Genomic DNA, 144,179 nt, shown 5'->3' with positions numbered 1-144,179 from the left:
ACCTTCAGACAAAGGTCTAATCTGAGGCAGCACCAAAAAGTTCACAAACCAGATAGGCCATATAAGTGTAGTGAATGTGAAAAGGCCTTCAGCCAAAGGCCTACCCTCTTTCAGCATCAGAAAATTCACACTAGAGAAAGGAGTGCAGAGAATGTGCTCCCTCCTTCAGCACAACACACACTAGAGATAATCTCTGAGAGTAGTCTTTATGAGGGAGCCACCAGAAGTTGAACCTTGATCATCAAAATATTCACACTGGGGAGATTCCCTACAAATGCTAGATATGTTGGAAGCTTTCTAGAGTTAAGTTGTATGTTCTGACCATGGGCTTTACCAGTGTTTGTGGCAGACATCTCAGCTCTACCCACTGGCAGGTTTCCAGAGTGTGTGTCAATCACTCCCTGTGCTCAGGGAAGGCAAACCCCTGTTCTCTCTTTCTAAGAGGGAATCGTGAGTAGCCTATGGCTAATAAGGATACCTCATTCCCTTCTGTTTTAACTGGTGTAGCTGTGAATATGACCCATCTTTGCCCATGAAGACCAGAGCTGGGTTTTGCGGGCAGCTTGCTAAGAATGTTTCCCTCTTTCAACGCCATTGTTGATCTCATGATGCTCATGATGAATTTATCCAGCTTCCACCTCACCCTTCCCAACAACTACCTACTTTACATTGGTTTGGGTGATAATAATGGTCTTATTAATAAAGCCACCTTTAATCTTATGTATTCTGATCACTGTGTGGAATGGGTTGAGAACATAATTAAGGTCTACCAAATTAAAGGGGTCTCCAAATTTATGTCTCAGAGGGAACAGCAGATGGCAGGGGACAGTTCTCAGTCCAGATTTGGCTTCATTTGTATTCAAGGCCTCCTAGGGAAAATTGTAGGGCTTTGGGGTCTAATGTCATGGAATGAAAGGCATGAATTTTTGTGGACCAGAGATTACCTTGGGGAAGAGGCAATTGCGACAAACTTGTAAATGCATCTGAGAACATGAATTAGGCCCCTTGTTTCCAGGTGATGCCTCATATTCCCTAGCACAGTGGTCGGCAAACCGCGACTCGTGAGCCATATGCAACCGACACCCCCACTTCTTCTAACGCCACTTCTTCAAAATAGACTCATCCAGGCCGAAAACCAACTTCTGCGCATGGGCCACGAAGTTTCAATCGCACTGTACGTGTGCGCCTGCACGTGGTATTTTGTGGAAGAGCCACACTCAAGGGGCCAAAGATCCGCATGTGGTTCGCGAGCCGCGGTTTGCCGACCACTGCCCTAGCACTTTTGAACAGACGCTATTTACCTGCCAAGGATCCATATATATACCTTTTAAGTCTAACATCTGGTATACAAGAGTCTCTGTAAGACAGTGGGCCCAGCGAGACCATAATTTGTACAGAAACACTGGAGGTTATAATGGAGTAGGTGAGACTACAGCAAACTAGAGGAAATGTACCTGTTTTAAAAGTGCATCCACAAATGTTCCCTTGAATCTGACTGTGCAGGGTGAAGGCTTTGCAGAAATTCTCAAGACTTCCAGATCTCTGTCTTATGACTAAGTTCACTGCAGAGCAAATAATGTAAAAAGTTTTGTGGATTACTGCATGCTCACTGCTATTTATTTTAAGTTCATTGCTGCATTGGCAGAAAAATGGGGACTGGGAGGAGGTAGATCCTGTACTCCAGGGATATAGCATTTGTGACATAGTCAGCCACTTTTGCTGCCAAGGTAAGGAGTAAGATAGTAGAGTCAATATAGGGTTCCCAAATCTTCCAGTTTTCTAAAATGAATAGAGATCAGATTTTTATGTGCAACAATTTCTTTTAATGCTTTATTGAGATAAAATTGTCAGGCAATAATGGACTGTACATATCTTATGTGTACAATTTCATAAATATTAAAGTGTGTATATACTCAGGGAACCAACACTATAATCATAATAATAAACCTACCCATCACCCACAAAGCTACCTTGTGCCCCTTTATTATTCCTCTTTGCCTTCCTCAGGAAACCATCAGCCACATCTCAAAGAATCTATTGATTTACCTTTTTTTTTATATAGATTTGTCTTTCATAGAATTTTATGCAATTGGAATCATAAAGTATAACATATTATTCATATTATTTGTCTATTTTCTTTCATACAGGATAACTATTTTGACAACATGCATGCTCTGTATATGGATAGATCATTCCTTTCACTGCTGAGTAGTGCTCTGTTTCATGAATTCACCACAATTTGCTTTATCTTGTAAATTAAAATTCTGTTAAAAATACATATAACATAAAATGTACTATTTTAACCATCTAAGTGCTCAATTCAGTGGTGTTAAGTATATATTGTTCAATCATCCCCATCATTCATCTCCAGAACACTTAATCTTGTAAAACTGAAACTGCGCCCATAAAATAACTCCTAACTCCCCCTCCCAAGCCGCTGGTAACCACCATCCTACTTTCTGTCTCTTAATTTGACTGCCCTGGGTACCTTATATATGAAATCATAGTGTTCGTCTTTTTGTGGCTGGTTTATTTCACTCAGCATAATATCCTTCATGTAGTGTGTGCTAGAATTTCCTTTTCAAAGCTGAAAAACATGCCATTGTATGTATATGCCATATTTTGCTTATTCATTCATCTGTCAATGGATGCTGGGTTTACTTCCACCTTTTGGCTATTGTGAATTATGCTGCTATAAACATGGGTGTACAAATATCTCTTTGAGACTCTGCTTTCTATTCTTTGGGGTATATGCCTGAAAGTGGAATTACTAGATCATATGGTAATTATATTTTTAATTTTTGAGGAAACTCCATACTGTTTTCCACTGTAGCTATACCATTTTACATTCCCGCCAACAGTACCCAAGAACTCTAATTTTCACATTTTTACCAACATTTGTTTTTTTCTGTTTTTTTATAGTATCCTAATGAGTGTGAAGTGGTATCCCATTGTTTTGATTTGCATTTAACTAATGACTCATGGTAATGACCATTGTTTCATGTACTTGTTGATCATTTGAATATTTTCTGTAGAGAAATGTCTATTCAAGTCCTTTATCCATTTTTGAATTGAGGTTTGTTGTTGTTGAGTTTCAGGAGTTCTCTACATATTCTGTATACTAATTCCTTATCAGATGTGTGATTTGCTTCTATTTTCTCCCATAATATGGGTTGCCTTTTTACACTATTGATAATAATATCCTTTGATGCACAAAAGTTTTTCATTTCATGAGGTCCAAGTTCAATGTCATGAAGCTTTTGTTCTCTTCTAAGTTTTATAGTTTTAGGCCTTACATTTAGGTCTGTGATCCATTTGGAATTAATTTTTGTATATGGTGTTAGGTAAGTATCCAACTTCATTCTTTTGCATGTGGATATCCAGTTTTCCCATTGATCTTAGCACCCTTGTAAAAAGCCATTTCTCCATATAGTGAGGGTTTATTTCTGGGCTCTCTAGTCTATCCCATTAGTTGAGTTGATGAAGCCCTGCTGGCAAGTTGGGGTTCCTGTTGTGTGATATTCCAAATAGATGGAGCCAAGACCACCAAAGGGAGTCTTACCCTGAATATTCAATTAAGCCTAAGGTGACCTGCTGGGCACCAAACATAAAATAATGGTTTTCTTTTTGTGATTATGTAGAATAATGTCCTTATTTTTAGTACATTCCTAAGTATTTAAAGATGAAGTATTGTAATTTGTGCAACTTACTTAAATGATACAGCAACATTTTTATATAAATACTAGAGGCCCGGTGCACGAAATTCATGCACAGGTAGGGTCCCTAGGCCTAGCTGGCATTCAGGGCTGATCAGGGCCTTCCTTCATTCCGCGCCACCCCCTGGTGGTCAGCGCACGTCATAGCGAGTGATTGAACTCACAAGGGGACACTTTGCATATTAGCTTTTTATATATAGAGATACAGCAAAGTGGTAAAATATTGGTGAATCTAGGTGAAAATTTTAAAGATTGTCATATTACTCTTTAAACTTTTGTGTAGTTTTAAATTCAGTTGGCAAAATGCAAAAACAAAACAAAAGAAACCAGGTTTTTAAAAATGATATTATACTTCCATATATTGATACATTAAAACAATACAATTTATAAAATACAAAACAAAATCCCTCAAAGTAATATAAGTAGACTATTAAGTGTATTGGGTTGAATAGTGTTCTCTTAAAATTCTTGTCCACCCAGAACCTCAGAATATAACCTTATTTGGAAATAGGGTTCTTGTAAATGTAATTAGATAAGATGAGCTCTTACTGGATTAGAGTCTGCCCTACATCTAATATCACTGGAGTCCTTATAAGAAAAAGAGAGGCTCTCTGCCCTAACTGGTTTGGCTCAGTGGATAGAGCGTCGGCCTGCGGACTGAAGGGTCCCGGCTTCGATTCCGGTCAAGGGCATGTACCTGGGTTGCGGGCACATCCCCGGTGGGGGGCGTGCAGGAGGCAGCTGATCGGTGTCTCTCTCTCTCATCGATGTTTCTGACTTTCTATCCCTCTCTTTTCCTCTCTGTAAAAAATCAATAAAATATATTTTAAAGAAAGAAAAAGAAAAAGAGAGGCTCTAGCCAGTTTGGTTTAGTGGCTACTGCATTGGCCTGCAATCTGAAGGGTCCCAGGTTCAATTCCAGTCAAGGGCACATGCCTGGGTTGCGGGGCTCAATCCTCAGTGGGGAGTGTGCAGGAGGCAGCCGATCAATGATTCCCTCTCGTCATTGATGTTTCTCTCTCTCCCTCTCCTTTCCTCTCTGAAATCAATAAAAATATATTTTAAAAAGAAAAAGAGAGGAACTGGCTTCCGGTCAGAATGACAGAATAGGAGAGTGCTGAGCTTGCCTCCTCCCACATCAAAATTACAACTAAATTATTGAACTATCAACCTGGAGAACCACCTGCAGGCTAGTTGAATGGAGCTCCTATAACTAAGGATATATAGAGGGCACATGAGACTGGTGGAAGGTGCAGAGATGTAAAATGGGTAAGTCCAATGCCCAAGTGTGACAGTTGAGAATTAGGAGGAATATCTTAGCTGCAGGGGTCCTCACTGAGGAAGAGATGGGTCCCAACCCCACACCAGGTTCCCCATCCAGGGCTGGGAAGAGTAGTCTTCACAATAGTGAGCTGTGAAGATCAGTGACAATTCTGTCCTACTCTTTTGAGATGGAGGGCTACTGGAAACCCAGATGTCCTCTTAAAGGGCCAATGCACAAACGCACTTGCTCACAGGTACTCACAGCAGATCAAAAGCAACCAGAGACACAGGGAAAAAGTTAACTGTGGATTCAGGGCATGGGCTGCCATTGTCCCTGTGTTGAGCCCTACCCCTTTGTAGCCTGTAGAGCCAAGAAAGTATAAAATCTAAATTTGCATTAAACAGGTAAACAATACTGCCCCACCCTGGTGACTCCTGAAGACCTTGCCCCACACAACTCAAGAAGGATTTCCTCCAGTGAGACAGAGGGCTGCTAGAAACTCAGGTGTTTTCTTTTCTTTTTTATTTTTTTTTTCAAATTGCAGAAAATATTTATTTTTTTTAATAAATCTTTATTCAGATTATTACAATTATTTCTCCTTTTTCCCCCCATAGCTCCCCTCCACACAGTTCCCACCCCACCTTCTGCCCTTACCTCCCCCCCACTGTCCTCATCCATAGGTATATGATTTTTGTCCAGTCACTTCATGAACCCCCCCATACCCCTTTCCCCCTGAGAATTATCAGTCCACTCCCTTTCTATGCCCCTGATTCTATTATATTCACCAGATTATTCTGTTCCTCAGGTTTTTAATTCACTTGATTTTTAGGTTCACTTGTTGATAGACATGTATTTGTTGTTCATAATTTTTCTCTTTACTTTTTTCTTCTTCCTCTTCTTTAAGAATACCTTTCAGCATTTCATATAATACTGGTTTGGTGGTGATGAACTCCTTTAGCTTTTTCTTATTTGTGAAGCTCTTTATCTTCCCTTCAATTCTGAATGATAGCTTTGCTGGGTTGAGTAATCTCGGTTGTAGGTTCTTGCTATTCATCACTTTGAAAATTTCTTGCCACTCCCGTCTGGCCTGCATAGTTACTGTTGAGAAATCAGCTGACAGTCATATGGGTGCTCCCTTGTAGGTAATTAACTGTTTTTCTCTTGCTGCTTTTAATAGTCTCTCTTTGTCTTTTGCTCTTGGCATTTTAATTATGATGTGTCTTGGTGTGGTCCTCTTTGGATTCCTTTTGTTTGGGGTTCTGTGCGCTTCCTGGACTTGTAAGTCTATTTCTTTCACCAGGTGGGGGAAGTTTTCGGTCATTATTTCTTCAAATAGGTTTTCAGTATCTTGCTCTCTCTCTTCTTCTGGCACCCCCATAATTCTGATGTTGGTACGCTTGAAGTTGTCCCAGAGTCTTCTTACACTATCTTCAACTTTTTGGATTTTTTTTTTTTTTGCTTTTTGCTTTTTTGGTTGAGTGTTTTTTGCTTCTTTGTGTTTCAATTCTTTGACTTGATTTTTGTGTTCCTCTTGTCTGTTTTTGGGTCTCTGTATAACATTTTTTATTTCAGTCAGTGTATGTTTAATTTCTAGTTGGTCCTTTTTCATATCTTCGAGGGTCTCGTTATATTTATCGGCCTTTTCTAGGATATTCTTAAAAAGCCTTATAACCATGGTTTTGAATTTTATATCCAGTCGTTTGCTTTCCTCCATTTCTTTCGTTTGTGATCTGATTCTTTGACGCCGCATTTTCACTGCTTCCCTGAGTTGGTAAGGTAGATTTGTGTGCTAGGTTTCCAATATGGCCCAGTGGGTCTGCCTCCCCAGTTAACCTGAGGTGGACACTCTTGGTGCACCCCTTTGTGGACTGTGTGTACAGCCTTGTTGTAATTAAGTCTTGATTGTTGTTGGTATCACTGGGAAGAATTGACCTCCAGGCCAGTTGTCTGTAGGGATCAGCTGTGTCTATGCTGGGAGAAGTTCGGTGCTGGAGACAGCCTTATAGGATTAGACTTGCCAAATTGCAATAGCCTCTGTGCTCAGCTTGGATGGGGTGGAGTCTCAGTCTTGGCTTCCTGTCAGCCTTACTCTTGCGCGCACGTGCGCGCTTTCAGACCTCCACCTTCCCTGGCTCCTGAGTCTCTGCCCGAGAGTCCAGACTCCCCCCACAAGAGCGTGGGTCCCCAGGGGCTCACCTGGAACTGGGGTTCAGTGCAGTCAGGAGCTTCGGACTCCCTTCTGCTAGGGAAAGCCTGCAGTAACCTCCGCAGCCTTTGTGCACACTGGCGCGCGCACCTCCAGAACCCTGCCTGCCGGGGCTCCCCCGGGTCTCCCCCGGGTCTCCGAGTCTCCGGGTGCCTTTCTCTCTACCTGACAGTCCAGAGTCCCCCTGTATGAGCCTGGGTCCACGGGGTTTCGCCCGGGACTGGGGTTCAGTGCAGTCAGAACTGGGGTTCAGTGCAGTCGGGGGCTTCCTTCCTCCTTCCGCCAGAGAAAGTCAGCCAGGCTCTCAGCCACCCTTCCTCTCTGCGCGCACGAAGACCCTTTGCCGTACCTCCAATTCTCTGTGAGCTTTTCTCTTTCCTTCTAGTTGTAGAATTTTCACTCAGCCAGCTTTCCTGTGGTTCTGGATGGTGTCCGTTCTGTCTTTTAGTTGTAGTTTTGAAATTGTTGTGCGAGGCAGCAGTTTAGGTGCTTACCTATGCCGCCATCTTGGTTTCTCCGCCTCAGGTGTTTTCTTAAAGGGCCTAACAACAACTCAATTGCTCACAAGTAGTCACCCTAAGCTCCTGTGAAGAGATGGCAGCTTGGGCACCAGACACATAGGGAGAGAGACTAAGTTGTGTGGTTTCCAGCGAGGGCTGCCACTGTCCCTGTGTTGAGTCATTCCCCTATATAGCATGCAAGAGATGGTGGCACAAAATCTGAATCTGCATTAACTTGGTGAACACCCTCGCCTTGCCCTGGTGACTCTGAGACTCTGAGACCCCTGAGTCTCCCAATTCATACACTACGTTTGACTCAGCCAATGGCTGTGCCTCAGGGCCAGCCTCAGCCCACACTGAGGCTGCTTTCTAAAAAACTCTCCCACGGTTTACAGGCCCTAGGCAGGCAGTAGCTAGTCTCAGTGTGCCCTGTGCCTTTTGCTCAAGGCTCAGCACAGGCAGTTACCAATTATGAGTCACTTTGTAGCTAATAGATCTGAGCCAGGCACAGACAGCAGCTGACCTCAGCCTGTGCTGAAGAACCTCTGAAGAGGCTCCAGAAACAACACCTATAGTATCCAGCCTCAGACCACAAAAGAGCACCACCCAATTAGCATCACAAACAGGACACCCAAAGGGTGGTTTCTTCAAGCACAAGAGTCTCACTGGGGAAAATTCCACTGTGGTCAGAAATAGTCCTCACAGCCAATCAGCCTGGGGGTCAACCTCACCCACTGACCAGGCTCAACTATAACAGGAGAGCATACACAACTCACACAAGAAACACTAGTGGAGCACCTGCCTCAGGTCACCAGAAAGACTGCGCCACTGGGACCCAGAGGGCACATACTACGTAAGGCCACCCTTCCAAGACTGGGAGGTGTAGCACATCTACCAAATACATGAAACACAGAGAGGCAATCAAAATGAGAAAAGAAAGAAACATGTTCCAAACAAAAGAATAGGAGAGGAGAAAAAAACTAAATGAAATGGAGGCAAGAAATTTACAACATGCAGAGATTAAACACTGGTTATAAGAATGCTCAATGAATTTAGGGGAAGAATAAGTCAACTCAATTAAAAATTCAAGAGATATTAAACATTAAAAAAGGACATAAAATATAAAAAAAACACTCAGAAATGAAGAATACAATAACTGAAATGAAGACTATACTAGAAGAAATAGACAGCAGATTAGATAAAGTAGAGGGTCATATCAGCAATTTGGAAGACAAGGTGCAGAAAACACCCAACCAAAAAAAAAAACAGAAAAAAAATTTTTTTTAATATATAATTTTTCAGAAATAAAGATCATTTAAGGGACCACTGGGACAGCAACATTACAACATTTGTATCATAGGGGAACCAGAAGGAGAAGAGAGAGAGCAAGGAATTGAAAAACTATTAGAAAATATAATGACAGAAAAATTCCCTAACCTGGTAAAGGAAATATATATACAGGTCCAGGAAGTACACAGAGTCCCAAACAAGATGAACCCAAAGAGGCCCACACCAAGACACATTACAATTAAAATGCCAAAGATTAAAGACAATCTTGAAAGCAGCAAGAGAAAGGTAATTAATTACCTTCAAGGGAGCTTCCATAAGACTGTCAGCTGCTTTCTTAACAGAAACATGCAGGCCAAAAGGGATTGCCACAAAATATTCAAAGTGATGAAAAGTAGGGACCTACAATAAAGATGACTCTACCCCATAAGGGTATCATTTAAATTTGAAGGAGAGATAAAGAGCTTCCCAGACAAGAAAAAGCTAAAGGACTTCATCACCACAAAACCAATATTAAAATGTTAAAGGGGCTTCTTTAAGGAAAAGAAGAAAAAAAAGAACAAATATGAATAATAAAATGATAATAGCTACCTACTAATAATCACTTGTAATGTAAATGGACTAAATACTCCAATCAAAAGATAGGGTAGCTAAAAGGATAACAAAATGAGACCCAGCCCGGCTGGCATGACTCGGTGGTTAAGTGTTGATCTATGTACTAGGAGGTCATGGTTTGATTCCCAGTCAGGACATATGCCCAGGTTGTGGGCTCATTCATCAGTGGGGTGTGTGCAGGCAGCAGCCAATCAATGATTCCCTCTCATCACTGATGTTTCTATCTCCCTCTCCCTTCCTCTCTGAAATAAATAAAAATATTTTTTAAAAAATAAAACAACACCCATACATATGCTGTCTATTTGAGATCAAAAGACACACTCAGATTGAAAGTAAAGTGATGGAAAATGGTATTTCATGCAAATGGCATTATCAACAAAAAAGTTGGGGTAGCAATACTTATATGAGACAAAATAGACTTTAAACCAAAGTCTAAAATAAGAGACAAAAAAAAGACAATATAGCCCTAACCGGTTTGGCTCAGTGGATAGAGCGTCGGCCTGCGGACTGAAGGGTCCCGGGTTCAATTCCGGTCAAGGGCATGTACCTGGGTTGCGGGCACATCCCCAGTAGGGGGCGTGCAGGAGGCAGCTGATCGATGTCTCTCTCTCATCGATGTTTCTAACTCTCTATCCCTCTCTCTTCCTCTCTGTAAAAAATCAATAAAATATATTTTAAAAAAAAGACAATATAAATAATAAAGAGATCAATAAAAAAAAGTATAGAACCCGTGTAAACATTTATGCAGCCAATGTAGGAGCACCTAAATTCATACAGTGAATATTGATGGACATTAAAGGGAGATATAGACAATAATACAGTATTTGTAGAAGGCTTTAACACCACATTGACATCAATAGATAGATCATCCAGATGAAAAATCAACAAGGAAGCAGCAGCCTTAAATAACATATTAGAGCATATGGATTTAATTGATATTTAGAGCATTTCACCCCAAAGCAGCAGACTATAAAAACAACTGAAATAATCCCTAGCTGGTGTTGCTCAGTGGTTGGAGTGTTGGCCTGAACACCAAAGAATCGTGGATTTGATTCTCAGTCAAAAGCATGTGCCTGGGTTGCAGGTTTGATCCCCAGCCCCGGTACAGGAGTGTACAAGAGGCAACCAATTGATGTATCTCTCTCACACTGATGTTTCACTCTCTTTCTTTCCCCTCTCCCTCCCTTTCTTCCACTCTCTCTAAAAAAAATCAATTGAAAAAATATCCTTGGGTGAGGATTAACAAAACAACAGCAATAAAAAGAACTGAAATCATATCGGACATCTTCTCTGACCACAATGTTACAAAACTGGAAATCAATAGCAAGTAGAAAACTGAAAAATGCACAAATACATGGACACTAAATAACATTGACTAAACAATGAATATGTTAATAAGATCAAGGAATTAAAAGCTCCCTTGAGAAAAAAACAAAACAAAACACAATGACACGAAATTTTTGGGACACAGTTAAAGAAGTTTTAAGAGGGAAATTCATAACAATGCAGGCCAAACTCAACAAACACCTCAAATCTAATCTTATACCTAAAGAAACTAGAAAAAGAACAACCAACAAAGCCCTAAATGAGTAGAAGGGAGGGAATAATAAAAATCAGCAGGAGAATAAACAAAATAGAGTCTAAGAAAATACAAAAGTTCAATGAATCCAAAAGCTGGTTCATTGGAAGATAACAAGATTGATAAACCTTAACCAGACTCATCAAGAGAATAAGAGAGAATCCAAATAAATAAAATCAGAAATAAAAGAGAAGTGACCACTGATACCACAAAATTGTAAGAAAATACTTGAAACAATTATATGCCAATGAATTAACAATCTGGAAGAAATGAAGAAATTACTACACACTTCCAAGACTGAGTCAAGAAGAAGCAGAAAATCTGAACAGACCAATAACTACTAACAAAACTGAATGAGCAATCAAAAACACCCAACAAACAAAAGTCCTGGACTGGATAGCTTCACAGGTGAATTTTACCAAACATTCAAAGAAGAATTAATACCTATCCTTCTCAAACTATTCCAAAAAACTCAAGAGCGTGGAAGGTTCCTAAGCTCCTTTCACAAGGCCAACATTACCCTGATTCCAAAACCAGACCAAGACACTACAAAAAAAATTATAAGCCACTATCTCTGATGAACATAGATACAACACTCTCAACAAAATATTAGCAAACCGAATTTAGCAATACATTAAAAAGATCATACACCATTATCAAGTGAGATTTATTCCTGGGGTGCAAAACTGATTCAATATCAGCAAATCAATTAACATGATACATATCATAAACAATATGAAGGATAAAAATCATATGGTCATATCAATAGATGCAGAAGAAGCATTTGCAAAATTCAGTAGCCATAGGACAAAAACTCAACAAAGTGGAAATAGAAGGTACATATCTCAACATAACAATGGCCATATATGACAATTTCACAGCTAACATCATACTCAACAAAAAAGCTAAAAGCATTCTCTTTAAGAACGGGAATAGAATGAGTGTCCATTTTCACCACTTTTATTCAACACAGTATTGAAAGTCCTAGCCCTAGCAATCAGATAAACAAAGAAAGAAAGAAAAGGCATCCAAATTAGAAAAGAAGCAAAACCATCATTTGCAGATAACACAATACTATTTATAGAGAACCCTAAATATTACACCAAAAAACTACTAAAATTTATAAATGAATTCAGTAAAGTAGCAGGATACAAAATTAATATTCAAAATCAGTTACATTCGATACACCAATAATGAACCATAAAAAGAAATTATAAAACAATCCCCTTTCCAATTGCATTAAAAAAATCTAAAAGTAAATTTAACTAAGGAGTAAAAGACCTATATTTGGAAAATTATGACACTGAAAAAAGAAACTGAAAAAGATATAAATAAATGGGAAGCATATGCTATGCTCATGCATAGGAAAATAAACATCATTAAAACGTACCCAAAGATCTGAATAAATTCAATGCAGTCCCTATCAAAAGACCAACAGCATTTTTTCACAGAACTAGAACTAAAATAATCCTAAAATTTATGTGGAAAAACAAAAAATCCCGAATAGACAAAGCAATCTTGAGAAAGGAGGACAAAGTTGGAGGTATCATGCTACCTAATATCAAACTGTTATATAAGGCTATAAAAATCAAAATAGCAAAAAAACAGACACATAGATCATTGGAACAGAATAAATAACCCACAAATAAACCTACACCAAATGGTCAATAAATCCATGACAGAAAAACCAAGAATATACAATGGGGTAAAGACAGTGTCTTCAATAAATGGTGTTCGGAAAACGGAATAATACATTAAAACAAATGAAACAGCCTCCCTTTTACACCATATGCAAAATAAAATAAAAATGGATTAAAGACTTACATATAGGACCCAAAACCATAAAACTCCCAGATGAAAACATAGGCAGTAAACCCTTTCCTAATAGTCTTAGTAATATTTTTTCAAATATATCTCCTTGGTCAAAGGAAACAAAAGAAAAAATAAAGAGATGGAACTACGTCAAAGTAAAGAGTATTTCTGCAGTGAAGAAAATCACCAACCAGTCTGGTCAACATGGCTTAGTGGTTAAGTGTCAACCTCTGTACAGGGAGGTCATGGTTTGATTCATGGTCAGGGCACATGCCCAGGTTGTGGGCTCTATCCCCAGTGGGGTGTGCAAGAGGCAGCCTATCAATGATTCTCCCTCATCATTGATGTTCTATCGCTCTCTCCCTCTTCCTTCCTCTCTGAAATCAATAAAATATATATAAGAAAACCATCAACCCAAAGAAAAGACAACCTCCTGAATGAGACAAGAATCTAAAGAACAATCTATATATATAAAAGCCTAAGCGACCGTCACAACCGAAACAATTGAACGGACGACTGAACAGGCTGCGTGGGGCGACCAGGCCAGCAGAGGGGGGCAGTTAGGGGTGACTAGGCCAGAAGGGGGTGGCAATGAAGGGCGACCATGCTGGCAGAGGGGGGCAGTGAGGGGTGACCAAGCTGGTGGGGGGGGCAGTTGGGGGCGACCAGGCCAGCGGGGAAGGGGGGGCAGTAAGGGGTGACCAGGCTGGGAGGGGGGAGTTAGGGGTGACCAGGCTAGAAGGGGGTGGCAATGAGGGGCAACCAGGCTGGCAAGGGGGGCAGTTGGGGGCAACCAGGCCAGCAGAGGGGCAGTTGGGGGTGACAAGGCCATCAGGGGGGAAGTTAGGGGTGATCAGGCAGGCAGGCAGGTGAGCAGTTAGGATCCAGTGGTCCCGGATTGTGAGAGGGATTCTGACTGCTGGTTTGGGATTGGGCCTAAACCGGCAGTTGGGCATCCCCCGAGGGGTCCCAGATTGGAGAGGGTGCAGGCTGGGCTGAGGGGACCCCCCCCCATGCACGAATTTAGTGCACCAGGCCTCTAGTATATATGAATAAACAAAACAGAAACAGACTCATAGAGAGAACAAACTAATAGTTTCCAAATTGGTGGGGAAAGGGAGTTGGGTGAAAAGGGTGAAGGGAGTAAGAAATACAATTGGTAATTACAAAATAGTCACTGGGATGTAAAGTAGTATAGGGAATATAGTCAGTAATATTGTAATAACTATGCATGGTGCCAGAAGGGTATTAGACTTGTCAGGGGGATCACATCTTAAATTAAATAAATGTCCAATCACTATACTACCCGTGTTTCCCTGAAAATAAGACAGTGTCTTATATTAATTTTTGCTCCCAAAGACATGCTAGGTCTTATTTTCTGGGGATGTCTTATTTTTCCATGAAGAAGAATACGGTACACATTTATTGTTAAATGAAAATAAAGGAAATTTATTACCTGTATACGGTACGGTAGTACAGTAGTTGTCAACACAAACCAGACAAACTGAATCCTACAGTATCAAGAATTTACTCATTTATTCAATGACAATCATGTCATCATCTTCTGGAACATCATCATAACAATCCAATTCCTGAATTTCCTGGTGAATTTCTTGTGACTCCATTTCTTTCAGAATCAGTGGACCAAATCTCTCATGTTTAACAATAGCACTGTCTTTAAATGAGTACTTCTTGTCAAGGTAGCCTGCTCACAGTGCATTTGCAATGCAACTGTCAGTGATTTTCTCCCATGAATTCTTCACCCAAGTCACAATTTCTTGCAGTTTAGGTTTCACAAAGTTTCCACGCTGATTTCTCTCCATTCTATTTTCAATGTAGTCATTAATTTCCATGCGCAAATTGTCTTTGAATGGCTTGTTTATTGCAATATCAAGAGTCTGGAGATAGGCCGTCATTCCTGCGGGAATCATTATCTGATCTATTTTTCTTTCGTGAAGAAATGTCTTCATGTCTTTAGCGCGGTGAGTGCTGGCTGCATCCCAGACTAGCAGACCCCTTTGGCTCCCTCGCATAACAAGCGGCAGCATTAAATCGACCCACTTCCTTATAACTGCTTGTGTGGCCCAGGCTTTTTCAATTTCAGGAATAAAAACGCCCAAAACACGTTCAATCTTTTCCTTCTTGCCCTTAGAAATGATTAAAGGTGGGATTTTAGTGCCATCCAGACGAATTGCCAAAATACAGGAAACACGTGCACTTTCGTAAGCAGTGGAGGGAATGTACGCTAAGGAGGCACCCCGCTGTTCAATTGTTGTTTGAGATGATTGGCCCATAAACACTGCAGTTTCATCCATAGCCATCATGTTGGAAAGATTGTATTTAGAGAAGTCAGCATCATCAATAAAGGACTTGAATGCAAGTGCTCGCTTAATAACTTGAGTATCTTCCAACCTAAACAATGTTGTAGATCTTCTTAAAGACAGTTCACTTCGCTGAAGGAAATTATCCAGCCAGTGTTGTGATGCTTTGAAGTCTTTGGGGGCTATGTCAAACTGTGGTGCCATTGCAAGGGCAAATTCTTGAATCTGAGCCCTATTCACAACCAAAGTCTTTGCTCTCCTGTCAACAACCCATTCACAGATCAGGTCTTCCAGCTCAGAAAATAATGGTTGCCGACCTGATCCCTTGCGCTTTTTAGCATTTCCCTTGTCCACTTGTTCAATGAGGTTACCATACTCTGCTCGCCATTTTCAGACCAATCAGATACTCAACATCTTCTCTTTGCAGAAAGCAGTAAGATTTTGGCCCCAAGAGTCTTCCACGATTCCTTTCTTGTACTCCATGGAGTAGCTTTTTCTTTTTGTGCTCATTTCTACCATAGGGGTTAAAAAAAAGGAATTGGGGTATCAAGGTGGGGGGAGGGGGATCACTCAAAATGACACAGGGGGGATCAGAGGGGGGAATCAAAATGGCACAGGAGAATCAGAGGGGGGATTACCATTTTAGTAACCCCTTTTGATCCTCCTGTGCCATTTTGATTGCCCTCTCTGATCCTCCTGTGTCATTTTAAGTTATCCCCCTCCCCCCACCCCTGTGCCACTGAACACCTTCACCAGACATCCCCCCTACCCCTTTATCAGACATTTACCCCCTGGGGCCTGCCTGGGGACTGTCACTGGGCTTGCTGGGGCCTGGATCTGGGCTGGAGCAGGGTCTGCCACTGACTGAGAACCTTCAGTCATCATGAAGGCGGCCGCGAGCATCAGGTAGTGTCACCAGAGACAGACCAGCACTCACCACCTTCGCCACGTCCCGTCCGCTCTAATCCTCCTGTTCTTCTACACGCATCTGCGAAAGTCTCCTCCTCTCTCCTGCCCCACGCTCACCGCTCACTCCGACTTCCGCTCCACCTCCACACAGCAGTGACGTCAGGACTCCGCGTAACATCACTGGTTGCTAGACGCCAGTCAGGGCGGTCCTAGCGACCAGTTTATGGTAAATTAATTTTCATTCTGAGACAGAGCCTGGGGGCCTTATTTTCGGGGGATGCCTTATATTTCACTCAGAAGGAAACCTGTAAGTAGGTCTTATTTTCGGAGGATGTTTTATTTTCAGGGAAACACGGTATATACCTGAAATTGACATAAAGTAATATTCAGTGTCAACTGTGATTGAAACCAATCAATCAATCAAAAAAGAAATACATAGGTTCATATAGGTGGTTACAATAAATGAACATCCTATATAAAAAAGCCTAATATGCTAAGTGTCCGGGCATCCGGGTGGCCATTCAACCAATCAAAATGTAATATGCTAATGATATGCTAAGGCCACTCAACCGCTCACTATAACATGCACTGACCACCAGGGGGCAGACAGTCGACTGGTCGAACACTCGCTATGATGAGCACTGACCACCAGGGGGCAGATGCTCCAACCAATAGGTTAGCTTGCTGCTGGGGTCCAGCCAATTGGGACTGAGTGTGATGGGCTGGACATGCCCTGGAGCCCTCCTGCAGTCCCTCCCCAGCTGGCCAACCTCCCACATTCCTCCCTGGCACCAATCATGCACCAGTGGGGTCCCTCAGCCTGGCCTCACCCTCTCACAATCTGGAACCCCTCAGGGGATGTCAGAGAGCCAGTTTCAGCCAGACAGGGGAATGACCGGGCGCTATGACGCACTGACCACCAGGGGGCAGACACTCAACACAGGAGCTGCTCCCTGGTGATCAGTGCACTCCCACAGGGGGAGCACTGCTCAGCCAGAAGCCTTTCCCACCTCCACAGCAGCACTAAAGATATCCAACTGATGGTTTACAGGCCTAAGCCATCAGTCGGACATCCCCCGAGGTTCCAGATGCTGAAGGAGAAAGGGCAAATAGCAATATTAAAATATTTCTTCTAATTATTTTTCTTTCAATGTGCAAGAATCTGTACACTGGGCCACTAGTATATAATATAAACAAGAGCTATGAAATATGTGGCAAAAGATTTTTCTTCAGGCAATTGCCATTAAAAAAAACAATTCTATTCAAATTCTGAATAAGTGGTGTATTAGTGTCAATTTGAATAAAAAATATGGAAGTCCACCAAAATGTGTAATGATACATTTGCAACTAAATAAAAATTTAAATACAAACTTCAAATAAGCACATTTTCTATTACAACTTACATCAATTAAACAATTTTTTATTAAATTTATTGGAATGACATTAGTCAATAAAATTATATAGGTTTCAATTGAACAATTCTATAATACATCATCTCTATATTGCATTATTTACCACCCAAAGTCAAGTCTCCTTCTGTCACCATATATTTGACCCACTTTATTCTTTTCCACCTCACCTCAAGCCTCTTCCCTTTGCTAACCACCATACTGTTTTCTGTCTACAAGTTTCTATTTGTCTTGTTTTCTGTTTTATATACCACTAGAGGCCCAGTGCACGAAATTCGTGCATGGGGTGTGTGTCCCTCAGCCCAGCCTGCACCCTCTCCAATCTGGGACATCCCTCTCACAATCCAGGACTGCTGGCTCCCAACTGCTCACCTGCCTGCCTTCCTGATTGCCCCTAATCGCTTCTGCCTGCCAGCCTGATCACCCCCTAAACACTCCCCTGCAGCCTGACTGATGCCTAACTGCTCCCCTGCCAGCCTGATTGCCCCTAACTGCCTTCCCCTGCAGGCCTGGTCACCCCTAACTGCCCGCCCCTGCAGGCCTGGTCCCCTCCAACTGCCCTCCCCTGCAGGCCTGCTCCCCCCCAATTGCTCTCCCCTGCAGGCCTGGGTCCCCCCCAACTGCCCTTCCCTGCAGGCCCAGTTGCCCCCAACTTCCCTCCTCTGCCAGCCTGATCACCCCTGACTGCCCTCCCCTGCAGGCTTGATCACCCCCAACTGCCCTCCCTTGCAGGCCTGGTCCCCCGCAACTGCTCTCCTCTTTTGGCCTGATCGCCCACCACTGCCCTCCCTTGCAGGCCTAGTCCCTCCCAACTGCCCTCCCCTGCTGGCCATCTTGTGGTGGCCATCTTGTGTCTACATGGGGGCAGCCATCTTTTACCACATTGGGGCAGCCATCTTGTGTGTTGGAGTGATGGTCAATTTGCATATTACTCTTTTATTAGATAGGATATGTAAGTGAAATCATACGGTTGCTTAATTTTTCTGATTATCTTATTTTGCTTAACAGCCATGGGCAAACTACGGCCCGCAGGCTGGATCCAGCCCGTTCGGCTGTTCTATCCAGCCCGTAGAGCCAAAAGAGTGGAGGGTTCTCTTGCTCTCCCCTCCGCTCCTTTACTTTGAATTTATATTAGTTCACACAAACACTCCATCCATGCCTTTGTTCCGGCCCTCCAGTCCAGTTTAAGAACCCATTGTGGCCCTCGAGTCAAAAAGTTTGCCCTCCCCTGGCTTAGCATGATATTATCAAGATCCACCCATGTTGTCAAAATGGCAGTATTTCATCTTTTCTTAGGACCAAGTAGTATTCTATTGTATATATGCACCACATCTTCTTTATCCAATCATCTATCAAAGAATACTTTGGTTGGTTCCATGTCTTGGTCACTGTGAATAATGCTGCAATGAAATAGGGGAACATATACATGTACAAATAAATGTTTTCAAAATTTTGGGGTACATGCCCAGAAGAGGAGTTTCTAGGTCACACAATAATTCTGTTCTTAATTTTAAACTCCATACTGTTTTCTGTAACTAGAGGCCCAGTGCACAAAATTCTTGTGTGGGTATGGTCCCTAGACCTGGCCTGAGATCAGGGCCATCTTCCCCAGCTTCCCGCAGCTGGCCCCACCCACCACCACCACCCACCCCCCAGTTCCCCATTCACCATCGAGTGATCGGTGCCTGATGGCCGGGGAAAGGGACCGAGAGGTTGGCTGTTCCTGCCTGCTTACTGGCCCCACCCCCACCGAGGGTGGCCATCAGGCAATGGGAGCCTGCCGGCCGGGGAAAGAAACCAAGAGGTGGTCAGTGCACCTCATAGTGACTGGTCCAGCAGTTGTTCTGGTCGTTCTGCCTTTAGGGTCAATTTATATTACCCTTTTATTATATAGGCCTGGTGCACAGGTGGAGGCTGGCTGGCCAGCCATGAAGGGGGCCCTGGATCAGGGTCAAGAGGTCCCCACTGGGGAGCAGGGCCGGCCTGGGCAAGGGGCCGAGGGTGGTGTGCAGGCCAGCCACACCCCCGATCGGGGTGGGGGTCCCCGCTGGGGGTGGGGCTGGCCTGGGCAAGGGGCCACAGGCGGTTTGCAGGCTGGCCACACCCCTGGTTTTGTCAGGAAGAATGTCCAGAATGACTTCCAGAAGATGTCCAGTCTATCGGTCTAATTAGCATATTACCCTTTTATTAGTATAGACTAGAGGCCTGGTGTATGAAATTCATGCACGGGGGAGGGTGTCCCTCAGCCCAGCCTGCACCCTCTCCAATCTGGGACCCCTTGAGGGATGTCTGACTGCCCGTTTAGGCCCGATCCCGGTAGGACTGCTGGCTCCCAACTGCTCGCCTGCCTGCCTTCCTGATTGCCCCTAACCACTTCCACTTGCCAGCATAATCACCCCCTAACCACTCCCCTGCCAGACTGATTGATGCCTAACTGCTCCCCTTCCAGCCCGATTGCCCCTAACTGCCCTCCCCTGCCAGCCTGGTCACCCCTAACTGCCCTCCCCTACAGGCCTGGTCCCCCCCAACTGCCCTCCCCTGCTGACCCAGTCACCCCAAACTGCCCTCCTCTGCAGGCCTGGTCATCCCTAACTACCCTCCCCTGCAGGCTTGATTGCCCCCAACTGCCCTCCCTTGCAGGCCTGGTCCCCGCCAATTGCTCTCCCCTGCAGGCCTGGGTCCCCCCCAACTTCCCTCCTCTGCCAGCCTGGTCACCCCTAACTGCCCTCCCCTGCAGGCTTGATTGCCCCAACTGCCCTCCCTTGCAGGCCTGGTCCCTCCCAACTGCTGTCCCCTCCTGGCCATCTTGTGGTGGCCATCTTGTGTCCACATGAGGGCAGCCATCTTTGACCACATGGGGGCAGCCATCTTGTGTGTCAGAGTGATGGTCAATTTTGCATATTACTCTTTTATTAGGATAGAGGCCTGGTGCATGGGTGGGGGCTGGCTGGTTTGCCCTGATGGGTGTCCCAGATCAGGGTGGGGGTTCCCTTGGAGCATGGGGGGCAGCCTGGGTGAGGGGCCTGTGGTGGTTTGCAGGCCCGCCACACCCCCCCGGCGACCCAAGCAGAGGCCAGGGCCAGCTGGATGCAGGTATCTGGGATTTATTTATCTTCTATAATTGAAACTTTGTAGCCTTGACAGAGGCCAGGGCAGGCCAGGGTGGGCGTAAGGTTGGCTTCCTCCATCACCAGGGGCACCCCAAGCCTCCTGCTTGCTCCAGCTTCATGGCCGCCACCATCTTAGTTGGGTTAATTTGCATACTTGCTCTGATTGGCTGGTGGGCGTAGCAGAGGTACGGTCAATTTGCATGTTTCTCTTTTATTAGATAGGATGGCTGTACCAATTTATTTTCCCTCCAGTAATGTTAAGGTTTTCTTTTTCTCCACAACCTCTTTAATGCTTGTTAATACATGTCTTGTTGATAATAGCCATTTCAACAGGTGTGAGTTGGTATTTCATTGTGGTTTTGATTTGCATTTGTTGGCCATTTGTTTATCTTCTTGGGAGAAGTGCCTGTTCAGGTCCTCTGCCCATATTTTAATTAAATTGTTTGTTGTTGAACTGCATGAGTTCTTTACCTATTTTAAATGTTAATCCTTTGTCAGAAGTGTTGTTTGCAAATATCTTCTTTCATTCAGTTGGTTCCCCGCCCCCCCTTTTTTTTTTTTTTTTTGGTTTCTTTTGCTTTGAAGAAGCTTTTTAGTATCATATAGTCCCATTCATGTATTTTTGCTTTTACTTCCCTTGCCTTTGAGGTCAAATACATAAATTCCTCTCTAAGACCAAGGTCCATAAGTTTGGTACTTGTTTTCTTTTATGTACTTTATTTTTGAGGTCTTATATTTACATCTTTGATCCATTTTGAGTTAATTTTTGACAAATAGCAATCTAGTTTCATTCTTTTGCCTGTGGCTTTCCAATTTTCCCAGCACCATTTATTGAATAGACTTTCTTTTCTCCATTATATGTTTTTGACTCCTTTATAAAAAATTATTTGCCCATATACATGTGAGTTTAATCCTGGGCTCTTAATTCTGTGTCTCTGTTTTTCTGCCAGAACCATGTGGTGTGTCTGCTTTTGCCATTACCATGCTGGTTTGATTATTGTCACTTTGTAGTATAATTTGAATACCTCTAGCTTTGTTCTTCTCCCCCGCCCTGCCCCCCAGGATTGCTTTGTCTATTTGGAGTCTTTTGTGTTTCCATTAAATCTGATATTTTTGTTTTATTTCTGTAAAAAATGCTGTTGGGATTTGGATAGGATTGCATTAAACCTGTATATTGCTTGGGTGATTTGGCCATTTTCAACTATGTTGGCTCTTCCAATCCATGAACATGGAATATCTTTCCATTTCTTTGTGTCTTCTTCCATTTCTTTTAATGTCTTGTAGAGGTCCTTCACACCCTTTATTCCTAGGTATGTTATTCTTTTAATTGCAATATTAATTTTTTTCATTTCTTTTGGTGACTTTATTTAGTATACAGGAATGCAAAGGAGTTGTGTACATTGATTTTGTACCCTGCAACTTTACTGTATTTGTTTACTGTTTCTAATAGCTTTTTTTTTCAATTAAAGCTTTTTTTAAATATTTTTATTGAGTTTATTTATTTCAGACAGGAAGGGAGAGAAAGAGAGAGATAGAAACATCAATGATGAGAGAAAACCACTGATCGGCTGCCTCCTGCACACCCCACACTGGGGATCGAGCCCACAACCCGGGCATATGCCCCGACCAGGAATCAAACCCGTGACCTCCAGGTTCATAGGTCAATGCTCAACCACTGAGCCACGCTGGTCAGGCTAGCTTTTTTTTTTTTTTTTTAATGTGTGTGTGTGTGTGTGTGTGTAACCTTTAGGCTCTTCTATATAAAATAATCAGTCATCTGCAAAAAGTGACTATTTTACTTACTCATTTCCAAGTTGGATGCCTTTTTTTTTTCTCTTGCCTAACTGCTCTGGCTGAGACTTCCAGTACTATGTTGACTAAGTGGTGAAAGTGGGTCTTGTTCCTAACCTTAGAGGAAAAGCATTCAGTTTTTTCACAATTGAGTATATTAGCTGAGGGTTTGTCATATGTATATGGCCTTTATTGTGTTGAGATATTTTCCTTCTATAACCATTTTACTTGGTGTACACAAATGGATGTTGTATGATGTGAAAGGATTTGTTCTGCATCTATTGATATTATCACATTTTTATCCTTTATTTTGTTAATGTGATGTATCACATTGATTTGCATTTGTTGCACCATCCTTATGCCCCTGGAATGAACCCCATTTGGTCATGATGTATTATCTCTTTAACATGTTGTTGTATTTGATTTGCTAGTATTTTGTTTAGGATTTTTGCATCTGTATTCATCAGAGATATTGATCTGTAGTTTTCTGTGTGTTATACTTGCCAAGTTTTGGTATTAGGGTAATGTTGGCCTTATAAAATGTGTTAGGAATTATTGTCTTCAAAGTTTTGGAAGAGCTTAAGAATAAATATTAAATATACTTTGAATGATTGATAGAATTTATTAGTCCATCTGGTCCTGGACTTTTACTTTTGAGGACGTTTTTTATAATTGTTTCAATTTCCTTACTGTTGATCAGTCTGTTTAGATTTTCCAGTTCTTCAGGATTCAGTCTAGCAAGGTCATATATTTCTAAGAACTTGTCCATTTTTTTCTACATTATTGAATTTGGTGGCATATAGTCTTTTATAGTACTTTTTGTATGGTCCTTTGTATTTCTGTGTTGTCTGTCATAACTTCTCTTTCATTTCTGATTTTGTTTGAGTCTTTTTTCTATTCCTAGTAAGTCTAGCCAGAGGTTTGTCAATTTTATTGATCTTTTCAAAGAACCAGCTTTTTCTTGCATTAATTTTTTTCTATTGTTTTTTCCTGTATTTCATTTAATTTTGCTCTAATTTTTATTATTTTCTTTATTCTGCTGAATTTGAGCTTCAATTATCTTTCTTTTTCTAGTTCTTTAGGTTGTTTATTTGGGAGTTTTCCTTGTTTCTTGAGATAGGCCTGTAACAATATAAACTTCTCTCTTATTACATAATCACTTTTGCTATATCTAAAAGTTTTTGTTGTTAAATCTCACTTGAGGATATTTTTCCCATTGATTTTTAGGGAAAATGGGAGGGAGAGAGCGGAAGTGGGAGAGAGAGAGGAGAGTGAAACATAGATGTAAGGGGGACATCAATTGGTTGCCGCCCACACAAGCCCAAACTGGCATCAGGGATCAATCCTGCAACCCAGATACATGGCCTTGACCAGGAATCAAACCAATGGCCCTATGGTGCATGGGCCAGTGCTCTAACCACTGAGAAACATTGTCCAGGGCTCCCAAAAGTTTTGATATGTTGTATGGTCATTCTCATTTGTCTCTATGCATCTTTTGATTTCTCCTTTTATTCTTCTTTGACCTAGTCACTCTTCAGTAGCATGTTTTTTAAATATCTACATATTTGTGGGTTTTCTCTCTTTTTGCAGTTGATTTCCAATTTCAAAGTACTTTGGTCAGAGAATATGCTTGGTATGATTTCAATCTTTTTAAATTTGTTGAGTCTAGTTTTCTGTCGTAACTTATGGTCTATCCTTGAGAATATTACAGGTGCACTAGAGAAGAATGTATAAACTGATGTCCTGGGATGAAAGCCTCTGTAAATGTTGATTATGTCCATTTGGTCTGTATTATTTAAAGCCTGTATTTCCTTGTTGATTTTCTGTTTGAATAATTCATCCATATGTCAATGGGGTATTTCGGTCCCCTACTATAACTATAATTTTGTCAGTTTTTCCCTTTAGTTCTGTTAGTAGTTGCTTTATATATTTTGGTGCTCCCTGATTAGGTGCATATATACTTACTAGAGGCCCGGTCCATGAAATTTGTGCACAGGCAGGGGGTGTCCCTCAACCCAGCCTGCACCCTCTCCAATCTGGGACCCCTTGGGGGATGTCCAACTGCCAGTATTCCGACGCCTAACTGCTCCCCTGCTGGCCTGATTGCCCACAACTTCCCTCCCCTGCCGCGACCCGCCTCCTCCGCCAGGACCCGCCTCCTCTGCACTGCAGAGCCATGGGACACCCAGGCCTCATCACTTGGAGCAGCTACTGGGCCCCACCTCCGCTGTGAGCACAGCCATCTTGTGGTGGCCATCTTGTGATGACATTGCATGAGGGCCTCATGCAAGGGTATGATGCCACCTAGGCTTTTATTATATAGGATAAGTGTTATATCTTCTTGATGTGTTATTGTCCCTTTATCACGATAAACTGTCTATCCTTGTCCCTTGTTATATTTTTTAACAAGAAAAAAACATAAGTTTATTAACAAGTATATCTCATGTATATGTGGGAGCCGATCCAGGGAAAATGAGTAAGTATCAGGGGTGGCTTAGATTTCAGACTAAATACCATCTTCAGTTTGTTGACATAAGAACATCTGAACCTGCAGAGAATTTTTATGAGTTTATTTGAGCCAAAACTGAGGGCAATTGGTGGGCAGCAAGATCTCAAATGCTCTCCACTTGTTACCTTCTTTATCTTGAAGTCTATTTTGTCAGATGTCAGTATGGCTACTGCTCTTCTCTGGATGCCATTTCCTTGGAGTGCCATTTTCCACCCTTTCACTTTGAGTCTAAATTGTCCCTGCAGCTGAGCTATATCTCCTGAGACATGGTTAAGTTTTGCTTTTTGATCCAATCTGTTAACCTGAGCCTTTTTAAAATTTCATCTTTATTGTTGAAAGTATTACAGATGTGCCCTGTTTTTCCCCATTGACCCCATCCACCCCATGCCTGCCTCTCCCAGGCCTTCACCACACTATTGTTTGTGTCCATGGGTTATGAAAAGGGAGCCCACCATATGGGAGAACATATTTGCCAATGATACATCTGATAAGGGGTTAATATTCAAAACACATAAGGAACTCACACAACTTAACAAAAGGAAGACAATCCAATTTTTAAAAATGGGCAAAGGACTTAAACAGACACATCTCCAAAGCAGACATACGGATGGCCAAGAGACATATGAAAAAAAATGCTCATTGTCACTAATCATCAGAAAGATACAAATTAAAACAATAATGAGGTATCACCTCACACATGTCAGAATAGCTACCACCAACAAATCAACAAATGACAAGTGCTGGATGTGGGGAAAAGGGAACCCTAGTACACTGCTGGTGGGAATGCAGACTGGTGCAGCCATTTTGGAAAACAGTATGGAGTTTCTTCAGAAAATTAAATATGGAGCTGCCATTTGATCCAGTGATCCCAATTCTAGGAATATATCCTAAGAAACCTGGAACACCAATCAGAAAGAATACATGCACCACTCTGTTTATAGCAGCACAATTTACAATAGCTAAGATCTAGAAATAGTCCAAGTGCCCATCTGTAGATGAGTGGATAAAAAAGCTGTGGTACATGTATACCGTGGAATACCATGCAACAGTATAAAAGAAGGATCTCTTATCCTTTGAGGCAGCATGGAAGGATCTGGGGAGTATTTTGCTAAGTGAAATAAGCTAGTCAGAGAAAGACAAGTATCATATGATCTCAATCATATGTGGAATCTAATTAACAAAATAAACTTATGAACAAAATAGATCCAGAGATATAGAAGCATAGAACAGACTGATGAATCTCAGAGAGAAGGTGGAGGTGGGTGGGTGAATGGGGAGAGATTAACCAGGAAACTTATATGCATTTATACATTACCCTGTGCCTTTTTATTGGTAAGTTCAGTCCATTTACATTTAGGGTAATTATCAATGTATGAGGATATAACCCTTTTATTATTTTGTTGTCTGCTCTGTCTGCATTGTTTCTTTTCCTTTGTGTTTCTGTTAGTTTACTTTGGTGGTATTCTATTATTTTTTCCCCTCTATTTCCTTGTTTTTTGTCATGTGTCTGAATTCTAGATTTTTTTTTTTTGGTGTGGTTACCATTAGCTTTTGAAAAGAAGTTTCATATATACAGTAGTCCTTTTTCTTCTGAAGGTATCTTATCTCCATTCCATTGTGCAAATTCAGACATTTCCCCCACCCCTTTTATATTTTTGTTATCACAATTATCCTTTTTTATGCTGAGTTCATTTCCAAATTACAGTAGTATTATCTTCTGAATAATGGTTGCAATTTCTTGGTCCTGTCTGCCTATTAGTCACCTTACTCATAGTTCTGTATCCTTTATTCTTTTTGTTTCAGATAAAATAACTCTTTCAATTTTTCCAATAACACAGGTCTCCAGCTTCTGTATGTCTGCAAAAGAATTTATTTCTCTTTCATATCAAAAGGATAACTTGGCTGGATATATTATTCTTTAGTAATCTCACTCTCTCAATAGTTTGAATATTGGATTCCACTCTCTCCTAGCTTATAGGGTTTCTGCTGAAAAATCCAGTGATAATCTAATGGGGTTTTCTTTATAGTTACTGTCTTATTTTCCTAGGCTGCCTTGAAAATTCCTTCTTTGTAATTAATTTTTGACAGTTTTAATATAATGTGCCTTTTTTTTTTTAGATAATTCAGTATTCGGTTTGCTTCTGGATTTGAGAATCCAGCTCTTTCCATAGTTTGGAGTTCTCATCAATTATATTTTTGAAAAGGCTATATGTTCCCTTCTCCCTCTCTTCTTCTTCTGGTATACCCATTAGTCTTATATTGCTCTTACTGATGGAGTTCTCATAGTGGTCTTTTTTTTTTTTTTACACTTTCAAATCCCTCTTTCCATGTCATTTCTAGATTTCTATCTTCAATATCACAAATTCTTTTCTCCATCTAGTCAGCTCTATTTCCTAAGCTAGTTAGTTCATTCTTCGTCTCTTTTATTGAGTTCTTCAGGTCCAGCACTTTTATTTGGTTCTTTTCAAAATTTCAGTATCTTTAGTAAAGTATTCATTTTGTTTATTGATTTTATTTCTGAGTTCATTAAACTGCCTGAGTTTTCTTGTATCTCATTGAGTTTTTTTCAGAACTGCAGTCTTGCATTCTCTGTCATTTAAGTCACATATTTCCATGCCTTTAAGTTTATCTTCTGGAAATTTTTTATTTTCATTCTGAGCTGTCTTGTTTCCCTGACGGCACATGGTGTTTGATAAATTATTTCTCTTCCTAGGCACTTATGGGATTGAAATCTGCTTTTTAAAAGAGTGTTTAGCACTTCTCTATTTAGCAAGTTGATAAGAGGTTTTGCAGTAGGTGGTGCTGAAGCACAGTTTTTATTTTCTCTTGCATTGCTCTGGCTTCTTGGATCTCTGCAGGGTGATGGAAAATGCCCTGTATTCCCTGGGGCGGTGGGCACCTCCTCTGTCTTGAGGTCATCTAGGTCTTATGGCACCACCCCTGTGGGGGAAGTGATATGTGTTTGAGTTCCAAGCCCATGAAATCCCAGTGCTGCTCCCTGCAACTAGACACTTGCTGAAGTGCTGTACTGCCTGTGGTGTTCCAGGTACCACCTGGATGAGGGTAGAGTAGGCTAGGAGAGGCTGGCTCGTGCATTTGTGGCTTTGTTCTCCCAGTAATTCGGCTGCTAGGCCTCATCTGCCACACCTCTTTATATCCATCTGTCACTGGGATTAGGCACAGCATGCACCTGTTGCTTAGAGAGGGCGGCTTCTTCCTCTCCAGTTCTCAGGGCTGCAGATAATGTGCTGTGTAACCCAATACTCATGACTACAGCTTCTTCTGGGCCTGCTGCTAGCTCTGAGAAGGTGCAGGGAGGCAACCAGGCTGTGGCTTTGTTTTCTGCCTGGTGATGATGGCTGCCAGACCACAGTTGCCACCTCAGTGTACCGTCTCTGCCCTGGTCACTGGTTTCAGCTGCATTGACCATTCAAGAATGATTATTCTACCTCTCTGCTCCTCAGGGCTGCAGAGTATGCAGGATGCAACATGATTCTTCCCCTGCTCCTGTGACCTGCAGTGAGCTCCAGGCTGCATCCATGGCACCTCTCTCTGCTCTTTCCCCTTCCCTCCTCCCTTGTTCACTTCAGTTTGGCCCACCTTTAGCTGTTTCAATGCACAGATCTCTCAAGCATGTTTGTGTGTTGGGTAGGGAATTCTTTGTTGAATTATAACTGTTCTACCTGCTGTAACTTCAAGGGGAAAGACTAGGACCTATCATGCTGCCATGCTTCTGATGTCACTCACATAAACATTTTTTTAAAAGCTCATTTTCTTGAATTTATTTTCTAAATGAAAAATAATTAGTGGATGTCACTAACAATATGACTTCCAACCATAAAATTATTTTGAAATGTGTTGCAAAAGACCTTAAATTTATCAGAAAGAACACTCTTATCTCTTTCTTACTCTCTTATCTTCACTGTTATGACCCTGCACTTTCTTCCAAGATATTCTTTCTTCCCAATTACTCCTCAGCTGTGTCTCCTCTCAATAGAGTCCACTGTCAACATCTTGTTCTCCATTTCCTCTCAACATCCTATTAAAGCTGCTCTTTACTAATTTGCAAATGCCATTTAATTACATATTTTAGCTTGCATATTAATACTGCAAATTTCACTACAAGGTGTTCTTTTTTAATATAAACTCATACAAAAGAACACATAGGCTACCATAAAGGGGCTCCCATTTGCCACATGTGGGACAATTTACTACCAGAATGATAGTAAAAGATTATAACTTACTGAATACAATAAGAATGCATAAATAAAATAAATAAAAAATAAATAAATGGGGATAAGGGAATGCTCTTCTTATATTAAAATGCTAAATGCCGAAACCGGTTTGGCTCGGTGGATAAGAGCGTCGGCCTGTGGACTGAAGGGTCCCGGGTTCAATTCCGGTCAGGGGCATGTACCTTGGTTGCAGGCACATCCCCAGTGGGGGGTGTGCAGGAGGCAGCTGATCGATGTTTCTCTCTCATCGATGTTTCTAACTCTATCCATCTCCTTTCCTCTCTGTAAAAAATCAATAAAAATATATTTTAAAAAATAAAATAAAATGCTAACTAATAAATGTTGAAGAAATGACAGAGTTACAAAATTACTACTTAGTGACCATCTAGTTCAGGTACCAGCAAACTTGGTCCATGGGCCAAAAGTGGCCTGCCATGTATTTTTGAAATAAAGTGTTTTATTTGTTTTGTTTTTTATCTGTTTTTATTGATTTTAGAGAAAGAGGAAGGGGAGGGGAGAGAGAGAGAGAGAGAGAGAGAGAGAGAGAGAGAGAGAGAGAGAGAGAGAGAGAGAGAGAGACATTGATGTAAAAGAGAGCCATTGATTGGCTGCCTTCCCTACACCCGCACTGGGAATTAAGCCAGCAACCCAGGCATGTGATCTGATCAGGAATCAAACTGGTAACCTTGTGGTTCATGAGACAATGCTCAACCAACTGAACCATTCTGGCCAGGCTGAAATAAAGTTTTAATGAGACACAGCCATACCAAGCCTATCAATGGCTGCTTTCACACAACAGTAGAACTGAGTAGCTGCAACAAAAAACGATAGGGCCTATCGAGCCTAAAATATTTAGGATTTGGCTCTTTATATAAAAAGTTTGCTGATCCTATATCTAGTTGTTTTACTTAAGAATCAGCAATGGGGGGGGGGGGAGGTTTGGCCAGCGCAGGCACAGAGACCACGCCATCTTAAAAAACAGAACTGCTTGAGACTAGGATCCTAGCCTCAGCACCAGCCAATCGGGTCTCAGACACAAACCAGGACTCTACAGCAACTAGGGACAAAGACCTGCGACCAGAGCTGCAGACCCACAGACACCAAGAATCCAGATATCCTGGCTGCAGATTTCTGTGAGTAACAGAGCCCATCCTCCTCCCCGCAGGCTCACTGTAGTGCCATAGGAACTGCTAGTCCTGCCGCTCACACAGGGCTGAAGCTCCACTATGGGAATTTGAGCCTGGGTGCACACTCAGACACTGGGATTTTGTTCCCCACAACGCAATCGGGCAACCAAACCCCACGCCCACACAGGGTGGCAGTGCCACCTGACTTCGATTCTGGACACATGCACACGTAAGTCTGTTTTACGCAGCACAGGAGTGGACCTCCTGCCGACACAGTGCAACTGTGCAACCCAGTCCCCCAAGCAGACTGGGGACCCTGATTCTCTGTGCAAGAGGCAACACTGAGCACCAGTGACTTGACTCTGTTTCTCATCACACACACCTGGGATCCCTGATTCCCAGTGCATTCACACTAAGAGCCAGTGACTCCAATTCTTGGCACATGCACACACAGGGACCCTGATTCTCGGCGTGAGGCTGCACCAAGCAACAAAGACTCTGATACTCAATTCTTGGTGCGGGCACAGGGGGACTCTGACTCTGGCACACGCAGGGGACTCTGATTTTCGACATACGCCAGCAGGGTCTCTTTTTCAGCATGGTGCAGGTGGGGTCCCTGATTCTAGGTGCGCACACGAGGCCACACTGAGCACTGGTGCGAGCGTGGCTCCCACCAATGCATGGCAGCCACACGTCTTGTTTTCGGAGCTCTTCAGTGACACAGGTGGCATGAAGCTCCCACTGCACATGGCCCAGGCCCCTTCAACTTGGCATTTGAAACTTCTGGTGATAGTTAGAATGGGGAGAAAACAAAACAATGCCCAGAGGAAAGAAAATGAGGAATCACCAAGAAAGGAAATAAGTGAAACAGAAGCCTGCAACATGACAGAAAAAGAATTCAGAGTAATGGTCATTCAGTTCATACACCAGATGGATGAGAAAATCAACAACCTATGCAAAAATCAGGAAGAAATCAAAAGTGATATAGCTACAATAAAAAACACCATGGAAGGTTTAAACAATAGACTAGAAGAAGCAGAGGACCGAATTAGTGAGTTAGAAGGTAAGATAGAGAAAAAAGACTAATCTGAACAGCAACTGGAAAAAAAATTAAAAAGCAGAAGGAGAGCCTAAGGGAGCTTTGGGACAACACAAAATGAAGTAACATAGGTATAATAGGGCTGCCAGAAGGACAAGAAGAGTAGCAAGGATTAGAAAATCTATTTGAAGAAATAATGACAGAAAACGTCCCTGATATCGGGAAGAAGAAAGTTACACAAATACAGACAGTCCCAAGAAAGATGAATCCCAAAAGACCCACAACACGCAGAGAAACCAAGATGGCAGCATAGGTAAACACCTGAACTTGCGGCCTCGCACAACAACTTCAAAACTACAACTAAAAGACAAAACGGACATCATCTAGAACCACAGGAAGGCTGGCTAAGTGGAAATTCTACAACTAGAAGGGAAGAGAAAAGCACACTGAGACTCATAGGAGCTGCGGAAGTAAAATGCAGAGGTACGGAGGAGTGTGCGTGGAGAGGGCTGGCAACTGAGTACGCGGCTGGCTTTTTCAATCCGCAGGGAGACACAAGCTCCTGACTGCTCTGAACTCCAGTTCCGAGCGAGACTCTGGGGACCCAGGCTCACACGGGGAGAAACGGGACTGTCTGGCATCGGGCGGAACTTGAGGGCGGCTTTCTCTCAGAGGTGCTGTAGCGATTATCGTGGGACACTGAGACCCAAGGGCCTCTTAGGGCAGGGATGATAGGAAGCCATTGCTGTTTGCTCTGCCCTGAGACCGCCACATCCAAGCTGTGCGCAGAGGTTTTTGCATATGAATGGCCTGGTACTTTGAAATCTAAACTTACCTAAAAAACTGCAGCTGAGTCAGAAAGACCCAGAACATCCAAAAGAAGGCACAAACCCCATAGCAGCTTGCATTGCTTCATAGCTGGGACTCATCTGGGCACCTCCAAAACCCAAACAAAGAAGAGGAATCTCCAGATCTCTCTGGGTGGCCTCAGGCAGAGGCTAAATTAGCACCTCCTGGGAGATACAAGAGCCAGTGTACCCAGGGGTAGAGTAGGACCATCCAGATTACAACTCCTCATATCCATAGAGACACACTCAGGAGGCAGACTCAGTGAGCATCAAGGCCCCACTGAAGCAAGTCTTGTCTCATAAGGGTGTCTCCAGCACAGAAGTTCTCCCATCGTAGACACAGCTGATCCTCACAGCCAATTGGCCTGTAGGTCAATTTCTCCCAGTGATACCAACAACAATCAAGGCTTAATTACAAGACTGTGCACACAGACCACAAAGGGGTGCACCAAGAGTGTCCACCTCAGATAACTGGGGAAGCTGAGCCACTGGGTCCTATAGGACACCTAGCAAACAAAGCCACTCTATCAACTCAGGGAAGCAGCCAAAATGCGGAGACAAAGAAACACGTCACAAATGAAAGAAATGGAGGAAAGCAAAGGACCGGATATAGAGTTCAAAACCACGGTTATAAGGTTTTTCAAGAATTTTCTAGAAACCGCCAATAAATTTAGTGAGACCCTCAAGGATATGAAAAAGGACCAACTAGAAAGTAAGCATACACTGACTGAAATAAAGAATAATATACAGAGATCCAACAGCAGACTAGAGGATTGCAAGAATCAAGTCAAAGATTTGAAATACAAAGAAACAAAAAACACCCAACCAGAAAAGCAAAAAGAAAAAATAATCCAAAAATATGAAGATAGTGTAAGGAGCCTCTGGGACAACTTCAAGCATACCAACATCCAAATTATGGGGGTGCCAGAAGAAGAGAGAGAGCAAGATACTGAAAACCTATTGGAAGAAATAATGACAGAAAACTTCTCCCACCTGGTGAAAGAAATAGACTTACAAGTCCAGGAACTGCACAGAACCCCAAACAAAAGGAATCCAAAGAGGACCACACCAAGACACATCATAATTAAAATGCCAAGAGTAAAAGACAAAGAGAGAATATTAACAGCAGGAAGAGAAAAACAGTTACCTACAAGGGAGCACCCATACGACTGTCAGCTGATTTCTCAACAGAAACTATGCAGGCCAGAAGGGAGTGGCAAGAAATATTCAAAGTGATGAACAGCAAGAACCTACAACCAAGATTACTCTACCCAGCAAAGCTATCATTCAGAATTGAAATGCAGATAAAGAGCTTCACAGATAAGAAAAAGCTAAAGGAGTTCATCACCACCAAACCAGTATTATATGAAATGCTGAAAGGTATTCTTTAAGAAGAGGAAGAAGAAAAAGGTAAAGATAAAAATTAAGAACAACAGCCAAAACCAGTTTGGTTCAGTGGACAGAGCATCGGTCTGCAGACTGAAAGGTCCCAGGTTCGATTCCCGTCAAAGGGCGTGTACCTTGGTTGCAGGCACATCCCCAGTAGGGGGTGTGCAGGAGGTAGCTGATCGATGTTTCTCTCTCATCTATGTTTCTAGCTCTCTATCCCTCTCTCTTCCTCTCTGTAAAAAATCAATAAAAAATATATTTTAAAAAATTATGAACAACAAATATCTATCTATCTACAAGTGAATCTAAAAATCAAGTGAATAAAAAATCTGATGAACAGAATAAACTGGTGAATATAATAGAATCAGGGACATAGAAAGGGAGTGGACTGACAATTCTCGGGGGGAAAGGGGTGTGGGGGGTGCAGGAAGAGACTGGACAAAAATCGTACACTTATGGATGAGGATAGTGGCGGGGGGGTAAGGGCAGACGGTGGGGTGGGAACCTGGTGGAGGAGAGCTATGGGGGTTGGGGGGAAGGAACAAGTGGAATAATCTGAACAATATTTATTTAAAAAAATAAAAATAAATAAAGACCCACAACAAGACATGTCATAATTGCAATGGCAAATGTTAATGACAGAGAATCTTAAAGGCTGCAAGAGAGAGACAGAGAGTTACCTACAAAAGATCCTCCATCAGATTATCAAGTAATTTCTCAATAGAAACACATCAAGCTAGAAGGGAATGGAAGGAAGTATACAAAGTGATGCAAAGCAAAGGACTGAGTCCAAGAATACTCTATCCAGCAAGACTATCAATCAAAATTGAAGGAGAAATCAGGAGCTTCGCAGACAAAAAAGGCTAAGGGAGTTTATCCCTACCAAGCCAGCAATGCAAGAAATGCTAAAGGGAATGCTGTAAAAAGAAGAAATAGAAAGGGAGGAAGGAACACAGGCATAAAGTACAGAAATGGCTACAAACAAGTACCTATCAATAATAACATTAAATGTAAATGGATTAAATACTCCAATCAAAAGACATCAAGTGAATGGATAAGAAAACATGACCCATATATCTGCTGTCTACAGGAGACCCACCTCAGAATAAGGGACTCACACAGACTGAAAGTGAAGGGATGGAAAAATATCATTCAGGCAAACAGAAATGAAAAAAAGCTGGCGTAGCAATACTTACATCTGACAAAATAGACCTCAAAGTGAAGACCATAACAAGAGACAAGAAAAGCCACTTCATAATTCTAAAGGGATCAATACAACAAGAGGATATAACTCTAGTAAACATTTATGCACCCAATGCAGGAGCACCCAAATACATAAAGAAACTTCTGGAAGATATCAGGAGAGAGATTGACGGCAACACAATCATAGCAGGAGACTTTAATACCCCATTAACATCACTGGATAAATCCTCTAGACAAAAAATTAGCAAAGAAACATCAATCCTAAACAACTCACTAGATCAGATGGACTTAATCGACATCTTTAGAACACTCCACCCCAAAACTACAGAATATACATTCTTCTCAAGTGCACATGGAACATTTTCAAAGATAGACCACATATTGGGACACAGGCAAAGTCTCTCCAAATTCAAGAGGATTGAAATCATATCAAGGATCATCTCAGATCACAATGGCATAAAATTAGAAATCAACTACAGTAAAAACAATCACAAAAATTCAAACACTAGGAGGCTGAATAGCACTCTATTAAACAATGAGTGGGTCACCAAAGAGATCAAAGAAGAAATAAAACACATCCTGGAAACAAACGACAATGAAAACACAACAATCCAAAATCTTTGGGACACAGTGAAAGCAGTCCTGAAAAGGCAGTTCATAGCATTACAGGCCTACCTCAAAAAACAAGAAAAACTGGTAATAAACTCTGCAACTTGAAGAATTAGAAAGAGAGCAACAAGAAAAGCCCAGTGTGAGCAGAAGGAAGAAAATAATAAAGATCAGAGCAGAAATGAATGACATAGAGACCAAAAAAAAAAAAAGATCAATGAAACCAAGAGCTGGTTAGCTGGTTCTTTGAAAGGATAAACAAGATTGATGAACCTCTAGCCAGGCTCACCAAGAAGGAAAGAGAGAGGACCCAAATAAACAAAATCAGAATTGAAAGAGGTGAAATAACAACAAACCCCACCAAATACAAAGAATCGTAAAAAAATACTATGAGCAACTCTACTCCAACAAACTGGTCAACCTAGAAGAAATGGACATATTCCTAAAAATATACGACCTTCCAAAACTCAACTGGGAGGAATCAAAAAATCTGAATAGGCCGATAACTATAGAGATAATTGAAGCAGTAATAAAAAAACTTCCAACAAACAGATGGCTTCACAGGGGAGTTTTATCAAACATTTAAAGAAGAAATAAAACCTATCTTCCTCAGACTATTCAAAAAAATTCAAGAGGAAGGAGCATTCCGAAGCACTTTCTATGAAGCCAGCATTACCCTAATCCCAAAACCAGATAAAGACAATACAAAGAAAGAGAATTACAGGCCAATATCTCTCATGAACATAGACGCCAAAATCCTCAACAAAATTCTAGCAAATCAAATCCAGCATTACATTAGACTAAGATCATACACCATGACCAAGTAGGATTTATTCTGGGGATGCAAGGATGGTACAACATCCACAAATCAATAAACGTGATACACCACACAAATAAACTGAGAGATAAAAACCATATAATCATATCCATTGATGCAAAAAAAGCATTTGACAAAATCCAACACCCTTTCTTGATAAAAACTCTCAGCAAGGTGGGAATAGAAGGATCATACCTGAACATAATAAAAGCCATATATGACAAACCCACAGCCAACATCATACTCAATGGCAAAAACTAAAACCATTTCCCCTAAGAACAGGAACAAGACAGGGATGCCCACTCTCACCACTCCTGTTCAACATAGTACTGGAAGTACTAGCCATTGCAATCAGACAAGAAGAAGAAATAAAAGGCGCTAAGTTGGAAAAGAAGAAGTAAAACTGTCCTTATTCACAGATGACATGATATTGTACATAGAAAACCCCAAAGACTCCATCTGCTAGACTTAATAAATGAATTCGGCAATGTAGCAGGATACAAAATTAACACCCAGAAGTCTATGGCTTTTCTATACACTAATAATGAACTCACAAAAAGAGAAATTTAAAAAGCAATCACACTTACCATTGCAACAAAAAAAAATTAAGATTCCTAGGAATAAACTTAACCAAGGAGACAAAGGACCTGAACTCAGAAAATTTCAGGATGCTAAAAAAAGAGATAGAGGAAGACATGAACAAATGGAAGAATATACCATGTTCATGGATTGGTAAAATCAACATCATTAAAATGTCCATACTACCCAAAGCAATCTATAAATTCAATGCAATCGCCATTAAAATACCAATGGCATACTTCAAAGAACTGGAACAAATTCTCCAAAAATTCATCTGGAATAAAAAAAAGACCCCGAATAGCTGCAGCAATCTTAAGAAAGAAGAACAATGTTGGAGGAATCACAATATCAGATATCAAGCTATACTACAAAGCCACTGTTCTCAAAACTGCTTGGTACTGGCACAAGAACAGACATATAGACCAATGGAACAGAACAGAGAACCCAGAAATCAACACAAGCCATTATGCTCAATTAATATTTGACAAAGGAGGCAAGAGCATACAATGGAGACAAGACAGTCTCTTCAATAATTGGTGTTGGGAAAACTGGAGAGATATTTGCAAAAAAATGAAACTAGACCACCAACTTACACCATACACAAAAATAAACTCAAAATGGATAAAGGACTTAAACATAAGATGGGAAACCATAAAAATGTTAGAAGAAGCTATAGGCAACAAAATAGCAGACATTTGTCATAGCAATATCTTTACCAATACAGCTCCTAGGGCAATGGAAAATAAACAAATGGGACTACATCAAAATAAAAAGCTTCTGCACAGCAAAAGAAACCATCAACAAAACAACAAGAAAGCCCACTGCATGGGAGAACATATTTGCCAGTGTTATCTCCGGAAAGGGTTTAATCTCCAACATTTACAGGGAACTCATACAACGTAACAAAAGGAAGATAAACAATCCAATCAAAAAATGGGCAAAGGACCAAAATAGACACTTTTTGAAAGCGGTCATTCAGAAAGCCAAAAGACATATGAAAACATGCTCAAAGTCACTAATCGTCTGAGAGATGCAAATCAAAACAACAATGAGGTACCACCTCACACCTGTCAGAATGGCTATCAACAAATCAACAAATGACAAGTGCTGGCGAGGATGTGGAGAAAAAGGAACCCTCCTTCACTGTGGGTGGGAATGCAGACTGACGCAACCACTGTGGAAAACAGTATGGCATTTCCTCAAAAAATTAAAAATGGAACTTCCATTTGGCCCAGTAATACCACTTCTAGGAATATATCCCAAGAAAACAGAAACACCAATCAGAAAGGATATATGCACCCCTATGTTCATAGCAGCACAATTTACAATAGCTAAGATTTGGAAACAGCCTAAATGCCCATCAGCAGATGAGTGGATTAGAAAACTATGATACATCTACACAATGGAATACTACGCTGCTATAAACAAGAAGAAATTCTTACCCTTTGCAGCAACATGGATGGAACTGGAGAGCATTATGCTAAGTGAAATAAGCCAGTCAGTGAAAGAAAAATACCACATGATCTCACTCATTTATGAAAAATGAAGAACATTATAACCTGATGAACAAAAAGATAGATACAGAGGCAGAGAAGCATCGAACAGACTGTCAAATTACAGCGGGAAGGCTGGGGAGAATGGGGGGGGGGGGAAGGTAAGAGATCAACTGAAGGACTTGTATGCATGCATATAAGCATAACCAATGGACGTAAGACACTGGGGGGCGGGGGCGGGGGCGGGGGCGGGGTGAGGGCATGTGCCAGGGGGTAGGGGAGGCCAGGGGAAGGTCAATGGGGAAAAAAGGAGACATATGTACTACTATGTGTAATACTTTAAACAATAAAGAAAAGAAAAGAAAAGAAAACTGTGGTACATCTACACAATGGAATACTATGCTGCTGTAAAAAAGAAGGAATTCTTACCATTTGCAACAGCATGGATGGATCTGGAAAGCATTATGCTAAGTGAAATAAGACAGTCAGTGAAAGATAAATACCACATGATCTCACTCATTTATGGATAATAAAGAACATTACAAACTGTTGAACAAAAATAGAGGCAAAGAAGCATCGAACAGACTGTCAAACTACAGTAGGACAGCAGGGGAGGGTTGGGGGGTAAGAGATCAACCGAAGGACTTGTATGTATGCATATAAGCACAACCAATAGACACAAGACACTGAGGGCAGGGGGTGAAGGCAAGTGCAGGGGGGTAGGGGTGGCCGGGAGGAGGTCAATGGGGAAAAAAAAGAGATATATGTACTACTATTTGTAATACCTTAAATAATAAAATAAAAATTTTAAAAAACAAAGTAATAAATTAAAAAAATAAAAAGAATCAGCAATGGATGCTAAAATTAGTAGTAAAAGTTTGATGAGGAACATATTTACAGTTTCAAAATATCTACCAACAAGATGCTTTTTAATTACACAGCAGGGGAAATTACAGTGGAGAAACCTGGCAGACTCCCCCATAATCATATGGTCAAAGGTAACATCATCAGTAATGAGATAAACTGATGTAATGAGCCTCTTGACATGCACAAAGAACAACAATCACTTCAATAATATTTCTGCCAAAAATACATAATTGAGTCTAATTATGAGGAAACATCAGGTAAATCCAAATTGAGGGACAATCTACAAAAGAGATGTGCTCAGCAAAAATGCCAAGGTCTTAAAAGGCCAAGGAAGGCCAAGGACTTGTTTCAAGTTAAAGGAGACTAAAGTAAGATGACAACCAAATGAAATCCATGATTTTTGTCTTAGATTTTGTTTGGAATTTTTTTTTCTATAAAGAATACCATTGAGACAATTGTTGAAATTTGATTAAGGCTTATAAATTAGATAAAAATATAATGCCAAAAAGTTTGATTTTGATAATTATGCTACGATTATATAGTGAATGAACTTGCCCTTAAGAAAAACACACTGAACCATTTAGGGTCAAGAGCATCTCATGGCGGGTAGTGGTGGCAGGATGAGAATGATAAAAAACTAATATATAAAATAGTAACAACCTCTGGGTAAAGGTTATATGTATATATATTCTGTACTATTCTTATAAATTTTCTGGTTAGAATTTTTTCAAAATAAAGAATTATATAAAATCCATCAATTAAGTAAAGAACTTGTATTTACAGGGTGTCCCAAAAAAATGTATACACACTGTAACAGCTGATAGCTCAATTTTGAAAATGAAATGTATTTCAATAAACACTGCCTTTATAATTATCCAAAGTGTGTGTATATATTTTTGGGACACCCTGTATTGGGTAAACCAACAAATTTCAACTAAAAAAGAATAAATATGTAACTGCAAATCAGCACAGTGATTACTAAAAATCATAAGCCAGGATGTGTCTAAATTTAGCTCCAACAACTAGCTCTGTAATTAGGAAATTTCTTAATCATCCCAAGCCTTAATTTCCTCAGGTATAAAATACTGATAGCAATTTCACACATGTCATAATGTTGCTGTGAGAATCAATAAGGAAATGCATATAAAATGCTTAGAACAGTGCCAGGTACACAACATAGAATCAATAAAGTAACTGTTATTACTGCTGCTGCTATCACCATCACTAACTTTTACTATTACTATCACCACTATCTACTACTCTTAATATCACTACCACCACCACCACCACTGCCACAACCACTGGCTAAATAAGAAACATTGGTTCAAAAGGGAATATACCACCACCACCACCACCACCATTATTACCACCAATACTGTTTAAATAAGAGATAATGGTCAAAAAGGGAATAAGTCAGTATAGTGTAAGTAACCTGAAAAACATTAAGATTTCATACCTCCCCTTACTAATTTTCAGTTGATTTTTTTCTTATAGCTCTGAGAAAACAGATTAAGATCAAAGATATTATTTCCTCCAAATTCAAATCCACTGTCACAGTTTTCTCTCATGTATAATATTCTAGCACCTTGCCCCTCAAACTCAAGGCTACTGCTTCCATAATAATGACCTCTTTCTAATTCATTCAATTTCACCACTCTATGCAACCATCCCCACTGCATTTAGGTGTAACCCCATGTCCCAAACACCCACCTCCTCCTAAGCAAATGCCTCCCAGAACTGTTGTACTCACTCTCACACTGCCTCACCTCACATTCTGTTAAACCAGACCAGTCAGGCTTTTTCTTCTTCTTCTTCTCTTCTTCTTCTTCTTCTTCTTCCTCTTCCTCTTCTTCTTCTTCTTCTTCTTCTTCTTCTTCTTCTTCTTCTTCTTCTTCTTCTTCTTCTTCCTCCTCCTCTTCCTCTTCCTCTTCCTCTTCCTCTTCCTCTTCCTCTTCCTCTTCCTCTTCCTCTTCCTCTTCTTCTTCTTCTTCTTCTTCTTCTTCTTCTTCTTCTTCTTCTTCTTCTTCTTCTTTAATCTTCACCCAAGTATATGTTAGAGAGAGAGGAAGGGAGGAAGAGAAAGAGCGAGAAACATCAACCGGTTGCCTCCCATGTGTGCCCTGATCAGATATCGAACCTGCAACCTAGATATGTGTCCTGACCAATATTCGAACTCACAACCATTTGGTGTACAGGATGACGCTCCAGCCAACTGAGCCACCATACAGGGCCAGACTTTTACTTCTTGACACGACTGAGAATTTCCCTTCCTGGGAAAGCCAAGTATTGTGGTCAATTCTCATTTCTTATTTCAATTCACTTTTCAGTGAAATATTTTCTTCTTTTGTGTTTGGTGGTACTACTTCAGATTTTAATTCTACCTTAAAATGTGCTCCTTCTCAGCAGTCTTCTGGCAGCCTCCTCTAACAGACCTCTAAACATTGAAGAATGTACTATCTGCATCGGCCCTCTCAATAACCTTACCCAGTTCCATGGCTTTGAATACCATCCATATACCAATAAAACCCAAATTTTTATATGTGAGCCTAAACTCTCCCTGACTCCAGACTTGCCTACTTGGCATCTTTAACTGGATGATTAATAGTCATCTCAAACTCAATATATTCAAAGTAGACATCTTTAGATTTATTCTCCAACTTGCCTTTTCCCTCTTGTTCCCATCTCAGGCCATTGTATCACCATTCATCTGTTCAAGTCAAAACCTGGTGATCCCTTCCCTCTTTGTCTCCACACTTGTATACAATAATTCACTAGTATGTTGTTAGTTCTATATTCCAAGTATATTATGAGTACTGTACCTTCTCACTACTTCCCACCACTAACATTCTAATCAACACCACTATCACCTCCTGTTTGCACTACACAATTAGCCTCCCAACAGGTTTTCCTATTATTATTCTTGTTCCTATTCAGTCTATGCATCTGTGCAGGAAAAAGCAGAGACCTGAGAACCCCAAATTAACTCATGGATATTCACTGGAAAGGTTAGCAGGCTGGTTTGAGAAGAGCTGGTGACACTGGTAGTGAGTATATGGGGTGCTTGCTAAGGGATGAAGTGGCGGTAATTATTCAGGGAGGCAGAAAAACGGCTGAGATCAGTAGAGGCATGTGAAGGGCTTACACAGTAGCTGGAAGAGTTTCATCTCCTCAGTTGGAGAATCTAGGTAAAGAGTATATGAAAATTCCTTGTATAATTCTGTAACTTTTCTGAAAGCCTGAAATTATTTCTTAAAATATTTTTATCTTCTGCTCAGGGTGATGGTTAGAAGGATATCTGCCTTATTATAACTTATTAAGCTGTACTATATTTTAATGTGTTTTTTTCTATCACATATTTAATGTAATTTCTTAAAAATTAAAAATCTGAAAAACATAAAATTAGATAACAGCTTTTAGTCACTTTCAGGAAATAATCCACATTTTTTATTTTTTATTTATTTATTTATTTATTTTTTAATTGTTTGAAGCATTACAAATAGTAGTACATATGTCTCCTTTTTTTTCCCATTGACCTCCCCCCGGCCTCCCCTTCCCCCCAGTACATGCCTTTACCTGCCACGCCCCAGTGTCTTTTATCCATTGGTTATGCTTATATGCATGTGTACAAGTCCTTCGGTTGATCTCTTACAGCCCCCCCCCCCCACCTCCTTTGCCTTCCCGCTGTAGTTTGACAGTCTGTTCAATGCTTCTTTGCCTCTGTATCTATTTTTTCCCCCATTTCTTTCCTTTAAAAAATCTTGCCTCTGCAGACTGGAAATAAACGTATAATAACAAAAGTTTGAGTCCCAATTTCAATGTCCAACAGTTCTGAGTCCCCGTTTCAATGTCAAACAGTTCCTTATGTGTACATGTCAGCAATGATATCTGGATGGTGGGCACATGGTGGCAATGCCGGTCCGACCCTCTCTGGTTTGGTCCTAGGCAACCTGCTGCGTCGCACAGCTGCTGACTGCTAGCGTGGCAAGGCGTCGTCAGCATCTTCCATCTCTGGACTGTTTCTCCTCTTGTCTTTGTGGTTGGAGCAGACCTGTCAATTCCTCTCTGTTGCAGGAATCCACATGGTCTTGGAGTTGTTTTCTGAAAATATACAAACATATTCTCGACCAAAAGTTAATAAAGGAATCTTTTCTATATAATTGATTTGGGATCCTTTTTATTTTTGCCCAAACGATTTTCCTTTGTCTTATTTAGACACCATGTGTGTTTTTCATGGGTGTCTTGCTGTAAGCATTACAAATGAAAATTAATTTTGTAAAGTAAAAATTTTCTAGATGTAATTTACTTATAGGATATTTTTCCTTACATGATATTACCCTACTATCCCCCCTTTTTTGATTAATGGAGGCTTTTGTAAATTTTATAATGCAGTCTTGATAACTTTAAATTTTAATTTTTTGCACAAAAAATATGACTGCTTTAGTTTCATTGCATGTTCAGGAATTTTACCATGAGATGAACTACCAATAGAAATTTTAGTTACCGACAGAGGGAAAAATGGCGGCGGAATAGACAGACGTGTTCCGAGCCTTGTCCCAGAGCAGAAAGAAAGAACAGCTGAGGGTTGCACGAGGAGTGTTTGTTGGCAAGTTGGGGGACAGCTGAACTCCAGAAGAAGGTGGGGGACTGCTAGACGGGGTTCCCCTGACCTGGCAGCCCCCACTGCGGCTGGGTCTCCTCCCGGAGCTGCGGGCTTGGACGCGGAGTCTGCGCCATCTTGAACAGGAAAGTGGAGCTTATTGGAAGCCTGAGAATCCACAACTGCGGCACCCACGGAACAGCTGCGAGCCCCAGAACAACGCTCCCCAATTGGCGCAAACACACGGGTTCAGAGGAGCTCTACACTCCACCACGGAAAGGTCAGATTTCGCCTGGGATAAAGTGAGGTCTCTGGTCCCGGTGGGAGAGAGGAACGTGCGTTTTGCGGGAGCTGGAGGACCAGGGAAGTCTGTGCCTAGAAAAATCCGTGGCTGTTGGGGCTGGCGTGATCCGTGAATGTGGAAGGGGGTCCTCAGAGCTGCTAACAGAAGGGCTCTCTAAAAAGCAACCCATTTTGATCTGACGTGCAGGGACACCCTAAGAATTTCAGGGGTGTGCCGGCTGCCTAGACTTACGCACAGCCCCGGAGTTCACACACTTGGGCTTTTTCCTCTTCAAATCCTTGCTTCTGATTTCTAAGCCCAATACATAGGATCACCCAGTTGGGGACACCCTGGGAGACTGTAGGGGAAAGTTGTTTTTCTGGAACCTGGGGATCGGAGCGGGGAGTGACCATCGGAGAGCCAGCTCTGAGGCAGCCCACTCCCACAAACCGGTAGTGAGTGCCACAGGGAAAGAAGGCTCTAACACTGCCTAGAGAGGCCATAGATAGACCCGGGAGTCAATCCAGAAACACTGCCACCCAGGGGCTGAATCACAAATTGACTCTTGTGTAATCAAAAATAAAGGAATACGAGAAATTAAGACACACCGCCTGCTTAAAATCAGGACTGGCTTACAACACTGAAGAGCAGTGGAACGCAGGGAACTGCAATACTGTCCAGACTGAGAAACAGGCGTGCCAAACAGAACAACAGAGGAAGTGAATGACCTTCACTACTCCACATTTTATTTTTATTTTTTATTTTTTTATTTTCATTTTTTACATCTTTTACTCAAGAAACTAATTTTTTTCTTTTTTCCTCACTTGATTTTACCTTTTTAATTAGTACATTTTTATTTTCAATCCATATTATTACTACTGCTATTTTATCTTTTTTTTTTTAAGTGTCATTTTATTTTCTCTTCATTTTATTTTGGGATTAGTGTTCTACATTCTATTTTTATCTTTCCTTTAGCATCGTTTTACTCTATCTCAACTCTACCTTTATGCCATCACTCTCTTCCTAACCTTCCCCTTTTCGGTGTCCTGTTTATCTTACCCCTTTCCTGCTTTAGATTTTCCCTATTCTTTCTGTTTACCCCTTGTTAAAATTTCACCCTACTTACATATCTAATCTCCAATCCCCTGCTCCAAGTCCTTACACACCTCTCTCTTCGCTGTCTTAACTATCCAAAAAATTGTTTTTCTCTCTGTCCTTTTGTTGTTGTTCGCTTGAATGTAGATTATATCGAATTTTTATGCTTTTTTGTGAGATTGTTTTGCTTATTTTTTTTTGTTTACTTTTTTGTTTGTTTTGTGCTTCTGTTTTCCCTTGCCTCACTCAATATTAGTTGGTGTTGTAGTTTGTATTAATCCCCAGGTACTTGTTGCTGGCATTTGCTGGGATTAGTGATTGTTCTATTGGAGTTTTATCCCCAATATATATAGTCTGTTCCCCTTTTCCTCTTAGTCTCTTTCTTGTCTCTCTTACTTTTTTTTTCCCTTTTCCCAATTTCATTTTTTTTCTTTCTTTCTTTTTTTCTTCTTTCTTTCTTTTTCCTCTTCTTCTTTCTCTCCTATCCCCTAATTTGCCTTTCTCTGGTGGTCACCTTTATTTTGGGTTATTAATATCGTGAATACATTTCTGTTCAGTGCCTTGTGTGTTGTACCTGGTAGTGCTGTATTTTGTGCCTTTAAATCAACGCAGGAGAGAGAGAACTACATAACCAGACACCCAGAGAAGAGAGAACATGGGGAGACAAAGAAACAGCCCGCATATGAAAGAAAAGCAGGCATCACCAGAAAAGGAAGTAAGCAAAATGGAGGCAAGCAACCTTCCAGAAAAAGAATTCAGAGAAATGGTCATAAGGTGGCTGAAAAGAATGGAAGACAAATTCGACAATATGAGCAAGAACCAAGAGGAAATGAAGAAGAACCAAGAAGAAATGAAAAATGACATCGCTGATGTAAAGAACTCAATAGAAAGCATCAAGAGTAGACTAGAAGAAGCAGAGGACCGCATCAGTGAGCTAGAAGACAAGATGGGAAAAAATACCCAAGTAGAGCAACTTCTAGAAAAAAAAATTAAAAGGCAGGAGGAGAGCCTAAGGGAACTTTGGGACAACACGAAACAAAACAACATCCACATAATAGGGGTTCCAGAAGGAAAGGAAGCTGAGCAAGGAATAGAAAACCTGTTTGAAGAAATAATGACAGAAAATTTCCCTGATATAGGGAAGAAAAAACCCACACAAATCCAAGAAGCTCACAGAGTCCCAAGCAAAATGAACGCCAAAAGACTGACGCCAAGGCACATTATAATTAAATTGGCAAACACCAACGACAAAGTAAGAATCTTAAAAGCAGCAAGAGAGAGACAGAAAGTTACATACAAAGGAACCCCCATCAGACTAGCAACTGATTTCTCAACAGAAACTCATCAGGCCAGAAGGGAATGGAATGAAATATACAAAGTCATGCAAAGGAAGGGTCTGAATCCAAGAATACTGTACCCAGCAAGGCTATCAATCAAAATTGAAGGTGAAATCTGGAGCTTCACAGACAAAAAAGGACTAAGGGAATTTATTACCACCAAACCAGCAATGCAAGAAATGCTAAAGGGTCTGCTGTAAAAAAAAAAAAAAGAAATAGGAAGCGAAGAAGGAACACAGGGGTAAAGAATAGGAATGGCGACAAATAAGTACCTATCAATAATAACTTTAAATGTAAATGGATTAAATGCCCCAATCAAAAGACATAGGGTAACGGATTGGATAAGAAAACAAGACCCATATATCTGCTGTCTACAAGAAACCCACCTCAGAAAAAAAGACGCACACAGACTGAGGGTGAAGGGATGGAAAAGGTTTTCCAGGCAAATGGAACTGAAAAAAAAAGCTGGGGTAGCAATACTTATATCTGACAAATTAGATCTCAAAGTGAAGGACATAACAAGAGATAAGGAAGGCCACTTCATAATACTAAAGGGAACAATCCAACAAGAAGAAATAACTCTGGTAAACATATATGCACCCAATACAGGAGCACCCAAATACATAAAAAAACTCCTGGAGGATATCAAGGGAGAGATTGACAGCAATACAATCATAGTAGGAGACTTTAATACCCCACTATCACCATTGGACAAATCCTCTAAACAAAAAATCAGCAAAGAAACATCAATCCTAAATGACTCACTAGACCAGATGGAATTAATTGACATCTTCAGAACATTTCACCCCAAAGCCACAGAATATACATTCTTCTCAAGTGCACATGGGTCATCTTCAAAGATAGACCATATGTTGGGACATAGGCAAAGTCTCTTAAAATTCAAGAAGATAGAAATCATATCAAGCATCTTCTCAGACCAGAGTGGCATAAAACTGGAAATCAACTACAATAAAAACAACCCAAAGAAATCAAACACATGGAGACTGAAGAGCATGCTATTAAACCATGACTGGGTTACCAGAGAGATAAAAGAAGAAACAAAAAACATCATGGCAACAAATGACAATGAAAACACTACAATCCAAAATCTATGGGACACAGCGAAAGCAGTCTTGAGAGGGAAGTTCATAGCTCTACAAGCCTACTGCAAAAAACAAGAAACAATGGTAATAAATTACCGAACCCAACAACTCAAAGAGTTAGAAAAAGAGCAACAAGAAAAGCCCAGTGTAAGCAGAAGGAAGAAAATAATAAAGATCAGAGCAGAAATGAATGACATAGAGACCAAAGAAACAATACAAAAGATCAACAAAACCAAGAGCTGGTTCTTTAAAAGAATAAACAAGATTGATGAACCTCTAGCCAGGCTCACTAAGAAGCAAAGAGAGAGGACCCAAATAAACAAAATCAGAAATGAAAGAGGTGAAATAACAACAGATCCCGCCGAAATACAAAGGATTGTTAAAAAAAATACTACGAACAACTCTATTCCAACAAACTGGACAACCTGGAGGAAATGGACATATTCCTAGAAAAATACAACCTTCCAAAACTCAATCAGGAAGAATCTAAACAGCTCAATATGCCAGTAACTATGGAAGAAATTGAAGCAGTCATCAAAGAGCTTCCGGCAAACAAAGCCCGGGGCCAGACAGCTTCACAGGAGAGTTTTACCAAACATTCAAGGAAGAACTAAAACCTATCCTCCTCAGACTATTCCAGAAAATTCAAGAGGAAGGAACACTTCCAAGCTCCTTCTATGAAGCCAGCAACACCCTAATACCAAAACCAGATAAAGACAACACAATGAAGGAGAATTACAGGCCAATATCCCTCATGAGTATAGATGCCAAAATCCTCAACAAAATTCTAGCAAATTGAATCCAGCAGTACATCAGAAAGATCATACACCATGACCAAGTAGGGTTTATCCCAGGAATGCAAGGATGGTACAATATCCACAAATCAGTAAATGTGATACATCACATAAACAAATTGAGAGATAAAAATCACATAGTCATATCAATTGATGCAGAAAAAGCATTTGACAAAATCCAACACCCTTTCTTGATAAAAACTTTCAACAAGGTGGGAATAGAAGGATCATATCTCAACATAATAAAAGCTATATATGATAAACCCACAGTTAACATCATACTCAATGGGCAAAAACTAAAACCATTTCCCCTAAGAACAGGAACAAGACAAGGATGCCCACTCTCACCACTCCTGTTTGACATAGTACTGGAAGTATTAGCCATTGCAATTAGACAAGAAGAAATAAAAGGCATCCAAATTGGAAAAGAAGAAGTAAAGCTGTCCTTATTTGCAGATGACATGATATTGTACATAAAAAACCCGAAAGACTCCATCAAAAAACTAACAGACTTAATAAATGAATTCGGCAATGTAGCAGGATACAAAATTAACGCCAAGAAATCTATGGCATTTCTATACACCAACAGTGAACTTACAGAAAGAGAGACTAAAAAAGCAATCCCATTTACCATGGCACCAAAAAAATTAAGATACTTAGGAATAAACCTAACCAAGGAGGTAAAAGACCTATACGTGGAAAACTACAGGACACTGGAAAAAGAGATAGAGGAAGACATAAACAGATGGAAGAACATACCATGTTCATGGATTGGTAGAATCAACATCATTAAAATGTCCATACTACCCAAAGCAATCTATAGATTCAATGCACTCCCCATTAAAATACCAACGGCATATTTCACAGACCTAGAAAGAACTCTCCAAAAATTCATCTGGAATAAAAAAAGACCCCGAATAGCCACAGCAATCCTGAGAAAGAAGAATAAAGTAGGAGGGATCTCAATACCAGATTTCAAGCTGTATTACAAAGCCACTGTCCTCAAAACAGCCTGGTACTGGCACAAGAACAGACATATAGATCAATGGAATAGAATAGAGAATCCAGATATCGACCCAAACCAATATGCGCAATTAATATTTGACAAAGGAGGCACGAACATACAATGGAGTCAAGACAGTCTCTTCAATAAATGGGGTTGGGAAAATTGGACAGATACATGCAAAAAAATGAAGCTAGATCACCAACTTACACCATACACAAAAATAAACTCAAAATGGATACAGGACTTAAATATAAGAGGGGAAACCATAAAAATACTAGAGGAATCCACAGGCAGCAAAATCTCAGACATATGCCAGAAGAACTTTTTCACTGATACTGCCCCTAGGGCAATGGAAGCCAAAGAGAAAATAAACAAATGGGACTACATCAAAATAAAAAGCTTTTGCACAGCAAAAGAAACCATCAGCAAAACAACAAGAAACCCCACTGTATGGGAGAACATATTTGCAAATCTTATCACTGATAAAGGTTTAATCTCCAACATCTACAGGCAGCTTATACAACTTATTAAAAGGAAGATAAATGATCCAATAAAAAAATGGGCAATGGGGGAGGGAATAATGGCGGCGGAATAGACAGACGTGTTCCAAGCCTTGTCCCGGAGCAGAAAGAAAGAACAGCTGAGGGTCGCACAAGGAGTGTTTGTTGGCCGGTTGGGAGACAGCTGAATTCCAGAAGGATGTGGGGGACTGCTGAACGGGGTTCCCCTGACCTGGCAGCACCAACTGCGGCTGGGTCCCCTCCCGGAGCTGCGGGCTTGGACGCGGAGTCTGCGCCATCTTGATCCGGAAAGTGGAGCTTATCTGAAGCCTGAGAATCCACAACTGCGGCACCCCAGGAACAGCTGCGAGCCCCAGAACAACGCTCCCCAACTGGCGCAAGCACACGGGTTCAGAGGAGCTCTACACTCCACCACGGAAAGGTCAGATTTCGCCTGGGATAAGGTGAGGTCTCTGGTCCCGGCGGGAGAGAGGAACGCGCGTTTTGCGGGAGCTGGAGGACCAGGGAAGTCTGTGCCTAGAAAAATCCGTGGCTGTAGGGGCTGGCGTGATCTGTGATTGTGGAAGGGGGTCCTCAGAGCTGCTAAGAGAAGGGCACTCTAAAAAGCAACCCATTTTGATCTGAAGAGCAGGGACACCCTAAGAATTTCAGGCAGTCCAGACTTACGCGCAGCCCGTGCGCTCCCTGGGTGCCTGGGCTTACACGGAGTCCCGGAGTTCGCACAACTGAGCTTTTTCCTCTTGAAATTCTTGCCTCTGATTACTAAGCCCAATACATAGGATCACCCAGTTGGGGACACCCTGGGAGACTGCAGGGGAAGGTTGTTTTTCTGGAACCTGGGGATCGGAGCTGGGCGTGACCATCAGAGAGTCAGCTCTGAGGCAGACCACTCCCACAGGCCAGTGGCGAGTGCGGGAAAGAAGGCTCTAACACTGCCTAGAGAGGCCATAGATAGACCCGGAAGTTAATCCAGAAACACTGCCACCCAGGGGCTGAATCACAAATTGACTCTTGTGTAATCAAAAATAAAGGAATACGAGAAATTAAGACACACCGCCTGCTTAAAATCAGGACTGGCTTACAACACCGAAGAGCAGTGGATCGCAGGGAACTGCAATACTGTCTGGACTGAGAAACAGGCGTGCCAAACAGAAAAACAGAGGAAGTGAATGACCTTCACTACTTCACATTTTATTTTTACCTTTTATTTTTTTATTTTTTTTATTTTCATTTTTTGCATCTTTTAATCAAGAAACTTTTTTTTCTCTTTTTTCATCACTTGATTTTACCTTTTTAATTATTACATTTTTATTTTCAATCCGTATTATTACTACTGCTATTTTATCTTTTTTTTTTTTTTTTTAAGTATCATTTTATTTTCTCTTCATTTTATTTTGGGATTAGGGTTCTACATTCTATTTCTATCTTTCCTTTAGCATCGTTTTACTCTATCTCACCTCTACCTTTAGGCCATCACTCTCCTCCTAACCTCCCCCTTTTCAGTGTCCTGTTTATCTTACCCTTTTACTGCTTTAGATTCTCCCTATTCTTTCTGTTTACCCCTTGTTAAAATTTCACCCTACTTACATATCTAATCTCCAATCCCCTGCTCCAAGTCCACATACACCTCTCCCTTCGCTGTCTGAGCTATCCATAAACTTGTCCTCCTCTCTGTCCTTTTGTTGTTGTTTGCTTGAATGTAGATTATATCGAATTTTTATGCTTTTTTGTGAGATTGTTTTGCTTATTCTTCTTTTGTTTATTTTTTTGTTTGTTTTGTGCTTCAGCTTTCCCTTGCCTCACTCCATATTAGTTGGTGTTGTAGTTTGTACTAATCCCCAGGCACTTGTTGCTGGCATTTGCTGGGATTAGTGATTGTTCTATTGGAGTTTTATCCCCAATATATATAGTCTGTTCCCCTATCTCTCTTAGTCACTTTCTTGTCTCTCTTACTTTTTTTTTTCTTTTTTTTCTTCTCTTTACTTTCCCTTTTCCCAATTTCATTTTCACACTCCTTTTTTCTTTCTTTCTTTCTTTTTTCCTCTTCTTCTTTCTCTCCTATCACCTAATTTGCCTTTTTCTGGTGGTCACCTTTATTGGAGGTTATTAATATCGTGAATACATTCCTGTTCAGTGCCTTGTGAGTTGTACCTGGTAGTGCTGTATTTTGTGCCTTTAAATCAACCCAGGAGAGAGAGAACTACATAACCAGACACCCAGAGAAGAGAGACCATGGGGAGACAAAGAGGCAGCCCGCATATGAAAGAAAAGCAGGCATCACCAGAAAAGGAAGTAAACGAAATGGAGGCAAGCAACCTTCCAGAAAAAGAATTCAGAGAAATGGTCATAAGGTGGCTGAAAAGAATGGAAGACAAATTCGACAATATGAGCAAGAACCAAGAGGAAATGAAGAAGAACCAAGAAGAAATGAAAAATGACATCGCTGCTGTAAAGAACTCAATAGAAAGCATCAAGAGTAGACTAGAAGAAGCAGAGGACCGCATCAGTGAGCTAGAAGACAAGATGGAAAAAAATACCCAAGAAAAGCAACTTCTAGAAAAAAAAATTAAAAGGCAAGAGGAGAGTCTAAGGGAACTTTGGGACAACACGAAACAAAACAACATCCGCATAATAGGGGTTCCAGAAGGAAAGGAAGCTGAGCAAGGAATAGAAAACCTCTTTGAAGAAATAATGACAGAAAATTTCCCAGATATAGGGAAGAAAAAACCCACACAAATCCAAGAAGCTCACAGAGTCCCAAGCAAAACGAATCCCAAAAGACCGACGCCAAGGCACATTATAATTAAATTAGCAAACAACAACGACAAAGTAAGAATCTTAAAAGCAGCAAGAGAGAGACAGAAAGTTACATACAAAGGAACCCCCATCAGACTAGCAACTGATTTCTCAACAGAAACTCATCAGGCCAGAAGGGAATGGAATGAAATATACAAAGTCATGCAAAGGAAGGGGCTGAATCCAAGAATACTGTACCCAGCAAGGCTGTCAATCAAAATTGAAGGTGAAATCAGGAGCTTCACAGACAAAAAAGGACTAAGGGAATTTATTACCACCAAACCAGCAATGCAAGAAATGCTAAAGGGTCTGCTGTAAAAAAAAAGAAATAGGAAGTGAAGAAGTAACACAGGGGTAAAGAATAGGAATGGCGACAAATAAGTACCTATCAAAAATAACTTTAAATGTAAATGGATTAAATGCCCCAATCAAAAGACATAGGGTAACGGATTGGATAAGAAAACACGACCCATATATCTGCTGTCTACAAGAAACCCACCTCAGAAAAAAAGACGCACACAGACTGAGGGTGAAGGGATGGAAAAAGGTTTTCCAGGCAAATGGAACTGAAAAAAAAGCTGGGGTAGCAATACTTATTTCTGACAAATTAGATCTCAAACTGAAGGACATAACAAGAGATAAGGAAGGCCATTTCATAATACTAAAGGGAGCAATCCAACAAGAAGAAATAACTCTGGTAAACATATATGCACCCAATACAGGAGCACCCAAATACATAAAAAAACTCCTGGAGGATATCAAGGGAGAGATTGACAGCAATACAATCATAGTAGGAGACTTTAATACCCCACTATCACCATTGGACAAATCCTCTAAACAAAACATCAGCAAAGAAACATCAATCCTAAATGACTCACTAGACCAGATGGAATTAATTGACATCTTCAGAACATTTCACCCCAAAGCCACAGAATATACATTCTTCTCAAGTGCACATGGGTCATCTTCAAAGATAGACCATATGTTGGGACACAGGCAAAGTCTCTTCAAATTCAAGAAGATAGAAATCATATCAAGCATCTTCTCAGACCACAGTGGCATAAAACTGGAAATCAACTACAATAAAAACAACCCAAAGAAATCAAACACATGGAGACTAAACAGCATGCTATTAAACCATGACTGGGTTACCAGAGAGATCAAAGAAGAAATAAAAAACATCATGACAACAAATGACAATGAAAACACTACAATCCAAAATCTATGGGACACAGCGAAAGCAGTCTTGAGAGGGAAGTTCATAGCTCTACAAGCCTACTGCAAAAAACAAGAAACAGGGGTAATAAATTACCTAACCCAACAACTCAAAGAGTTAGAAAAAGAGCAACAAGAAAAGCCCAGTGTAAGCAGAAGGAAGGAAATAATAAAGATCAGAGCACAGATAAACGACATAGAGACCAAAGAAACAATTCAAAAGATCAACAAGACCAAGAGCTGGTTCTTTGAAAGGATAAACAAGATTGATGAACCTCTAGCCAGGGTCACCAAGAAGCAAAGAGAGAGGACCCAAATAAACAAGATCAGAAATGAAAGAGGTGAAATAACAACAGATCCCGCTGAAATACAAAGGATTGTTAAAAAATACTACGAACAACTCTATTCCAACAAACTGGACAACCTGGAGGAAATGGACATATTCCTAGAAAAATATAACCTTCCAAAACTCAATCAGGAAGAATCTAAACAGCTCAACATGCCAGTAACTATGGAAGAAATTGAAGCAGTCATCAAAGAGCTTCCGGCAAACAAAAGCCCGGGGCCAGACGGCTTCACAGGAGAGTTCTACCAAACATTCAAGGAAGAACTAAAACCTATCCTCCTCAGACTATTCCAAAAAATTCAAGAGGAAGGAACACTTCCAAGCTCCTTCTATGAAGCCAGCATCACCCTAATACCAAAACCAGATAAAGACAACACAATGAAGGAGAATTACAGGCCAATATCCCTCATGAATGTAGATGCCAAAATCCTCAATAAAATTCTAGCAAATAGGATCCAGCAGTACATCAGAAAGATCATACACCATGACCAAGTAGGATTTATCCCAGGAATGCAAGGATGGTTCAATATCCGCAAATCAATAAATGTGATACATCACATAAACAAATTGAGAGATAAAAATCACATAGTCATATCAATTGATGCAGAAAAAGCATTTGACAAAATCCAACACCCTTTCTTGATAAAAACTCTCAACAAGGTGGGAATAGAAGGATCATACCTCAACATAATAAAAGCTATATATGATAAACCCACAGCTAACATCATACTCAATGGGCAAAAACTAAAACCATTTCCCCTAAGAACAGGAACAAGACAGGGATGCCCACTCTCACCACTCCTGTTTGACATAGTACTGGAAGTATTAGCCACTGCAATTAGACAAGAAGAAGAAATAAAAGGCATCCAAATTGGAAAAGAAGAAGTAAAGCTGTCCTTATTTGCAGATGACATGATATTGTACATAAAAAACCCGAAAGACTCCATAAAAAAACTAACAGACTTAATAAATGAATTCGGCAATGTAGCAGGATACAAAATTAATGCCAAGAAATCTATGGCATTTCTATACACCAACAATGAACTTACAGAAAGAGAGACTAAAAAAGCAATCCCATTTTCCATTGCACCAAAAAAATTAAGATACTTAGGAATAAACCTAACCAAGGAGGTAAAAGACCTATATGCGGAAAACTACAGGACCCTGAAAAAAGAGATAGAGGAAGATGTAAACAGATGGAAGAACATACCATGTTCATGGATTGGTAGAATCAACATCATTAAAATGTCCATACTACCCAAAGAAATCTATAGATTCAATGCACTCCCCATTAAAATACCAACGGCGTATTTCACAGACCTAGAAAGAACTCTCCAAAAATTCATCTGGAATAAAAAAAGACCCCGAATAGCCACAGCAATCCTGAGAAAGAAGAATAAAGTAGGAGGGATCTCAATACCAGATTTCAAGCTGTATTACAAAGCCACTGTCCTCAAAACAGCCTGGTACTGGCACAAGAACAGACATATAGATCAATGGAACAGAATAGAGAATCCAGATATCGACCCAAACCAATATGCGCATTTAATATTTGACAAAGGAGGCATGAGCATACAATGGAGTCAAGACAGTCTCTTTAATAAATGGTGTTGGGAAAATTGGACAGATACATGCAAAAAAATGAAACTAGATCACCAACTTACACCATACACAAAAATAAACTCAAAATGGGTACAGGACTTAAATATAAGACGGGAAACCATAAAAATACTAGAGGAATCCACAGGCAGCAAAATCTCAGACATATGCCAAAAGAACTTTTTCAGTGATACTGCCCCTAGGGCAATGGAAGCCAAACAGAAAATAAACAAATGGGACTACATCAAAATAAAAAGCTTTTGCACAGCAAAAGAAACCATCAACAAAACAACAAGAAAGACCACTGTATGGGAGAACATATTTGCAAATGGTATCACTGATAAAGGTTTAATTTCCAACATCTACAGGCAGCTTATACAACTTAATAAAAGGAAGATAAAGGATCCAATAAAAAAATGGGCAACGGACCTAAATAGAATCTTTTCGAAAGAAGACAGAAGGAAGGCCAAGAGACACATGAAAACATGCTCAAAGTCACTAATTATCCGAGAGATGCAAATCAAAACAACAATGCGATACCATCTCACACCTGTCAGAATGGCTATCATCAACAAATCAACAAACGACAAGTGTTGGCGAGGATGCGGAGAAAAAGGAACCCTCGTGCACTGCTGGTGGGAATGCAGACTGGTGCAGCCACTGTGGAGAACAGTATGGAGTTTCCTCAAAAAACTGAAAATGGAACTCCCATTTGACCCAGTAATCCCACTCCTAGGAATATATCCTAAGAAACCAGAAACACCAATCAGAAAGGATATATGCACCCCTATGTTCATAGCAGCACAATTTACAATAGCTAAGATTTGGAAACAGCCTAGGTGCCCATCAGCAGATGACTGGATCAGAAAACTATGGTACATCTACACAATGGAATACTATGCTGCCGTAAAAAAGAAGGAATTACTACCATTTGTAGGCACTTGGATGGAATTAGAGAACATTATGCTAAGTGAAATAAGCCAGTCAATGAAAGAAAAATACCACATGATCCCACTCATTTGGGGATAATGAAAAACATTATAAACTGATGAACAAAAAAATAGTTACAGAGGCAGTAAAGCATCAAACAGACTGTCAAATTACAGTGGTAAGGTTAGGGAGAGGTGGGGGAAATAAGAGATCAACTGAAGGACTTATATGCATGTATATAAGAGTAAGCAACGGATACAAAACATTGGGGGGTGAGGGCATGTATGGGAGTGGGGTGGGGGTGGGGGGGCAATGGTAAGATATGTACACATATAATACCTTAATAAAAATTTGAAAAAAAAAAAAATGGGCAATGGACCTAAATAGAATCTTTTCGAAAGAAGACAGAAGGAAGGCCAAGAGACACATGAAAACATGCTCAAAGTCACTAATTATCCGAGAGATGCAAATCAAAACAACAATGCGATACCATCTCACACCTGTCAGAATGGCTATCATCAACAAATCAACAAATGACAAGTGTTGGCGAGGATGAGGAGAAAAAGGAACCCTCGTGCACTGCTGGTGGGAATGCAGACTGGTGCAGCCACTGTGGAGAACAGTATGGAGTTTCCTCAAAAAACTGAAAATGGAACTCCCATTTGACCCAGTAATCCCACTCCTAGGAATATATCCTAAGAAACCAGAAACACCAATCAGAAAGGATATATGCACCCCTATGTTCATAGCAGCACAATTTACAATAGCTAAGATTTGGAAACAGCCTAGGTGCCCGTCAGCAGATGACTGGATCAGAAAACTATGGTACATCTACACAATGGAATACTATGCTGCCATAAAAAAGAAGGAATTACTACCATTTGTAGGCACCTGGATGGAATTAGAGAACAGTATGCTAAGTGAAATAAGCCAGCCAATGAAAGAAAAATACCACATGATCTCACTCATTTGGGGATAATGAAAAACATTATAAACTGATGAACAAAAAGATAGATACAGAGGCAGTAAAGCATCAAACAGACTGTCAAATTACAGCGGTAAGGTTAGGGAGAGGTGGGGGAAATAAGAGATCAACTGAAGGACTTATATGCATGCATATAAGAGTAACCAATGGATGCAAAACATTGGGGGGTGAGGGCATGTATGGGAGTGGGGTGGGGGGGCAATGGTAAGATATGTACACATATAATACCTTAATAAAAAATATTTTTAAAAATGTGACACCTTTTATGATAGTCAAAAAAAAAAGAAATTTTAGTTAACCACTTTAGGAACAGCTTTTTGTCCAGTACAATTAAATTTTCTTGAATATCCACTTATTTCAATTAGCCTATTTAAATTAATCTGAAAACTTGATTATTATTTTACTGTCAAATTTAATACTCTACCAACAATCTTAGTTTACCCTGTAAATATTAGTGGAAAGGATTATTTGCATTCTTGAGTAGGCCCTGAGCATTCCTGGTGCTAGGCTGGATTTAGATATAGGGCAGCTGCTGTCAGCCAAGTCTCTGTCTGTTACCTGGGTCCCAATCTGAGCTAGGCCAAGTCACTGTCTGTCACCTGTGTCCCGATCTGAGCTGGGCGTGGGAAGCAAAGCAGCCATGAGGGCAGGAGAACTCCCTCAGACGGGGTGAGGGTTCAGGCCCCTGCAAGGTTGGGGGGTGAGGGTCTGTGCCCCACCTCTGTTGATCCCCAAGTTCTCTCCTGATGGCCCCTCTGCGACTGTGCCTGTCTTAGGTTGTTCCTTCCCTGAGGAATCTTACCTGTCTCTGGCTAACCAGCCATCCTCCGGGCCAAGCAGGGTAATGTGAGGTTCAGTTCTGTCTCCTTGGTAGCCTACGCCCCCATGGCCTCCACGCCCAGCACCTGCCTTGGGATCCCCTGGCCTGCTGGCGGGGCCCCAGCACTGATCACATATCTCGGGGAACTCAGGTTTCTTCTCCAGGGAGGGCCCAGCTCACATCCTTTTATTGTCCACATCCTCGCCAGCACTTGTCACACAATTGGGCGAGAGACAGATCCATGTACCAGCCACCACAAGGCTTCAAGCTCAGCATGAACAGAAAGCTCAGGCAACAGCTGAGGGCAATTGGATTGTGAGAAGAGGGTCCCTCTTGGCACAAAAGGCAAGAGGGGCCAATATAGAATGCTCAAGTGCCTTCCCAGCGCCCTAATTCCTTCTGAAAGGGATTATATCCTTTCATGTCCTTTTTTTTTTTTTTTAAATTGCTGCCAAACATTCCAAGAATTAGTTTGCAAGTTTGTTTGGGATAATTGTACAATATGCTGTTGTAAAATATCTAAAATTATAATGACATTGTAGAATAATATCATGTAAGGATATTCTTTGCTCTAGGCCATGGCAATTCAATTTCAAACTGGCTGTCAATTTCTTTTTGTAACTTTATATAAACTTTGTCAGGGAGGCAAAAACACAAATTATTCCCCCATAACCCCCCACTTATGCCCCACCCCCTTGTTGTCTGTGTCCATTGATTAGGCTCATATGTATGCACACAAGTCCCTTGGTTGATGTCTCCCCCTTACCCCCACCCTCCCCTACCTTCCCCGAGGTATGACGTGCTGTTCGACGTTTCTCAGTCTCTGGATCTGTTCTTGTTCATCAGTCTATGCCGTTCATTATATTCCACAAATAAGATCATGTGATATTTATCTTTCTCTGCCTGGCTTACTTCACTTAACATAATACTCTCCATCTCCATCCATGTTGTTGCAAATGGTAGGAACTCCTTCTTTTTTACCGCAGCATAGTATTCCATTGTGTAGATGTACCACAGCTTTTTAATCCACTCATCTGCTGATGGGCATTTAGGCTGTTTCCAAATCTTAGCTATGGTGAATTGTGCTGCTATGAACATAGGGGTGCATATATCCTTTCTGATTTGTGTTTTCTAGTTTCTTGGGATATATTCCTAGAAGTGGGATCACTGAGTCAAATGGGAGTTCCATTTTTAGTTTTTTGAGGAAACTCCATACTGTTCTCCACAGTGGCTGCACCAGTCTGCATTCCCACCAGCAGTGCACGAGGGTTCCATTTTCTCCACATCCTCGCCAGCACTTGTCATTTGTTGATTTGTTGATAATAGCCATTCTGACAGGTGTGAGATGGTACCGCATTGTTGTTTTGATTTGCATCTCTCTGATGATTAGTGACTTTGAGCAGGTTTTCATATGACTCTTGGCCTTCCTTCTGTCTTCTTTAGAAAAGTGTCTATTTAGATCAGTTGCCCATTTTTTGATTGGGTTGTTTATCTTCTTTTTGTTAAGCTGCATGAGTTCCCTGTAAATGCTGGAGATTAAACACTTATCGTTGATATCATTGGCAAATATGTTCTCCCATGCAGTGGGCTTTCTTGTTGTTTTATTGATGGTTTCCTTTGCTGTGCAAAAGCTTTTTATTTTCATGTAGTGCCATTTGTTTATTTTCTCTTTAGTTTCCATTGCCCTAGCAGCAGTATCAGTGAAGAAGTTCCTTCGGCATATGTCTGAGATTTTGCTGCCTGTGGATTCCTCTAGTATTTTTATGGTTTCCCATCTTATGTTTAAGTCCTTTATCCATTTTGAGTTTATTTTTGTGTATGGTGTAAGTTGGTGATCTAGCTTCATTTTTTTGCATGTATCTGTCCAATTTTCCCAACCCCATTTATTGAAGAGACTGTCTTGACTCCATTGTATGTTCATGCCTCCTTTGTCAAATATTAATTGAGCATAGTGATTTGGGTCCATTTCTGGGTTCTCTATTCTATTCCATTGATCTATATGTCTGTTCTTGTGCCAGTACCAGGCTGTTTTGAGGACAGTGGCTTTGTAATACAGCTTGATATCCGGTATTGAGATCCCACCTACTTTGTTCTTCTTTCTCAGGATTGCTGTGGCTATTCGGGGTCTTTTTTTTTATTCCAGATAAGTTTTTGGAAAGTTCGTTCTAGGTCTGTGAAATATGTCATTGGTATTTTAATGGGAAGTGCATTGAATTTATAGATTGCTTTGGGTAGTATGGACATTTTGATGATGTTGATTCTACCAATCCATGAACATGGTATGTTCTTCCATCTGTTTATGTCTTCCTCTATCTCTTTTTTCAGTGTCGTGTAGTTTTCCATGTATAGGTCTTTTACCTCCTTAGTTAAGTTTATTCCTAGGTATCTTAATTTTTTTGGTGCAATGGTAAATGGGATTGCTTTTTTAGTCTCTCTTTCTGTAAGTTCACTGTTGGTGTATAGAAATGCCATAGATTTCTTGGCGTTAATTTTGTATCCTGCTACATTGCCGAATTCATTTATTAAGTCTGTTAGTTTTTTGATGGAGTCTTTAGGGTTTTCTATGTACAATATCATGTCATCTGCGAATAAGGACAGTTTTACTTCTTCTTTTCCAATTTGGATGCCTTTTATTTCTTCTTGTCTAATTGCAATGGCTAATACTTCCAGTACTATGTCAAACAGGAGTGGTGAGAGTGGGCATCCCTGTCTTGTTCCTGTTCTTAGGGGAAATGGTTTTAGTTTTTGCCCATTGAGTATGATGTTGGCTGTGGGTTTGTCATATATGGCTTTTATTATGTTCAGGTATGATCCTTCTATTCCCACCTTGCTGAGAGTTTTTATCAAGAAAGGGTGTTGGATTTTGTCAAATGCTTTTTCTGCATCAATTGATATGACTATGTGGTTTTTATCTCTCAATTTGTTTATGTGATGTATTACGTTTATTGATTTGCAAATATTGTACCATCCTTGCATCCCTGGGATAAATCCTACTTGGTCATGGTGTATGATCTTTCTGATGTACTGCTGGTTTCGATTTGCTAGAATTTTGTTGAGGATTTTGGCATCTATATTCATGAGGGATATTGGCCTGTAATTCTCTTTCATTGTGTTATCTTTATCTGGTTTTGGTATTAGGGTGATGCTGGCTTCATAGAAGGAGCTTGGAAGTGTTCCTTCCTCTTGAATTTTCTGGAATAGTCTGAGGAGGATAGGTTTTAGTTCTTCCTTGAATGTTTGGTAAAACTCCCCTGTGAAGCTGCCTGGCCCTGGGCTTTTGTTTGCTGGAAGCTTTTTGATGACTGCTTCAATTTCTTCCATAGTTATCGGCCTATTGAGATGTTTAGATTCTTCCTGATTGAGTTTTGGAAGGTTGTATTTTTCTAGGAATATGTCCATTTCCTCCAGGTTGTCCAGTTTGTTAGAATAGAGTTGTTGGTAGTATTTTTTAACAATCCTCTGTATTTCGGTGAGGTCTGTTGTTATTTCACCTCTTTCATTTCTGATTTTGTTTATTTGGGTCCTCTCTCTTTGCTTCTTAGTGAGCCTGGCTAGAGGTTCATCAATCTTGTTTATCCTTTCAAAGAACCAGCTCTTGGTTTTGTTGATCTTTTGTATTGTTTTTTTTGGTCTCTATGTCATTCATTTCTGCTCTGATCTTTATTATGTCCTTCCTTCTGCTCACTGTGGGTTTTTCTTGTTGCTCTCTTTCTAATTCTTTGAGTTGTTGAGTTAGATGATTTATTAGCATTTTTTCTTGTTTTTTGAGGTAGGCCTGTAGAGCTATAAACTTCCCTCTCAGGACTGCTTTCATTGTGTCCCATAGCAATTGCATTGTTGTGTTTTTATTGTCATTAGTCTCCACGATGTTTTTAATTTCTTCTTTGATCTCGTTGATCACCCAATCATTGTTTAATAGCATGCTATTCAGCTTCCAAGTGTTTGAATTTTTTGGAAGGTTTTTATTATAGTTTATTTCTAATATGCCATTGTGGTCTGAGAAAATGCTTGATATGATTTCAATCTTTTTGAATTTGGGGAGACTTTGATTGTGACCCAGTATGTGGTCTATTTTTGAAAATGTCCCATGTGCACTTGAGAAGAACATATATCCCGTGGCTTTGGGGTGAAATGCTCTGAAGATGTCAATTAAGTCCATTTTATCTAGTGCGTCATTTAGAATTGCTGTTTCTTTGCTGATTTTTTGTCTAGAGGGTTTATCCAGTGATGTCAGTGGTGTATTAAAGTCTCCTACTATGATTGTATTGTTGTCAATCTCTCCCTTGATATCTTCTAGGAGTTTTTTTATGTATTTGGGTGCTCCTGCATTAGGTGCATATATGTTTACCAGAGTTATATCTTCTTGTTGAATTGCTCCCTTTAGTATTATGTAGTGGCCTTCCTTATCTCTTGTTATGGCCTTTGCTTTGAGGTCTATTTTATCAGAGATAAGTATCGCAACCCCAGCTTTTTTCTCATTTCCATTTGCCTGAAAATGTTTTTCCATCCCTTCACTCTCAGTCTGTGTGAATCCTTTGCTCTGAGGTGGGTCTCTTGTAGACAGCAAATATATGGGTCATGTTTTCTTATCCATTCAGCTACCCTATGTCTTTTGATTGGTGCATTTAATCCATTTACGTTTAATGTTATTATTGACAAGTACATGTTTGTTGTCATATTTTTCCTTAGTGTTTGTGTTTCTTTTTGCCTTTCTCTTTCTTCTTTTTACAGCAGTCCCTTTAGCACCTCTTGCATTGCTGCCTTGGTAGTGATAAACTCTCTTAGCCCTTTGTTGTCTGTGAAGCTCCTGATTCCACCTTCAATTTTAATGACAGCCTTGCTGGGTATAGTATTCTTGGATTAAGTCCCTTGCTTTGCCTCACTTTGTATATTTCATTCCATTCCCTTCTGGCCTGGTGTGTTTCTTTATCAGGGGGATCTCAGCCCTTCCGGGCTGCAAACTGTCTCACCAGCTGCGCCTCCTTCGCCAATTTGGGCTCAATCCACATTTTTTATAATTAACAAAATACATACATATTACCTGACCCCTTCTTTTTTCTTGTTATTCTCACTTTATTAATTCTGTTCTACTCTGTTTATTGCTCCTGAATCACACAAAATTCCCCAAGGAATTTACATTTACTGTTTACTATGCATGGAATGTTCTACAAAGTCATATGGCCTAAGATCTTACTTCTTGTGCTTGTCTCTGTTCAATATCACCGTCTCAAATATATAAATAAACCTAAATGCAAAAAAGGAGCTGAAATTCAAAATATAGCTGACATTCTACATAGGGAAAGAAACTAAGAAGCCTAATGATATGATAGGGAAATGAGAAGATGAGTAAATGTTAAAATTGGTAAAGATAAAGTTCCTTTGGAAAATTTGGTGAGAGGTTCCTCATTTTCTCCAGCCTCAGGTCTTTCTACACAGGCCTTGGGCCTTTGAAAGGAGACTTCCCAACAATATCTCAGCAGTCAGCCTGCCATGGCCTGTTTCTTGCAATGGTGCCTTCTCCACCTGACCTGCCTTACTCACCTGTGAATTGTCTTCCTTGATCTTTCCTCACTATCATCCAGGTCTCTTCCATGGTTCCAATAAGGTAATCACATGTGGTTTAAAAAGGGATCATCCTGCCCTAATGGTTTGGCTCAGTGGATAGAGCTTTGGCCTGCGGACTGAAGGGTCCCAGGTTCAGTTCCTGTGAAGGGCATGTACCTTGGTTGCGGGTACATCCCTAGTGGGAGGTGTGCAGGAGGCAGCTGATTGATGTTTCTAACTCTCTGTCCCTCTCCCTTCCTCTCTGTAAAAGATCAATAAAATACATTTTTTTTAAAAAAAGGGAACATCCTGCTTACAATATAAGAATGCCAGACCTTGTCGAAAAGAAACAAAATGTGTATTCAAAAATACTTTGAGCCTTCGTTAAATTTGCAATAACTACAAGTAAAAATGATATTAATAAGTACTTCAGAGAAAGGTAGGGGGACTCAAGAATCCAGATAGGTGGGGGAAAGTTCTTATTTTAAATAAAATCTATCTATCTATCTATCTTCTGTATCTTGACAGAAAGTATGACATTGTAATTGAGAGTACAGTTTGTGAAACCAGAGTGCCTGAGTTCAAATTCTTGCTTCTGCCACCTACAAAGACAAGCACAATATGAACATAACTATTATTTTTCTAAGAGAAAAACAAAAAGTTTTCTGAGACATCTATATCTATAGGATATTAATTTAATCTAAATGCAAAATTCATATATTACAAATTTTAACTACAAAATCAAGTTAATTATTTTACAAGAAATAACATGAAGTAACTTCACTTTTAAATGATTTCTGTTTATCCAATCTATCACTATATAAATTGCACAGACTCACCAGAAAGAACAAATCAGGACCCTTTGTATAGCTGTTCTGCCTGCCGGTAAGACAGATATCAACAGAGCAATTTTTTTACAGCAATTTAGGGCATAAACACGTTAGGAAATCTGGTCTTTGCCAATGTTTATGCAATAAACACACCAGAATTCTAATCCTGCCATTTTATCATTCCCCACCCAATAATGCTCAAATAATTTCTGTGGTAACAGGAAGAAGATATTACATTCATTTTTTTTTCTTTTTTTTATAATTCTTTATTGTTGAAAGTATTACATATGTCCCCTTTTTTCTCCAACCCACTCCAGCCCCTCCCCCTGCCCCAGCCCCCTCACCCTCACCCCTCCTCTCCAGCCCCAGGCTTTCAGCACCCTGTTGTCTGTGTTTCTGGGTTATGCATATATGCATACAAGATCCTTGGTTGATTACCTCCTACCCACCCACCCACCCACCCACCCTCCCCTGCCTTCCCACCAAGATTCCGCACTTGTTTTAATGCTTCCATGTCTCTGGATCCACTCTGTTCATCAGTTTGTTAATTAGATTCCACATATGAGTGAGATTATGTGATACTTGTCTTTCTCTGACTGACTTATTTCACTTAGCATAATACTCTCCAGGTCCCTCCATGCTGTCTCAAAGGGTAAGAGATTCTTCTTTTTTACTGCTGCATAACATTCATTTCTTAAGATAGCCCTAAAATGCACAATGAAGAAGGTATTTTAGTGAAATCATATGTTACTTGTCTCATATGTGGAATCTAATGAACAAAGTGAATAACAAGAAAATCAGAGACAGACTCATAAAGAGCAGGCTGACAACTGGAGGGGATAGTTGGGGAGAGTAAAGAGTTTGAGGGGAAAAAAACACCTCATGAACACAGACAACAATGTGGTGATTGCTGAGGTTAGGTGGAAGAGGGTATAAATGATGATGGACAGAGAGTTGACTTGGGGTAGTGAATATAAAATACAGTGTACAAATGATGTGTTGTAGAATTATACACCTGAAACCTGTGTAATTTTATTAACTAATGTCATCCCAATAAATTCAATAAAAAGGAAAAAAAGAAAACCCTGGTCAGTGTGGCTCTGTTGGCTGGGTGTTGTCCAGTGCACCAAAAGGTTGCTGGTTCAATTCCCCGTCAGGGCACATGCCAGGGTGGGGGGGCTTTATCCCCAGTAGGGGGTGTGCAAGAGGCAGCTGATATGTTCTGTTCTCACATCGATGTTTCTCCATCTCTCTCCCTCTCCCTTTCTCTCTCTCAAAAAATCAATTTAAAAATCTTAAAAAAAGAAAAAAAGAAGATATTTCATGGAGCAGGTTCCAATTTATTTAAGAGATAAACTTACCAAGTGAGACCAAGTTACTATAGTTCTCCAACATCACATCTCTGAAGTCCCTCTGAGCAGAATCCAGACTCTCCCAGTCCTGCTGAGAGAAGGCTATGGCCACATCCCTGAATGCCACTGATCCCTGAAACTGTAAACCCACATATTTCTGGGGATAATAAAGAAACTGTTTTGACTCCGAAGAGCCATAGCAATCTTGAGAACGAAGAACAAAGTTAGAGGACTCACAATACCAGATATGAAATTTATACTACAAAGCCACCGTAATCAAGACAGCCTGGTACTGGCACAAGAACAGGCATATAGATCAATGGAACAGAACAGAGACCCCAGAAATCGACCCAAGCCATTACACTCAATTAATACTTGACACAGGCGGCAAGAGCATACAATGGAATCAAGACAGTCTCTTCAATAAATGGTGTTGGGAAAATTGGACAGATACATGCAAAAAAAAATGAAACTAGACCACCAATTTACACCATACATAAGAATAAACTCGAAATGGATAAGAGACCTAAATGTAAGTTAGGAAACCATAAAAATTTTAGGAGAAACCATAGGCAGCAAAATCTCAGACATCTCTCATAGCAATATGCTTACAGCTATATCTCATTGAGCAAAGGAAACTAAGGAGAAAATAAATAGAACTGCATCAAAACAAAACACTTCTGCACAGCAAAATAAACCATCACCAAAACACAAGGGGAGCCCACTGTATGGGAGGGCATATTTGGCAATGATACATTTGATAAAGAGTTAATATTCAAAATATATAAGGAACTCATACCACTTAACAAAAGGAAGACAAACAACCCAATTTAAAAATGGGCAAAGGACCTAAATAGATACTTCTCCAAAGTGGACATACAGATGGCCAAGAGACATATGAAAAAATGCTCAGAGTCACTGATCACCAGAGAGATGCAAATTAAAACGACAATTAAGTATCACCTCACACCTGTCTGAATAGCTACCATCAACAAATCAACAAATGACAAGTGCTGGAGAGGATGTGGAGAAAAGAGAACCCTAGTACATTGTTGGTGGGAATGCAGACTGGTGCAGCCACTATGGAAAACAGAATGGAGTTTCCTCAAAAAATGAAATATGGAACTGCCATATGACCCAGTAATTCCACTTCTAGGAATATATCTTAAGAAACCCAAAACACCAATCAGAAAGAATGTATGCACCCCTATGTTCATAGCAGCACAATTTACAATAGCTAAGATCTGGAAACAGCCCAAGTGCCCATCAGTAGATGAGAGGATAAAAAAGCTGTGGTATATTTATACCATGAATACTATGGAGCATTAAAAAAGAAGGATCTCTTACCCTTTGAGACAGCATGGAGGGACCTGGAGAGTATCATGTTAAGTGAAATAAGTCAGTCAGAGAAAGACAAGTATCACATGATCTCACTCATAAGTGGAATCTAATTAACAAAATAAACTGATGAATGGAGTGGATCCAGAGACATGGAAGCATGGAACAGAGTGTGGAATCTTGGCAGGAAGATGGGGGAGGGTAGGTGGGTGGGAGGTAATCAACCAAAGACCTTGTATGCATATATGCACAACCATGGACACAGACAGTGGGGTGGTGATGGTCTGAGGAGGGGAGGTGGTGGAGGGGGAGGCTGGAGGGGGTCCATGGGGGAAGAAAAAAGAAATATGTAATACTTTCAACAATTAAGATTTTTTTTAAAAGAAATTGTTTTCAAGATGACAGGAGAGAAAATAAAGTTTTAATTTAGCAAAGGAGCAATAATATAGCAATCAAGTAGGCTGGAGGCTTATGATACAGAAAATATATGAAGCAGAATATCTATAAGTTCTGGAAAAATCCTGTTACTATGGACAAAATTTTCTGTATGCTGTGGAATACCACATTACTTCAAATTTGTTGGGAAGTAAATAAAGTAATCCAAGTTTCTCTGTTCAATAAAATCACAAAGACATTGCCTGCTAAGTACCCAACTAATAATTTCTCAAGAACTACATCATTCTGCTTTTCAGAGTAAAAGTTATGGTTTTTTTCTCAAGCATAAAAACTTTATCTTGGAAAATGGATTACACAAATTGGTTCATTCCTCAAGCTTCAAGATCATTACATCATAAGTATTTTTTCCTTGTATTCATAAATTTTTCATAATGGCAAAAAAGCATATCTTATTAATATATATCAGAGTTAGTAACTATTATATATTTATATGAGATTGGACCAAATGTCTCAGGTTCCTCCAATTCTGGTTATCTATGCTAATCTACTGCTTATGATTATACCAGAGGCCTGGTGTACAGAACTCGTGCACTGGGAGGGGGATCCCTCAGCCTGGCCTGCACCATCTCGCAGTCTGGGACCCCTTGCTCCTTACCATCCACCTGCTCACTGCTCCTTACCACTTGGCTCGCCACTCCTTAGCGCTGCCATGGAGGCAGGAGAGGCTCCCGCCACCACCGCTGCGCTTGCCAGCTGTGAGCCTGGCTTCTGGCTGAGCGGTGCTCCCCCTGTGGTCAGTGCACATCATAGCAACTGGTCATTCTGGTCGTTGCCACTGTAAAGGTCACTTAGGCTTTCATTATACAGATGCTTATATTATCACTAGAGGCCTGGTGCACGACATTCGTGCACTCTGGGGGAGGGGGTTCCCTTAGCCTGGCCTGTGCCCTCTCTCAGTCCAGGACCCCTTGGGGGATGTCCTTAGCACTGCTACAGAGGCAGGAGAGGCTCCCGCTATCTCTGCTGTGCTTGCCAGCCGTGAGCCCAGCTTGTGGTTGAGCGGTGCTCCCCCTGTGGGAGCGCACTGACCACCAGGGGGCAGCTCCTGCGTTGAGCGTCTGCCCCCTGGTGGTCAGTGCACATCATAGCAGTTGTTCAGCTGTTCTGTCAATTTGCATATTAGCCTTTTATTATATAGGATACAGTATTCCTCACTCAACACTTTAACTGTTCTTTAGTTTGTGGGTTATGATGAAGATGATTCAGAATTAAATGTATGTCACCCAAGTCAGGCAGGTCCCATTCCACAACAAATTTGACCTAGCACCACTCTCTCAGGCATTACCTGGCAAGAATCATGATATCAATGTTTCTATGTCACAATTATATCCCTTATGTGTCCCTAACAATCAATACAATATCAGATCTGTGGAAAATTTTATTTTCTAATGTGTAGTCAAATGAGGCCAGTGTCTCAAACTTACCACACCATAGACTGACATAAGAATCTCAAATAATTCTCTCCTGGAACTTCACATCTTCACTCTCTATCACAGCCCTTCAGCAAAGACGTATCACACAGGACCTGCTCAGTAATTTGCTAGATAAGCCCATGAACACCAATTAGCAAAGGAAACCTCATAAGGAGGAAGCAGTTGTTTGGCATTGTTCAAATACGAGGAATCAAGAAGCAGATAATTTGAAGGTGCTCTCTTCAGAAAAACACTTTTGGTTAATTAATGAAAATATCTAGGTAATCTAAATGTCCAATATTTCAAGGAAAAAAAACAATAATTTACATGGGTCATGCTTTTAGCCACATAAGAACCAGTAAGTCTTCCTTGAAGTTTCTCTGCCAGAGAAGTTCAAACTAAAAATTCCAGAGCTGAGAAAAGACGGCTTTAGTGTTCCCAGCAACTTCAGCCAAAAATCCACAGTGACCCAAGCTGTAAACAGCTGGATGCTGAACAACAGCATTTCTTCAATGAAGCCAGAATCAGACCCTTCAGCAGGAGGTTTTCTGGCTAGGCCAGTGGTCGGCAAACTCATTCGTCAACAGAGCCAAATATCAACAGTACAACAATTGAAATTTCTTTTGAGAGCCAAATTTTTTAAACTTAAACTTCTTCTAACGCCACTTCTTCAAAATAGACTCGCCAAGGCCATGGTATTTTGTGGAAGAGCCACACTCAAGGGGCCAAAGAGCCACATGTGGCTCGTGAGCCGCAGTTTGCCGACCACTGGGCTAGGCCTTCATTTTGGGGAAGTCAATCTGGATCTAAAATATGGCTGCACAGTTCTGCTTTGAAGATTCTCCTTCCTGAATTCCTATATTCTAACTAAAAAAGAGGCCATATCAGCCAAGCCAGAGCTGCTTTTGCATCCTCAGGATAAGGTCAAGACATGGAAAAGGGAAAATATAGAAGATATTGATCAGGCATTTGCTAACATCTCAATGGCTCCGTTTTCTCATCATTAGAATAGGGATAAGAATATCAGCTACTACATATAGTTATCTTGAAGAATAAGAAAATCTATTTAAAACACTTAGTATCCTATATAATGAAAGGCTAATATGCAAATCAACTGAACTGTGGAATGACCAGTCACTATGATGTGCACTGACCACCAGGGGGCAGACGCTCAATGCAGGAGCTGCCCCTGGTGGTCATTGCACTCCCACAAGGGGAGCGCAACTCAGCCAGAAGCTGGGCTCCTGGCTGGCGAATGCAGCGGTGATGGCGGGAACCTCTCCCACCTCAGCTGCAGCTCTAAGGATCCCTCGGGGGATGTCCGCCTGACAGCTTAGGCCCACTCCCTGCCTAAGCCAGCAGGCGGACATCCTCCAAGGAGCCCCGGACTGCGAGAAGACACAGGCTGGGCTGAGGGTCCCTCCGCCCTGCCCCCCAGTGCATGAATGTTGTGCATCGGGCCTCTAGTAATAAAATAATTGCTATCAAGAGTTAGCTATTATTGTTGAAGAACATTTACATGCCCCTTATTTCAGTTTTATAAAAGAAACAATTTGTTTCCATTTTTTACTTATCTCTGGCATGCTTTCCTATAATTCTAACTAAAACAGTTAGTGTCCTGGCCTTAAGGATGCACCTTTTCTTTTAAAAAATAGCAGAAAAGATTCTCTGACATCTCCCCTTTAATTTATCTGTAGAAATTAGAGAGAGGGACCATTCTGCAATAAGATGCAAACTTGAAATAGTTAACAAAGGTTGAGTTCTTTTTGTGCAATATGAAGCTACTGGTGTAAATGTTTATAACTATTATTATTGTGTCTCTTTTTTTACATAAATTTGTCACTGGAAATGTAATTTGTATAACAGATCCTTGGAAGCCATTTTTCCTGCACTGATAATTTTTTGTATGACATTGCTATAATTCAACAAGGTGTAAAAACTTGTAAGGTTTTTCAAACAAGAGGATCACTGGGTGCTTCCCTTTTCTTCCTGCTATATGCAAATAATAATGAATCCTATAGTTTACTTTTTTAATCTAAGAGTTGAAGAGTCTTTGTTACTTTAAAAAATCAATTAGTGTGATTTTATTCTGAAAACAGAATCATATCATATGCTAACAAAAACAGAGGGTAAGTGCCCTTTTTATATTAGTAACTATTATAAAATATATTAATAACTAAAATATTAATAACTAGTATCAATATTATATTGATACTATTATCAATATAAAATATTATATTAATAACCATAAAATATTAATAACTATTATGTCTGTGTCTCAAAAATAAAAAGCAGTTTCCTTCTACTCCCACACTCACAATATCCTGACACCAAATGCGTGGGGGGTTTTCCCCACATGTACCAATTCTCCAACACCTGCTGGGTGTCCTACAACTCAATTCGGCTCTGACACTGTCTTCCTGGATCTACCTGGCATTACCATCAGCTCCCACAGGTTCAGGACTCAATACCACAAGACTGATCTCGCTCCAAATGCCACCACAAGTTCCAGGCTGTCATCTATACTTCTGACCAACCCGCTGGAACTCAGGGCTCCGGGGTGGGGGGTAGGATGGGTTTCACATCCCACTTTCTCAGGAGCTTTTCTTGACGAAACTTAAGGCTCTGAAATTCCCACCTCAAGATCACTTCTGTGTCTCCCTGCTGGAAGCCTCATTCGACGGTTGGGCAACAGACCTCCCGCCTCCCTCTGGGGCCATCTGTCTAGGGCAGACCCACAGGGATTGGGAGGGGAGGGTGGGCAGGAAGCAGCGGGGACCTAGAACTCGGGTCACAGCGGTACCCCTCACAGCTAGAGAGTCCAAGTTCACACGGCGGTCCCGCCCCCAGTCTTCGCGGGCACACCGGCACTCCCTCTCACACACTCGTCAGCCCCACAGTCACAGTCCCTCCCCCACTAATCCCGCACAGGCCTAGGATCTGGACAGACCAGAGCCTCCTCACCCACAGCGCTGTCCACCGCCACGCTCACCGCAGGTCAGGGTTCGGTTCCGCGCCCGCCCGCATCCGCAGAGCCCCCTCCCACCCCCCACCTCCCCGCTCCCCCGCACGTCCCGCAGGAATTGTTTCCCTTCCCAGAAGCCAAGTAACCCCCCTGGGGCTGGACTGGGGCTCCAGAGTTCTCCCTCATGCCAGGTGTAGACTTTTAACTCACAAACTCCAAGTAGGCTGCCGCACCAACCACAAAACGGTGGTGGTTAAAAAGGCAGACCGGGATTGCCCCGGTGGCTTTTGGGAAACGTAGTCCGGAGCCCAAGTGCAGGCGAACTATGTAGCCCTTGGCTCTCAGGAGCGGTGCCCAGAGACTTGGCGAGTTCTTGCTGGGTATTGAAAGTGCTCAGCAAAGGTTCTCACTGAGCTGTCAACCTGGCCTGACTCTGCTGGCCCTAGAGGTGGGCGAGTTTGAAGATCGGTTTGAGGCCCAGAGGAGGTGAATAGGGTCAGTCCTGTCCAGGCAAGGCCCAGATGAGCAATTAGGAGACCTGAGGCTTGAAGTAGAGAGCCAACCCAGGAAACACTATCATACCTGACAAAACAAACACATTATATACTAAAATGTGTTTGTTACTTTAACATAAGAGTATGAGAAAATAGGTGTTTGAAATTATTAATCTTTCTGTATTGTTTATTATTTGGTTACAGAAATCCTATATAATAAAAGCTTAATATGTTAAGTGTCTGGTCATTTGGTCGTCTATTCAACCAATCAAAGCATAATATGCTAATGATATGCTAAGGCCCCTCAACTGCTCGCTATAATGTGCACTGACCACCAGGGGGCAGACGCTCCTGCTGGTAAGTTAGCTTGTTGCTGGGGTCTGATGGATCAGGACTGAGCAAGATGGGCAGCCGGACACACCCTGGAGCCCTCCTGTGGTCCCTCCCCAGCTGGCCAACCTCCCACATCCCTCCCCAGCCCTGATTGTGCACTGGTGGGATCCCTAGTCCTGGCCTGCACCCTCTCGCAATCCGGGACCCCTCAGGGGATGTTGGGAGAGCTGGTTTCAGCCCCATCTCGCAGGCCAGGCCGAGGGACCCCACTGGTGCACGAATTCGTGCACCGGGCCTCTAGTATAAAATAGATATCAGTAGGACTAATTGGCAATTAGTAATAACAGCAAGGCAAACTCATGTGAGAGAAAAATGTTTCTGTCCTCGGACACAACAATTTAACTTTTTATTAGATATCTACATTTTGTATGCTATATTTGAAAAGTTGAAGTGGATGTTGTACTGGGCAGATGGTGGATAAAGAAAAACTGAATTTAAGAAAAAGGGATGGGTGATGGGATATCCAAAGGGAAGGCTGCACAGCACTGAGCCAAGGGGACAATGATGGCAGCACCCAGGAGCTGGAGTTTCCATTCTTATATGCAGTCACTAGCAGGAAGCTCTTGTCCCTCAGTGGGTTTGGGGGCTGAGCTGGTGGACTTGGAATGCAGATGGACTATAGGGCAACAATGTAGTTTTGCCCTATAGTTCTAACATACACAAATCCCCCCAGAGCAAGGACAATGGGCCAGGTATATAAACTAACTAGGGCAGAAAGTTCCAGATGCCTAGCAAGGGGCAAAACTGGAAAAACAAGAACCTCACCCCCCAGGGTGACCTTTCCTCACCTAGAATATCACTGGTCGTCCAGTTTAGACCCTTGACTTTTCCTCCCTAAAGAGAACATCTAGGCCTCAGTTGTATTTCAGCTCCAGGCCCAGAAAAGCAGCAAAACCAAACAAGTGACCATCCCTTCTTAGCAAGACGCAGAATTCTACTCAAAATATGGAAAAGTGGATCACCAGACGATCAACATGGACTGGACCCTGGGACCTGCTTCTCACCACTCCAACTGCTCTGAAGGTGGCAGGGGTAAAGCCCTGGATCCATAACACCAGTGTGAAGAGGGTACCAGAAGGGGAAGAATGGGTAACCGAACCCAAGGACCCTTTGAAGGTTGTCTTTTGAAGGCACTGTAATTGCAGTCTTGACCACTGCTGGTCTGGCTGAAGGAGAACTAATTCCATCCAGAAGAGATAAAAATATTTGGGAGTATTTAGCAAAAAAAAAAAATGTTCTTAATATCTCTGACTCTTGCCTTTCAGGAGGAACCTGTGTAGAACAGGCCTTTACATCTTGCCTAGTAGGAGTTCGGACACCAATTGCTAATATACAGAGTTATACTCTTTCTATTCATTTTGGGAAGAAAGTCACATACAGGGACCTTTATGCATTGGGACCCACTGTTTGGGAAAAAGATGCAGGGATGTTTTCTCTAAAGGTTGCTGCAATAGCTCCCCATGGCAAATGTCTGACTTTCACCAGGTGTTCTGGCTATTGTTTTTCAGTATCTAATAATTATAATATAAACTATTCTGATCATTTCACCCTCTCTTATAGTAATGGGCATACTAAGCTGCTGGCTGGTTGGTCTCTGTTATGTGGGGTAACTGTTTATTCTTATACTAGAGGCCTGGTGCACAAAATTCATGCACCAGTAGGGTCCCTAGGCCTGGCTGGAGATCAGGGCCAATCAGGGCCTTCCAGCTGCAAGTTGGGACTTCCCTTCCCCGGCTATAGGCTGCCAGCCAGGGCCTTCCTTCATTCCTTGCCACCCCCTGGTGGTCAGCGTACGTCATAGCAAGCAATCAAACTCCTGGCCTCCCAGTCAAACTCCCAAGGGGACAATTTGCATATTAGACTTTTATATAGAGAGATTCCTGCCAACAGTACCGGGAGCCTTGTTCCTCAGGACAACTGACAGAAGATAGAAACCTTCACCCTGATTAAGAATAATTACTAACAGCCCTAACCAGTTTGGCTCAGCTGATAGAGCATCGGCCTGTGGACTGAAGGGTCCCAGGTTCGATTCTGGTCAAGGGCATGTACCTTGGTTGCGGGCACATCCCCATAGGGGGTGTGCAGGAGGCAGCTGATTGATGTTTCCTTCCATCGATGTTTCTAACTCTCTATCCCTCTCCCTTCCTCTCTGTAAAAAATCAATAAAATATATTTTTAAAAAAGAACAATTGCTAACAAATAGAAAGTGGTGAAAAATGTTAAGACTTTAGAGCAATATAATCCTTAACAATGGCCATTTGTAAGCTTCCCGCCACAGGAGAACAAAAGACCAGGAAACACTTGCTGGACACCAGGAGTCAGACCATTGAAACAGTCCTGAAGACACCTGATCGCACACCTGCATTCCATCCCCATTCCAAGCCCACCAGCCCAGCCCCCAGACCCACTGAAGACAAAACCAAATACAAGGATGAAACTCCAGCTCCTGGGTGCTGCCATCATCAACCCAATGTCCCCTTGGCTTGGTGCTGTGCAGCCTTTCCCTTTGGATATCCCATCCCCCATCCCTTTCCTTAAATAAATTCAATTTTTCTTTATCCATCATTTGAGATGGCTATTTAGCCTGTCTGCAAGCACCATGTTACCCTTTCAATATTATTGTGTGTTCTTAAGATAACATAAATGTAGGAACTTTTAAAAGGAGAATGTAAACACTATAGGACTAATTAAATGGATATTGTCTATATTTAAAGGAAATGTTTCTTTCTGTCTCATCATACATTAGGATATTTTTACTCATTCTGTTTGCTTTTCCAATAATACTTCTCTAAATTACCTGTAGCTTTATGGCATTCTTTTTTTATGTAGGGGTAAAACTGAATGTAGTAAAACATAAAATTCACTTTGACTTACAGATCTGATCTTATATCAAGCCCACATTACACTAATTCCTAGTGTCAGTCCAATGTTAGGACATCAAGCTAAATATCGTCTCCACAAAATGTTTGCATATGGAATATTTAGGATTTTACTGACTCAGAATACGGTTTTAGCCTTATAGGAATTAGTTTCCAGTGCTCCAAAAATGTCCCTCTGCTTTGTATCCACAAGCTTTTTTTTGGTTAAATAGTTGTTTGTTGACTAGATCCTTTGCATCTGTAAGTTCACCTTACAGCCTATTCATGCATGAAATGCCCACCATGTTTAAACACTCTGAAACACATTGAATGTCATAAGTTAAACGTCTTCTCAGGGAAAATGTTGTCACATCATGGAGGCAGTAAAAACTTGTGAAATCATGCATTCTTCAACCACTTGTTGAACACCTGCAGGGGGGCCCTGCCTGTTCTGGTTCTGGAGATAGTGTGGTGAAACCTCGAAATAACTAATTAGGGAGAGCTGGTGACCATTAAAGCCAAAAGTCCTGACTATAATAAAGTAGACTTTCCAAATGTGTATGTTAAAAAATTGACAAATTAGTTTACCTGTTTTCACTTATGTAGACACCTTTGTGTAATTAAAATTAAGCATATGTGAAAAGTTTAATTTCACAGAAAAGCTTTCTATATGTATTACTGTAATCTTAAATTTATACTGAATAGGTCTAGAAAATTCATGTGTTCCCAAGTCTCCATGAGTAAACAAATGCACACGGCTGGGGCATGGCTTAGAACGTCAGCCTGCACGAGTTAAAACTGCTACAGAAAATCACGCCAAGCCACAGCAGAACCAATTACCACACGTGATGCGGTATGAACATTGTTTATGAGCAGTGATTCTTGGATTAAATATGTAGACTATAATTGTATATATGTAATATTTATTTATGTTGGTGAAATTACTACAGTGTTTTTTTCCCAACATATGACCTATTTGCTAAAATTTGTTAAAAATAATAGTGAAGGAGAGAAACCAAGATGGCGGCATAGGTAAACACCTAAACTGCTGCCTCACACAATTTCAAAACTACAACTAAAAGACAGAACGGACACCATCCAGAACCACAGGAAAGCTGGCTGAGTGGGAATTCTACAACTAGAAGGAAAGAGGAAAGCTCCGGAGAAGGAGTGGCAAAGGGCTGAGGTACGGAGACGCACTCAGAGAGGAAGGGCGGCGGAGTGCCTGGTTGGCTTTCTCTGGCGGGAGGGGGAAGGAAGCCCCCGACTGCACTGAACCCCATTTCCGACTGCACTGAACTTCAGTTCTGGGCAAAACCCTGTGGACCCAGGCTCATACAGGGGGAGTTTGGACTCCCAGGTAGAGAGAAAGGTACACGGAGACTCGGAGACTCAGAGACTCAGGGGAGCCACGGCGGCAGGGGTCTGGAGGCGCGAGTGCGCACAAAGACTGACTGTGGAGGTTACCACAGGCTATCCCTAGCGGAAGGGAGTCAGAAGCTCCTGACTGCACCGAACCCCAGTTCCGACTGCACTGAACCGCAGTTCCGGGCGAGCCCCTAGGGACCCATGCTCTTACAGGGGAAATCTGGACTGTAAGGTGGAAACTCAGGAACCACGGAAGGCAGAGGTCTGGAGACTCGCACGCAAGGGCAGGGCTGATGGGAAGCCAAGACTGTCTGCTCCTCCCTGAGACTCCACCCCTTCCAAGCTGAGCACAGAGGCTTTTGCAATCTGGCAAGGCTAATCCTATAAGGCTGTCTCCAGCACCGAAAATCTCCCAGTGTAGACACAGCTGATCCTCACAGCCAACTGGCCTGCAGGTCAATTCCTCGCAGTGATACCAACAACAATCAAGACTTAACTACAACAAGGCTGTACACACAGTCCACAAAGGAGTGCACCAAGAGTGTCCACCTCAGGTAACTGGGGAGGCCGACCCACTGGGCCATATAGGAAACCTAGCACACAAACCTACCCTACCAACTCAGGGAAGCAGTGAAAAAAGGGGAGACAAAGAAACAGATCACAAACGAAAGAAATGGAGGAAAACAAACGACTGGATATAGAATTCAAAACCACGGTTATAAGGCTTTTCAAGAATATCCTAGAAAAGGCTGATAAATATAACAAGACCCTCGAAGATATGAAAAAGGACCAACTAGAAATTAAACATACACTGACTGAAATAAAAAATATTATACAGAGACCCAACAGCAGACTAGAGGATTGCAAGAATCAAGTCAAAGATTTGAAATACAAAGAAGCAAAAAACACTCAACCGGAAAAGCAAAAAGAAAAAAGAATCCAAAAATTTGAAGATAGTGTAAGAAGCCTCTGGGACAACTTCAAGCGTACCAACATCAGAATTATGGGGGTGCCAGAAGAAGAGAGAGAGCAAGATACTGAAAACCTATTGGAAGAAATAATGACTAAAAACTTCCCCCACCTGGTGAAAGAAATAGACTTACAAGTCCAGGAAGCGCACAGAACTCCAAACAAAAGGAATCCAAAGAGGACCACACCAAGACACATCATAATTAAAATGCCAAGAGCAAAAGACAAAGAGAGAATATTAAAAGCAGCAAGAGAAAAAGTTAGTTACCTACAAAAAAGCACCCATATGACTGTCACCTGATTTCTCAACAGAAACTATGCAGGCCAGACAGGAGTGGCAAGAAATATTCAAAGTGATGAATAGCAAGAACCTACAACCAAGACTACTCTACCCAGCAAAGCTATTATTCAGAATGGAAGGTCAGATAAAGAGCTTCACAGATAAGAAAAAGCTAAAGGAGTTCATCACCACCAAACCAGTATTATATGAAATGCTGAAAGGTATTCTTAAAGAAGAGGAAGAAGAAGAAAAAGGTAAAGATAAAAATTATGAACAAATACATATCTATCAACAAGTGAACTTAAAAATCAAGTGAATTAAAAATCTGAGGAACAGAATAAACTGGTGAATATAATAGAATCAGGGGCATAGAAAGGGAGTGGACTGATAATTCTCAGGGGAAAAGGGGTATGGGGGGTGCAGGAAGAGACTGGACAAAAATCATACACCTATGGATGAGGACAGTGTGGGGGGAGGTAAGGGCAAAGGGTGGGGTGGGAACCAGGTGGAGGGGAGTTATGGGGGGGGGGAAAGGAGAAACAATTGTAATAATCTGAATAATAAAGATTTATTAAATTTTAAAAAATAATAATAGTGAAGTAATAACAAAAAAAAACAACTTAATTTAATTATAAGCAAATCTTGGTTAAAAGCATTTTTAAATTAACAGGGTGTTAATTTTCACATATAACATACAAACCAGAAATTTTGTTGATTAAATCCGAAGTCCATTAAATCGAGGCCCACAAAATCAAGGGTTCACTATGCTGGTAAAATCTCCTGAGCCAAGAGTCCAAAGGAAAAGAGTGAAAACTTCAGGACTACATCAACAGTTTATTAAGGAAACTTACATATGAGGCATGACTTGGGCGGCAAGATTATGTGAATGTCCTCTGCTAATGGCAGGTGCAAAGAGTTATACAGAACAGGGCAGGATGGCTAGGGGTGCTGGGGCATGACCTGTCCCAGATAAGGGGGGAATGGCTTACACTCTTGCCTAGGGCAGGGCGAGGGCCTGTTCCAGGAACCAGCATGTCTGGGGCATAGGGGAGGGGTCAGGTGGTCTCAGGAGATGCACCTGAAGAAAGCTGTTTTGGCCTGGATCTCGTTGGACTTAGCATAAGTGTCCAGCAGCAGTCAGGCAGGAGTCATGTCACGAAACAGTTTTCCTCCACAAGTAGCTCATGTTCCCAAGTTGAAGATAGATCTGTTATCAGTGACAGTGGAGTACTCACCTGTAGAAGTGGGGGATTCCTTTCCCCACTGGGTGCTGGGGGTCAGGTCCTTATGCTATCTTGAGGAAAATAATTTTTGAGACTTGCTCGGGAGAATGAGTGATTTTTATTTGCATGGAATTACATCTCTCGGTTCCCAAAGTCCCATTACCCTTAATCCAGCCCTGAAGAGGGGATTCAGCGGCATTTCCTTGTTAGACAGAAGGAAATGGAAAATTCTTCATTGTAGACCTGAAAGGCAGCAAGGGGACTCACTTAAGGAACCAGAAATGGGGCTCCTCCATATACCCCCTGGATTCAGGACCCAGTGGAAGTGATGCCCTTCCCAGGGTCTCCTGACTTAGCAAGTGTTTATGACTACCCATGTTAAACAACAAAACTCACCTGAGTGAATTTGAAGATCTACTTGGCTTTATTAACTGATCTGTGACTCGGGCAGCATCCCATCTAGTTCCTAGAAGGGTGCTCCACCGAGGTGCACAAAATGGAAGGTATTCATAGAAAGAAGGGCGGGGCAGGTGAGCTATGAACAAAAGAAAAGGAAGGATTATATTTAGACATCTTGTTTTGGGAGTAAGTTTATTAAAGCTGGGGACAGTGAACAGGGACAGAAGGAGCCGCTCACTCACAGGGAAGTCTAGGCAGGGCTGCTTTGGCTCACTAAGAAATAAAAGTCACAGTGACAGAAGCAAGCCAAAGAGGGGCTCTACTGGCTCACTGAAAAGCCAGAGGTGAAAAAAGAAGCCCTGGGGCCTGGGAGACAGGTTCAGGGGGTCAGCCTGGGGGATGAGCTGCCGCTGTCCAGTGCTCCATGGTTGCCAGCCTCATGGAAACCGTAGAGTTCAGGAGATTCGTGCCTGTGAGGAGAGAAGGTGGGGAAGGAAAAGGTGCAGGTTGCTCCCAGGAGGAAGAGCTCGCCTGGGTCTTTTGTTTTGAGGGCTTTTAAAGGCTAGGAGTTTAAGGAAGGTCTTAAGGAAGGATCTCAACAGAATATTCATCAGTTTTATGCTGAGGCACCAAAATGAGATTTATTCCCTTAACTTCATCTGTCCTTGAGTGTGGTTGGAAAATGGCACTAATTGGATTTCTGCTGTCTACTGAGTAGGGTAATTTAAGCTACTTACCCTCTAGCTGGGGAGAAGAAGTATAATTTACTCCTAAATTAGGGAAGATGGGATTTTGTGAATTACTAGATGGCTGTAAACTGCTTGGCTGTTTAAGTGTTCTATTCCACTTGTCCTGGTTTACTAGGACAAGTAAGCCCTGGGGCCTTGGATACAGGCTTAGGGGGTAAGCCCAGGATGAGCTCCCCTAGCTGCAAGTTTCGTGGGGACTCTTAGAATTTAGGAGATGCATGCCTTTGAGGGGAGAAGAGGGGAGATGAAAAGGTGCAAGTGTGCTCCTGGGAGGGAGATCATGTCTAGAGTCTTTTTGAGGGGAGGGAATAGACAGGGATTTTTATTATGCAGATTGCCTCTTCTTTCTATGGAGAAGGGAAAGGGCTTATATGACAGATTACTTCATTAGTGTTGACCAGAAAATTCCAGGCTGGTTGATTAAGATTATGTTTCTGGGAGAGGTTGAAACAGCAATTAGGTCAGGTATTAAATTTAGGTTTGGTATTATGGGCTTCTAGCATATGTGATGCCATTTTGGGGCTGTGATTTTCTCTTTAACACCCACTTCTCACCTTCTTCTTTGTTTGGACCAAATTTTAGTCAAGCTTCCCTGCTCCCAATTGCCCTTGAAATTTAGTTTGACCCCTAGCCTTGAGCAAGTACTTAATACAGAATTTATCCCCACCCCCCTTGCCCCCATCAGCTTATCTGGACAATTGGCTAAGGATAGCAAGACACCTTTCCTATCAAACTGATGCTGATTAATATTCCCCCTTGCATGCTCAACTGCTCCTTGAAAGTTTCTGGTAAATTTGCTTACCTCTCCCCATAAAAGAAAACCTTTTTGTATTTGATATTGCCAATGAAAACAAAAACTGAAGCTCTGTAAATTTAAGACAAGAGTTTTATTTAGGCCTCAGTGAGGACTACTCCCGAAGCAGAGATTCAAGAAGCCTTGAAACAGTGCTCTAACTTTGGGGAAGTGAAAGGCTCTTTCATAGGCAGAAAAGTAAGCAAAGATGCATTTGGTACATTAGAAGTTACAATTAGGATGAGTATGCCTCCCTGGTTAACAGTTTTACATCAAATGGAAGGGAGGCATTAAGAAAAAAAGGTTGACCTCCTCCCACTGAGTGTATGATCAGACAGTGCGGGGCGGGGGCAGGAAAATACATTATATATATATAGTTGAGTTGCTGCTGAGAACCTGTTGGGTGTCAGGGAGACTGGGAGCAGGGTCTGGAAACAATCAAATTACTTTGAAACTTTTGAGGTGAATCTTTTATGGCGCTGTAGAAAGAACAGGCACTATTTCTGTAAGTATTGACCTTTAGTGTTGAAACTTTGTAGGGCATATACTGGACTAGTCCCCATGGTTTGCCTTAGAAAGAACTTTTTGTTTGTGAGGCTCATTGTTCTTCCTTGGTTACTGATTTAGTCAAAGGAGCCAAAGCACCATTTCCCTTCCTTAATATTGAGAGGCTTGCCGTTTTCTGAGATCACAGTTCTCTTTATTTGAAGTCTTTTTGAATAGTTTCTCCTTAAACTTAAGTCCAGATTTGTTTTTATTTGACAAGAGCAGGGAGAAAAGAAGAGATCCAGACACTGCTAATCCATGTAACATGTACAGTGGCCAATAAAGTGAGAAGTTGAGAGGATCAGGGACCCTGTGGGCAATGTCAGCCAGAGGTGGACAAACGGAGTGTGTCCTTCGGACTCACAAAACCCATTCAAACCCGCTCTGAATGGGGTGTGACCTCCCCAAAGGCTGAGTCTCATTGTCCCCTGAGGAAAACGTCTATAAGTGCACACTCAATGTCACCTGAGTAATATGTGCCCAAGGGTCAGGGCACCACTCCCCGGGTCTGTGCAAAAGGAAGACTGGTCTGGAGACCCCAGAGAGCACTCACCCCCATCCAACAATCAAGGACAAAGAGTCTCAGAAAGCATAACTGAGGCACCACTGCTTGTGTACAAAGCATGGGGGCGGGTTTCATGCTCATCATTGTCCCACCCTGCTCAGTCTTGTCAAACAAAGGTTGTCACTGCCAATTCAATGCCAACAAGAATCCCTCATTTGTAGTAAATGGGGATATTTTATTCAGTCAAAACAAGTCAATTGTGAAATAGCTTAGCTGTGAGACACCCTAGGCATCAAATAATCTAGTCAAAACAACCCCGGGGAGAAAAATTAGCTCAGGCATTACAGCTCTGGCTAGGGAAATGGAGTCATTGAGGCAGAGGTGAAGCTGGCTTATAAGAGAAGAGGGCCTGCCCCAGTCTGATTGGTCCATTTCTTTGCAAATGAGGACCTCAAATTCACATAGTTTGATTGGTCCAAATAGCACTATCCTGATTGGTTGGAATGGAGCTGCTCTGGTTGGTTGGTAAAGATAAAAATGAGTTCTGATTGACTGGGAAAATCTCAGCCCTATTGATCAAATTTTGATCCTAGGAGCTCTCATATAAGGGTGGATGCAGGCAGCAGGACTCAGGCAGAGAAAACTCTTTGCAGCTTCACTGGTGATATCTGTGAAAACATAAAATACGACTCCTGCAGCCCTAGCTGGTTTGGCTCAGTGGATGGGCCCTGGGTTCGATCCTGGTCAAGAGCACATGCCCAGGTTGCAGGCTCGATGCCCAGTAGGGGGTGTGCAGGAGGCAGCCAATCGATGATTATCTCTTATCGTTGATGTTTCTATCTCTCTCCCTCTCCCTTCCTCTCTGAAATTAATAAAAATATATTTTAAAAAAATATGACTCTTGCCTGAGCAAGCAGATTTACAGGTAATGTTTAAAAAATTTACATAAATGCACAAGTTTGTACCATTTGACATATTTTTGTTATCTTTTAAAACAGCACATGCAGGAAATGTCATAAACTAAAGATAGACCAATTGTCCAAGGGATGTATTTTTAGGCCACATGACTCAACCAGTGGGAACATTTATACTTAACTAGTGGCCTGGTGCACGAAATTCATGCATGGGGGAGGGGGTCCCTCAGCCTGAACTGCACCCTCTCCAATCTGGGACCCCTCGGGGGATGTCTGACTGCCAGTTTAGGCCCGATTCCTGTGGCAGTCGGACATCCCTCTCGCAATCCGGGACCTCTGGCTCCTAACTGTTCACCTGCCTGCCTGCCCAATTGCCCCTAACCACTCTGTCTGCCGGCCTGGTCACCCCCAACTGCCTCCCCGCCGGCCAGATCACCCCCAACTGCCCTCCCCTGCTGGCCTCATGGCCCCCAACTGGCCTCCCCTGCTGGCCTCATGGCCTCCAACTGCCCTCCCCGGCTGGCCTCATGGTCCCCAACTGCCTGCCCCGGCCGGCCTCATGGCCCCCAACTGCCCTCCCTGGCTGGTCTCCAGGAAGGTCTCCTGGTCTAATTAGCATATTACCCTTTCATTAGTATAGGTACCCTTAGGCAAAAGCAGAGAGTGTAGTTGACATGTTTCCAAGTTTGTGACATAAGCTGACATGCTATTATCCCTGTCTTATTCTTTGGAACTAGGACAACACCTGCTCTTGCCTCACTTCTGGTTCACATGGCACCCAGACCCAGGCACAGATGTGTGAACATGATGTGATCAGCCTGATATCTAGAGGCTTAAGGTCACAAAGTTCCATCCTAATCAAGACACCATCTGCCCATCACCTGAACCTGCAAGTTCCATGAGAGTGCTAAATCCAGGGGAGGTGGGAAAACTGGAACAACCACCAAGGTACAAGGCCATTTTAGGAAGGAGCACAAATGAGAAAGCCTAACGAAGACAGAATTTCATGACTGCCTATTTTCCATTGGCAACAAGTCATTTGCATGGTCCAAATGAAATGTAAGTGAATCTGGGATGTGCTCTCCTCCCAGGAGTCCAGAAAGAGATAAAGGCTTGCTGGGCATCTAGCCAGTTTCTAATACAATGCATCAATTTGGTCACTAGGTACTTATTTTATTATTCCTCCTATGCATTCAACACTCTTGGTTGTGTTTTCTGCTCTCTGACCTCATGTCTATGGTGAATTACAAACTTCAAGTCTTTTCTCCACTTAATAATATCAAAAGGATTTTGCATAGAGAAAACACTCAATACAAATTGGCATGTTAATCCATTTTCAAATAGCATTTATGTAATAACTAGAGGCCTGGTGCACGGAATTCGTGCACGGGGACGGGGGTGTCCCTCAGCCTGACCTGCACCCTTTCCAATCTGGGAGCACTCAGGGGATGTCCTGCTGACAGCTTAGGCCTGCTCCCCATGGTTCTCTGCTCTCTGAGGGGCCTGCCTGCTCCACACCGTGGTGACGGCCAAGCAGGCCATGCTGGGTGCTGCCTACAGGCTGCACTTCACTGCTCCCAGGTCGCTGAGGCCGTGCTGCGAGCTGCCTGCGGGCTGCGCTTGCCTGCTCCTGGGTCGCGGCAGTGATGGCCAAGCAGGCCATGCTGGGAGCTGCCTCCTCCCTGCTGTCAGTCTCCATGGAGGTGATGCGGTTAATTTGCATACTCACTCCTGATTGGCTGGTGGGCATTGCGAAGTGATGGTCAATTTGCATATTTCTCTTTTATTAGTGTAGATTATATCTTTTCTTAATGGAGAATAATCTACAAAAAGGAAAAAGTATTTTTTCTAAGAAAATATTTGAACTATAGTTGAACCATTGAACCAAATAATTGAATCTCTATGTTGCTATTTTACCTCCTGCCCTTGTTCAGAAAGTTACATAAAATCACATCACAGTTTACCACTGACATGATAGTGTAAATTGTAGTATTCTATTTTTTCACAAACTTTATTTTAGTTTGAACCACATGAAATTGTCATTTCTGTAAGTCAAAAGAGGTTAAATATTTGCAATTTAATGTTGTCTAATCTAACAAAATAAGCACTCCCCAATTTAATTCAGCTACCATAATTATAATAATTTGATGGTGGTGAATTATTATATTTTTTTAAATAAAATAATATTTTACTTATGTTTCTTCTTCTTTCTTTTTTTCAAGGCAAATATCTTTACTTCTGCAGAACAGTGCGTACCAACACAGGCTCTGGCAGCACACACACTGAACGGGCGGTCCATTTGGAGTTTTATTCCTGACACACGCCGTTTATTACTCACTCTTGACTTATCAGAGCTTAGGCTCACATTCTTGTGCAATTGGCTAATTCAGAGGAAGCAAGGAGGGGTTGCCCTTTGCCATTTCAAAATGGCAGCTGCAAGTCAGGCGAGCCAAAATGGTGGTTGCCTAAACTCCCTTCTTTGACAGAAAAGATTACTTGTTTATTCTCACAATTCTCCCCTTTTCTTATTAAACTCTTTTCTTCCAACTCAGTCAGCATTAACTGACTTTCATGGTCTGCAATGTCTATGAGAAGGAGATCATCTTGCTGTTTGGTCAGTGTGGTTTCAATTAACCTTTGGATAAGACCCCTCATACATGGGATGATATAACATCCCATTACTTTAACTCCTAACCCAACTATCAAAGAGGTGTATATGGATACCATCATTCCTTTCCACTTTCTGAACCATTGCTCTAGTAAATCAGAGAAAGGATCCTCAATTCCAGGATTCTCAGCGAACTCATTAGCTAAAGGGCATCTAGCCCTGTGGGGCCTTAGTAATGGTTCCGTCTGAAGCTGTGTTGTCAGGGATGAATGTACAACACTGGTCCCCCAACATTACACATACTCCTCCTTTTTCTGCCAGAATCATATCCAAGGCCAACCTATTCCCACACATCATCTTGCTGGTGGCATCTAGTTGTTCAGCTATACCTTTAACTGCATCTCGAGTATAGTTAACAAACCTTTGCTCGTTATAGTAAATATAATTAATCCAATCCACATTTTTGTTGGTGGTTGACCACCAAAACAGGACAGATTCAAATCCTGCAGCAATCTGATTTCTAGCCTTAAACTCGTTTGACACTCCTCCTGGAACCCCAATGAAATCTCTGTAAATATGGGGCTCAAAGGAGCCCCCTGGACTCTCTCTCCTGTTCCTAGTCTGTCTGTTCATTGAAAAAGGTTTATGATATGCCAAAGTGAAAGGGATAGCCAATTGTATCAGAGTGCAAGTTCCACTCCAATTGCTGGGCAAGGCCACAAGTAATGGTCCCCTGCAATACCACCAGATATCAGCACAGGGTATCGACAATGCAGAATGATTGGCTTCTGAGAATACTTGGCCACTTATGCATCCAGATAAATTTCCCATAAACTCTGAGTACTGTTTCCCCCACCTTGAGAGTCAGGAGGTATAGTTTACATCAGAAGACAAGGGCTGGATTGTTTTGGGGGACCCTTGCTCTTTACCTCTGTTGGATGGGAACAACAGGGAGAGAGTCTTACAGGAAGGGTTTCTCCAGGTAGTTTCCTCCTGATACAGGGCAAGCATACATTCCATCCCGTTACTGTCTGAGGTCCATCCGAATGGAAATAGGACCACTTGGGCCTCTAACCTTCCTGCCGCACAAGCATAACAGTCGCTTTTATTTAGGGCGCGTACAGAATATTTAATCCATTCCACCCAGGCATTCGTTTCCTTATATCCTACTTCTATTTGCATGCTGGTGGCAGTGGCTTAGGGGATCTTGTCCTGTGATATCTACTTCTACCGGTAAATCTAGTCCTAGCCAATCTTTTGGCCCAAAGGCTGAAATATACAAGTCATTCAAGTTATCTATAACCAATAACTTAACTGGGAAGGCATGAGCCAGATTGTACACATTTCCCCAGCCCACATTGTAAGCCCCTGCAATTTGCCAGAACCTTAAAGCAAATAGACAGCTTACAGTTTCTTTAGTGTTAATTTCAAGGGGCTATGTCCTGGTACGGCTGTCCAAGTTGAGGTGTCTCTACCCAAAGAGGCTGGTGGTATGCCCCCAACCCAAGTGTGATGGGTCAAACCACGTTCTGCAGTCCAAACAGCAGTCTCAGTGGCATGCAAGATAAGGTAGGATCCTTCCCAGGAGGGTTCCAACTTGTTTCCCTCCAAGTCTTGACCAGAACATAGTCTCCTGGTCGATGGCAGTGAGCCGGGAACTTAAGAGGAGGGCCTTGGGTCAGGAAGCCTTCTAACCTGAGAGAGATTAAAGTAAAAGAGATATCCAGTACATAGTTCTTAAGAAATTGGTCCTTAGTCTCCATTGTAGGAAGAACTTGAGGCATTCCAAGGCCTATTGGAATCACCTAAAGCTAATTGTAGGTCAAGAAAAAGTTTAACTTCATTTGTCCTTGGGTGTGGTCAGCAAATGACACTAATTGGATTTCTGCTATCTGTCTCCCTAAGTACATTGATATAAGCTATTTGCCCTCTGGTTAGGGAGGCAAAATGCAAATCGTTAATCTTAAGTGTCCTTGGTTTAGGGAAAATGGGATATACTAAATAGCTCCAAATTGTTGTTTAACCATCTCAGTTTCTCTATTCTACTTGTCCTGTGTCATTTATATAACTTCCTTTTAACATTTCTCCTTACAGACATTCCACAAATTTCACAAACCTTATGACTTTCAGAACCCACTTTCTTTTTCCTTCAAAATGACACCAAAATCACAATTTCTTCCCAATTAGTTAGAATTCTTAACCCTTAGAAACCTTAAATTTTAGGTGACATGTAATTAACATTTCTCAGATTAGCAATACATTCACATTTTTAAGAGACTAATATGCAAATAGACTGATGGCAGAACAACCGAACAACCAACCAGTCGCTAATGATGTGTGCTGACCACCAGGGGGCTTGCGCAGAAGATGGCTAGCATTAGCAGCAGGTGGCAGAGCCGGAACATGGCGGGCATCAGCTGCAGCGGGTTGATGGAGCAGGTGAGCGGGGGCACCAGACCAAGGCGGGGCACCAGTTGCTGTCATTGGGGTGAGCCTCTGGTGGTTACTGAAAATTCTTTGCTCCCGTGAACCGCAGTCCCACCCAGCACTGATCGCTTGGCGCTGTCAGTGGGTGTGAGCTGTGGCTGCTGGCCCCAATTGCCCCTCAGGGCTTCTCCACCTCCCCCTGCTCCTGAGGGGCAATTGGGGCCAGCAGTCTCCTCTCGCATCTACTGCCATCGACGGCCCCACTCACAACCACAGCCGGCACCAGAGCTGCCGCTCACACCCACTGCCTGCACCTGGCACCAATCCCGATCACTTGGCACCATCAGTAGGTGCAAGTGGCGGCTGCTGGCCCTGATCGCCCTGAGGGCTTCTCCACCTCCCCCAACTCCTGAGGGGCAATCAAGGCAGCAGCTGCTGCTCACACCACTGACAGCGCAGGCCCCGCTCGTACCCACTGCTGGTGCCAGCCCCAATTGCTCCGATCCAGTGGGTGCGAGCAAGGCCAGCACCATCAGCACATGGGAGCAGCAGCAGCAGGAGTGGAGCTGCCTGCAGACAGGGGACTGGGGCCATGGTGGGAGGGGCCGGGCAGGGGTGTGGAGGATGGGCCAAGACCTGCCCCTGTGCCCACTGCAGCCTTGTGGCCCACAGTTCCTTTCAAGGTGCATGAATTCGTGCACTGGGCCCCTAGTCTATATAATAAAAATCCAGCAACCATTACGGCAGAATGACCAGAATGACCGGTCAACTAGTCGCTATGATGTGCACTGACCACCAGGGGCCACCCTGGGAAGAATGGCTCCAGAAGGGAAAGGCCTCCCCAGGCCCCACCGAGCCCGACTGGCGCACCATGGGCTCACAGGGACTCACCAGTGATGTGCAGGAAGTGCAGCCCCTCTGACTCCCAAGCCAATCGCATCAACAGCTGCTCCCTGTCCAGCTAGCTCCATGGCTGACACAGCACTGCAGGGCCGCCTCGGCTTTGACTTCCAGCATCTGGCTTCCTGCCCACCCCTTCATATACTACATGCACTTGGGGGCGTGGCTTCGGCCTCACCGGCCAATAGCAATGCAGCACAACCAGAGAGTGTCAGGACACAGCCACCAGGGATGGCTGGGCATTGATTTGGCTGCTGACTGATGTCAATGTGCAGTCACACTGTGTGTTTACATTTGTAGGGAAGCAGGGCAGCCCACTCCTGCCACCGGCCTCACCTTCTAGGCTAAGAAAGGCCCGCTGATCTCCATGTTTCTCCTCCCGTCCGGAATCAAAACCTCTTGGGGATGAATGATCCCAGTGATGGCCCCAACACATGCTTGGTGTCACTGTCACAGGCATTCCCAGTCATTACAGCTCGTCCCTTAGCCCACAGTGCCCTGTTCCACCCACTGCCACTCCTCACCTGTCACCCCCTAAGGACCACCTTATGTTATCCTATCTGAAATGTGAGCAAGATCTCAAATGCCCCCCTGTCAATAGCTCCCTTGCCCTACCTTTCTTCCTCTAAAAACCTTGCATTTTAAATATATATATCTGATTGATTTCGGAGAGGGAAATAGAGATAGAAACATCAATGATGATACAGAATCATTGATTGGCTGCCTCCTGCATGTTCCAAACTAGGAACCGAAACCTCCCCAGCACCTCCCCATAGCTCTCCCCCAGCCAGCAGGCCCCCGGTGGTGGAGTGGCACTGAGGGAATGAGGAGCAGGGAGGTAGGGAACCGAGGGCAGCGTCGGCATCTGGCATCTGTTCCTTCTGTGCTCCGCCTGGCAACAGTCACCTCCTCTCCCAACCCCACCGGGGCCATTGGGCCCTGAATGGCCTGGCCCTGATTGGCCCTGAACACCCACCAGGCCTAGGAACCCCACCCATGCATGATTTTCATGCACCGGGCCTCTAGTCCTATCTAATAAAGAGGGAATATGCTAATTAACCATCACTCCATCACAAAGATGGCTACACCCACAGCTGAGGCCAAGTTCCCATAAGGAGCCTTAACAAGCATCAGCAGGGACCTGAGGCTATGCCCTTCCCCAACCCTATGGGGCTTGACAGGGACCTCAGGCCACACACACCCCCCCCACCCAGCAGGGCTTGACAAGGGACCTCAAGGTGCGCTTCCCGTCCTGGTGCTGGGCTAGGGGACCTCAGACTGCACCCCCCACCTGGCAGGGCTTGACAGGGGACCTCAGGCCACGCCTCCCGTCTTGGCACCAGGCTGGGGGACCTCAGGCCACGCCCCCCACCCAGTGGGGCTTGATGGGGACCTCAGGCCTTGACCCCCGCCCAGCGGGACTTGATGGGGGACCTCAAGGTGTGCTTCCTGTCCTGGTGCTGGGCTAGGGGACCTCAGGCTGCTCCCCCCGCCCCAGCGCCAGGCCAGGGGACCTCAGGCCGCACCCCCCGCCCCAGCACTGGGCCAGGGGACCTGAGGCTGAGCCCTCCTGCCTGGCGGGGCTTGACAGGGCACCTCAGGCTGTGCTCCCCACCCAGCAGGGTTTGACGGGGGACCTCAAGGTGCACCCCCAGTGCTGGGTCAGGGGAACTCAGGCTGTGCCCCCCGCCCAGCGGGGTGCTTGACAGGGGACCTGAGACTGCACCCCCCTGCCAGTGGGGCTTGACAGGGGACCTGAGGCTGTGCTCCCCTCCCGGTGCCGGGCCAGGGGACCTGAGGCTGCGCACCCCTACCTGGCGGGGCTTGACGGGGGACCTCAGGCCATGCCCCCCACCCAGCGGTGCTTGACAGGGGATCTCAGGCCATGTCCCACACCTGCCAGGGCTTGACGGGGGACCTCAAGGCACACCCCCTGCCCTGGTCTGAGGGACCTCAGGCCACGCCCCCCACCCTGGTGCTGGGCCAGGGGACCTGAGGCTACGTCCCCTGCCCAGTGGGGCTTGACAAGGGTGGGAATGGCCGGGTCTGGATCTAGCCCAGTAGCGGAGTGGGTGGCCGGGTCTGGATCTCACGCGATTTTGAGGTGAATGTGGGTGGGCGGAGACTTGACTCTGGGTCCCGTGGTGTGCCTCAGACTCTGACAGGAGGAAGGTTTTCATATACATTTTACTAATTTTCTTTCATCTCTGACACTTCTATTATAGAGAAAGGGCAAATAGCAATATTAAATTATTTCCTCTAATCCCCTTTTAACATGCACAAATTTCATGCACTGTGCCACTAGTTTTAAATAAAATGCAAGACCTATTATTCATTAACAGGTTCAAATCCATCCTCTAGATTCTCCATATGAGGCAAACAGATTAATATTTCAGTATCCTATTATTTCAAAACACCTAGATATTTACCCAAGGCATTTACTGGCAATTTTGTATCAGGGATAACTTGCCAGCCTTCAGTGGCTTTAATGTGAATATACTATTTCATTTTATTTTATTTTTCTTTATAAAAATGGGAGTCCCCCTCCCCCATACACTGCTATTTCTGCAACTTGCTGGAGGGTAAAAACAGATCTGTCTTTCCCAGTGTTAGGGGCAAAAATAGAATACAGGGGACTAGCTATGGTTATGGGAAATATTAATGATGCTCTGTTAACCATGATTGCCCTGTGTTGGTTAAAGAAAAGACATAACAACTTGGCTGGGAGTTGTACACCTCTGGGACCTGGAAGTCAACCTTAGAAAGCAGTATATTCTTTCAAGAACTTGCCATTATCATGGAAACATTAACCTTGTGGTCCAAACAATGGAGTCCCACACCAGCCCTCATCACTTACTTACCCAGGCCTGTAATCCTTACTTCCCTATGTAATCTTTGTCCCTATGTTCATAAACCAGTGAAGAGCAAACTAAGTCCCCACAAGACAGAAAGCAAGCAAAGTAAATCAGTAACCAAAATTACATTACAGACATAGACAAAAAACTCTCACTAGCTACGAGTTTCGGGAAGCTGATGCCCTGAGAGGGAAAGCAGGAAGAGTCCCCAAGATTAAGAATTCTTGGCAGCTGCTGGGACCTTCCTGCAATCTCTGCCACGTATTTAGCCTCACCACAAATATCTGGGCTCCCCCAAAGAGGGACATGCCCCATCTGTAAACAAATTAAACCAAACAACAAAGAGACACAAAACATCAACAGAAACACTCATACAGGCATGCACAACCCACAGATAAAGCTTCACACCATGCTCCTTGTCTGCCTAGCTACAGATACCACAGAATGCCCTGCATTAAAAAAACACTGAAGCAGAGCAATGTCTCTTATCCCTGGTTCAGGGACTTTACACACACACACATACACACACACACGAATCTCAGCATTCTCCCCCATGAACTATCCAGGGAAATGTCTTTCCTAGGCCTAGAATTTTTGTTTCCCATCCTCAGTGAGTCCCCTGTGACTGTGTACTCAATCCCCCATATTGGAGATTTCTTGCACTGTGATCAATTCCCCCATAATGGAGATTCCTCACACTCCCCAAGATCCTCTTTGTCCCTCTCTGGCCATTTCCCACAAGGGAGAACAGAATTGCAGATCAGAACTCCACACTCACTTTGTGTCCAAGACATCCCAGTCATATATACTTGACCTCCGAGGATACCCAACCACCAAGGTAGTCCAATTTCCTATCTTGGCTCATGAATGAGGTTTGCCTGGTTGCCGAGGTATTTGCTTGGGTTCTTCCTACATTGCTGGCTGACTCTCAATCCAGAGCTCATTGTTGGCCTGGGGGGTAATGGCCATACATCCTCACCGAGGCCGCTGCAACTTGGCAGCGGGATGCGCCTCCTCAGGAGAGGGGTCCAATGGCCTCCCTTGGCAACCAATGGATTCCAGGCGGGCCCCCAAAATGTTAGAAATCAGGCGAGCCCCAAAACCAGGGGTTCTGGTAGAACACAAAGATACTTGGAAGCCAGACAGTAAGGCAAATATCTTCACTTCTGCAGCAGGGTGCACACCAACACAGGGTCGGGCAGCATGGCCTTACGTTTCTTCTTTAGAGTCAGATATCCCAGGAACTTCAAATTATATCATATTCAAATAACGCTAATGTAGTAAGTCATCTGCACACACATAGCATTTTTCTTCTTGGAATTTTTAAAAATATATTTCTGTTGATTTCAACAAGGAAGGGAGAGGGAGAGAGATAGAAACATCAATGATGAGAGAGAATCATTGATCAGCTGCCTCCTGCATGCCCCCTACTGGGAATCGAGCCTGCAACCTAGGCATGTGCCCTGCCCAGGAATCTAACCTCGAGCTCCTCATTCATGGGTCGACACTCAACCACTGAGACACACTAGACAAGCTGAAATCTTTTTTTATATATGTTAGCAGACTTTTTAAGGGCAAATGATGGGAATTTTGATGTGTAGAAGTTGTGAAATTAGCAAGCTTCTAGTTCACTCAATTTATTTTCTAATCAGAAACTGAATCTTAGACCTGACTTTCCCTCAAGTATGCCTGTTGACTTTTTGGATGGTCTGTCTGATCTCAAGAATTTATATCTGGCCAAAACCGGTTTGGCTCAGTGGATAGAGCATCGGCCTGCGGACTGAGGGGTCTCAGGTTCGATTCCGGTCAAGGGCATGTACCTTGGTTGCAGGCGCATCCCCAGTGGGGGGTGTGCAGGAGGCAGCTGATCGATGTTTCTCTCTCATCGATGTTTCTAACTCTCTGTCCCTCTCCCTTCCTCTCTGTAAAAAATCAATAAAAATATATTTTAAAAAATTAAAAAAAAAAAAGAATTTATATCTGGATTGAACGGCAAGGTGAGATCAAGCTCCCACTCAAAATTATATTTGGTTGTCTAGACTAATATACTTCTTCCCCCAACCCACCCCCCACACACATACCAAGAGAGTATAAGAAGATTTATAGTTCACAAAATGAAGCTTTCTGGGGAAAGCAGGGAAGACATTCAAGCAGGTCCATAAATGGTTTGAGAGAGCAAGGTTTCCCACACAGTTTGCATGGTTTGGACTTCTCACTGGCACCAGGGAGGGAGTCAAGGGCTTTCTTAGGGCTTGTGAAGATGTAGAACAGGAAGAGGGAAGGGTGGGACTTGAAAGCTGTGGGCTCTTGAACTTCAAAAATAGAGTTAGTCTTCATTACAACATTTTACATAAAATATAAATTTTACTTTAGGTTTTCACTTAAGATAATCAGAAAATAACTGTAGATTGTGTGTGTGTGTGTGTGTGTGTGCGCTCAATGGTTGATTTCTACAAAACTTTTTGATTAGCGTCTAATATGTTTGTTGGCTAGTATGATTATTTTTCTTTTTGTGTTACCCTGGGATATTAGTGGTATACAGTGAGGAATGTTTCTGGAAGTAATTAACTTATATCCATGTTACCTAACAAGCTCTTTACAAGCCCATAAGAATTCACAAGGTTTACAACCTTCAAACTGTATAAAAGTAAAAAGAAAATCTTACTTTTAAAGTAATTATTACTCATCCCTTTTTATTTTCAAAGCAGATAGTTAAATTAATTAACCTGAATAATAATTACACAAATAGGGAGACAATCATCCTGAATATCTTGGATATCTTTTTGATAAAGCTGCAAAGAGGCAGCTCAACTGTGTTGTGGCCATTGGCACAGTCTTGGAAAGAATGGCTTCTTTCTGCTGAGGAGCAAGGAAGATGTAAATGTTATTTACCTACCTACTTCCTCTAGGTTCTCATATTTGCTGTTTATTCTCTATCAGAAGGGGGTAGTCTGAATACTTTCCTTTTCCTCTAATAACTAGAAGTTTGTCTGCTCTTGCTGTGTGATTATATACAGGGAGTCCCAAAAAAATGTATACACACTTTAACAGCTAATAGCTCAATTTTAAAAATGAAATGTATTTTAATAAACACTGCCTTTATATTTATTCAAAGTGTGTGAATACCTTTTTTGAGACACCCTATATTTACATTTATACACTAGTGGCCCAGTGCACGAAATTTGTCCACGGTGGGGGGGAGTTCCTTCAGCCCAGTCTGCACCCTCTCCACAGGGATCGGGCCTAAACCAGCAATCAGACATCCCTCTCACAATCTGGGACCACTGGCTCCTAACTGCTCACCTGCCTGCCTGCCTGATCACCCCTAACTGCCTCTGACTGCCTGCCTGATTGCCCCTAACTGCTCTCCCCTGCCGGCCTGATCTTGCCCCTAACTGCCCTCCCCTGCTGGCCTGATCTCGCCCCCAACTGCCCTCCCCTGCCAGCCTGATCTTGTCCCCAACTGCCCTCCCCTGCTGGCCTGATCGCCCCTAACTGCCTTGCCTCGGCCCCCACCACCATGGCTTTGTCCAAAAGGAAGTCAGACATCCGGAAGATGGCCGGTTGACCCGGTCTAATTAGCATATTACCCTTTTATTAGTATAAATAGATTACATAGGATAGGATTGCTTAAATGGGGGTGGGGAGCCTTTTTCAGCTGGAGGAGATGCTCTTGGCAGACAAAAATACATAATCCCCATATCTGGACTGATAGTCAGCAATATGCACTATACCGCCACACCAGTCATTGAAAAATTGAACCGCTTTCTTACACCTTACACCAAACAGCTGTTGCCCTTAAAACCCCTCCTCAGCCACCACCTTAGGTTCTGCCTTTGCAGTTCACCCAGATTAGGTTCTGATTGGTCGGTTTCTATGCCAGTCAGCATCAAAGCTCCGCCTCCTAGGCAGCCATTGGCTCCTCTCAGTTCACCCAGATTTGGTTCTGATTGGTTGGTTTCTGTGCCAGTCAGCGTCTCCGGGCCTATCTCTGGGCCTGATCAGAGAGGTGGGGCTGATCAGCAGCCCCCACAGCTGCTGGCGAGGCCCAGAGAGAAAGAGAGGCAAGGGCTGATCAACAGCTGCCACAGAGGCTGCAGATCAGACCCTGCTTCTCTCTCCAGGCTTCTCTCCTGGCCTGATCCGCAGCCCCCTCAGCAGTCAGTACTAGGTCACCACAGCGCCTGCAGCACTGACTTCTGGTGTTCGGTCAGCCATTGGGTTGTTTTGGACGTTATGGACCCTGGCTCTTTATAGATAGATAGATAGATAGATAGATAGATAGATAGATAGATAGATAGATAGATGTGTGTAAAAAATATCTCCCTTCAATATATCAGCATACCTCAATTGACTTTTATAATTAAAATACCATTTGGAAGTCTAAATATGTTTAAACTACAAAGCACATTCACTGTCTAAGTTCATGTCTGAGCTCATATAGTTTCACTTCTATTCCTTTACTTAAGTGGAAACCTGAATGTGGTTTAGCTTTCTTAAGGATGCCATCCATGTGCTGTACCAATCAAACTTTCACCTTTCTTTGTTTTTATGTCTTCTCTTTTCTAACTTAGTATGACAGAAAAACAATGTCAGTGTTTCCTTTTTCATGATGTTAAAGATGACCCAAAAAAAAGTACTTAATATTACCAGGCAATTAGGGGTTTTGCTTAAGAAAAAACAGAGTTATAACTAAAAGGAAACATTTTCTTGGGACCTTTCATTGTAATGGGTTAAATTTTCTTTAGGAAAACTTACCATAAGTTAAAATTAGCATTTTCATATATACTAGGCAAAGTCACTAAATGAAATATTAATGGCAAAATGAAAAATATGATTAACAGAAATATTGAATATTTTATTAATAAGCTTTCTTGTTCTGAAAGGCTGCCGCTTTGTATATAAAAATAGCACCTGTAAACTCAGTATACTGCAAAATTAATGTATATTGCTCATCATCTGACACTAACAAAAATTTTTCTCCACTGCCAATTATTTCCAAAGAAAAGATAATTATTTTGACCCAAATTGAGACAGATTACAATTTCTATATATAAAACCCTAATATGCAAATAGACCAAACAGCAGAACAACCAAACAACCAGCCGCTATGACATGCACTGAACACCAGGGTGGGCGCGCGGAAGATGGTGGGCATCGGCTGTGGTGGGATGGTGGAGCAGGTGAGCGGGGGCACCAGACCAAAGTGGGGCACCAGTCACTGTCATCAAGGCAAGTCTCTGGTGGTTACTGAAAATTCTTTGCTCCCACTCCTGGCACCAGTCCCAATCACTCGGCACTGTCAGCAGGTGTGAGCTGCGGCTGCCAGCCCCAATCTCCCCTGAGGGCTTCTCCACCTCCCCCTGCTCCTGAGGGGTGATCGGGGCAGCAGCTGCCACTTGCACCCGCTGCTGGCACTAGTCCCAATTTCTCCGTGCCATCAGCAGATGCAAGCAGGGCCGGTGCCGTCAGCCCACAATGAACACAACTGACAGATGAGGCAACAGAGCCAGGGCTGCACACAGGGTCTGAGGCAGAGGAAGGCAGGGCTTCAGGAAACATCTCAGCCCATGGGCAGCACTTCTGGGAATGACCCTGTATACTTGGACTCATATTGCTTTAGAGCCCTTTGCTATAGGGCAAGATCTGATTTCATCCTTGGTGGCAATCCTCTGAGGGAAGGGGGGCATGAACTCAATGCTTCAGGAACAGGAAGGACAGAGAGACCTGAACTATCAGATGTGGGGAAGCATGAAACTTGGCTGAAAAGTTTGTAAGGAGGACATTCTGAGAAAAGGGAAGTGTGCAAAAGGCTGCCTACCCTGTTTATCGGAATTCCGACTTAGGGGAGTGCCGAAGGTGGTGCCCCTAATTATTCCTTGAACTTTCCAATCAAGTCTGTGCACAAGCAGACCTCTGGTGTTTACTGGAATCCTTATGCTTAATCTTTTGGATGTTCTTGCTTAAAAGACACTACAAACACAGGTGTCCTCCCAAGATTACTTACCCTACTGATTGTATCTTAAAGATAAACTTTATCTCAAACTGCTGTTACAATAAAAGCCTAACGAGGCAGGCAATCGAGGCTGTCTGGTTCCTTTAGTCAGGCAGCCCCTTAGTCCTCTCTTTCACAGCAAACAATTGTGTCAGAGTAATCTATTCATCCATCACTCAAGGTCTGCTGGTCAGCCCCAGCAATCAGAGGGCCTGGTTCTGTTCCAAAACAGAAATGCAGCCACATAACCTGCATACATATAAGCTAAATCTATAATGGTAATATATTTACCAGCTACTGATTGAATGAAGTTGATAATTTCAGTAATTTTGTGCATTGGGTATTGCAGAAATCCAACACAAGCCTCCATTCATTCCAGGATTAGGAAAAGGCAAAATTGGGCTGTCAAATGGCAAAGCAGTGGGGATAATCACCCCTACTAAGTAGGTCTTCTATAATAAGGTTCAATCCTTGAAGGCCCTGTTTTAACTTACATTGTTTGGACCATATTAACTATTTTAACTGGGAGTGGTCCATTTTGTAAGTTCAATTTGTAGGTCAAAGCCTTAATTAATTTTAATTTATTACTCATTAAGTCAGATCATCCAAGTCCACATTGAAATATCTTAGGGCAGCCGAAACCAGTTTTGCTCAGTGAATAGAGCGTCGGCCTGTGGACTGAAAGGTCCCGGGTTCGATTCCGGTCAAAGGCATGTACCTTGGTTGCGGGCACATCCCCAGTAGGGGGTGTGCAGGAGGCAGCTGATCGATGTTTCTCTCTTATCGATGTTTCTAACTCTCTATCCCTCTCCCTTCCTCTCTGTAAAAAATCAATAAAATATATTTTTAAAAAAGAAAGAAAGAAATATCTTAGGGCAATAGGTGCCATCGCTATAGAACATTCAGGCAAGGCAAGAATCTTAATGATTAAGGTGAAGTATACCTATTTGTTTCACCTGTAGGTGGGGTTGGCTTCTCCTGTCCTCAGTTCCTTTGCAGAAACCATGGTGCTGTAAGAAGACACCCTCTTCCCAGACCCCTTGGATACCTAGGGGGCTCCTTGAAATTAGCTAGGTAAACTAACTGCAATGGGAGTTTCTATTACTTTATGGATGACATTGTGTTATAAGTAATGGAGCTCTTATCTACTAGGATGGTCCTGATAAAGGTTATAACTCAAAGGTTAGCACAGTTGGCCAAATTTTAGGTAGTCCCATCTGCACGTTTTATAACCCCTCCTTATTTATTTATTTATTTATTTATTTATCTTAAAAAATTTTTAAGTCAACCCAGTGGTTTGACTGTCTGCTTTGGCCAATGGCAGCAACAATTCCTCTCCAAGTTTGCCTGATTTGATGCAAAAACAAACAAACAAAAAACACAGAATCTCTTGGCTCACATACACCCAAAAATAAATCAAGGTTATAGATGTTTCTACATATACTAAGGCCACAATATAAGTCTTCACCAGGGCACTCCTTATCCCCACTGGAGTTTCTGACATTAGAGACAGTGGTAATGGCATCCATTTCACTTCTTAGAATACAAAATGCTGAGCTCTTGGAGAAGGCATTCAGTAGAACCACCACTTCCTTATAGGCCCCAGGAAGTTGATTTAATTGAAAGGCCTATGGGCTCCTCAAAGAACTACTATTTAAGTCACACTGGCTGTGACTATTACCACTGGCACTGGTTAATCTAAATTCACAATTCCTGGGCACCTGCACTCCCTGTATCAATGCCATACAGTTACCTTTACTGCCTGTAAGGGGGACACCTCTAAAGTTTATGTTTTTGACAACCATTTCATCAGGTGATCCTCTTCCTCCTGGTCTGATGCCTACCTTGCTTTCTAAAAAACTTAGTCATCACCAAGGTCTAATTTGATGTCAAAATCTCAAGGGGACCATTGTATTTTAAGGCCTGAGTTTTCTTTTCTTTTTTTTTAACTTGTCTAATTTATTTACTGAGATATGGTTGACACAGAAGATTGTGTAAGTTTAAGTAATAAAATGTGTTGATTTAATACACTTATATATTGCAATATCATTACCACTGTAGTGTTAACTAACATCTCCATCACATCACAGAATTCTTATTTCTTTTTCTTAGTGAGAATATTTAAGACATAGTCTCTTAGCTACTTTCAAGTGCATAGTATAGGATTATCTATCATCACTATCCTGTGCATTAGATCTCCAGGGCTTACTCGTCTTCCAGTTTTAAGTTTGTATCCTTTAACAACATCTACCCAATTGCCCCACATTCCAGACCCTGGTAACCACCATTCCAATCTCTGTTTCTACAAGTTTAGCTTTTTTTTTTTTTTAACCACTCAGAATGCATCCTCTCCCAAGAGGAAGAAGAACGATCATCAGTGGCAAGTGGCAGTTGCCGAAGCAACACCAAGAGCCAGCTTCACGCTCAGGAGAGGACGCTGCATCTCCTCCTCGTGGTTTTGGGTGCTCTACACATTCAGAGAAACTTCTCTAGTAAAAAATTATAGAAATGACCCCTGAAAGTATAGTCTTTAGTTTTGTTTTTTTTTTAATTCCACATATAAGTGGCATAAAGCTTTTCTTCTATGGGTGTTTTAAGAGTTTTATAGTTTCAGCTTTTACGTTGGGGTCTTTGGTCTATTTTGAGTTAATTTTTATATGTGACACAAAATAAAAGTCCAATTTTATTTTTTCATGTGCAGATCCAATTTTTTCGAACATCAATTATTGAAAATACGGTCCTTTCTCCATTGAATATCTTGGCACCCTTGTTGAAAATCATTTGACCATTTGTTAGGGTTTACGTCTAGGCTCTCTATCATTAATTGGTAGAATTCACCAGGGAAGCCATATTGTTACTGGCACTGGGGTTCTTGGGTTCTCCAAGTTAGAAACTGAGATAGACACTAGAGAAAATTTTAAGACATTTTATTAAACTAATGTTAGAGCACAAGGGAGGCAACTTAGGGGAGAGGAAATTTCTTTCTTTTTTTTAAATTAAATCCTTATTGTTGAAAGTATTACATATGTTTCTTTTTGTCCAACACTGACCCCTTCTACCCCACCTCTATCACCCACTCCACACCTTCACACCCTACTGTTTGTGTCCATGGGTTATGCATATATGCATACAAGTTGTTTGGTTGACCTCTTCCCACCCACCACCCTCCCCACATCAGTCTGTTCCATGCTTCTATGTCTCTGGAACTAACCCTAACCCTAACCCTAACCCTAACTATTTTGTTCATCAGTTTATTTTGTTCATTAGATTCCACATATGAGTGAGATTATGTGATACTTCTCTTTCTCTGACTGGCTTATTTCACTCAGCATAATATTCTCCAGGTCCACCCATGCTGTTGCAAATGGTTAAGAGTTCTTTCTTTTTTATTGCCGCAAAGTATTCTATTGTGTAAATGTACCATTATTTTTGTATCCACTCATCTATTGATGGGCACTTGGGCAGTGTGGTGGCAGGCCAGCGGGCCGGGAGGAAGAGGAGGAAGCTGTTATGGGAGAATTTGTTCCCTCAGAAAAATAGCCCAGCCTAGGCTGAGCACCAGAGCTGTGTCCCACGGTGGCAGGCGTAATAACCAACTATGAAAAGGAAAAGCCGCAGGGGTGCTGGTTGCTGAGGAGTTTGGGCCTGAGATTACAGCCAGGAAAGGCTGCACCATGAAAGGCAGGCCCCTTGAAAGGGGAAAGCAGCGTGGTGCTGGTGGGAGAGAAAGCTGTAGTTTTGTTGTTTTGTTTTTGTTTTTATTCTCTAAACCCAGAAATAAACCCGAGGCTTTGGCGCAGGGAGGGAGGCTCAGACTTGAGGTGCCTGAGGAGAGGCAGGGAGGAAAGCAGGGCAGGGAGATGTGGAAAAGCAGTGGCCAGGAGTCCTGCATTGGGTCGTTCATGTGCTTCCAAACCTAAATGGCCATTTCTCCACAGAGGAGCTAGCCCCTTCCAGGAGCCTCAGGACAGGTGATACAGCCTGCTACACTCTGCATTTTGAGCTTTACAGAGGAAACAAAGGCAGAGGCCAAGCTTATGGGTCTGAGCAGTCTTAAGGAGCCCTCCAGCTTCGATATTCTGAAAACCAGACTGAGAAAAACTGCAGGGACCCAGCTGACTCCATTGTTCTCCATACAAGGATCTATGTCCAACCAAGGGCAGAGTAATATTTTGCACCACTCACAGAGGAGTAGCTCTGGGCCAGGAAAAAACATCCACCATATTCCCTGAAAGCGAAACAGCACCAATCCCACCTAAAGCCCTGTTCAAAACACTCTTGAGTGATTAAGATTGACAGCTGGTGGACAGGCAAAGAGGGCAGATTGGCCCCTCCCGCTTGCAGCCAAGGCCTGTGGAGACAGACACAAGCAGTGAACCGGTAGATCGCTTGGAGCTTCAAGCAGGTTAAAAGCCAAACAACAGTACCTGACAGTGGTTAGCACCTAAGTACCTAATAGGAAGTCCAGAATTGGCAAACAGAACAGAAGAGTGGGGACCTAAGCCAGCTCTCATGGGGCATTAAAATTTGGCTGAAGTGAATGAATGACACTTCACTTCAGTTATTTATTTATTTATTTATTTTCTATTTGATTTTTTGCACCTTTTTCTTCCTCTCTTCTCCTTTTTTCCACACATTTTTCTTCTCCTTTTTCCTTTTTAGTTTTTCTCTTCTTTCTTTTTTCCCATTTTAAAAAAATTGATCTTCTTTATCTATCTGTTTTATTGATTTGTTATTATTCTAGTCTCTATTGGTATATTTATATATATAATTTCCTCTTCCCTGCTCCTACTCAACTTCCCTTTCTCTTTCCTCTTCTTCACTACTCAACTTTTTCTCTCTCTTGCTCTTTTCTTCTTCTCCTAATTTTTTAACTTGTTTCACTTCTTAAATTTAGGCCTCTATGCTCTCTATTCTCCTTTTCAAAAAATTATTTTCTTGTCTTCTCATTTCTTTCCTCACTCCTCTATGCTAAACCATGGTCCTTCCCGTATTCATCTAATTCGTTAAACTTATTTTCTTTATTTAAGCTCTGCATCTACAGATTCTGCTCCCCCCTGCCTTTTCTGTTTGTTTTGTTGTGTTTTCTCTCCACATTTTTTTCTTTCTTTTTTTTTCTTCTATAATTCTTGCTCTCTTTTCTCTTTTCTAATTCTCTTTTCTCTGGTGGTCACATTTGTTAGGATTATAGGGGTCAAGTGTACATTTGTGTTCTGTTCCTTCTGTGTTGTGTCTTGTTGTATTTTGTGCTGTTCGGTAAGCACCTCCACAACAGCTGGCACAATGTTGTAGGGAGTAAGCCACACAATCAGACACCCTGAGAGGAGACTCCATCCATGAACAGGACTAAAACATTTAAGACCCAACTACATCAGGAGAACCCAAATATCTCAAGCAGGGGGCCTCCCAAGAACACCCAGCCCAGGAGACCTGATAGATTGCACCACTGGGTCCCACAAAACTTCTACTACACAAGACCAACCCAAAAACTCTGGGTGGCATAGCAGTTTGATCTAGTACATAGAAACAAATACAAAGGAACAGCCAAAATGGGGAGACAAAGAAACAACCCCCAAATGAAAGAAAAGGAGGAATCGCCAGAAAAGGAACTAAATAAAATGGAGGCAAGTAATTTGTCACATAGAGAATTCAGAATAATGGTTATATGGATGTTCAAATGTCTGGATGAGAAATATACGCAACTCAATGAGAATTATAAGAAACTGAATGAGAAATGCACCAACATGAGTAAGAATCAGGAGGAAATGAAGAATGACATAGCTGCAATAAAGAACACCATGAAAGGTTTAAACAGTAGACTAGAAGAAGCTGAGGACCAAACCAGCGAGTTAGAAGACAAAGAAAAAAAAAAACACCCAAGCAGAGCAGCAATTGGAAAAATAATTAAAAAGCAGGAAGAGAATTTAAGGGATCTTTGGGAAAACATGAAATGAAACAACACCCACATAATACGAGTGTCAGAAGGAGAGGACACGGTTCAGGTAGCAATACTTAAATCTGACAAAATAGACTTCAAAGTGAAGGCCATAACAAGAGATAAGGAAGGCCACTTCATAATACTAAAGGGATCGATACAAGAGGATATAACCCTGGTAAACATATATGCACCCAATACAGGAGCACCCAAATGCATAAAAATACTGCTGGAGGATATCAAGGGAGATTGTACAGCAGTACAATCATAGTAGGGGACTTTAATACCCCATTGACATCACTGGATATAATAATCTCAGGGAAATTAAAAAGAAGACCTACACACATTTCTGTTTCCTTTCTGTTCTACATCTCTTTTATCTCTCCTTTTAAAATACTCTTCAGCCCAGTTGGCATGGCTCAGTGGTTGAGTGTCAACCTATGAACCAGGAGGTCACAGTTTGATTCCTGGTCAGGGCACATGCCCAGGTTGCAGGCTCGATCCCCAGTGTGGGGCATGCAGGAGGTAGCTTTTCAATGATTCTCTCTCATCATTGATGTTTTTATCTCTCTTTCCCTCTCCCTTCCTTTCTGAAATCAATAAAAATATTTTTATTAAAAAAACTGGCCTATATTTTATTTTAACTGAATAAAATTTATAGAGCAAGAAGGAAACACTGGCTGAAGGTCACATTTAATTGCTAGGAGACCAGTCATTTTGTGATGTCACAGCTACACAGGTTGAGGACCATTGTGATGGTGTGAGCAGTTTATCTGTGTCAGCCTGCCAAGACAGCCTTTGAAGCCACAGTGTTCAAAATCATGCAGATGTAGAAGGCCACCGAAGAAAAGTTTATTTGAGATGGCCCATGTTTCCTCAGAAATTCAAATTGTTTCTCCTAATGATGGATCAAATGATTCAGAAACCTCCATTAGGTCTGCATTGTGTGATCACACTTACCCTGGGGACTCGGAATTGAGGTCTATGATTGAAGAGTATGCCTTTCAGGCTTTGTGTGAAGAAACCTTGATAAAAAGACCACGTTACACATTCTGTGCCTCCGAACCAGATGAAGATAATGATTTCCTTTCTATGACCTTTCCCAGAAAACTGTGGAAGATAGTTGAAAGCGATCAATTTAAGTCTATTTGGTGGGATGAGAATGGAACTTCTATAGTGATTAATGAAGACCTCTTTAAGAAAGAAGTTTTGGAAAGAAAGGCCCCTTTCAGAATATTCGAAACTGAGAGTATGAAAAGTTTAGTTCGACAGCTTAACCTTTATGGATTTAGTAAAATGCGACAGAATTTTCAAAGATCTGCTTCTCTAGCTGACTTTCTGGCAGAAGAAAAAGAAGTCTCTGTTTTAAGCAAGGTATTCAGAAATTTTCAGTTACAACTTATATAGAGAATATTTTTTTTCTTTTGTACATCAATATGTTCAGATATATGCTAAAGCCAGATTTTTAAAATTATTTTTCTAAATTTAGGACAACTTGGGCATAAACATTCAGGATTATAAGAAATTTTGCTAGTAACTTTGAACCTTTAACAATGAGCTCTATTTAAATAAAGGTCCTGAAACCACTTCAAATGGTATTCACAGGTACTGTACATATACAACACATTTTTGCTTGAAAATCATAATTAAATGTCCTTGCCAATAAGTAAACTTTCAAATATATTAATAGTGTACATGTATTACTTGATGACATTAACTTTGTGTGATAAAACTGAAATCATATTTTATAGAATAGGTTTGTAACATTCTTGTATCTTGGTTTAAAATGTCACTAAATAACTTTCTCATTTGGTTTTAGCTACAGTTTTTTCATAATCCCAATTTTAAACGAGGCTGTCCCCAACTCCTAGTAAGAATGAAAAGAAGAGTTGGGATTAAAAATGCTTCTCCAGCATCTTCATTATTTCAAGATTTCAATAAAAAGCATATTGGAGCAGATAGTCATTTGGATAACCATAATTTTGGTTTTATTGCTGAATCAAGTGAAGAAAGTGTATTTTCACGCTCCACAAATTTAAATATGCCTCTAATAAGAAATCCTTCTACCAGCCAGATAACTGCTAAGACAACTGCTCAAAGGAGAAGTAATTTTTCTCCTCCATCATCCACTTTAGTTAGACCATCAGAACAAATTGTAATGGATCGATATGCTATTTCAAATCAGTTGACCACCTTTCCTGTGCATTCACATAGCAGCTACACTCAAGCAAATACCCGCATGGTGAATTTCATTACAACCACAACTTCTGCTTCTCAGAACCACATTATTTCTCCCTTACAGAGAAGTTATTTTGAAAGGATGGTTCAGCCTTCTACTTTTCCAAATAGATATTCTTATTCACCAGTCATTGATGGTCTTTCTTCTACCCTGCAACCAGTAGGCAACCCAAGCTTCCCAATGACAATGATAGCAGATACATCTGCCACCTCCCTTTCAAGATCAACTCCTCAAACACCTTGATTATATGAAAATCATCCTAATTACAACTGATCTACCAAAGAAATACCAGATGCAGCAGAAGAGCAAAAATTAAAATTTATGTTGGCAATATCAGTAAAATGCCTGCAATTCTCTTTTTGAACAATAAACTTACATGTTCAATTTCATGGTTTCATTGTTCTTATTTTTGAAGTAGTTAAGAGTAAAATGATGTCTTATTTCTATGGCAGGCTATTTAATATATACACATTTTTAATCCTCACCCAAGGATATTTTTCCATTGATCTTGAGAGAGAGAGAGTGGGAGGGAAGGAGGAGGAGAAGAGAGAGAAAGAGACATCGATGTGAGCGAGACAAATTAACTCCTTGCCTCCTGCATGGGCCCTGACCAAGGCCGGGGAATGAACCTGTTGAATCTGCAACCAAGGTACATGCCTTTGACCAGGAATCGAACCTCGACCGTTCAGTCCACAAACTGATGCTCTAACCACTGAGCAGAGGCCAGTGATTTACTAAATATATATTAAATCTTTATTGTTGAAAGTATTATTACATATCTCCCTCTTTATCCCCATTAACCTATTTTAGCTACCAACCCTGGCCCAGGCCTTCACCACCTATTGTCTGTATCCAGGGGTTATGCATATATGCATACAAGTTCTTTGGTTGATCTCTACCCACCCACCCACCCTCCACCGCCTTCCCTCTGAGATTCAATAGTTTGTTCTATGTTTCTATGTCTCTGGATCTATTTTGTTCATCAGTTTATTTTGTTCATTAGTTTCCACATATGAATGCAATCATGTAATACTTGTCTTTCTCTGACAAGTATTTTGCTTAGCATGATACTCTCCAGGTCCTTCCATACTGTCTCAAAGGGTAAGAGATCCTTCTTTTATACTGCTGCATAATATTCCATGATGTAAATGTACCACAGCTTTTTTATTCACTCATCTACTGATGCGCACTTTGGCTGTTTTCATATCTTGGCTATTGTAAATTGCGCTGCAATGAACATAGGGGTGCATATATTCTTTCTGATTGGTGCTTCAGGTTTCTTAGGATATATTCCTACAAGTGGGATCACTGGGTCAAATGGCAGATCCACATTTCATTTTTTTGAGGAAACTCCATAGTTTTTCATAATGGCTATTCTAGTCTACATTCCCACCAGCAGTGTTAATTCTCCACAGCCTTGCCAGAACTTGTCATTTGTTGATGGTAGCCATTGTGACTGGTATAAGGTGATATCTCATTGTCATTTTAATTTGCATCTCTTTGATGATCAGTGACATTGAGCATTTTTTCTTATATCTCTTGGCCATCTTGTATGTCATCTTTGGAGAAGTATCTATTTAGGTCCTTTGCCCATTTTTAAATTGGATTGTCTTCCTTTTGTTAATTTGTATGAGTTCCTTATACATTTTGGATATTAACCCTTTATCAGATGTATCATTGCTAAATGTGTCTTCCAATACAGTGGGCTCCCTTTTCTTTTTGTTAATGGTTTCTTTTGCAGTGCAGAAGCTTTTTATTTTGATGTACCCATTTGTTTATTTTCTCCTTAGTTCCCTTTGTCCTAGGAGATTTATTTGTAAACATATTGCTGCAAGAGATGTCTAAGATTTTGCTGCATATGCTTTCTTCTAGGATTTTTATGGTTTCATGACTTACATTTATTTTGAGTTTATTCTTGTATATGGTGTAAGTTGGTGGTCTAGTTTCTTTTTTGCATGTGCCTGTCCAATTTTCCCAACACCATTTATTGAAGAGACTGACTTGACTCCAGTGTATGCTCTTGCCACCTTTGTCAAATATTAATTGAGTGTAATGGCTTGGGTCAATTTTTGGAGTCTCTGTTCTATTCCATTGATATATACACCTGCTCCTATGCCAGAACCAAGCTGTTTTGAGTACAGTGGCCTTGTAGTTTAACTTGATATATGGTATTGTGATTCCTCCAACTTTGTTGTTCTTTCTCAATATTGCTGTGGCTATTTTGGGTCTTTTTTCTGTTTCATACAAATTTTTGGAGTATTTGTCCTAGATCTGTGAAATATGCTGTTGGTACTTTCATAGTGATTGCACTAAATTTGTAGAATGCTTTGGGTAGTATAGACATTTTAATGATGTTAATTCTACCAATCCATAAACACAGAATATACTCCCACTTGTTTATATATTCCTCTATTTCTTTTTTCAATGTTTTATAGTTTTCTGAGTATAGGTCTTTTACCTCCTTGGTTAAGTTTATTAGTAAGTATCTTAATTTTTTGTTGTTGCAATGGTAAATGAGATTCTTTAGTTTCTCTTTCTGATAGTTCATTTTTGGTGTATAAAAATGCCATAAATTGCTGGATATTAATTTTGTATCCCTGTTACATTGCCAATTCTTTATTAAATACAGGGTTTTTTGTGAAATCTTTAGGGTTTACTATATACAATATCAAGTCATGTGCAAATAATGAGAGTTTTACTTCCTCTTTTCCAATTTGGATGCTGTTTATTTATTGTCTGTTTTCTGTGGTAGCACTTCTATTATTATGTTGAAAAGAGTGGTGAAAGAAGACATCCCTGTCTTGTTCCTGTTCTTAGGAGAAATGCTTTTAGTTTTTGCCCATTGAGTATGATATTAGCTGTAGGTTTGTCATATATGGCCTTTATTATGTTGAGATATGATTCCTCTGTTCCCACTTTGCTGAGAATTTTTATTAAAAATGGGTGTTGGAGAGAAACCAAGATGGCGGCATAGGTAAACACCTGAACTTGCGGCCTCGCACAACAACTTAAAAACTACAACTAAAAGACAAAACGGACATCATCCAGAACAAGAGGAAGGCTGGCTAAGTGGAAATTCTACAACTAGAAGGGAAGAGAAAAGCACACTGAGACTCAGAGGAGGTGCGAAAGACAGAGGTACGGAGGCACGTGCACAGCGTGCACGCGGAGAGGACTGGCAACTGAGTATGCAGCTGCCATTCTCAATGAGGAGGGAGACAAAAGCTCCCAACTGCTCTGAACTCAAGTTCCGGGCAAGACTCTGGGGACCTAGACTCACACGAGGAGAAACTGGACTGTCTGGCAGCGGGCAGAACTCGAGGGCGGCTTTCTCTCAGAGGTGCTTGCAGTGATTACCATGGAATACTGAGACCCGGGGGGCCTCTTAGGGCAGGGCTGACTGGAAGCCATTGTGGTTTGCTCCCCCCTGAGATCCCACCCCATAAAGCCATTGCTGCTTGCTCCGCCCTGAGACTTCGCCCCATCCAAGCTGAGTGCAGAGGCCTTTGCATATGAATGGCCTGGTCCTTTAAAATCTAAACTTACCTAACAAACTGCAGCTGAGTCAATGAGACCTAGAACATCCAAAAGAAGGCCCAAGACCCCGCAGCAGCTTGCATTGCTTCACAGCTGGGCCTCATCTGGGCACCTCCAAAACCCAAACAAAGAAGAGGAATCTGAAGATCTCTCTGTAGCTCCTGCTGGGTGGCCTCAGGCAGAGGCTAAATTAGCACCTCCTTGGAGATCCAAGAGCCAGTGTACCCAGGGGTCAGAGTAGAACCATCCAGATTACAACTCCTCAGATCCATAAGGGACACACTCAGGGGGCAGACTCAGTGAGCACCAAAGCCCCACTGAAGCAAGTCTTGCCTCATAAAGGTATCTCCAGCACAGAAGTTCTCCCATCGTAGACACAACTGATCCTCACAGCCAATTGGCCTGGAGGTCAATTCCTCCCAGTGATACCAATAGCAATCAAGGCTTAACTACAACAAGATTGTGCACACAGCCCACAAAGGGGTGCACCAAGAGTGTCCACCTCAGGTAACTGGGGAGGCTGAGCCACTGGGCCCTATAGGACACCTAGCACACAAAGCCACTCTATCAACACAGGGAAGCAGCCAAAATGTGGAGACAAAGAAACAGATCACAAATGAAAGAAATGGAGGAAAGCAAATGACTGGATATAGAGTTCAAAACCACGGTTATAAGGTTTTTCAAGAATTTTCTAGAAAAGGTCGATAAATTCAGTGAGACCCTCGAGGATATAAAAAAGGACCAACTAGAAATTAAGCATACACTGACTGAAATAAAGAATAATATACAGAGATCCAACAGCAGACTAGAGGATTGCAAGAATCAAGTCAAAGAATTGAAATACAAAGAAGCAAAAAACACCCAATCGGAAAAGCAAAAAGAAAAAATAATCCAAAAAGTTGAAGATAGTGTAAGGAGCCTCTGGGACAACTTTAAGTGTACCAACATCAGAATTATGGGGGTGCCAGAAGAAGAGAGAGAGCAAGATACTGAAAACCTATTTGAAGAAATAATGACTGAAAACTTCCCCCACCTGGTGAAAGAAATAGACTTACAAGTCCAGGAAGCGCACAGAACCCTAAACAAAAGGAATCCAAAGAGGACCACACCAAGACACATCATAATTAAAATGGCAAGAGCAAAAGACAAAGAGAGAATCTTAAAAGTAGCAAGAGAAAAACAGTTAGTTACCTACAAAAAAGCACCCATATGACTGTCACCTGACTTCTCAACAGAAACTATGCAGGCCAGATGGGAGTGGCAAGAAATATTCAAAGTGATGAATAGCAAGAACCTACAACCAAGATTACTCTACCCAGCAAAGCTATCATTCAGAATTAAAGGTCAGATAAAGAGCTTCACAGACAAGAAAAAGCTAAAGGAGTTCATCACCGCCAAACCAGTATTATATGAAATGCTAAGGTAAAGATAAAATTATGAACAACAAATACATATCTATCAACAAGTGAATCTAAAAATAAGTGAATAAAAAATCTGATTAACAGAATAATCTGGTGACTATAATAGAATCAGGGGCATAGAAAGGGAGTGGACTGACAATCTTCAGGGGGAAAGGGGTGTGGGGTGCAGAAAGAGACTAGACAAAAATCATACACCTATGGATGAGGACAGTGGGGCGGTGGGGTAAGGGCTTGGGGTGGGGTGGGGTGGGAACCTGGTGGAGGGGAGCTATGGGGGGGAAAAAGAGGAACAATTGTAATAATCTGAACAATAAAGATTAAAAATAAAAAATAAATTTAACAAAATGGGTGTTGGATTTTGTCAAACGCTTTTTCTGCATCTATTGATATGATCATGTGATTTTTTACTTTCATTTGGTTTATGTGATGTATCATGTGAAATGCTCCCATCATTTCCTGACACTTTTTTCAGGGAGGTGGGAGTGGGGGCTTTTTTTGTTAATATTGTACCAGCCTTGCATCCCTGGAATAAATCCCACTTATTCATGGTGTATGATCTTTTTAATGTATTCCTGGATCTGATTTGCTAATATTTTGTGGAGGATTTTAGCATCTATGATCATCAGGGATATTGGCCTATAGTTCTCTTTCTTTGCATTGTCTTTATCTGGTTTTGGAATTAGGATAATGCTGGCCTCATAAAAAGAGTTTGAAAGTGTTCTTCCCTCTTGGATTTTTTTGGAATAGTTGGAGAATAGGTGTTAGTTGTTCTTTAAAGGTTTGGTAAAACTCCCCTCAGAGGCCATCCAGACAAGGGCTTTTTGTTTGCTGGGAAATTTTTATTATTGCTTCCATCTCATCAGTTGTTGGCCTGCTCAGGTTTTCTGACTCTTCCTGATTCTGTTTTAGAAGATGGTATTTTCCTAGGAATTTGGCCTAGATTGTTTCTTTATTGCCTCTTGTGATGACCTGCATTTGGAAATTTATTTTGACATCTCAACATTGTCCAGCTTGCTAGCATATAGTTGTTCATAGTATTTTCTTATAATCCTCAGTATTTCTGTGGTGTCCATTGTTACTTCACTGCTTTCCTTTCCGATTTTATTTTTTTGGGTCCTCCCTCTTTGTTTCTTGATGAGTCTGGCTAAAGGTTAATCAATCTTGTTTATTCTTCAAAGAGTCAGCTCTTGGTTTCATTTATCTTTTGCATTGTTTTTTAGTCTCTATGTCATTTATTTCTGCTCTAATCTTTATTATTTCCTTCCTTCTGCTTTCTGTGGGCTTTTCTTGTTCTCTTTCCAATTCTTTAAATAGTAGGTTAAATAGCTTATTATTTATTTATTTTTTTTTTGAGGTATGCCTGTAGTGCTATAAACGTCCCTCTCAGAACTGCTTTTCCTATGTTCTTGAGATTTTGGGTTGTGTGTTCATTTTCATTTGTTTTCAGTAAGTTTTTAATTTCTTTCCTGATCTCACTGGTAAATCCATTCCTTTTATAATAACACTTGAGGCCCGATGCACAAAATTTGTGCAAGAGTAGGCCTTCTTTCCCCCCAGCTGCTGGCACAAGCTTCCCTCTGGTACCCAGGACCTGGGCTTCCCTCCGGCCACCAGCAAGCACCCAGGAACCGGGCTTCCCTCCAGCCGCCACCAGGCACCTGGGACCTGGCCTTCCCTCACACCCCTGGCTTCATCCGGAAGGACATCCAGTCTAATTAGCATATTATGCTTTTATTATTATAGATGACATTTAGCCTCCATGTACTTGAATGGGTATTGGGTTGTTGTTGTTGTTGTTTTTTTTGGGGGGGGTGTTTATTTATTTTTTTTGTTTTAAAACAATACAAACTTATTATAGAGGCCCAGTGCACGAATTTGTGCATGGGTGGGGTCCAGCCGGCCCGGCCCCATTCGGGTTGGATCAGGGCCAGGCCTGTCAGGAGGAAGAGATGGTGGAAGGTTGGCCGGCCAGCGCGGCCCAATCAGGGACCCATCAGGGCTGGGCTGACTCAGGGAAGGGGCCACAGGTGATTGGCTGGTGAGCCCCGCCCCAATTTGGGGGGGGGCGATTGGTGTTGGGGCAGGCTGTGGGGAGGGGCTGTGGGTGGAGGGCCAGCTAGCCCCACCCCTGAATGGGGTGGAGGGGGCCAATCGGGGGTTAGCGGCTGAGGGGCTGTGGGAGATTGACTGGCCAGCCCCACCCCCGATTGGTGTGGGGGGGGTTGATCAGGAGCGGAGCTGGCTGGAGGGAGGGGCTGTGGGCCGATTGGGGTGGTGGCAGCTGATCAGGGGTGGGGCTGGCCATGGGGAGGGGCTGTGAGCAGTGGGCTGACCACCCCCACCCCCGAATGGGGTGGGGAGGCCTACTATCAGGGGCCAGCGGCCTGGGGGAGGGGCCATGGGTGGTTGGCCACCAGCTCTGCCCCTGATTGGAGGGGAGGGCTAATCAGAGGTTGAGCTGGCTGGGGGGAGGGGCCATGGGCCCATCGGGGTGGTGGGGGCTCATCAGGGGTGGGGCTGGCTGGGGGGAGTGGCTGCAGGAGGTTGGCTGACGGCCCCGCCCCCTATTGGGGTGGGGCAGGTGATCAGAGGCAGGCCTGCCTGGGGGAAGGGCCACAGGGGGTTGGCCACCACCAAGCCCTCGATTAGGGTGGGAGAGGCTGATCAGGGGCTGGGCCCGCTGGGGTGAGGGGCCATGGGAGTTTGGTCGCTGGCCCCACCCCTCAATCAGGTGGGTTCACTGGCCGCAGTGGGCGTCATAGCCACCAGTCGTTAGGGTCATTACAGCATTATGATCGCTGGCTTTTTATATATATACTAGAGGCCCGGTGCATGAAATTTGTGCATGGGGGGTGTCCCTCAGCCCAGCCTGCACCTTCTCCAATCTGGGACTCCTAGGGGGATGTCTGACTGCTAGTTTAGGCCTGATCCCGCTGGCCCAATTTCCCCCAACTGCCCTCCCCTGCTGGCCTGATTGCCCCCAACTGCCCTCCCCTGCTGGCCTGATCGCCCACAACTGCCCTCCCCTGCCGGGCCCCACCTCCTCCACCAGGCCCCGCCTCCGCTGTGCATGCAGCCATCTTATGACAGCCATCTTATGACGGCCATCTTGTGACAGCTATCTTGTGACGTTAGGGTGTGATGCGTGAGGGCGTGACAACCTCCTAGTCTATTATTAGTATACATAGATAGTTCTGAAGGTCAGAAGTCCAAGATGAAACTACAGGGCTAAAATCAAGATGTCAGCAGGGCTGGTTCCTTCTGGAAGCTCTAGGGCAGAATGTTTCCTTGCCTTTGTCAGCTTCTAAAGGCTGCCTGCATTCCTTGATTCATGGCCTCTTCCTCCATCTTCAAAGCCAACATTGTAGTCACATCTTTACTGGCTATGCTCCCATCATTTTCTGACATTTCTTTTTTTTTAAAATTATTGTTGAAAGTATTACATATGTCCCCATTTTTCCCCCACTGACCCCCTCCAGCCAGCCCCCATCTCTTTTCCCCACTCCCCACCCCAGGCCTTTAGTACCCTATTGTCTGTGTCCATGGGTTATGTATATATACATTCAAGGTCTTTGATTGATTACCTCCCACCTACCCACCCTCCCCCGCCTTCCTGCCAAGATTCCGCACTGTGTTCCATGCTTCCATGTTTCTGGATCCACTCCATTCATCAGTTTATTTTGTTATAGATTCCACATATGAGTGTGATCAAGTGATACTGGTTTTTCTCTGACTGACTTATTTCACCTAGCATGATACTCTCCAGGTCTCTCCATGCTGTCTCAATGGGTAAGAGATTCTTCCTTTTTACTGCTGCATAGTATTCCATGGTATAAATTTTCCATAGCTTTTTTATCCACTCATCTACTGATGAGCACTTGGGCTGTTTCCAGATCTTAGCTATTGTAGGTTGTGCTGCTATGAACATAGGGGTGCATAAATTCTGATTGTTGTTTCTGATTGGTTTCTTAGGATATATTCCTAGAAGTGGGATCACTGGGTCAAGTGGCAGTTCCATATTTAATTTTTTGAGAAACTCCATACTGTTTTCCATAATGGTTGCACCAGTCTGCATTCCCACCAACAATGTACTAGGGTTCCATTTTCTCCACATCCTCTCCAGCACTTGTCATTCATTGATTTGTTGATGGTAGCTATTCTGAAAGGTGTGAGGTGATACTTCATTTTTGTTTTGATTCACATCTCTTGGATGATCAGTGACTTTGACCATTTTTTTCATGTCTCTCGGCTATCTGTATGCCCTCTTCAGAGAACTGTCTAGTTAGGTCCTTTGCCCATTTTTAAATTGGATTGTCTTCCTTTTATTAAGTTGTATGGGTTCCTTATATATTTGGGGTTTTTTGTTGCTGTTGTTTTGTTAGTTGTTGGGTTTTTTTTGGAAAATATATTTGCATTTTATTTTTTATTTTATTTTTTATTGTTTAAAGTATTACAAATAATAGTACATATGTCTCCTTTTTTTCCCCACTGACCCCCCCCCCGCCTCCCCTACCCCCCAGCACATGCCCTCTCCCCTCCCCCAGTGTCTTACATCCACTGGTTATGCTTATATGCATGCATAAAGTCCTTCGGTTGGTCTCTTCCCCCTCTCAACCCTCCCCTTATATTTTGGATATTAACCCTTTATCAAATGTATCATTGCCAAATATGTTCTCCCATACAGTGAACTCTCTTTTCGTTTTATTTATGGTTTCTTTTGCTGTGTAGTTTTTGATGAGAAGTCAGGTGTCAGCCTTAAGGAAGCTCTTTTGTAGGTAACAATTTGCTTTTCTCTTGCTGCCTTTAAGATTCTTTGTCTTTAATATTTGGCATTTTAATTATGATGTGTCTGGGAATTGGCCTGTTTGGGTTCCTTTTGCTTGGGACTCTCTGTGCCTCATGAACTTGTGTGACTTTTTTCTTTACCAGGTTAGAGAAATTTTCTTCAATCACATTCGCTCTCCCTATCTCCCTTACTGCCTCTTCTGGCACACCTGCTATTCAAATATTATTGTTTCACATTGTCTCACAGTTCCCTTAAGCTGTCCTCCTGTTTTTTTCATTGTTTTCCCTTTTGGTTTTCTGATTGAGTAATTTTTCCAACCCTGTCTTCTAATTCACTGATTCGATTCTCAGTTTCCCCTAATCTGCTGTATATTCCTTTCAATGTGTTCTTTATTTGTGCTATGTCATTCTTTATTTCTGTTTTTATAGTTACTATATCTTTTCTCATGCTGTTGAGCATCTTTACCATTATTATTCTGAACACTATATCAGATAAATTTATCTCCATTTCATTTCTCTCTTCCTCTGGAGAATTCTCGTCCTTACATTTGGGGGTTGTGTGTCTCCTCATTTTGGCTGCCTGTTTGGGTTTCTGATTATGTATTAGGTAGAACTGCTATGCCTCTCAATCTTTAGTGTCAAAAGCTGTTTCTGACTGATTAGATCAGGCAAAGCCTCCGGAGACCACCTCTGTCTCCAGACTGATAGGATTCTGTCTTGAATAGCCTTCAATCATCCATGGGTATGGTGAGCATTTCTTAAAATAGGGTGGAACAATTGCTTCTGCCTGGAGACTAATTGTTATTCTCATTCTGCTAATGGGCCTTAGATACTCCACACATCAGGCAATGTGTTTCCCAGTGGGGTGGGTCAATTGTCTCCCCCTCCAGGCAACACCGCCTGAATAGCTAATGTCTGCTTGAGAAAGATTACCTCTTCAGCATGAGGGAATGACTCAGCACAGGAAACTGGGATGTCTGCTTTCTGAGCTCTAACCCCAGAGTCCCCTCACACAGCTCCAGTCCACTTTGCCCTCCCTCTGCTGGGGCACAAGGTGAGTGGCTCCACAGGGAATTTTGTGCATTGGCCCTTTAAGAGGGTGCCTGAATTTCCAGTCATCTCTTCCTGGAAGACAGAAACCCTGCTGCTTTTCACAGCCAGATGTTATGTGGGTACCCTTCTCAGTTCTGGTGCTCTCTGCTGGGGGACCCAGCTTATGCAGCTTCCACTTACCCTCTTACTTTTTGTGCCTCCCAAGACACACAGCCTTGTCATATCTTTCATCAGTAGCTTCTTTATAGATGGTGTTTTCTCTAACACATTACATCCTGTTGAAAGGTAGCATCTGACTCCCCCTTAGTGCCCAGCACAGAGTATCTCCCATGAAATGCTCAATGATATGTGCCTTGGTTCTTTTATGATCTTTACCAATGACTGCACAATATACTATAATCACATCTGAGTAGCCCATAGCTAATGAAGCTATACTAACTTTCCATAACTAATGAAGCTATACTAACTTCAATGACATGCATGTAACCTCTATTTAGGAGCAATGAGGGCAGTTGCACTTACCCAGAGGACCCTGTACTGAGAAGTGATCCTGAAGTCCTTCAGGCTTCTCATCTCACAGGATAAAGCCTCTCCTCTCCTCTCCCTCTCCTCTCCCTCTCCTCTCCCTCTCCTCTCCCTCTCCTCTCCCTCTCCTCTCCCTCTCCTCTCCCTCTCCTCTCCTCTCCTCTCCTCTCCATGGGTACCTGAAGCTTCCCTCATTCTGTCCTTTCTCTCAAACAGCTCTGTAGGGCACCCTCCTTCCTTCCTGCATCCCTGCTGTGTTCTTGTCTCACTTTCTCCTATCTGGCACTCTTTGTCTCCTCAGAGCATTTTGAGTAATAAATATATTCTGCCTCAAAATGGCTCAGAGATCAAGGAAAATTTATTGGAAGGAAATGAAATTGTCTTGTAAGAACCCCACAAAAAGTGAATCAGTAAGTAGACAAAAGTGATAGGTGATTAGGAAGACCCACTAGATGTGACATTTCAGGCCAGAATAAAGAAGCAGCCATGTGAAGATGATAATGATGATGATGAAAATAGCTAATACTCATTGAATGCTTTTAAGGTGCCAGGCATTATAAGCATTTTACACCAACTAACTCATTTAATCTTCATAATAATCCTGTGAAATAGGTGTTATCGCCATTTTACAGATGGGAAACTGAGGCATGGTGCAGTGAAGTAATTATTTCCAACATCATACAAAGCCATCATAATGCAACTTGGAAATATATCCAGATAACATGGCTCCAGAGCCTATGTTCTTCACACACACATAGACATGTACATGTACACACACTTTTGAGCCCTTGAAGGGTATGGAGTGTACCTTATTTATCTGCCCCATAGTTGATGCTCAAGAAATGGCTAAAAGACATAACTGAACATGATTCTGTATCAGTGACCATAACATCATTATGATCTCAGCCTTATCTTTTAACATAACAAGGTAATGTACTCATTGCTTTCTTAAAACCTTCTCTATTTTTATTTAAAACTCTGGCTTTCTTCTCCTAGTTCAGTATCACTGTAAAAGCATTTTAAATAAAAAATTATAAATCATTATCATGTGTATGCTTGCTTTTTTTTCTTTTTTAATTTTTTTCTTTTTTATTTTTTAATAAATCTTTATTCAGATTATTACAATTGTTTCTCCTTTTTCCCCCCATAGCTCCCCTCCACCCAGTTCCCACCCCACCTTCTGCCTTTACCTTCCCCCACTGTCCTCATCCATAGGTGTATGATTTTTGTCCAGTTTCTTCCTGAATCCCCCCATACCCCTTTCCCCCTGAGAATTATCAATCCACTCCCTTTCTATGCCCCTGATTCTATTATATTCACCAGATTATTCTGTTCATCAGATTTTTAATTCACTTGGTTTTTAGGTTCACTTGTTGATAGATATGTATTTGTTGTTCATAATTTTTATCTTTACCTTTTTCTTCTTCCTCTTCTTTAAGAATACCTTTCAGCATTTCATATAATGCTGGTTTGGTGGTGATGAACTCCTTTAGCTTTTTCTTATCTGTGAAGCTCTTTATCTGCCCTTCAATTCTGAATGATAGCTTTGCTGGGTAGAGGAATCTTGGTTGTAGGTTCTTGCTATTCATCACTTTGAAAATTTCTTGCCACTACTGTCTGGCCTGCATAGTTTCTGTTGAGAAATCAGCTGACAATCGTATGGGTGCTCCCTTGTAGGTAACTAACTGTTTTTCTCTTGCTGCTTTTAAGATTCTCTTTGTCTTTTGCTCTTGGCATTTTAATTATGATGTGTCTTGGTGTGGTCCTCTTAGGATTCCTTTTGTTTGGGGTTCTGTGCGCTTCCTGGACTTGTAAGTCTATTTCTTTCACCAGTGGGGGAAGTTTTCTGTCATTATTTCTTCAAATAGGTTTTCAGTATCTTGCTCTCTCTCTTCTTCTGGAACCCCCATAATTCTGATGTTGGTACACTTAAAGTTGTCCCAGAGGCTTCTTACACTATCTTCAACTTTTTGGATTTTTTTTTCTTTTTCGGTTGAGTGGTTTTTGCTTCTTTGTATTTCAATTCTTTGACTTGATTCTTGTGTTCCTCTAGTCTGTTGTTGGGTCTCTGTATAATATTTTTTATTTCAGTCAGTATATGTTTAATTTCTAGTTGGTCCTTTTTCCTATCTTCGAGGGTCTCGTTATATTTATCGGCCTTTTCTAGGATATTCTTGAAAAGCCTTATAACCGTGGTTTTGAATTCTATATCCAGTCGTTTTGTTTTCCTCCATTTCTTTTGTTTGTGATGTTTTTTTGTTGACGCATTTTCACTGCTTCCCTGAGTTGGTAGGGTAGGTTTGTGTGCCAGGTTTCCTATATGGCCCAGTGGGTCGGCCTCCCCAGTTAACCTGAGGTGGACACTCTTGGTGCACCCCTTTGTGCACTGTGTGTACAGCCTTGTTGTAGTTAAGTCTTGATTGTTGTTGGTATCACTGGGAGGAATTGACCTCCAGGCCAGTTGGCTGTGAGGATCAGCTGTGTCTACGCTGGGAGAAGTTCAGTGCTGGAGACAGCCTTATAGGATTAGCCTTGCCAAATTGCAAAAGCCTCTGTGCTCAGCTTGGATGGGGTGGAGTCTCAGGGTGGAGCAGACAGTCTTAGCTTCCCATCAGCCTTGCCCTTGCGCGCGCGTGCCTCCGGACCTCTGCCTTCCCCAGGTCCCGAATCTCTGCCTGAGAGTCCAGATTCCCCCCTGCAAGAGCGTGTGTCCCCAGGACCTTACCTGGAACTAGGGTTCAGTGCAGTCAGAACTGGGGCTCAGTGCAGTCAGGAGCTTCTGACTCCCTTCCACTGGGAAAGCCTGTGGCAAACTCCGCAATCTTTGTGCGCACTGGTGCGCGCGCCTCCAGACTTCTGCCTTCCCCGGCTCCCAAGCCTCCGTCCGAGAATCCAGATTTCCCCCCAAGAGTTGAGATCCCCCCCTGTAAGAGCGTGGGTCCCCAGGGGCTCACCTGGAACTGGGGTTCAGTGCAGTCAGAACTGGGGTTCAGTGCAGTCAGGAGCTTCTGACTCCCTTCTGCTAGGGAAAGCCTGTGGCAACCTCCGCAGCCTTTGTGCACACTGGCGTGCACGCCTCCAGACCCCTGCCCACCAGGGCTCCCCCTGGTCTCCCCCGGGTCTCCGAGTCTCCGGGTGCCTTTCTCTCTAGCTGACAGTCCAGACTCCCCCTGTATGAGCCTGGGTCCACGGGGTTTCGCCCGGAACTGGGGTTCAGTGCGGTGGGTCGGGGGCTTCCTTCCCCCTCTTGCCAGAGAAAGTCAGCCAGGCTCTCAGCCGCCCTTCCTCGCTGCGTGCACAAAGACCCTTTGCCATACCTCCAATTCTCTGTGAGCCTTTCTCTTTCCTTCTAGTTGTAGAATTTCCACTCAGCCAGCTTTCCTGTGGTTCTGGATGGTGTCCGTTCTGTCTTTTAGTTGTAGTTTTGAAATTGTTGTGTGACGCAGTTTAGGTGCTTACCTATGCCGTCATCTTGGTTTCTCTATGCTTGTTTTTTTATTTTACTTCTTAATCTTTACTGTTGAAAGTATTATAGATGTCCCCATTTTCCCCCCCATTGACCCCCTCCACCCTGCTCCCAGCTCTTGGTTCCTCCCCAGGCTTTTCCCGCACTATTGTCTGTCCTTGGGCTATGCATATATGCATATAAGTTCATTGGTTAATCTCTTCCCACCCCATTTCTTTCTGAAATACACCAGTCTATTGTATGCTTCTTTTGAAATGACAATGTATGGGTATTTGGATGAATTCTCTCATAAAATAACAAGATGACATAAAATTATGTGTAGTGAAGGCAAATAACCCTGGGGAATTAAAGGACTACTTCATTTGTGCAGTACCAGTGCTTGAGAGAACAGAGAGAGGATAGAGAATGGGAGAAACAGAAAGTTACTGGCATTATCCCACAACTATATATTATGCAGTGGCTAGTCTACCCATAATTACAACATTTCTTTATCTTTGATACCATGCCATGCTTCCTTAATTATCCCTCAAAGATCCTTCAACATTCCCTAGAATTTCAAAATCTCACAAAAATCAAAGGAAAGATAAATCTCTGCTTAATATTAAAAATTCTCCATCTCATTCCAAAACTACTATCTCTTGAGAATTGCTAAGGAATGTGCCTTCACCTCTTGGTTTTCAGTTAAAGTAGCACATGTACTACAGTAGTATTTTATCCTAAGTCTGAAACCCTATCACACACTCCACATCAGAATTATTACATCAAGATATACTATTCTGGTTTAAAATAATTTATTACTTATAATTAGCAGATGCCATAGAGAACATAATCTGAACTATAACTACATAAATTGCCCTTTACTTCCAACAGTGTCCACACAATCCTAACCACTGATCTATGTTACCTTTCTAGTCACAAGATAGGAAACCATGGGAGACAGGAAACCATGAGGATAAGTAAGACTATTACATCTCTTATATAATTCTTATGTAAGATAATATTTGAAGCCAAGCTCCTTAAAAACCATAATTATCTACCAGGATTCATTGTAGAAAACAAAAACTCTTATTTCAAGACATCTATATATATAAAACCCTATTGTGCAAATAGACCGAACGGCAGAACAACTGAACCGAACAACTGTTCACTATGACATGTGCCGACCATCAGGGGGCGTGCACGGAACATAGTGGGCGTCAGCTGGGGCGGGATGGTGGAGCAGGTGAATGGGGGAGCCAGACGAAGGCGTGATGTCAGTCGCTGTCATCAGGGCAAGCCTCTGGTGGTTACTAAAAATCCTTTGCTCCTGCACGCTGCAGTCTCACCCCATGCTCACACCTGCTGCTGACAACGGCCCTGTTCGCATCCACTGCCAGCACCTGTCATCGGCCCCAATTGCTTGGCACCATCAGCGGGTGCGAGCAGTGGCTGGGAGCGGCAGCAGCTGGAACGGGGCTGCAGGCAGACAGGAGGCTGGGGGTCAAGGCAGGAGGGGCTGAGTGGGGGTGCTGAGGATGGGCTGAGACCCGCCCCTGTGCCCACCATAGCCTTGCGGCCCACAGTTCAAGGTGCACGAATTCGTGCACTGGGCCCCTAGTATATTATAGAAAATTGATGCTTTCAAAATTGGTAGGTGGGCTGGAGAAGTAATGGAGACAGCTCTGGACTATTAATTTCAAGATAAACCTCTAAAACTATGATTCAGGGAGGGATAAATGACTGCTGCTATTACTAGTGATGCTGCCAACAGTAATACCCCAAAACCATAATACCTGAAACTAGACACTGGATCACAGGTGTCTACCTGCAGCAAATATAACAGAACTTGCTGGTCTGCTTTGCCTACAATGACCCCCAGACTGTGTGTGCTTGCAGTTTCATACTTAGTCCTCATCATTTAGGATTCTAATTAAAAAGCATATCCATCCCAGCCAGTGTGGCTCAGTGATTGAGCATCGATCCATGAACCAGGAGGTCATGGTTCAATTCCTGGTCAGGGAACATGCCCGGGTTGTGGGCTCGAAGCCCATTAGGGGGAGTGCAGGAGGTAGCAGATCAATGATTCGCTCTGATTATTGTTATTTCTCTCTCCCCCTCTCCCTTCCTCTCTCTGAAATTAATCTAAAAAATACAAATTTTTAAAACCATATCCACAGTGAAGCCTGCTCTGATCCCTCATAGTATGTTGTTTCTTGATTATGTTCTCACAAGTACTTGTTAAAATTTTAAAAGTGTGAATTAATCCTGTGGAAATGGACTATGAAATGTCCTTACAACAATGAAATTCTTAGCAGAGATTAGGCAGTTTTTCTTTTTTAACATATATATTTTATTCATTTCAGAAAGGGAGAGGAAGAGATAGAAACATCAATGATGAAAATCCCTAATCGGCTGCCTCCTGCATGCCCCCTATTGGGGATTGAGCCTGAAACCCAGGCATATGCCCTGACTGGGAATCGGACCATGACCTCCTGGCTCAAAGGTTGACACTCAATCACTGAGCAACACTGGCCGGGCCAGTTTTTCTTTAGGTTTGCTAGTCTCCCACTAAAGGCTGTTGTCAGTCTGATCTTAATTCATCAAGAGGAAAGTAGTAGAAAGTTTTACAAGACATATCAGTGTCACTGTGAGTTTATTATATACAACTGGTTTTATTAGAGATCAAGAATTTCATTCACACCACTTTTTATTTCTTTTGCAGATTTAATTTTCATCTTTATAACATTTACTCAGTCCACTGAGTGACTAAGTATCTTCCCATGCCCATTAACTAGATAATTTCTATGTATAACTTAAGTAAAATTGCAAGCTACTGCTATAAGAAATGCATATTTATGTGTAATATGCTTGTTTGCTCTCCTGTAAAACTGTTTACAAATAGCATCATTGTAAAGATTTACACATAATTCCTACATCCTTCAAGTTGTTCTAGCATTAGTACACAGGTTGTTCCAGACATTCCATGTCTAAAAAAATAAGAGCTCTTAGTGAACACTTTGCTACATTTCTTACATAAGCTTTCTCTGCAGTGTGAGTTCTTTGATGTAGAATGAGGGATGCACTTTAACTAAAGGACTTGCCACAACTTTATATTCATAGTTTGTCTCTCTTGTACATGTCTGTACATATTTCATAAGAGATTCATATTGCCAAGTCTTCTCCATATTTGTTATTACATATACAGAACAGTAAATACAGTGTGGATTTACTTATTAAACGATTAATACTGGCTAAAGGCATTCTCACATTTATTGCCTTCATATGGTCTCTCTTCAGTGTGAACTCTGGACAATATGGCTTGTACCATTGCTAAAGACTTTTCTATAGTCATTACTCTCATAAGACTTTTCTCCAATATAGATTTTCTGATGCTGAATCAGGGAGGATCAATGGCTGAAATGTATTATGAAAAACACTGCATTCATACAGTTTCTCTCATACATGATTTTTCACACGTATAGTGACTCATATAGCCTAAAGGTTTTTCCACACTTACGGCACTACTGAGTTTCTCTCCATTATGTATACTCTGATGGGCAGTAAGATTTGAGCCTTTGCTAAAAGCTTTCCCACATTCATTACATTTATATGGCTTTTCTCCAGTATGAATTCTCTGATGTACAGTAAGGTTTGAACTACAACTGAAGGTCTTTCCACATTTAATACATTCATAGGGTTTCTCTCCAGTATGAATTCTGTGATGTTGAAGCAGGGATGACCTATGACTGAAGGCTTTCCCACATATATTGCATTCATAAGGTTTCAATCTAATGTGATTTCTCAAATGCATATTCAGTGATTCAGGCTGGTTGAAGGATTTCCTGCATTTCTGACATTCAAAGGGTTTTTCTTCAGTATGAATACTCTTATGCTGAATAAGAAATGAGAGGCTACTAAAGACTTTCAGACATTTGTTGCATTCAAATTGTTTCTCTATAGTGTGAATTCTTTGATGTCGAGTAAGGTGTGAGCTACAGCAAAAGGCTTTTCCACATTCACTACATTCATACGGTTTCTCTCCAGTATGAATTTTCTGATGGTGAATGAGAGATGACCTATGAATGAAGGCCTTCTCACATATTTGACACTCATAGAGTTTTTCTTGAGTATGAATTCTCAGATGCTCAATGAGATGTGAAACACGACTAAAAGACTTTCCACAGTTCATACATTCATATGGTTTCTCTCCAGTGTGAGTGCTTTGATGATTAGTAAGTGATGAGACATGGCTAAAGGCCTTCCCACAGTCAATACATTTGTAAGGTTTCTCACCACTATGGCTTATCTGATGGCGAGTAAGGGATGAGCCATGGCTAAAAGTCTTCCCACATTCATGACATTCATAAGGTTTCTCTCCTGAATGAATTCTCCAGTGACGATTAAGAATTGATTGTTTGCCAAAGGCTTTCCCACATTCACTGCATGTATAGATTTTCTCTCTATTGTAAGTCTGGTGAAGGGTAATAGATTTGCTCTGGCTGAAGGCTGCCACACTTTCATTAGAATTCAAAAGTTTCTTTCCACCATTGATATTCTCATTTTTTATAAATGACTTTTTCGGTAAGCTCTTCTTAAATATATCATGTCTATGTGATTTCCCTTCAGCAGAAATTCTCTGTAGTTCAGAAAGAATAGACTTTAAATTTAAATAGAAAATGCTTCTAAATGTATTGTATTTATAAACACATTCCCCATTGGGACTTTCTCTCTAAAGGTGAAGGTCACTGGTCTAAAACGTTCTACCTAATTTGCATGCTTTCCCTCCAATTTCTTTATATATTCCCAGTACTTGTTAAAATTTGAAAATTCACAACTTCGTTTTATCATTTTTTCTATTATTACCGTTTGGGGTGGGTCATCCTCATAAATATCCTCCTTTGCTGATAATTCTTTGTTTTCCCATCTTAATTTCCAATCTGCAATATATCAAGAAAGCAAAGCACTTCTTTTTATGTACTTCTTGGAAAGAAAATTCTATGATAGAAATAGAATTGGATAAAAAATAAAGTCCCACCCACCCCCTGCTGGAAAACACATAGCTCTGACAACTCTCATACATTCAATTATTTCTGAAAAAAGTTAAAGCAGAGCACAGAAAATACAGACAGCTCACAGAGGCAGGAACAGAGTACAATAAGGGAATGGGGTTAATTAAGGGCAATCAGTATCTTGGAAAAAATGAAACTGTCAGGCAGAATATGCAGAAGGCATTCTGGAATCCAAGCCAATATTTTGTGCCTATGTTTATGTGCAAGAACACATTCAATCTCAGAGCCTTGGTTCTACAACCTTTAGTCAATCTCAATTTGCTGTCAGATTAGTATGCAGAATTTATAGTGTTGCATTAAACAGTTACAATGACAACAAAATAATCTAAATATACTTTATGGCTCACAAAAATTTAGGCTTTTGTGAGTTATGTAGTATCTATGTAAAATCATTAATTTTCTTGGACATTAGAAAATATTGTTCTTAGAAACTTTCTTATACATTATTTCCTCTAACACTTATGTTCATATTTGATCTCTGAAGTTCAGCCTTAGTGGAAAAGTGATTTTCTATCTAATTGACAGCTTTTCTTAACCTAAAACCATCAGTATCTTTTCCCTTAAATGGACTTAAAAAGAATAATTTGCCTCCACTTTTAAAATTTTATTTATTTATTATTATTATTTTAATATATTTTTATTGATTTCAGATGAAGGGAGAGGGAGAGATAGAAACATCAATGATGTGAGAGAATCATTGATCAGCCGCCTCCTGCACACCCCACACTAGGGATCGAGTCCGCCACCCGGGAATGTGCCCTGACCAGGAATCGAACTGTGACCTCCTGGTTCATAGGTTGATGCTCAAACACTGAGCCATGCCAGTCAGGCAAAAACCTCCACTTTTGATTAGATGACATGAATAATACAGAAAGATAATTTTGGATGGAGAATGGTCATTCTGAAATGTAAGCTTCAGGATCCCTCAATTTTGTTATATTTTGGAATCTCTGAAGACAGCCTCCCTAAGATTTCCTAAAATGCCCCCCCACTTTCTACAAACATCTTTAACAAAGACCTATTTTGCCTGATTCACCATGATTTACCTGGAAACACACATTTTCTCGGTTTTTTCTCCACCATCCAAGGTTCTTTCCCTTCCTCCAATAAAGTGATCACATATGGCTTAGGTATCGAAAGACCTGCTTACAGGAAAAATATAGAATTTGTTTAAGCTGTGGTCCTCATGGGGAGATGCCATCATCACAAAAGGGACCCAAGGACAGTTTAAAGAATGTTCCCTGAAAGGGAAGATAAGCTTCAGGCAGAATACAACAGAGCTACACATTTCCTTGGGAACATAAAAGAAAAATTCAGTCATTTACTCAGGAAGATTTCCATCAATTCAGAGTGGCCAAAAAAAAGAAAGAAAGAAAATCTCCCCTGTTGATGTGGAGGTGGAAGCAAGCAAATTATAATATGCTTACCTAGAGAGATCAGGTTCTCATAATTCTGGACCATCACATCCTTGTATAAATCCCTCTGAACAGAATCTAGCCATCCCCACTCTTCATGAGAGAAGTCTATAGCCACATCACTAAATGTTACCTGAAACAGCAAACACATTTAGGCTCAATTATAATCCAGACCTCTTCTGTCACTGGACAAAGGGTAAAGTTACCCTGTTTGGAGAAGGGGACAAGATGCAGAGATTGTGACAGTAATTAGAAATCTGATATAAGTAAACTAATAATTGGGTAATTACATTCTTGGCATTGTTGTACAGTAAGGGTGAGACAAATATAAGAACTTTGCTTCAGGAGAGTTAATTTTTTTCAAAGTGAATAGAATCATAATTTTTTAAAATCAGCATTCAACATTTAACAGCACATAGTCAAATTGTGTTTTTTGTTGTCATTTTTTAAAAATATACTTTTATTGATTTCAGAAAGAAGGGAGAGGGAGAAAGAGATAGAAACATCAATGATAATAGAGAATCATTGATGGATTTCCTCCTGCACGCTCCTACTAGGGATTGAGCCTGTGTCCTAACTGGAAATCAAACTGTGACCTCCTGGTTCATAGGTCGACCCTTCAACCACTGAGCCATGCTGGTTGGGCTCAAGTTGTGTTTTTTATAACTTACATGCTAGGTAAATAAAAATGCTAAGAGTAGACATATACATAACTAATTTATAAACAAACAAAAAACACTTATGGTATACTTAAACATTGTATTGATCATCAATCTGTAATTAAAATAATTTAAGACTCATTGTGCAAGAAGACTGAAGGATGGTTTCATGCCATAGGTAGTCCTTGAATAGAACCTTAAAGTAAGGATAAAGAATAACATTTCACGGAAAATATTGTAAGGAAATAGATTTCTTCTCAGAAACAGTGATCATTCATGGTGGTATTAAAATAGCAAAACATTAGAAAAAACTTAAATGTTTCTTATTATTATGCTGACTGGTTAGTCAAATTATAACATATGCAAAAACGTATGTATTTAAAATGGTATTAATATCTTTAATTGGTAAAATAGACATTGTTTGGCCATGGTAAATTTTTCACTCCATGAGTGGTTGATTCAATATTCTATTACTGAGAACCAAGATAATGGCATAAGTAAACGCCAGTACTCACCGCCTTCCACAACCACATCAAAATTACAACTAAAATACAGAACAACCATCATTCAGAACCACCTGAAAGCTGGCTGAATGGAAGTCCTACAACTAGAGAAGTAAATAAGAAAGCACATTGAGACTGGTAGGAGGGGTGGAGGCTCAGACCGTGCTGGTCAGGCACCCACAGAGGCCATTTTTTTAACCCAGAGAGAGATTGTCCCTGCAGAGGCTGCTATGAGGAACAAGAGGTCCCAGCCCCACACCAGACCACCTGCCCAGGGCCCCAGAGCTGGAAAGAGAAGTCCCCATAACTTTGAGCTGTAAATACCAGTGGGGATTGGTGCTGAGGGACATGAAGACCCAGCTGTCCCTCTTAAAGGGCCGGTCATGAACTTACTCGGACTTGTTTCCTCTGAGCTCCAGTGCCAGGAGGCGTTAGGGGACCCAGACACATATGGGGAGGAACTGGATTGTCTGGCATTGGGGCAGGAACTCGGGGGCAGCTTTCTATCAGACAGAGGTGCTTGCAGAGATCATTGTTCCTATGCCAAGACCTCCCCTGTCCCAGGGCTGAATGGAAACCCATATCTGAGTCCCCATCAACCTGAAGCACACTGTTTGCCCTGCCCTGATGATTCCCTGAAATCCTGCCCCATCCAATTTGCAGCCCCACCCAAGCTGTTTACAGCAGTTTTTCCATATGAATGGCCTGTCCTGGCTCAGGCTTCACACTTTGCTAAAATCTCTCAAACAAGCAGCAGCTAGTGTCAGCATGCCCCAAACCTCTCCATAAAAGGCCCAAGACCCAGCACCAGCATACCTTGCTTCACAGCTGGGCCTCGCCTGGGTACTTCTAAACCCAATACAAATAGGAGAAATCTGCAGATCTTTCTGTAGCTCCTGCCGGGTGGCCCCAGACAGTGGCTGACTTTACATCTCCCTAGAGACCCAAGAACCAGTGTACCTGGTGGACAGCTTCAGACCATACCATATTACAACTCTACACTTCCACAAGCAACACACTGAAGGAGCAGACTCAGTGAGCACCACCACCCTATTGAAGCAAGTTCTGCTCCACAGGGGTGTTTCCTGCACAGCAGCTCTCCCACTGTAGTCACAGCTGGTCCTCACAGCCAATTGGTCTGAAGGTGAATTCCTCCCACTGACACCAACAGCAATCAAGTCTCAACTACAACAAAACTGTGCACACAGCCCACAAAAGGGTGCACCTAGAGTGCCCAGCTCAGAAGACTGGGGAGGCTGAGCCACTGGACTCTATGGGATACCTACTACACAAGGCCATTCTACCAACTCCAGGAAACATTGCAGCTCTACCTAATACACAGAAACAAACACAGGGAAGCAGCCTAATTGTGGAGATAAAGAAACATGTCACAAATGAAAGAAATAGAAAAAAGCAGAGTTCAAAACCATGGTTATAAGGTTACTCAAGGATTTTCATGAAATCTTTAAGGGACTTAGTAAGACTTTTAAGGATCTTGGTGAGAATGCCAAAGACATGGAAAAGGACCAGTCAGAAATTAAGCATACACTAAATGAAATAAAGAATAATTTACAGGGATTCAATAGTAGAGTAAAGGATTCTGAAAATCAAATAAATGATTTGAAATATGAGGAAGCAAAAAACACACAATCAGAAGAGCAAAAAGAAAAAAAGAATCCAAAAGTATGAAGATAGTGTAAGGAGCCTCTGGGACAACTTCAAGTGTACCAACATTCGCATTATGGGGGTGCCAGAAGGAGAAGAGAACAAGATATTGAAAACCTATTTGAAGAAATAATGACAGAAAACTTCCCCTACCTGGTGAAAGAAATAGACTTACAAGTCTAGGAAGTGCAGAGTCCCAAACAAGAGGAACCCAAAGAGGCCCACACCACAAGACACATCATAATCAAAATGCCAAGGGTTAAAGACAAAGAGAATTTTAAAAGCAGCAAGAGAAAAACAGTTACCTACAAGGGAGTACCCATACAACTGTCAGTTGATTTCTCAACAGAAACTATGCAGGCCACAAGAGAGTGGCAAGAAATATTCAAAGTGATGAATAGCAAGAACCTACAACCAAGATTACTCTACTCAGCAAAGCTATCATTTAGCATTGAAGGTCAGATAAAGAGATTCCTAGACAAGAAAATGCAAAAGGAGTTAATCACCACCAAACCAGTATTACATGAAATGTTGAAGAGCATTCTTTAAGAAAAGGAAGAAGAAAAAAATAAAAAATATGAACAATAAAATGGCAATAAATACATGTCTATCAACAATTGAATCTAAAAATCAAAATAAATAAGAAGTAAAAAAAAATATTCTAGCCCTAACCGGTTTAGCTCAGTGGATAGAGTGTCGGCCTGCAGACTGAAAGGTCCCAGGTTCAATTCTGGTCAAGGGCATGTACCTTGGTTGTGGGCACATCCCCAGCAGGAGGTGTGCAGGAGGCAGCTGATCAATGTTTCTCTCTCATCAATGTTTCTAACTCTCTATCCCTCTCCCTTCCTCTCTGTAAAAAATCAATAAAATATATTTAAAAATATATATATATATATATATATATATATATATATATATATATATATATATTCTATTACTTTATTAGGATAGAATTTACCTTTCTCAGATGTTGGGAAAATAATTAAAAACCATTACCTGCCAAGCAGAAAATCTTCTCTACAATGTAGAAAAGATAGAGACAGGTTTATTATTTAATAGCCCTAACTGGTTTAGCTCAGTGAATAGAGCGTCGGCCTGTGGACTCAAGGGTCCCAGGTTCGATTCCGGTCAAGGGCATGTACCTTGGTTGCGGGCACATACCCAGTAGGGAGTGTGCAGGAGGCAGTTGATCGATGTTTCTCTCTCATCAATGTTTCTAACTCTCTATTCCTCTCTTTTCCTCTCTGTAAAAAATCAATAAAATATAATTTTAAAAAAATTATTATTTAAAAATTAACCAGACTGCAATGCACTTCATAGGACATCACTAATGAGTCTTTAAGGACAGAAAGAAATCTGACCCTTTTATTTTTTTATTTTATATATATTTTATTGATTTTTTACAGAGAGGAAGGGAGGAGGATAGAGAGTTAGAAACATTGATGAGAGAGAACCATCTATCAGCTGCCTCCTGCACATCTCCTACTGGGGATGTGCCCGCAACCAAGGTACATGCCCTTGAGCAGAATCAAACCTGGGACCTTTCAGTCCACAGTCCGATGCTCTATCCACTGAGCCAAACCAGTTCAAACAGAGCAAATCTGACCCGTTTAAAAAGCCAGGTAGATACAACCAATACATACATGCTTTCAAAATAAGTAACTTGTCCTCCATTTGCTACATATAGTTCATCCTACATTCACCTGGTAAGTTAATTGCCTTTACTCCTAAGAAAAATAAAACTTCTTTATTTTTATGACAAGCAGACAGAACTTGAAGCCAAAAGCCTAGGCTAAACTCCCACAGACAGGTAGTTAAGGGTGCATCTTCCTCCATGTTTGGATTTCAAAGAGATGGGTCCAAAGCCCTAAGAAAGACTTTACTTCCTTATAATATTGGCAGAGTGTATTTAGCTTTTAAAAAGATTTATAAGCATCTCATGGGGACAAGGAAAGTATTTTCAATGACAGGTTTTTCTCAAGGAAATATTCTAAGAAAAGGAAGGGGTGCCCAGCTGGTGTGGCCTGGTGGCTGAACATCAACCCATGAATCAGGAGGTCCCAGTTCGATTCCCAATCAGGACACATGCCAGGGTTGTGGGCTCGATGCCCAGTAGGGGAGGGGAAGGGGGTTCAGGAGGCAGCTAATCAATGATTCTCTCTCATCATTGATGTTTCTATCTCCCTCTCTCTTCCTCTCTGAAATCAAGAAATAATGTTTTTAAAAAAGAAAAGGAAGGGCTTCTGTCTTTTTCCCTTTGGCACCAGGGAAAATTCTTTTTTTTTTCATTTGTATTTACTCTTACCAACACATGTAAAGTCATAAAACACTGTTTTATTTTACCAATGCAAAGATATTTTGTATTTTAAGTTTTGAACACATTGATGAATATCATTGTATTAAAAGTCTAAAGAAAACTCACATAATCTTATTAACTAATACTCTTTGCCCTTTAGATCAGGGTTTCTCGACCTTGGCACTATTGACATTTTAGGCTAGATAATTCTTATGTTGTGGAGAGCTGTCCTGTGCATTATTGGATATTTAGTAGCATCCCTAGCCTCTACCCATTAGATGCTTAGTAGCACCTTCCCTCCTTCCCCAGAGTTGTGACAACCAAAAATATCTAAATATTATCAAATGTCCCCTATGGGTGGCGTCAAGGGGGACAAAATCTCTCATTTGAGAACTGCTGCTTTGGAAAATTTTTGCAGTTCCTTGAAAGATGCTCTCAGGCCTCTACCTGTGTTCAGGGTATCCTCTCAGTGTAACTTCACTTCCAGCTCTGCCTCCCAGATACTATAGGCCACCAAAATAGTTCTAGTCTTGCTTCCCCCAGGGGTGCTTCAACACTTTCTTCCCCTTCAATTGCATGGGCAGCCTTTGCTATTAATTTATCTTTGTCTTCAAAAGAATTCAGGATATCTGTCCTATCACCTATCTTAATTTCTTATGCTTTCGTACTTTTCCACTAGTCCTGCACTGTTCAATACAGTAGCCACTAGCCACACTTGGCTATTTAAATTTTTCAAAATTAGCTTCAGGAGCAAGATGGCGAGTGTGTGGAGGTTGAGTGTTCTCTGCAGTGCCCAAGGAGGCCAAGAGAGAGGAAGAGAAATGTGAGAGAGAAACATCAATCGGTTACCTCCTGCCCGTGGCCCCACTGGGGATCAAACCTGAACCCTGGCTCTCTTCCTCTGAACCCCAGTGGTCAGACCTGCTCAAATCTCAGCATTTCTCCAGGACCAACCTATTCCGGGATGGTGTAGAATACAATACATTCACCTGTCTACCCAGTCACCATTCTGGTTCCAAGGCTGCATCTCTCCACCAGACTTGTGAGAGGGTTGTCAATGTTTTGCTCCTGGGCCTACTTCCAACTGCATATTTGAATCCTTCCACGGTGATGAGACTACTCCCTGGCTGCAGTCCTCACTCTCCATGGTCACTGGGGCCTTGGACAAGTTGTTACTATGTTCAAAAGGATGCACTGCAGAAAGCTGTCAAGGCAGGCCTCTTGGCACTCTCGGCTTTCACCTTTGCTGGGCTTTGTTATTTCAAGTATCACAATGTGAGCATCTGCAAAGCTGTTGCCATGCTGTGGAAGCTCTGATCTTCTTGACTTAATACCTTGAAAATTGATTTGCCTCTGCTCTGTTATGCCAGTCGTCCCACAATAAGGAGGAAATAACCCTAAGTCCACTGGTGAGATAAACTTCTCCTAATCACCTGGCTAGTTTTAGAATTTAATCTGTGAGGAAAAGGTTTGAGAGTAATTCTATCCAAGAAATTGTGAGACTGAGTTCCACATTCTGGCAAATGAATAAGGTTGTCTTCCAGCTTCTTAGGAGACTCACAATGTAACTGAACGTTATATATATGAGCTTTCCCATTTTAATTTACCAAACTCTTAAAGGGAATTAGCTTTATTACTGTCAATGCCTAATCAAACTTCTATATTTGCCCTAGGAATTATGGAGAAAGGGAAAACTATTAATTTATAAGTAAAGACTGCAGAAACTTAGGCAGCACTTAATGTTTGAAAACTTCCCCCCTTTGTTCAGTTGATACCACTCACTGATGTTATATGTCTTTGGGAAACTTTAAAGTTAGGAAATGCTAATATTTCACTAATTTCTAAATCCTGAGAAAAAGAGCCTGGAGAACTTCTGAATATAGACAAGTTCCATGCAGGGAAGAGGTACCCACGCAGATGTATCAAAATATCACACGTTCTAAACTGAGACTCAAATGTGTTCATTTTACATGTCCCGAAATAATATCCACAAATATAAAACTTTAAATAATAAACTGTTATTTTCCGACTGTGAGAATCTCTAATGTGAAATGTATTCTATGAAAATAAAGATTTTTAAAAAATAAAAATTTTTAAAATAAAATTTTAAAAAATTAAAAATTCAGTTCCTCATTCTAGTCTTAGTTCAAATACTCAATATTCATATGGGGCCAGTGGCTACGGTACTGGACAACACACATGTAGAATATTTCCATCGCTGTAGAAGATTCTCTTAGTACTATACTAGGTCCTGCAATCCTGCATGTCAGTGTATACCCAAACCTATGTGAGATTCTTCCTGACAGGTATTTCATAAGTGTTTAGGAAATTAATCAATGAAAGATTTTGGCAATCAGTTCACTTTAGCTTATACTTTTAAAAAAATAGTTATTTTCAAATTTAATTCTCTAATACTCACAAGAAACCAGACTCTACCCAACATGCACATCTGCCATTCATACTGTCTCCTGTGCAGGCTTCACCTTCCACCCCGTGATTCTGCCCACCACTGTTTCAGCACTCATTCACTCAACAACTATTTAGTAAGCATTTGTTTTGTGCCAGGTACCACTCTGGGTACTGAACATAAGTCAACAAAAAAAAGAGGGGGGAGCCGAAACCGGTTTGGCTCAGTGGATAGAGCGTCGGCCTGCGGACTGAAGGGTCCCGGGTTCAATTCCGGTCAGGGGCTTGTACCTTGGTTGCGGGCACATCCCCAGTAGGGGGTGTGCAGGAGGCAGCTGATCGATGTTTCTCTCTCATCGATGTTTCTAGCTCTCTATCCCTCTCCCTTCCTCTCTGTAAAATATCAATAAAATATATTTTTTTTTTTTAAAAAAAAAAGAGGGGGGAAAAACCCTCCCAGTGGGAGGAGATAAACCATGAGCATATGCATATACTAAGCATATGCTAGTGAGTGATAAGCCTTATGGAAAACCATGATGGAGGAGTTGAAAAGTGACTGATAACTTTAAATAGGTGTTTAGGCAAGTTATACTGAGAAAATAACAATTGAACAAAGATACAAAGAAGGTAAGAATGCAAGACTGTGCATATCTGAGGAAAGAATGTTCCAACCAGATAGGACAGGAACTTCTAAGTTCTGGAGGAAGTAACCAGTGTAGCTGGAGCCCACAGGGAACAAGGAGACTGAGAAGAAAAATAAGATCGGAGAGGTAATAGCCAGCCTAATTGTACAAAGCTTTTTAAGTCAGTCTGCTATTCTGAGTTAGACCTAGTGAAGAGTTTTAAAACTGAGGAACAACAGAATTTTATATAATAAGAGGATCATTGTGACAGCTGTATTAAGAAGAGACTGAAGAGAGTCAAGGTCAGAAGCAGGGAATCATACTAGGAAGCTACTGCAATAATCTAGGTTGGCTTGGACCAGGGTGGCAATGATGGGGTAACTAATGGTCAGATTCTGTATATATCCTGTTTATATTTTAGAACTAACTAAAGTGCCTGAATGTGAGTTATAAGAGAAAGGGAGGAATCAAGATGACTCCAAACATCTCTTGACTTAAATAACTGAAAGGACTTACAGTATATATCACTAACTGAGACCAATGATACAGCTTTAACAACCATAAAGCAAATAGCCTAAATTTCCAAATTTGAATTCTGAATTGTAATTTTTAAAAGTTTAGCCCTAACCAGTTTGGTTCAGTGGATAGAGTGTTGGCCGGAGGACTGAAGGATCCCAGGTTTGATTCCAGTCAAGGGCATGTACCTCAGTTGCAGGCTCCATCCCCAGCCCTGGTTGGGGCACCTGTGTGAGGCAACAATCACATCGATATTTCTCTCTCTGTGTTTCTCCCCCATCCTTCCACTCTCTCTAAAAATCAATGGGAAAATATTCTCAGCTAAGGATTAACAACAACAACAAAAAGTTTGCTCAAGCCTCTACCGAGACTTCTGGCAGAAAACTGGTAGAAAAGAGGAGAAACTTAGAGAAGATAACACTTTGGAGTTCTTCTTCAGGCTCCATCCTTGGCTACAATGAAAGGAATCACAGATCCAGTCCCTAAATGGACTTTGTTAGGAGGGAAATGATAGGAGAAGGAAAGCAAACACTCAAGAGTCTTGATAAAAAGGTGTTTCAGGAAGATCTGAGGACTTACCTGGAACATGACTTTGCAATTTCCAGTAGTCAACACAGTTGTCTTTCCAGGCTCTTGTGTAATTGAAGAGCACTGTCCTGAGATGGCAAATTAAGGACAGGAAAAAGCAGTCATGAAAAATAGGACTTATCTTGCAGCTCTGTGACACACCTGCGTGGAGAAACACAATGGGAATCATTTTCTAGGGCTCTGATCTTCCTCTGAACTAACAGAGTATTCCTTGGCACGAAGTAACTAAACCATTTACTAGGTTCCACCTGCAAGTAAATCAACTTTCATATTACCTAAGAGAGAAACTCGTAAAACAACAGTAGTAATCATATTAAATATGAGCTTATTTAATAATCTTCACCACTCTGCATGGTGGGCATTCACATTATTCCAGATTTCTTTTTTTTAAATATATTTTATTGGTTTTTTACAGAGAGGGAGAGGGATAGTTAGAAACATCGATGAGAGAGAAACATCAATCAGCTGCCTCCTGCACACCCCCTACTGGGGATGTGCCCACAACCAAGGTACATGCCCTTGACCGGAATCGAACCTGGGACCCCGCGGGCCGACGCTCTATCCACTGAGCCAAACCAGTTAGGCCCAGATTTCTTTTTTTTAAACGACAATTGAAACGGCTATATTGAAACAATTGTTCAAGGTTACACAACTGGAAAGCGTCAGCTTCATGACTGGATGACATAAAAACTGCAGATGGAGTTTTCTTTCAGTCAGTACTCTGTACACTCGCTCGCCCATTTTCTTTTCACGAGCTCTATGAGGTGAGCGCCCTCCTGGCATCCCTTTTACAGAGAAGGCCCAGAGGCCCAGAAAGCTAAGGCCCTCGTGGGCTCACACCGCGGGGCAGACGCTGGGAGCAGCAAGGGCTCGGGCCGTGCCAGCGCCCGGTGCCGGTGCCGGTGCCTGTGCCGTTAGCCTGAGGCCCGAGCCAGCCCTCCCGGGACCCACGCTTGCCCAAATCCGCGCACCGGACGCGCCGGGTCGCTGTGCGGGGACAATGGTAGCCGCCCTCACGGGAACTGCACCGCCGCGTCTTCCCAGCGTCCAGGACGGAGAATTTCGCCCGGCCCGACACTAGCGCGGAGTGGACCACGAGCGGAGCCTACAGCAAAGCGACATTTCTCGGACTTCTCCGCGCCGCAGACACTAGTTACCGGTGCTGCGCCCGGTCGCCTCCAGCAAAACCACACTTCCCAGAAGTCTCCGCAGCCGCGCGCGGTCTCCGCGTCCCGCGAGAACACGGCCCGGACGGCGTAGGGCGGCGGGACCCGCTCGCAGAGAGAGGAGAAGACGACGGGAGCCTCTGGGGAGCTCGCTCCCTGCTACCCGCTGCGTTGTAAGAATCTTAGCCTGCGAATCACAAAACTGCGCTTCCCAGAAAAGGATGCGGGTGGAAGGTCTTCGGTCATTCGCACGTGGGTTCTGCCCGGACGTGGGCAGTCCCTGCAGGTCCTGGACAAGAGCTGGCCTCCTTCGGACATGATCTTTCTGACGTGCTTAGATATCTGGAATAGTTCACTTTTTAAAAACCCTCTCTTTTCCCAAAACTCCCTCCAGCAAATGTTCCACTTCTATTCTCAATAGAAAAACTTCTAGAAATTTTTTTCTAAGTTAATTTTCTTTAATTTTAAATTTACAGTCTCTCCATAACTATGTCTTATCAGGAAACATTCCTATTACTTCCCTGAGGCTGCTTTTCTCCAGGTCAGTGTGATCTCATTACTAAATACGAGAGACACTTTTCTGTTTTTTGACCTCTTAGCATTTGCTATAACTGACCATTTTTCATCAGTCTCTTCTCATGGTTCTATGATACTCCATTTTTCTCAAATTTCATCTTGACGGCTGCTGCTTCTCAGTTTCCTTTGCTTGTTCTTCATCATTTTTGAGCTCTAAATGGGTGTGCTGCCCTAGCAGGTTTGACTCAGGGCTAGAGCATCAATCAGCCTGCGGACTGAAGGGCCCCAGGTTCGATTCCATCAAGGGTACATGCCTGGGTTGTGGGCTCCATCCCCAGTGTGGGGTGTGCAGAAAGCAGCCAATCAATGATTCTCTCTCATCATTGATGTTTCTATCTCTCTCTCCCTCTCCCTTCCTCTCTGAAATCAATAAAAATATTAAATAAACAAAAATGGGTGTGTTTTTGTTGTTGTTGTTGTTAATCCTCACCTGAGGATATTTTTCCATTGATTTTTTTTTTCTTTTTTAAGAGAAAGAGTGAAATGTAGGGAAAGAGAGAAAGAGAAACCTCAATGTGAAAGAGACACATCCATTGGTTGCCTCCCTCCACTGTCCAACCGGGACAGGATCGAGCCTGCAACCAAAGTGCATGCCCTTGACCGGTATCAAACCTGGGACCCTTCAGTATGCAGGGCAAAGCTCTATCCACTGAGCCAAGCCCGCTAGGGCTTGAGCTCTAAATGTTAAAGGGACCCAGGACTTGATACTTGGCCTCCATTTTTTTATATTTTCTACATGTTTTCACTTTTGCATTTTAATGTGTTTATGAATCATTTTTAAAGATGAGTCTCAAGTCTTTATCTATAGCCCAGCCTGACCTCTCCCTGGAACAAAATCCACATATCCAGCTCTTTACCTTCCAGCTCATGTGGTTGTTCATTGTCAAACTGCACAAGTTTCATGAGACCCACACAGGCCTTGTCTCCTTATTCCCATCCTCTTTCAAGCCCCCACCAATTAGTAAATGGAATCACCATCCCCCTATTAGATAAAGTTGAACATCCAGACATTTCCCTTTACTAGTATTTCTCTTTTGTCCTCACCCTCCCCACATGTACACTGGAACAGACAGTATTGTTTTCAATCTCCTCTAAGTAATTGGCCATCAGGCTTCATTTATTCATATCCAGTTCTCACATTAAAAACTGCAATTGCTGAGGAAACTCCATACTGTTTTCCACAGTGGCTGCACCAGTCTGCATTCCCACCAGCAGTGCAAAAGGATTCCTTTTTCTCTGCATCCTCCCTAGCACTTGTCCTTTGTCAATTTGTTGATGATAGCCATTCTGACAGGTGTGAGATGATATCTCATTTCGTTTTGATTTGCCTCTCTGGGATGATTAGTGACTTTGAACATGTTTTCATATGTCTCTTGGCCTTCTTTAAGTCCACTTTCGAAAAGTGTCTATTTAATTCCTTTGCCCATTTTTTCATTGGATTGTTTATTTTCCTTTTGTTGAGATGTATGAGTTCCCTATAAATTTTGGCAAATATGTTCTCTCATGCAGTGGGCTTTCTTGTTGTTTTGTTGATGGTTTCTTTTGTTGTGCGGAAGCTTTTTATTTTGATGTAGTCCCATTTGTTTATTTTCTCCCTAGTTCCCATTGCCCTCAGAGCTGTATCGGTAAAGATATTACTACAACATATGTCTGATATTTTGCTGCCTATGGATTCTTCTAGGATTTTTATGGTTTCCTGTATTACATATAAGTCCTTTATCCACTTTGAGTTTATTTTTGTGTATGGTGCAAGTTGGTGGTCTAGTTTCATTTTTTTGCGTGTATCTGTCCAATTTTCCCAACACCATTTATTGAAGAGACTGTCTTGACACCATTGTATGCTCTTGCCTCCTTTGTCAAATATTAATTGAGCATAGTGGCTTGGGTCGATTTCTGGGGTCTCTGTTCTCTTCCATTGGTTCTTGTGCCAGTACCAGGCAGTTTTGAGAACAGTGGCTTTGTACCACAATATAGCTTGATATCTGGTATTGTGAACCCTCTAACTTTGTTCTTCTTTCTCAAGATTGCTGCAGCTATTTGGGGTCTTTTTTTGTTTCATATGAATTTTTTGGAGAGTTTGTTCTAGGTCTATGAAATATGCTGTTGGTATTTTAATGGGGATTGCATTAAATCTATAGATTGCTTTGAGTAGTATGGACATTTTAATTATGTTGATTCTACCAATCCATGAACACAGTATACCAGTATTCTTCCATTTGTTTATGTCTTCCTCTATTTTTTCAATGTCGTGTAGTTTTCCGAGTACAGGTTTTTTATCTCCTTAGTTAAGTTTATTCCTAGGTATCTTAATTATTTTAGTGCAATGGTAAATGGGAGTGTTTTTGTTGTTTATCTTTCTGAGTTCATTATTGGTGTATAAAAAAGCCATAGATTTCAGGTGTTAATTTTGTATCCTGCTACATTGCTGAATTCATTTATTAAATCTAGTAGTTTTGTTTTTTTTTATGGAGTCTTTGGGGTTTTCAATGTACAATATTGTGTCACCTGCGAATAGTGACAGTTTTACTTCTTCTTTTCCAATTTGGATGCTTTTTATTTCTTCTTCTTGTCTGATGGCTGTGGCTAGCACTTCCAGTCAAACAGGAATGGTGAGAGTGGGCATCCCTGTCTTGTTCCTGTTTTTAGGGGAAATGATTCTAGTTTTTGCCCATTGAGTATGATGTTGGCTGTAGATTTGTCATATAAGACTTTTATTATGTTGAGATATGATCCCTCTATTCCCACTTTGCTGAGAGTTTTTATCAAGAAAGGCTGTTGGATTTGTCAAATGCTTTTTCTGCATCAGTTGATATGATTATGTGTTTTTTGTCTCTCAATTTGTTTATGTGATATATCACGTTTATTGATTTGCGGATATTGTACCATCCTTGCATCCCCGGAATAAATCCCACTTGGTCATGGTGTATGATCTTTCTAATTAATGCTGGATCTGATTTGCTAGAATTTTGTTGAGGGTTTTAGCATCTATGTTCATCAGAGATATTGGCCTATAATTCTCTTTCTTTGTAGTGTCTTTATCTGGTTTTGGGATTAGGGTAATGCTGGCTTCATAGAAAGAGTTTGGAAGTGTTGCTCTTGAAATTTTTGGAGTAGTCTGAGGAGGATAGATTTTAGTTCTTCTTTGAATGTTTGGTAAAACTCCTCTGTGAAGCCGTCTGGCTCAGGGCTTTTGTGTGCTGGAAGTTTTTTGATTACTGCCTCAATTTCCTCCATAGTTAATGGCCTATTCAGATTTTTTTACTCTTCCTGATTGAGTTTTGGAAGGTTGTATTTTTCTAGGAATATGTTCATTTCTTCTAGGTTGACCAGTTTGTTGGAATAGAGTTGCTCATAGTATTTTTTTACAATTCTTTGTATTTCTGTGTGGTCTGTTGTTATTTTGCCTTTCATTTCTGATTTTGTTTTTTTGGGTCCCCTCTCTTTGCTTCTTGGTGAGCCTGGCTAGAGGTTCGTCAATCTTGTTTATCCTTTCAAAGAACCAGCTCTTGGTTTCATTGATCTTTCGTGTTGTTTTTTTGGTCTCTATGTCATTTATTTCTGCTCTGATCTTTATTATTTCCTTCCTTCTGCTCATTCTGGGCTTTTCTTGTTGCTCTCTTTCTAATTCTTTAAGTTGTAGAGTTAGATAGTTTATTATCAGTTTTTCTTGTTTTTTGGGTTTTTTTTGAGGTAGGTCTGTAATGCTATGAACTTCCCTCTCAGGACTGCTTTCACTGTGTCCCATAGATTAAAAATGGAACTCACATTTGACCCAGTAATCCCACTTCTAGGAATATACCCCAAGAAATCAGAAGCACCTATCATAAAGAACATATGCACCCTTATGTTCATAGCAGCACAATGTACAATAGCCAAGATTTGGAAACAACCTAAGTGCCCATCAGCAGATGAGTGGATTAAAAAGCTGTGGTACATCTACACAATGGAATACTATGCTGCTGTAAAAAAGAAAGACCTCTTACCATTTGCAACAGCATGGATGGACCGGGAGAGCATTATGCTAAGCAAAATAAGCCAGTCAGAGAAAGAAAAATATCACATCATCTCACTCATTTGTGGAATATAATGAACAACATAAACTGATGAACAAAAATAAATCCAGAGACAGAGAAGCATCGGACAGTCCGTCAATCTTCAGAGGGAAGACAAGGGAGCATGGGAGTGGGGGGTAAGAGATCAATCAAAGGTCTTGTATGCTTGCATATAAGTATAGCCAATGGACACAGACACTAGAGGGGTGAGGGCATGTTCTGGGGGGTGGGGGTGGCCAATGGGGAAAAAAGGAGACATATGTAATACTGTATGTAATACTTTAAACAATGAAGAATTTTAAAAAAAAGAGGGCCATGGGGCAGAGGTAAGCACAGCTCCGGTTTCCTGGTTTCATGGGAAAGAAAACACACATTTTGCTTACCTGGAGAGTAACTGAATGAGAAAAAGTCTTAATGATACTTTCCCTAAAGAAATTCTTCTGGTTAGGAGCTGGTATCATTTTCGTTTTCTTTTTCTTTTTTCTCTAATCCTCACTTGAGGACATGCTCAGAGAGAGGAAGGGGGAGGGAGGGAAGGAAAAAAATGGAGAAAAAAAACTGCAATTGCTGCTTATCTGATCTTCATGCTTACACTCTTGCATCCATACACTCCATACTCTATACAGAAATTAGATGATTTTTAAACTCCATTTCATAATGTCTTTAATGTCTACTGATTTCTCAAAGAATATAATCCAAACTTTTTATGTTGGCTTACACAGGCCTACCTGACTTGGTTCTGCCTCCTTCCATTCTTTTCACGTGTTAATTCAATGGCCTGCCTTCTCTACCTCTCATAAGCCAAACTTGTACCACCTTCAAGCCCTTAAGCAAGGCTTTTGCCTGGAGGTTCATCTTCATGACCTCACTG

The 144,179-nt window shown here is 41.8% G+C and overlaps 2 protein-coding genes and 1 pseudogene across 12 annotated transcripts; 2 read left to right on the top strand and 1 right to left on the bottom strand.

The window, feature by feature from the left end:
• Positions 1 to 64,543: 64,543 nt before the first annotated feature.
• LOC308235906 (zinc finger protein 181-like) lies at positions 64,544 to 138,741 on the bottom strand. 10 transcript variants are annotated; one of them, XR_013959226.1, is made up of 8 exons: positions 138,486 to 138,741; positions 137,506 to 137,655; positions 128,271 to 128,391; positions 127,890 to 127,985; positions 126,638 to 126,711; positions 85,779 to 85,872; positions 80,540 to 80,678; positions 80,244 to 80,386 (listed from the first exon to the last, which is right to left on the bottom strand). XR_013959226.1 is itself a non-coding variant. In XM_080645121.1 (6 exons), the coding sequence occupies exons 2-6, from the start codon at positions 137,512 to 137,514 to the stop codon at positions 64,787 to 64,789; spliced, it is 321 nt and encodes a 106-aa protein (XP_080501247.1). In that variant the 5' UTR covers positions 137,515 to 137,655; positions 138,486 to 138,741; the 3' UTR covers positions 64,544 to 64,786. The 10 variants fall into 10 exon arrangements, 7 of the variants coding, with proteins under 7 accessions (XP_080501247.1, XP_080501246.1, XP_080501242.1 ...); XR_013959225.1 differs by lacking the exon at positions 85,779 to 85,872 and having other exon boundaries at positions 79,731 to 80,386; XR_013959227.1 differs by lacking the exon at positions 85,779 to 85,872 and having other exon boundaries at positions 137,506 to 137,582; positions 138,486 to 138,703.
• Positions 105,631 to 107,251, top strand: LOC308235248 (heat shock transcription factor, Y-linked-like; the record flags this gene model as incomplete). The annotated part of the gene is made up of 2 exons (XM_080644019.1): positions 105,631 to 106,143; positions 106,589 to 107,251. 2 exons carry the CDS (start codon positions 105,631 to 105,633, stop codon positions 107,249 to 107,251), a joined length of 1,176 nt encoding a protein of 391 aa, XP_080500145.1.
• LOC308235907 (succinate dehydrogenase [ubiquinone] cytochrome b small subunit, mitochondrial-like) lies at positions 134,137 to 134,698 on the top strand (annotated as a pseudogene). The gene is made up of 2 exons: positions 134,137 to 134,204; positions 134,289 to 134,698. The product of its transcript is annotated as a succinate dehydrogenase [ubiquinone] cytochrome b small subunit, mitochondrial-like (transcript).
• Positions 138,742 to 144,179: the final 5,438 nt, after the last annotated feature.

The sequence above is a fragment of the Plecotus auritus genome, assembly GCF_963455305.1.
Source record: "Plecotus auritus genome assembly, chromosome: 10".
Taxonomy (NCBI): Eukaryota; Metazoa; Chordata; class Mammalia; order Chiroptera; family Vespertilionidae; genus Plecotus; species Plecotus auritus.
The sequence above is the reverse complement of the archived record's forward strand: the minus strand, read 5'-3'. Positions and strand labels throughout refer to the sequence as shown.

Bases quoted from the DNA above. Each gene is read 5' to 3' on its own strand.
- LOC308235906 (XM_080645115.1), bottom strand. The intron at 127,989-128,270 runs GTAAGCATATTA...TTTTCCTGTAAG, and splicing joins TGAGAACCTGATCTCTCTAG to CAGGTCTTTCGATACCTAAG. The intron at 126,712-127,889 runs GTAAATCATGGT...GATATATTGCAG, and splicing joins GAGAAAATGTGTGTTTCCAG to ATTGGAAATTAAGATGGGAA.